Here is a 117,782-nt window from a genome sequence, read left to right on the forward strand (position 1 = left end):
GGAGGGCCTCTAAGCATAAAAACATAATAAATATCCCATAAAGTTAATCGAGAAATATATATTGATGTAGTCGTAGTAGGCACTTTTAGACTCAATGCTAGAGTTGTTTCACGAGCGAGAGGGGGACCGGGGAGGGAGGGGGTCGCTAAGCAAAAAAACATAAGTAATAAATATCTCATAAAATTAATCGAAATATATACAAACTGGATCGAAGATTTATAAAAATGAATAATTAGGGTTTGGGACCTTAAGGCTATGAGTAAAGTTTCTATGATTCAAATTCTTGCTAGTTGCTACCCAACCACCCCATTTTATTTGCCATTAGCTCCCATTAAGGACAAGTGTACATAACCTCATCAAAAAGTTTTAATTAATGGCTATATTTATAATTAAAAAAGACAAATTAGCAGACAACATTAATTTGCTTCTTAATAACAAAAAAAAATTGTATTCAAAACGAACACTACTACCTAAAAGATCCATTTTAGGACACAAAAGTATGGGTTATATGAAGCAAATTAAAAGTATTCACATGTGTCACCATCCAAAATTTCTAAAGGTATCCTCATTATTTCAAGAATCATATACTCCACTACTTTTATTCATATTTCACAACAAAATACAAATTGCATAAAAACCAAAAATCAATTATTTTTACTGTTTTATCACCCTTTAATATTGAGAAAATCCTAATTTTAACCCCTTCTAATATCTAACTAAATAGTTTAAAACACAATTATAAAAAAGACAAACTAGTTAATGAAATGAAAATTAAGTAATTAAACCATACTTAATCATATATTATCTGACCAATTGAGAAGTCATCAATAATTGAAGAATCCCAAGTACTATTATTCCTAAAATTCAAAAAAGAATCCAAAGTACTATTATTCCAAAAGATAAAAACACAAAAATTCTCAATGTAATACTCAAAGCTAATAACATTATCTAGTAGAAACTTTATTTATTTATTTGGAAAAATTAGAAATTAAAAATTACTAACATAAAAATCGAACCCTCATCAACAACGCATAATAAAATTTTAAAAAAAAAACTTACATAAAAACTTAGAAAAGAACAAAAAAAAAAACATAACTAAGAATGCTAAATTTAATAATTAACTATAATAACATATTTAGTAGTGTAATAAAATTTAGAAAAGAGAGTTACATTTAGCTTCTAATATATCCTTATTATTTCATTGTCGTAGTGATAATGAATTACAAAATGATTAAGATGAAGAAGAAGACCCATTAGTGGAAATATGAAGATGAAGCTCACAATTACTAGTAGTGCTATTATCATTGTTGTTATTTCTGTGTTGATCTTCTTCTTCGTTGCTGCTTGCGGTGCCATTGATATTGAATCCATTTTTGTTCTCGAAACTATGATCTCTACTACTGTTATTCGAAATTTGGTAATCTTTTTTTCCAAAAGTGTTTTTGTTATTGTGCATCCAAACTCGAAGAACACCTTTTCCAACTCCAATTTCATTGCAAAATTCATCAACAGCAGCTTCATCGCATTTCTGCAATTTCCAACCCAATTTCTCCGAAAATGAATGCATTTTCTCTTTCTGTTCTGCTGTAAATTTGGTCCTAAATCGTTTTCTACCATTTGGGTTTTCTGATTTTAAAAAACCTGTAGGTGTAACGGGTTGGGGTTGGAACAGAGAGGGCAGCGGTGGTGGAGATAGGGACGGAGACAGAGACGGAGACGGAGTTGGAGATGGAGAGAATCGCTTAATTGGGGGAAAAATATGGCGGCGGAAATCGATGAAATGAGCCGGCGGTGATGAATCGTCCGACGGTTCACGGCGGTGGAAGTTGCGGTGGCAACCACAAGCGGCGCATTTCAGTGAAATGGGATCTGATGGGGTGGACTCCGGCGAAGGCATAAACTCACCGCAACCGTCTACGGCGTGTCCGCCTATACTTGCTGCATGATTCTTCAAACACTCCTTATAAATCACCGCCGTGCACGGCGGCGATTGGTTGTGATGACTGTGGTGATTATTGCCGTTGGTGAAAGACAAAGGCTTAATTAAAGGCGGGGTATCAACTTCTGAATCTGGGGTTTTGGTGGAGGAAGGGGTGGGAGTGGGGTTAATACTATAAGTTAACTCCATTTTTGTTTGTTAAAATATTTTGAATTTTGAAGGTTTATGAGAAAGAAAAATATGATAATTAATTGCTATAGTTGATTATGAATTGAAATTTTTTTGAAGGTTGTTATGTAAATGGGGTTTTGGTATTTTGTTATGGTTGGTTGAGGTTTTTCTCTTCTATATATTGATGATTGTGATTGAGGAAATATATAGAAACATTCCTATAAAGACAAAAACTTCTTATGGCAAAATGAATCAAAGTACCATAAGGTAGATGAAGGGAAAGGTGGGTTATTATAAATATTGAAGGGAGGAGGTTGAAAAAATTAATGAAAAACTTAAAAAGGTGGGAAGATAAGAATGTGATAATTACATGCAAGACACCATGAGGGCTAGTTGTGAGGAAATTTTTTTACTAAACCCAAAATCAAAAATATTTTTAAATTTAACGTAAATTGTTAATTTTATTTTTGTTGTTGATATTTTTGTTTAAATACTTTTGTAATTAGAAATTGAGTCAAAATTTTTGATAAGTAAATTTAAAATTTTAAAAAATAAACATATAAAATAATCGAACAAAATTCAACATCTGATATATATAAAATTAAAAATTATTTTAATTATATAAAAATAATATAATTTTTTGTCGTACCCTAAACTCTGCCCCTAATAAGTGGGGGGTGGGGGAGGGTCCTGGTGACAATAGTTTTATTTTTGAGAAGTGGCTAATTAAACCAAAGATTAGACAAGGTCAAAATTAGAGCTTTGATGAACATCATGTGAATCTCTGTCATGGTTTTTACACGTGTCTCATCCTTAACGAACATAAATTAGTTGACCACCACTAATGGTTAGAGGTATATTATTGAGTTTTATTATTATTTTAATTTTTTTTTAGAATTTATTTATATACGTATATCGATTTTATTTGTTTGTATTAAGATTAAAAATTCAACACAAAAACAAATAATTAATATCCTATTTTATTTGATTTTTTCGAATTTAATTATGAGAATTATAGTCTCTCAAGTGTAAGACACCATTAAAATACATAATCTAAGCAGCATTTCTATAAGTTATTTTTTTTTTTTAAAAAAAATAGCATCTCTATAAGCTAATCAAAGATTCTCAATTAAAGATATAATTTATATTTGACTGATTAATTTGGAAAATACCTTTAGTAGGAAAAATTGATGTTTCATTAATTTTTTAGAAGATATTTTTAAGTGTAATTTTTCGAAAAAGTAATTTTAGAAAAGAATATACATTTTAAGCTTTAAAAAACAACCCTAACTAATCTTTAAAAGCAATTTTTTTTTATCCCTCTTAACTAAACACCTCACTTTTTAATATTAAATATTTTTAACATTCCAAAAATTTGGCCAAATAGATTATAGTTTTCGTCAAAGGGTTGAAAAGTCGAATTAATTTGTTCTTTAAGAAGGGCTTAATTAAGACTCTAATATGAGCTGCAAGTAGGTGGCTTCTTTTATTGCATGTACAATTGATAATTATGTTATGGTTTAAGATTAATTTTTTTTATCAGTAGTAGTAAGTATTCCTATATTCTTAATTAAAAGTTGAGTTTGAGTCCATCGGGTATAGAGTAATCTTTGTTAGAAAACATTTACTTTAGGACTTTTCGATACAAATCTAAATTTAGTCAAATTCTAATACGAATACCAATTTTATTTTATTTTGAATTGTCCATCTTTTGACAATTTCCTCAATTTTTGGAGGTAAGGGGCCATGCAAATTAATCAATATAGCTATATGACTAATTAATTAGATCATTTTCTTGACCAGCATTAATTAGTCCAAGGAAAAATCTATCATTATGGTGGTCTTAATATCTATTAATTGATGCCAAAGATAATTAGTTGTTTATTAATTGACAACTCAAGATATGGTAGATATTATCAAATGGAATCCAAATTTGTCAACTACTAGTATTAAAAAGTTGTAGACTTATAAATCAAAGATCAAAGACATTTTCACAAATTGTGTGCCACAACTTGTAGTGTTTTCTTGTTTCCAAAATTGATATTTTTTGTTTAGTTAGAGTTTTTGAAGTTCTTTGTTAGATAAAACGTGATATAAATTAATTTAAAAAAATATTGTTATAAGTATCTTATTTTAATAAGCGGACAGGTCTATTCAACTCAATCTTTGTTTGAAATGAATCAGCGTATGAAAAGAACACAAAAAGAAAAATTCATAATCCTATTAATTAAACGATGAGAGTATGTTCTACGAAGATTAATAGGTGCAAATATATAGACACAATTAACGTTAAATCTTTTATTAATTAATATGTTGTCATTGAATTGGAGAAGAAAAAACTCTAAATCCTTAAATCATCGGCAAGAAAAATTCTTACTTTAATTACATAAATATCTATTATTTATTTTAGGAAAAAATTCAATTCCTTTTTCTTAAATTTTATATTTGATCACACAAAATATGTACAACTTACCACTTTTCAGAGCATTTTAAAACGGAAAATGGATAATATTTAAAGATTCATTGAAAAATTACAAAACTTTATGCAAAAACATACCATAACAATGTCATCAATTTCAATTTTTTCAAGCAAGTGAAAAATTCCACAAATTAATTAAGTATTCTCAATGACTTTCAAATTATGCCTTTTTAAATACAATACAAATCCAAAAAATAACTATTTTAGATAATTTTCCTTTAAATAATATTATAAAATGAAACGAAGAATATTGTCCAAAGGGTCAATATGTAATGTTAATTAACGTATAATTTAGAGAATAAAAAGTAATTTGTTGGTATCAATCTTTTTCTTAAGGGCCCCTTTTTTTTGTGATAAAATAATCTTTAATATAAAGCTCAATATTGCGGCGAAACGGTCGTTATAATTAATTACTTTTCTTACTTTTAATTATCTTTAATCATATGCTCCTTTGACTGCCACGTAGTGCATTTCCTAGCCATATAACACTAAGTTCATGCATTACATAATTTATTTTTGTGAGTAATGCTTTTGATAATTTTTTTTATTTTATCAAATTTAAATTTAAATCGTTAATTAAGAATAAATTATTTCATCAAAACACATGTATATAATCCTAACATTAGTGGTTTGTTCTATAAACCTAATTCAAAGTTATATTTTATATGGTACTATTTTATGTACTTTGTTTAGGACTTAAGTTTAACACGACTACAAAAAGTACAAAAGCATGATAAAATATTAATATGGTTAATAATATTAATTAATACTATTCAACAACACCTTAGGCTTAACTAGGATTTGCTAATTTCAACATATATAGTTTTAAATTAATCCAAATTGGTTGTTGCTTATATATATTTTCACTTAAAATTAGAAAGATTGGTTAACAAAATAAGGCCAATATATTTTTGAAATTTTCTGTAAATGTCAATTAATGTTGGTGGTGCTTAATTAATAATAATAATAATAATAATAATAATAATAATACGTGCAGAACCTTCTTAAAGATGATCAACTGTCTTGTGTGTATAATTAACTTACAATGTACGTTATTCTATATGTTTTTTTTTATATTCTAATTTATGATTGTTAAATTTTGGTTTTAATTAATTAACAAGACGTGAAGTAAAAGAATTTTAGCCTACCAACTCTAATATTGCAAAAATCGTGTCTAATTAGCTTAGTTTGTCTCTTTGCCAACACCAATATAAATATGTTGTGAAGTTTTCTGTCACGAATTTAAATTTATTTGTGCCTCAATATAAATATCGAATATTAATAAATAGATAATTGTAAAATATAATTAATTTAATTAGTAGCAAATAAAAATATTTATTTAGTGTAAATCTATTTCTTTTTTACCAAATATAAAATCGACCAAAAATGTTTTGATACTTTACTGATATTTTCCAAAAACAAGTTCAGTTTACGTACATTTTGTTTCTTTCTAATCAATTGAGTCCGAAACCAAACAACTACACAGAAAAATTAATATCATATCTTAAAAAATCTAAAAAAAAATAAGCCATTTAAAAGTGAGAAAAATAACCATCAAACTACAAAAAATAAGTTTCAGAAGTAACGCGCGCATATTAATTATATATCTTATATTTACCCATCCCTGTAGCCCCTCAAAAACACCTACCACCATACGTATTTGAATAGTATTAAATTATAGTATCACTACAATAAAAAGATCATTAGCGATATTTAAATCTTAATTGGCTTTAATATGTATTTTTAGTGGCAATTGTCACTCTTTGTATATGTCCTTAAAGTCTTTAGCGATATTGGTTCTAATGACACTTAACTAATGCCGGTAAAGAATTTAACACTATTTATTAATGTCAATATTTAATGCTGCTAAAAGTTATTTTTGTTGTAGTGTATATAAATACTTTTATAATAATATATTTTACTTACCTATTAACACAAAAAAATAAATTAAAAATTTACTTTCATTTCTCGAAAGATACTTTTTAAAATAATATTTTTCATAAAAAATATTTTCCACTCTAATGAACAGAGTACGGAGCTAAAAAGGCAAAAGAATTGGGCGAAATTCTCAAAAGGGCAATGTAAATTGATGAGCAAAATTCTTAAAAGGGCAACATTTAGATAGAAGAATGGATATCGCTAAATCATTTGGAAGGTACAAGCTGACATGATCCTTACAAGACTGTATGTCAGTGTGCGTCTTACCATTAACAAGGAGTTCGGAGCCTTAAGAACAAAAAAATTTGGCCCAATGTGCGCGTAGTAGACCTACTACTTGTGGGTCTATATCTGCTTGCGCCTTGTAAGGCGCATAGGGATCCGCGACTTGTGAGTCTGTCTACTTACGCTTGTAAGTCGCATAGGGACCTGTCCCTTGCTACGTAAATTTAGACGCCGTCTATCCTACTATTTAAATATTATTCGTTTAGTATCAAACTTATTTTTATTATCCTTTTGGATTATTTTTGATTATTTTTTTGCCCTTTAGGCTCCAAACTCCTATTAATTGTAAGATGCACGCTGACATTTATCTTGTAAGCGCATGTTGTCGTGTGCCTTACAAGACACATATTGTTGTGTGTCTTCCAAAAAACGATTTATTAACAACATTCATCCTTCCATTCAAATATTGATTCTCGTGAATTTTCGTAGCCCTTTAAAAAAATTACTCAATTATATTTTTATCCTTTTGGCTCCGAATTCGTAACAAACACTCCTTTAGCCTTCTGTACAAGTCGATCGATCAGATCTATGATATTTAGGTCTATAGCATAGCCATGAAATGACCAAAATAAAGACGAGTTGACTAGCAATAATAAAAAGGCCATGAACTGTGCTGCAAGAGGGAAAACTTACTATTCACACACGTAATTTACGCTCCACGAGATAGATGTTAATCATACGCACGCTATTATTTTTTCAAACTAAACTTGTGATCATTTCACCAGGTATGTTATCGCTATAGCTACAAATTAAAGCAATAATAGTATATAGACATACATACATGTTACTCAAGGAGTTTCTTTAATTCGGTGTCGTTACTCTCCCTTCTTTTCAATTTATTTGCGTTTTCTTTCCTAATTTGACAACTTTTTAGTTTCCAAATCTCACATGTCATGACTCATGACATATATATGACGATAAAACTATGTACATACAAATTTTTATTCAACGATCATAACGTTCAAAAATCTTTTACTTTCTTAAACTCTACGTTAGGTTAAAACTGAATAAACAAATTGAAACGGAGGAAATAACGAATAGTATTATGTAAAAAGTTTAGGCAAGTTGGAAGGAAAAAAATGAAACAAAATCACGCTATACCTATGATATGAAATGATTCTATACTACTATAGAGTATATAATTGATTAGCAAATTTTCTGACAATTTAATTTCTTGTCACTATCAAAGAAGCACGCGCATATATTAAAAGAGAGCAAGAGTAACACAAGATAATGAAAGTTTTTGGATTTGGCCAAACTTTAAATTGAATTAACACCATAGATTTAAAATGTCACATTTCATAATAGTAATTATGATAATAATTATAAGTACACTATGTATTACTTCATCTTTATTAGTCTTCCATATAATTGAGTTTATGAAAAAGTAATTGGCAATAATTTGAGTATGTTTGTTATGACTAATTTTTTTATACATATACGTATATAATTTTATGACAGATATACAAATGCAATTGCTTCTCTTTACTCTATGCATTCGCCTCTCTCCTTCCTCTCCCAATCTTGCCTGCCAGATATACAAATACATATGTGTATCATTTACATATACAATTATGTGACATATATACATATATACAATTGGACAACTATACATATACAACTCGCCTCTCACCACTCTTTTCCCTTTCTTACTCGCCTCTTTCATCACTTATACATATACAAATACAAATACGTATTTAATTAGATGTTAGATATGCAAATGCAATTGCCTTTGATCTCCACTCTCTCGCCCGTCTCTCTCCTCCCTCTTTCAATCTCGCTTGCCATATATATAAATACATATATATATATCAGTTAAATATATACAATTATCTGACATATATAGATATAAAATTCGACAAATATACGCATACAATGACCCGTCTCTCTCCACTCTCTTCCCTCTCTCGCTCGCCTCTCTCCTCCCGCTAACACATAGCTATAAATCATAACCAGTATACTATAGCTATATAACATAATTAAAATTATTTGTGGCTATTTGTAAAAGTTTCCTTTCCCTTGTTGGTATCAGTCCACTATTCCCCTTCCCTTATGTGTGGCCCATTTGTTACATCTTATTAACGTGTTATATAGGTTGATAACTATAGAAAAATATTTACTTTTCTTATCGAATGATTTCTATCATGCTAAATATTTTAAATTTCAATCTCGTTAAAAAAATATAGATAGATTTTCGTCAAAACTTTTGTTGTTTCTATTAAAGAATGACAAAAGTTGTACATTGGTGATTAATAAGACGGGTGAACTCCTTATAGGATTGAACAATCCTCTCTTTGAGTTAGCTTTTAATATGTAAGTTAGACCTAAGACCTAATTTAACATCTTTCTTTCGCATGTGTCAGAGATAGATGTAGTTAATGAGCTACAGATTTAATTGAACCCATAATTTAAATATATATGTTAAAAAATAATCAAGATTTCAATAATATTTTGTTTTGATGACTATTGAGTAAAGTAGATAAGATAAGGGAGTGAAGACAAAAAAAATCTAAGTGTAGTGGATAAGAATGGTTTATGAATAGATATTTATTTGTTTGATGTCTAAAACATGATTAATTTCTTTTAATCATGTCTGAAATAGTGTGACATTTGAATAATTATTGGGACACAAACATATTTTCAATGAGTTACTACATGATAATTTTGTCCATGACCACTATCAACAATTAAGAATATGATTTCGTTTTCGTCGTGTTTATCTAGTTGTTAATTATAATTATCGAATTGATTTGGTACAGTAATAACTCACAAAAATAAAAAAGGAATACATATATAATTTACCTATTATAATCGAAGTATTTATCTTATGATCATGTTGAATTATTTTCACCCCCATAAAAAATATTTATCCTTCGTATTGATTAGCTAGTTTGATCCTATATAAAATCAATCAGTGTGAAGCCAATTTATTAGGGAAAAAGAACAAACGCATACTAAACTTTGCGTTATAAAGTGGGTATATTCTTTATTAAAGAATTAGGTTCATATGTATCTCCGTCGTATATCAAATAGTGTGTATTTTATTTTTTCCGTTAACCAATGGTGATTTATTTGTTTTTGTAGTTTTTAAGTATATAAATTTTATTTTAAAGGCTAGAAGATTTTGTACCCGAATTTATACTACTTTAGTTTAATTCTCGTATTCTGAATCAAGCCACATATTGAAACATTGAGAGTCCTTACTACTAACATATAACTTAAAAGCATACCATAAATATACAAGAAGGATCAAGATATACTATAGCTACGATGCTCGAACTCATCAAAAATATCAGCAAATGTATGTTAGATACTTCGAAAATAATGCCTTTTTGAAGAATTTGAGCAACATACAGCGGTTATAAGCAGAATTCGAGCAACATATAGCCGGTATAGGTTCTGAATTATGTCAAAAATATTGTTACTGAATAAGCTGTTTCAAGCTTTTTAGTTAATGAATTGTTGCAACAACTACTTCTTTCTTGCAAAATCCTCAGCAGCCCTGCTGCAATATTCATGTAACTCAATCAATTTCAAAGTACAAATTTCGCCAAAATATATTGTAATTTCTCGTAGCCCCTTGCATTTCTTTAGAACAAGACGTATATTTCGAGTATAATTGTTAAAATACAGAGCAGAAAGTTGTACAACAATTTCATGAGAGAGTTTTAATCAACCATCAAATGATACAAGAACAATTTCCATTCATCAAGGAACTTGAAAAAAGACTTTATTCCATTGAAATGAAGAATCAACTTCACAAGAAAGGGCTAAGCCTGAGTACACGCGACTCTTTCTAAACCCCACTTGTGGAATTACATAGGGTGTACCTAGTCAATTCGAGAGAATTGCACAAGTGAAACCATCGCTCACAAGTTTGATAATGGCATCTCGAAACCTATAATAATCCTCGATGGTATTGTAAACTTGATGGGAGATCCTAGCATAACCTGTTATCGGATTTACCTCTCCTTCCAATGGTGCCCTGAAATATATCGGAACCTCAACCTTGAACGAAACTCTCAAATGAGTCCTCAACTTCAAAGCATCTGAACTACCCGATATCCCTAAACACGCAGGCATTCCCACCATTGCCATGCTCGAACACATTTCTGGTGGTGTCCCTAACTCCGTCCCCCACGCCTTCACCAACATCTCCGCCATTACAACCACCATATCATGATTCCTTCTCCTTATCCCCTCAATCCCTCCTTCAAATCTGTTCACAAACAACTCAACTACATCCGGGATCACCAATTGTGCACTATAATCCCTCGTCCCAATCCAAGCACTCTCGATTGCCAATCCATTTCCATACTCAACCGATACAACTGGATGATGCAAATCTACCACCTTCTCCGATCTCTTACAGTACAAAAACGCGGCTGAAGGTGGAGTAAAAAACCATTTATGCAAATTACTGGTATAGAAATCAGCTCCAATGTCTACCACATTTATATCGACATTGCCAATAGCATGAGCACCATCGACGAAAATGAAATCTACGCCTTCATCTCTACACATCTGGACGAGCTCTTTTACAGGTATAACAACACTAGGCATTGAAGTAATATGATCAATCACAGCTAATCTAATTTTTCCCCCATTCATTTTCCCCATTTTAAGAGCTTTATCAAATTCAGTAACAATTTCTTCATTCGAATTCAACGGAAAAGGTAAATGTACCTCAATTACCTTTCCTCCAGCTCGTGCAACGTACGCCTGAACTGAACTTTTAACGGAGCCATAAGCGTAGTGGAGCATAACGGCGGCGTCGCCGGGACGGAAATCGGAGGTGAAGAAAGACCAGGTTATGTATTGGAGAACAATTGCGGCGGCGGTTGTGGCGTTATCGACGATGGAGATTTCCTCGACGTCGGCGGCGTTGACTAAGGATTGTACTAAGGTACGGGATTTAAGCATCGAGGGTTTCAAGGTGTTGAAGTAGAAGTAATCGGGTTGTTGAAGGAATTGAAGCTGCCATTGTTGTTGAGCGGAGATTATGGATTTCGGGCATGACCCGAAACTGCCGTTATTGATTCGGGCTATGGTGAGGTCGTGGTGTGAGAACTCCGCCGCGATTTCGGTTTCGGTGATGGCTTTTGCGGTGGTTGATGGGCCGTTTTCACGGCGGAAGTCACCGGAAGACATGGTGAGAATTTTGTTAAGAGTTCAATTGATTTTGTTGGCATAGGTAATTAACAATCTCTTTCGAGTACGATCAAGATCTCGAATATATCATAAACTATTAAATAATATAAAGAATTAATTCATCTAAATCGAAATTGATCAATTGGGAGTACAATAATATTATCAGATATAATTGATGATTAAATATATCATAGGAAGGTACGTATCGTTATGAATTCGAACAATAGAATATTAATAAGTTACTGTAATAATAAATTTATTTCATTTAGAAATGCTTGTATAACAGGAAACAGACAATTATTAACGGAAGAAGCCAAAACTTTGATATAATTGAAAATAAAAATAAAAATTTCATATAGAGTATAGTTGAAATAAACCTGGAAACCACTAAATACCAGTAAACTTGATAGTTGATGTAAAAATATAATCAAATTCTTATAATTAATGCTTTCTTATCTATTCTCAAAAATGTTATGAGGTGGAATATGTAGTTGATGCTTGCATAAGAAAAGAACTTCCTAGTGTCCCGAGGATGAATGAAGAAATAGGGGCTTTGAAGTCGGAATTATCTCGATTATGAAAACGTAATAGTTTCAACTTTTTGTGCTAATGATAGACTAGCTTTCTCCGGGCTACCATCTTTGCGGCTAAAGAGATCATATCATCATGTCTAAAGGGATTGATCGGAGAAGTTTAAATGTAGTATATATATGTATTGAACGAGATCGAGTAGAGATAAGTGTTTTACATCGACGGACAATAACATATTCTCTAAACTATTGAATGTAATTATATTCTTAGTTCTGATATAACTATTATGATATGTATATATTAATTATATTTTTGATATGTGAGATTCTAAGATGGGTTAATATGTCCGATAGATTGGATGATAATAATAGGGAAAATGGTCTGATATACCCCTCAACTTTGTCATTTGGAGCTGATATACCCCTCGTTATAAAAGTGGCGCATATATGCCCTTACCGTTATACAAACGGCTCACATATATCCCTGCCGTTACAAAATGGCTCACATATACCCTTCATTTAATGGAAGTTAAAAAATTAGTTTTAAATTTATATTTATTACTTCTAATTTTTTTTAAAAAAATTATTTAGGGGTATATATGATTCTTCTATCAAAGTTCAAGGTATATTTTAATATTTTTCATACATAAATTATTTTTTGACTTCTTTTATTATAATTATTTGAATTTCTTATTCTTATTTTGTTTTTTTCTTTCATTCCTTAGTTTAAAGAATAAAAAATTAAACTATTTTTTTGTGTGTATTGTAATTTAATTTCGTATTCGAAGAAAAAAATTTGATCATCTACAATAAGTTTTACAAGAATATTCGTGAAACATAAATAAATTTGATTATCAAAATAATAATTATAAATTAGTCATTGAAACAATAAAAAAGTCAAAAAAAAAATGTTTGACGAGGATTAAATTTTCTCATATGGGATTATATTTTTTAGAAAAAATAATAAAAATTTAGATAAAAATTATTTTTTTTTTCATTTCCGTTAGAGGAAAAGGGTATATGTGAGCTATTTGTTTACAAGTAAGGGTATATATGAGTCACTTTCATAATCAGCTCTAAATGACAAAGTTGAGGGGTATATCAGACCCTTTTCCCATAATAATATATATTGATGAAATAATAAGTTAGTTGATGGAATCCATGTCTCGTTAATTATATAGATTGATTAATAAACCTTTTTGAGAAACTTATAAGTTTTCATCGTGTCAAACTTGCAAGTGGATTTATGAGTCTGACAAATGAGATAAGTTAAGTAGTGTTCTAAAGGAAATGAATCATTGAATTAAGTTCGTCAGTAATTTAACTTGTTGATTAGTATATGTAATCTTAACATGGGAAATTACACAATTGTTTAATGAGGAATTTCAAAATATAAAATGAGGAGTGCAATTACGAATTCTAGTGGAATGATTTGTAATTTCTCATGGTAACAATAATTCAAATTAATTATTTTCATAGGAGAAACCTCAGTAATTAATTGTGTTGGTGTGATTCAATTTCTATTATTAATAACTAGAATTCAGAATTCAATTTCTAAAAACGGGAAGAGTGACATGTGAATGTTGGTTTTTCTTGGTTTCCAAAAAAATTGGGTTTTCTTCCTCGGTCTCACATTAAACAAAGCGTTCGAACTCATGTGCCTTCCGGAACCAGGGTATTCGAGCCTGCTGCGTACGATTAGCCAGCCTTATGGCGGCAAAAGGATTAGACGTCCCCCATGCCACGGTTCCTGCAGTCCAAACCCAATGCCGCTTTAGGTTAGGGGAGCTGGATGATAATAGCCCCTCCGCATCCCAAAACGCGCTGCCCTCCTAGACGCGTAACACTAAGTAGTCCAAGTAAACCCACATTACTGATTGACGGTGGATAATCATATTTCTTAGAGGTACTAAATACAACTCCATGAATGAACAAAATGAAGATTGCATTAATGATAAAGATCTCAGGGAAACCGTCAAAAGAAGATTGAACACGTGGTAGGATCCGAACGAATTCTGCTTTCATATCCCCGTATGGAGCACTGAGTTACTTCTGTTACAGTCTTCAGCAGGCAAACTGCACTCTACGAGGCTAGAGAGACTCCTTTTTTGATTGAGAATAAATCATATCATATATTACTAAAAGCATGAACAAAAAAAATTGAAAGTTGAATTACGATTTTACCCCTACTATAAATTAAAATGTCATAAATCATTTAACTATTGAATTTAAATATTAAATTGTATCATTTTAATTAAAATGATGACCTTTACACTTTCTTAGGTTAATTCCTAAGTAAAATATCTAATTAATAATATCTATTCTCTATAATCTATATGTATAAAATAATAAATAAATAAATAAATAATCTCTCTCTATATATATATCCATTCATATTTATTTTTTCTCTTCTTTTTTTTTGAGATTTTATATGTCTAAATAGTTTAGTTAATATTTTATTTTCTATCTATAATTACTATGCCTAAATTAAATTATATTAAATTGACTAGGAAAAAAAATAACCCTCCCTCTCCCCACGTTTGGGATATGATTATTTCATTAAATCTTCTTATACAAATTATTCAACTTTTCATCTTCTCTTTTAATTATTTATACTCATTTATGAGTTATGACATTAATAGTCTTTCCTCTCTCAAAATCAATTGTAGAGGTAAAATTATTGTCACCTTTCATGATTCCTATAATTCTCTAACTAATGGAGGAATATTTTTTGTTCATTAATTGCTTCCTTTTGATGAGATTATTTCAGAATTTTCAGGTACTATTTAATTTTATTTGTTTTTGTTGAAAAATAATAATATTATATAAGATTTTAATAATGATATTTTGTATCTTACTTTCATGATAATGACTATTTTTCAACTGGTTTATTATTTTAATAAATTCTTGAATTTATTTGGAATATTATATTTGTATATTGTATTTTTCCATGTTCTCGTATATTATTTTATTCTTGTGTTAATTTCTATTTTAATGTTATTCTTTTAATTTAAATTTCTCAATTATATGGATGAGATGAATTTCTTTGTGTAGAATATCATTTTTTCTAAGAATATCATTTTTTCTAATTCATATTGTATCATCTTACGAATTATAATAATATACATTATTCTACTTTTTTTATTAATGTGAATTTTAGAGACACGTACAAAAAATTGATGGAGTAACTCGTTCTTCGTATTGAAATTTTAGTAGCTTTAGTTAATGATTATTCATGCATGATTCTGCTTGATATCTTGTTTGTTGACAATTTATGTTTACTTCTCTTTAATCTTATTTTTTATTTAATTTGTTTCTTAATTGATAAGCGAATTTTTAAAGATTGAGATACTTTCAAATTGATCTATGTTCAAATAGTTTACGTTATCTATGTATATCATGTTGCGCATTTGTCAAAAATGTGGTATTCAACTTTCCTATTAATGTGAAATTTGGGAGAAGATATCAATTAAAAGATTTATGATTTCATATTCATCTATTTTTTCAATTCTTTGTCCTTTCATCAACTATTATTTCTGTAGAATATTTTTTTATATCTTTAACATACAAAATTTAAAATTTCATGTTACAAATCCTTCGTGGTAAATAGCACTAAAGTGAAGTTTATACACATAATGCCAGCCTTTTTCAGTGTAGCTTTTTTGTTATCTTTTATTTATTTTTTATTCTATTTTAGGTACTTATATTCTTACTAATTAATCATAACAAGAAAAATCTAAGGGTAGTATTTCCAAAATAATTGAAGAATTAAAAAATATTGTTAAGAAATTCCTAAGCGTAGGATCTTAATATATTTCTTTTATTTCAAATAGTTTTTCTAAAGAAGAGGTTCCAAGGCTAATAATTGTGTATTTTTAAAAAAAATTGTATATTTTTCTTAGCAAGATTACTAATTGCATTTGCATCAGAAAATGACATTCATAAGCAGTTATTTATTTGTATTACTTTAAGTATATATTATAAGACTATATTAAAAAGTGTTAGAATTTATAAGTCTTTAATTCATTTGAAGATTTGAAACTAAAATATTATTTTAAAAGATCATGAAATTAATAATTTTTTTCATATTGCGTGAAGCATGGCCATGTTTATTAGTTAATAATAAATATAGTAATAATAATAATAACAACAAAAACAAAAATTTTTACATGATTAGTCAACTTTTCTTCTTCTCATAACATTTTCCGTAACTCCTCTTATAAACAAAGTAATTTATGTTGAGAAAGTATTATTCTTTATGATAAATAAAGAAATTTTATAATTTAAAAGGGTGCAAATTACCAAATTAGAGAGACACATTATTTGTTTTATTTGCTTTAAATATTCATATTCATAACTCATATCTAATTACATATTCAATTTTTACACTCGTGATATCCATAACTCTCATCTCTTCATATTTGTAATCTCTAAATATTTAATCTAAATTTTTAAGATATCTTTTGGTATTCCTTCATTTCTTATTATATAAATTCAGTCTTTTCATTTCAGATCCCCTAACAAGGTTATCATTTTTATTCTATAGTTAAAGTAGACGAAGAAGACTCTTGATTTTGATATGATATTGGAGAAAGAGTCGATAAGAACTCGGAATATTATGTACTATATTGTATTATTTTTCCGTCTATATTATTATCGATCAACGTCTTATGAAGCATGTATACATTGTATTTTTTTCTTTCTCTATTTTTTTGTGTTTTTTTCTCTATTAGACTTCTTAATTTAGTTTTCTATGAATGCTTTATTGTCGTAAGTCTAAATACTTATTTGAGCTCAAATTAGCCACTTGTGACTTTATTGAAATTTTGCTAACTATTAACCAAAGTTCAAAAGTTATAGTAGGTTGCTTAAAAAGAATTAATTTGAAACATCAAAATATGCCCTTTATTTGGTGTTTTTTGGTTATATTATTAAAGATTTATTTATGGTTTTTGCATTATATTATTCATTACATGTTGTTCACATATATGTTTTCATAGCATTTTAGTCGTTCTAACATGTCTATAAAAATTTAAATGGAACAAACGTGCAAAGCACGTGTCCAGAAACTAGTATTATTATAAGTGGGAAGATTTTGAGTTTAAAGTTGGATTACTAAAATGCCCTTCACTTATTTATTAAATTAGAAAATGTCATTTACAAAATTTGAAAATTAAATAAATAATGATAGCAAAACAATTTTTTTTTTAATTAATGATCCTTTGAGTTTCTGCAGTTAAACTCATTCCAACCGCACTTAATGCTTTACACTAAATTCAATACTTAAGATTGAAGATAGATAGTCATAAGCCCCTTGATTACAATCCAAAAACGTTTCATGTCATATTTTTCTTAGTTATTGTTGATCAATGTTTATATAATTTTCTCCATCTTTTCATATTCTTTACATTACAAAACTCTATATAGGTACACAATAAGTTTTCTTGCTCTCATCTTCCATTAATTCTCATTCTGCTAGAGATTCTTTTTTTCCAGGTATATCTATCCTTTTTATATATGTATGTGTGGTTTAAGCCTCAATCTTAGTATGTTTAGCAATATAGTGTTTGATATGAAAACGGAATGATTATTTTTAAATTAGAACTATTTATCCCAATTTCTTAAATTAATCTTTTGGTTCATATAATTAATTTTCATCTTATGGAAACAAAGATCAAAAGATATTCGAAAATGAGAATAATGTTCGTCAATTTTTTCTATTTTCATTAAAAAATACTATTGTATATTTTTTTAGAAAAAGAAGAAGAATGCAATTCATATAAGCACAAAAGAAAAAGAATCTTATATTTGTGATTTCAGCAATGACTAGAATTGCATTTATTTCTTCTTCATGTCTTTGCTACTTTCGACTTTTACATTTGTTTATTATTTTTCGAGTAGAAATTCATTGTAAACTACTTCAATAAATAAGTTGTTTGATCTGAAAAAATAATTAGCTATTCATAGACATATTCATACCATTTGAGATTAAATCATAACTAAAATTGTTAATGTTTGCATTTTTTATTATATAATTGAACTTTATAAAGACAAACTTAAAATAAAAATATTAAGGGACAAACGTGCAACGCACGTTCCAGATACTAGTATTTATATAAAAGAGAACCATATGATATAATTTGAAATGATTAAGATAGACATAATTAAAATACTAATTTGTATAATTATTGTTATTATTATTACTATTAGAGGGTTAATTCAATCAATTTTTTTTTAAAAATAAATTATACAAAAGTAATATAAATTGTGAATCTTTCATACAATGATGACAATATTATTTAAAATTCACATATTTTTCAATTTCGTAATATAACATATTAACATACGTTAATACTATTAAATTATTATTATTTTAGGCTATTGATTAACCCCTTTTTTATGCAATTGCGTGGATTTATATTTCTATTTATTTTTGGTAATATTGAAAGTTGTGACATTGTTAATGCACACATTATATATAATTAACCTTAAATAATAATAATTTTATGTAGAAGTTTTTTAACATAAAACAACATATATTCCTCTTGGAAAAATTGAAGAAACTTCTTCAAATATTACGATAAAAGCTAGTCTCCATATAAATAGGAATTCTCTTAACCTATAAAATAGAGATGGAAGGTTTTCTTCATACTTGCTCACCCAAGTATTGAAAAAGTTCAGATGTGAACTTGAGATCATTGTAGAAGGCTGCAAAGTTGTTGTCTAACTAGTTGATTCGTTTGAAGGTCTCTGTAACTTGTGAATTCGCTCGAACTGCAAAGTTGTTGTCTAACTAGTTGATTCGTTTAAAGCTCTCGGTAACTTGTGAATACGCTCCAACGTATCTGCTCACGCTTTAAAAGGTAATTCTTGAATTAAATTTCAGCAAGTTTATGTGCTCTAGCATGATTTTGTGTGTTGTAGCATAAACATTATTGATTATCTATTATTCACATAAGCCGTAAGATTTTGATCAGTCCATATAGTTTACCAATAAAAACCTATACTACTCGAACTCTCAAAAGATCTATTTTGTGTGTTTGAAAAAAAGATGAAACTATATATCGTATTTTGCATTGTAATTGTGTGTTTTACTATGACCAAGCACATGATTATCTCATATCTATACATAATCCAGGTTGAAGATTCAAAAAGAAGGAATATTTTAATATAAGTTGTAATTTTTTCATTTTTAATGTTTAGATTCTTGAATACTGCCGAAAAGTCTCACCTAATTAATCTTGTTTAATAGTATCAATAATTTGTTTATGATAACTTGTTGAGAATACAAAGAGAAAGAACCTTGTTGACTTTTAAAATTTCACAGCAATGAACCATAATATTCTTCAATCTCTGCAACATCTTGAAGATCAATGGGGATTAGATATGCCGGAGAGTTTAGAGGATGTAATCAAGTTCCTCAAAAGAGAGTTTACGTTCCTTGATTTTTTTCTCAGCTTACAGAACTTAACAGATTTATCATACATGCCTGAAATCGTACACAACGTTCAAACTCTGTTTCATGATGCTGCCGTTAACCTTAGAGAAATCAGCGAGATGGATCATGTTGATGGCGTTACCAATCAATTGCAAGTCAACATTCAGAAGACTAAGTTGGAAATCAAATGTGAATACTTATTTCCAAAAGTCAACAAGGATGGTATTGTTGTCACCGCCAAATTTGTGATCGATTTCATTGATACTGTTGTAGTGAATCTGGGTGATTTATTGAAGGTTTTTTGTTCTAGTTCACTACTTTTTGTTCGTGGACCTAACAAAGAGATCCGCGATGTTTTTAAGGAGTTGAAGTTATTGAGAAATTTTGTATGCTTCGTTACGGACAGATTCAAAGAGCTGAAAAGCCAACCTATTGATTTCTTCATTCATGTATTAGAGGTGACCAGCCACGCTGCAATGATTGCCTGGTTGTATCTCCCAAGCAATGAGAAAGAAAATCAGGAAACTAATGATTTGCTTTCTGATCATTTGAACATGAAGATTAAGCCCATTGACCGAAGCATCGGCAAGATCTATATTGATGTGTTGCAAGCTCTACGATCAGAATGGCGTCCAATTATTTCAATTGATCATGTAGCTAATTGTGTAGCTGGCTTTGTGGAGACTCTCAAACACAACTTGAAGGCAATATCGGTTAGTAATCCCAATACTCATCAAATAGCAGACCTTCAGGAGATGCTCAACCTCTTAATTGCCAATTTGTCCATACAAGCATTTGAATTTCACCTTAAAGATATTGACACTGTGATGATTGATTCTGGAATACTCGTTTACTCGTTGTGTGAAGATGTGGTGTTAGGGGAAGTGAGTATTGATTTGCCAGGTACCATTGAGCGCATCAAGATATTGATCTACAACATTATTCGAAAGGAGTTCCAATCTAGTTTGCCAAGGATTCATGGACTAGGCTATGTTGATTTCGCCTTAAGCAATCTTCATGAGTTCCAAAGACGATATGCAGATTCGCTTGATTCTGTGAAGACTCAACTTCGAATAATTCAAACTCAACTGGATGGCGTGCAACCTTTTCTGAAGTTTGTTGCAGAACAACAATACAGTATTGACGACAAATTTCAGAATAGTGTGTCTCTACTGATTGGCAAAGCATATGAGGTAGAATATATTGTTGATGCTTGTGTGAGCAAAAGAGTTCCGGACTGGTGTCTCATGCGTTGGCTCGTGGACATTAGCTCAGAGGTTGCAGAGATGCAACAAAAGAAAATGTTTGAGGTTGACTTAGTGTTACCTTACACCATTGCTACTGATACTTCCAGTAAGTCGTCAAATTTGGAAAAAAATCCAGGCATCAAAGAAGAAATGATAGGTTTTGAAGATGAGATCAAAATATTAATACACCGGCTAACACGCGGATCCAGAATGCTGGACATTATCTCCATTGTTGGTATGCCTGGAGCAGGAAAGACAACTTTGGCCAACAGACTCTATTCTTATAATTCAGTTGTCTCTCACTTTGATATCCGTGCACAGTGTCATGTGTTTCCAGTATATTCGCAGAGGGGCCTATTACTGTCTCTTTTGGCGATGCTACAGGTTTCTATTGATGAAACATCTCTTCTTAGTATAGAGACTGATGAATTAAAAGATATTCTTTCCAGAATTTTACGTTCCAAGAGATATCTTATCCTCCTTGATGACGTATGGGATCACAAGGCGTGGGATGATTTAAAATGTTGCTTTCCTGATGACAATAATGGAAGTAGAATTCTTCTTACAACGAGATACCATGATGTTGCCGACTATGTTAAATCAGTGTATAAACCCCATCATCTTCGCTCCTTGACCTATGAAGAAAGTTGGAAGCTACTAAAAATGGAAGTGTTTGGCAATGAAAGGTGCTCTCCCCTTCTTAAAAAAGTTGGGAAAAAAATAGCAAGAAAGTGTGGAGGTCTGCCGTTGTCAATTTTTTTGGTGGCTGGTATTCTATCAAATATGGAGGAGACAGAAGAAAGTTGGAATGAAGTGGCTGAACATTTAGGCATCAATATGTCAAATGCCTTAAATGACATTATAGAGCAAAGTTACCAGCATTTGCCCTATTATCTAAAGCCTTGCTTTTTATATTTTGGAACATTTTTAGAGGATGAGGAAATCAATGTTTCAAAGTTAACATGGTTGTGGATTGGAGAAGGATTTGTAAAGGATCATGAAGGAAAGAGTTTGCAGGACATAGCAAAAGTTTACTTGGAGAATCTTGTTAGAAGAAACCTAGTGATGAATGCTAAGAGGAGTTCTGATGGTAACGTCAAAGCATGCCGTGTTCATGACCTATTGCTTGATTTTTGCAAGAAAAAAGCAGAGGAAGAGCACTTTCTATCATGGACAAAATGGTAAGAGATTACTTAATTGTGCTTTATTTGTTCATTTCAATCAAGTATTCGAGTTGTATTTGAAAATGAATTTATACTAATTGAAACAATACACAACAACAGGGACCAAAACGACAAATCTTTGTCAAGTATATCCTCTCAGAAGAAGCTCACTCAACGTCGTCTAGTCTTCATTGAAGAAGAGAATCTTGTAGAATGGAGTTCGTCTAGCTGTCTTGTTGACTCTGTACTTTTCAGAAGAATAGATGTTTCTAGTCGCCAAGTCTCGCAAATTTTTTACCACTTCAAGTTTCTTAAAGTGTTGAATTTGGAGTCCACTGTTATTAATTCTTTCCCAACGGTGCTAGTTTACTTGAGGTATTTTGCTGCACAAACTGATCAGGATTCAATTACATCGCTCATTGCCAATCTTTGGAACCTTGAAACGCTGATACTCAAGCCAACAAAAGGAAAGCTGAAACTACCCGTTACAATTATGAAGATGGTTAGATTGAGACATTTGTGCATCGATAACGCTTACTTCACTTTGAATGGTGAGGAAGGATTACTAGAGAAGTTGGAAGTTCTATCCACTCCATGCTTTTCATGTGCAAAGGATGTCGAATTGCTAGTGCAAAAAACACCAAATCTTCGGGAGCTGAGATGCTCATTTGTTGATTTCAGGCAAGAATGTTTACCTTGCTTGGACTTCGTTGAGACACTTGAGATTCATTTAGCAGCAGATTCAACAGTTAGTCGTCCATACATCTTCCCAGCGATGGTCAGAAATTTGACACTATCCAACTTTTTCCTGGGCAGTTCTCACCGATCCAACATTCCAAAGCTTCCCAACCTCCGCGTGCTGAAACTGGTGTCAATTTTCTTTGACAATGATGAGTGGGAAGTGAGAGATGACGAGTTCTTTCAACTCGAGGTCTTGAAGCTTGTAAAATGTGAATTTCTTGAAGAATGGAATGTCTCGGATGATGCCTTTAGTAGCCTTAAACATTTGGTTTTGCGTGAATGTCCATATCTCAAGGAGATCCCTTTTCGTTTTCGAGACAAGTCTCTATCCATCAAGGTGAAGTCGTGCAGCAAATCTGTTGAGCGGTCAGCCGCAGAAATCAAACAAATCCAGGAGAACAGAGATAGGTTATCAGGTACGCCACTGAGAAAATGCAATTACAAGTCACTCCCATTTACTCACCTTTAATTGCATTTTTGTTCATTAGAAAATGTAATTTTCTTAAAATTCCTCATATATTTTTTGTTTGGAGCTGTACAATTTCTATTTTTGGTCAAATATCTTGAAATAGTAGTAGTACTATAAATTTAAAATTAATTTTAAGAAAACTCCGCATAAATTTTGAAATATTAAATCAAGTTGATCAAAACACAAGTGATTTTGTTGTAGTTGCTATCATGTCTAGTACTGTATGAAGTAAAATTTCTATGGAAAAAACATTTGTTTTCGTGTTAAGACATAGAAACACATCTAAACAATAGTGAAATTGTCAATTATACATCTAAACTATGGAATGGTCCTATCACTCCCCAGAGCTTATTATTTTTGCATTATTTACCCGGTATCACCTTAAAAAGAATGTGCTCGACTTGGTGTTGCATAACATCACAAATGCTTCCAATGCAGATACTTCTTCACAATTTGCTAGGAATCCTGGCATGAATGAAGAAATGGTGGGTCGTTATTATGAGATGGACAAACTAAGACAGTAACTAATTGGAGGGTCTTCAAATCTTGAAGTCATCTCAATTTGCGGAGCGCCTGGAGTGGGAAAGACCACTTTGGCAAACTACCTATACTTTGATCCGTCAGTTGTCTCTCGATTTGATATACGTGCCCAATGTTGTCTCTCTCAAGAACATTCACAGAAGGACTTGTTACTAGCCCTACTAGGAGATATAACTAAAGATACAACTGATTTTGAAGGAGAGACTGACTATGTACTGGCAGATAAGCTTCGCAAACTTTTAGGGTCCAAGAGATACCTTATCTTCGTTGATGATATCTGGGATTCTATTGTATGGGCTGATTTAAAAGTATGCTTCAGTGATTTTAACAATGGAAGCAGAATCATTCTGACGACTCGGTTTTATGGTGTTGCCTCTCGTGCTACTAAACATGATAGTGATCTATATGTTCTTCATATGTTGTCTAATGAAGAAAGTTGGGTTTTGTTACAGAATAAGGTGTTCAATAAAGAAAGGTTCCCCTTGGTTTTAGAGGATGTTGGAAGAAGCATATCACAAAAGTGTCAAGGGCTGCCCCTATCAATTGTTCTGGTAGCAGGTGTTCTTGCAAGGATGCCGAAGGAAAAACATCGTTGGGAACAAGTGGCAACCAAATTAAGTGTAGATATTCAGGCTCAGTTTGAACATACCATGGAACTTAGCTATTGGTATTTACCACATCATTTGAGAAAATGCTTATTATATCTTGCAGTATTTTCGGAGGGCAGAGAGATTCAAGTCTCAAAGTTAACATGGTTATGGATATCAGAAGGTTTTGTGAAAACTCACTCGGAGAGGCTTCCGGAGGATATTGCAGATAATTACATGGAGAATCTTGTTGAGAGAAACCTAGTAATGGTTTCTAAAAGGAGTTTTGATGGTAAGATCAAGGCATGTCATATTCATGATCTGTTGCTTGAATTTTGCAGGAAGAAAGCCGAGTTGGAGAATTTCGCACAGAGGATAAAAGGGTAATTAAAACCTTTGTTGTTTAATCAGTCATTCTTTTGGAAATTACATTAATTATACCAATTTCTCCTCTAACAGGGACATATTTGACCTTTATCCAAAGACCAGGACTTCACGGCGTTTTTTCCTTCATTCTCGGTGTGATAATCTTAAAACATTGTGTTCGTATTTCTCTAATCTGAAGTCTTTCCAATTCAGGGAGCTTAGAAATACTGAATTCTCTTCGACAGATCATGCATCAGACATTTTTAAAAGGTTCAGCTTTCTGAAGGTGTTAGATTTTGAATTCACCGTAATTGATTCATTACCACAAGGACTAACCTTTTTGAGGTATCTTGCTTTTCGGACTGTTGAAGATACATTATCACTCCCAACCGATCTTCTGAACGTTGAAACTTTAATAGTTCGAGGAGTTGGAGGACGAGTATCATTACCAAATACCATTTGGAAGATGGTTAAGTTGCGACATCTACACATATATGATCAAGCATTCTTCACTTTAAACAATAGAGAGGAATTCTCAGAAACCTCCTCTACAATGGATGATCTGCAAACGATTTCCTCAGTATGTTTTTCTCGTGTGAAGAATGCTGATAAGATCTTGGAGAAGACACCAAATCTTCGAAAAATGAGATGTGAAGTTTCCAAATTTGAAGGCTCATTTCCTGCATTTAGCAAACTTAATAAGCTTGAAATGCTCAAGATTTCTTCTGGTGAACAATTGACCTGGATCAATGATTTGAACATCCCAAGAAACTTGAAGAAGTTGACACTGTCCTATTTCCGGATAGATCTTAATGAAGTCGCAACCCTTTCAAATCTTGAGGTACTCAAGCTGCTAGAAGTTACCATTAGATCCAATGTATGGAAAGTGAACGATGAGCAGTTCCTTCGACTCAGAATCTTGAAACTAGAAAATCCTTCTTTTTCAAGATGGTATGCCTCAGATGATGCCTTTCCATGCCTTGAACGCTTGGAACTGAAAAGATGCCAGCACCTCAAGAACATCCCTTATTGTTTTGAGCATTCTTCGTCCCTGAAATCGCTTAAGATTATATCCTGCAATGACATGCTTGCCAATTCAGTCATGCACACCAAAGAATCATCAAAGTATTTGCACGGAGCTTCTGGTTTCGAGGTCTTCATCCGCTAGTATAACAGTAACAACTCAACTCTCAAATTGGTTATCAGGTATGCCGTTGAACCAATGCAACCGAAGTTAAATGCTTTTCTCAAATTAATTGACTTCGTATATTCAATATTCATGACAGAGTACTGGTGGTTGCACCAAACCAAGTATATTTGATTTAGTGATTCTGCTTATATTTTGATGAGCAGGTGAGTCTCGAGCTGTTTGGAGCTAAACCAGAGTTAAACGAGCAGCGAAACGACCAAACCAAGGAAATAAATATTCTGAAGTGTATTCAATAATCTGTTCATGATTAACTAATAATTGGAAATTATTATGCAATGATTGGACTATGAAACGATATTCATAGTAAAAATTATTATGCAATGATTTGTTCTATGTTGATCAAAACTTTTTGTTTTAGGATTATGGTTCTTTCATGACTGCTGTATTTTTTAGATTTCAATCTTAATTATTCAGGTATTAACCATTAAATGGTTTAAAATGACATTTTTAAAAAATTGTATAATCACTTAAGTGAATTTGAATAGATTTGAATGATTCAGATTATTAAGATTTAACAAAGTATATTAAGATGTTTATTCTTTACAAAGAAGACTCTTCATCCCTACTTCATTTGCTTTCACCATTGCCTACCACTATCACTTATTTTCACAACTTATACTATTAAGGGTCGTTTTTGACATTTTAAAAAAAAGGCATAATACATTAATAGACATTTAAACTTGGTATGGTGAGTAAACGCTCAAACTTTGAGTATGCACGTCTAGATAACTCAACTCATCTCCACTATATTAGTTGAATACTCAACTTACAAAATGATTATCTGGATAGCTCAAAACATTTATATGCTGAATACTCAACTTGAGTGTTTGTTTATAAATTTATGTCTTCAAAAATATATGAATAATTCAACTCTTTTGTAGCCATTGATTTAACATCTAAGGGGATTTATTGTCTCATTCAAAATGCCAAAGTCAAACAGTGGAAAAACTGAAATGTTCAACTCTTTTGGGCATTTGGTAGCTAAAAACTTAAGACACAGTCATTGTTCTTCAAATGAATAGTGTGTCCATCATTGAGTAAGCAATTAACAGTACTCGTCAGTTGCGAGAAAGAGGGCGGAGTGATGTCTCCAGACAAAGATAATCTCCTTGAAGCTCTGCAGCAGATTGCAGTTCAATGGGATTCAGACATACCGGAAACTTCAAAGGAACAAATCAGGTTCCTTAAAAGGGATTTCGAATTCCTGTATATTTTCCTCAGCTTCACAGATTTATCATTTATCCCAGATTTCACATGCAAAGTTCAAGGTCTGTTTCAAGATGCTGTCGTTGACCTCAAAAAAGTCAACAAGATCCATCACATTGATCGTGTTACCTCTCGGATACAAGAAAAGATACGTATCTCTAAGTTGGAAATCAGAGATATCCATTTAGTATTATCCAATAAAGACGGTATTGATAACCCTGAATTTGTAATTGATTTCATTGATACTGTCATTCAGAATCTGGATGATTTTGTTGAACTGGGAGATTCTTGGGAAAGACAAGGCACTACCAAGAATGCCTGACAGGATAACAGCGGAAGAATACCCAAGTCTATACTTTCCCTTTTCGATTTGAACCAAGAGAAGACAAACAACCACAAGCAATATGATAGTAAGGCAGCAAGTAATTCAACCAAACAAATATAACAAGACAATAATAAACCAATCACATAAGACACCAATCTTTACGTGGAAAACCCTTCGATGTGAAGAGTAAAAAACCACGGGACCAAAAGCTCCACTATAATCACCAAGAGTTACAATATTGTTCTCCAAAATTGGCCACAAAACAAGTGCCAAACAACGAGCAACAACAAAATAAGATTGCACCAAATCTAGAGAATTAAAGGAGCAAAATCACCAATTTCGCAGCTACTGTTCACGACAGCAAAACTGAAGCTGCAGGCCACCAAATCCAACTCTGTCAGTTCCTAATCAAAGATTGAGATGAAGATAATATGCTGTCCAAAAATCAGCTCAATCGGACAAGAAACGAAGCGGGAATCGCAATTTGAAGTTGGCTGTTAGGGCTGAATTTTGACTGCGAAAACTGCTCTCTTTCTCTCTTTTTGGCTGCTGAAAAAACTCTCTGTGTATATGAAAATAAGACCTAAATAGGCTTATATTTGCCTCATAAGAATGGGCCTATGGGCAAAAATGGGTTGGTCCAAATTGGGCTTTTATTTATCCACATAGGAAGGGAAAAAGGCCCATAACCCAACAATTCTCCCCCTCACGACTATGTGGAGGAGACCGCCATCCCGGCGACCATGCAACAATCTTCAAACTTCCCTCTTGGCAAAGCTTTAGTCATCATATCGGAACCATTGTCATTTGTATGAATCTTTTCAAGCTCAAGCAACTTAGAATCCAACACATCTCGAATCCAATGGTATCTCACATCAATGTGTTTAGACCGACCATGGAACGTAGAATTCTTGCCAAGATGTATAGCACTTTGACTGTCACAATAAAGCACATACCTCTCTTGAGCACAACCAAGTTCCCCCAAGAATCTCTTCATCCAAAGCAATTCTTTACAAGCTTCAACGACAGCAATAAGCTCAGCTTCTGTAGTAGATAGAGCAACACATTTTTGCAACCTAGATTGCCAAGACACAGCTCCCCCTGCAAAAGTAACCAAGTACCCTGAAGTAGACTTGCGAGTATCAACATCACCAGCCATGTCTGAATCAGTATAACCACAAAGAATAGGCTTCCCTGTACCAAAACACAAACTCAGACTAGAAGTGCCACAGAGATATCTCATAACCCACTTCACAGCATTCCAATGTTCTCTTCCCGGATTAGAAAGAAAACGGCTAACAACTCCAACAGCGTGAGCAATATCCGGTCTTGTACAAACCATCGCATACATCAAACTACCAACAGCTGAAGCATAAGGAACTTTCTTCATATCTTCCTTCTCATCATCACTAGAAGGACACTGTTTCGTGCTCAATTTGAAGTGCATAGCTAAAGGTGTACTGACAACCTTAGCTTTGTCCATGCTGAATCTGCGAAGTACTTTCTGAATGTACTTCTCTTGTGATAATACCAATTTCTTGGCCTTTCTATCACGGACAATCTGCATGCCAAGAATCTGCCTTGCTGGTCCTAAGTCTTTCATAGCAAAAGACTTACTCAACTCTTGCTTCAACTTCTGAATCCTGCAAGTATTATGACCAACAACAAGCATGTCATCAACATAAAGCAACACAATAATAAAGTCACCATCAGAGAACTTTTGCACAAAAACACAATGGTCTGAAGAAGTCTTCTTGAAGCCCTGCTGACTCATAAAAGAACCAAACTTCCTGTACCACTGCCTGGGAGCTTGTTTCAAACCATACAAGCTCTTCTTCAATTTGCAAACATAATTCTCTTTACCCTTGACTTCAAAACCTTCCGGTTGCTCCATATAAATTTCTTCATCTAAGTCACCATGGAGGAAAGCAGTTTTAACATCCATTTGCTCAACCTCTAAATCTAGACTTGCAGCCAAGCCTAGAACCACACGAATGGATGACATCTTCACAACTGGAGAGAATATCTCATCAAAATCAACTCCCCTTTTCTGATTAAATCCCTTGACAACTAATCTAGCTTTGTACCGTGGAACTGGATTACCATCTTCATGTTTCACCCGAAAAACCCACCTGTTTTTCAAAGCTTTTCTGTCTTTAGGTAACTTAACCAAATCAAAGGTATGATTATCATGCAAGGATTTAATCTCATCTTCCATAGCATCAAACCACCTTTCTTTTTCTTCACTTTCCATGGCCTCATCAAGACTCTCAGGTTCTCCCCCGTCAGTCAAGAGTACATACTCATTGGGAGAATAACGAGATGAAGGAATTCTCTCTCTACTAGATCGTCTGAGAGAACTCTCTGGAGCATCTATAATTGGTTGTTGGACAACCACATCATCTTGCACTGGAGCATCAACAACATCATGCCGGTCATTCTGAACATGATCACCATCTTCATTATCAACTTGATTTTCATCATTATGAAGATTTTCTTCCGGTGCAATAGTCAAAGGAACTGGATCAACATCAACTAAGCTCTCACTACTCTGAAAATCAGCCTTGTCAGCTTTGTCAAAATCTTCAATTGTTTGGTCTTCAAAGAACACAACATCACGGCTTCTAACAAGTTTCTTCTCAACAGGATCATAGAAACGATAGCCAAATTCATCTTGACCATAACCAATGAAGATACACTGCCTAGTTTTAACATCCAACTTTGACCTTTCATCCTTAGGAACATGTACAAAGGCTTTACACCCAAAGACTCTAAGATGATCATAAGAAACATTCTTACCAGTCCAAACTCTGTCAGGGACATCACCATCTAAAGCAACAGCAGGAGATAAATTGATAACATAAGCAGCAGTATTAAGTGCTTCTGCCCAAAAGGAATCTGACAGCTTAGCATCTGAAAGCATACATCTAACCCTCTCAACTAGAGTTCTGTTCATCCTCTCTGCTAAACCATTTAACTGAGGAGTCTTTGGAGGAGTTTTCTGATGCCTAATACCCTGCTCTCTGCAATATCTATCAAAAGGACCAATATACTCACCACCATTATCTGAGCGGATGCATTTCAATGTCTTCCCTGTTTGTCTTTCAACCAAGGCCTGAAAACTCTTGAACACATCAAGTACTTGATCCTTGGACTTCAAAGGAAATACCCAGAGTTTGCGAGAATGATCATCAATAAAAGTCACAAAGTAAAGTGCACCACCATGAGATCTTACCTTAAAAGGACCACACAAATCAGAATGTACCAACTCCAGCAAATCAAGCTTTCTTGAAGGCGGATGACTCTGAAAAGAAACTCTTTTCTGTTTACCGGCTAAGCAATGAACACATTTCTTCAACTTTGCTTGTTTCACTCCAGAAAGCAAATTTTTCTTAGCCAAACTATCAATCCCCTTCTCGCTCATATGACTCAGCCTTCTATGCCATAACTCTGATGAAGTATCATTCTCCACCAAATTTACTGAGTCTCTGGACATGGAGCCCTGAAATACATACAAGTTAGACAACTTGTCACCACGGGCCACAACCATCAAACCTCTAGTAAGCTTCCACTGGCCAACACCAAGTGTATTAACATAACCCTCATCATCAAGATATCCCACAGAAATCAAATTCAAGCGAACATCTGGAGCATGCTTGACATTATTGAGAACTAGTTTGGAACCATTGTTACTTTCCAAACAAACTGTCCCAATGCCAATAACTTCAACTTCATGATTATTGCCCATTTTCAACGTTCCAAAATTACCTGGAGTATAAGAAGAAAATAATTCCTTCTTTGGCGTGACATGAGAAGTAGCACCAGAATCCACAAACCAGCTAGACTCATCACGAACAAGATTAATGGCATTTGCATCACAAGAAACAAGAAGATCATCATTAGCAACAACAGCAACACGATTTTCATTATCGCCTTCTCTCTTTTGTTGTCTCATATCTCTCTTGTGCTTGTAACAATATTTCATGATATGCCCATTCTTGTGGCAATAGTCACATGTAATATTCTTGTATTTAGACTTTGACTTGCTTCTACTTTTACCTCTATCATTCTGACCTCTGGACTTGTTTCTCCCCCTATCTTCAGTAACCAAAACATCGGAGTGTGAAGCTGAAGAAGATGAGGCTTGAGATCTTCTTCTCATTTCTTCATTCAAGACACCACTCTTAGTATATTCCATGGTTACAACACCACTGGGAGCAGAATTAGTCAAAGAAACTCGAAGAGTTTCCCAAGAGTCTGGCAGAGTATTAAGAAGCCAAAGTCCCTGTATCTCATCATCAAACTTTACACCCATTCCGGACAGCTGGTCAAGAACACCCTGAAAATCATTAATATGATCAGAAATAGGAGTGCCCTCTTTATACCTGATATTCATTAATTGTTTCAATAGGAACAACTTGTTGTTGCCAGTCTTCGAAGCATAAAGTGTCTCGAGCTTGTCCCACAAACTTTTGGCATGTGTCTCATTCACAATATGATTTCTAACATTATCTTCAACCCATTGTCTAATATAGCCACAAACCTGCAGATGCTCAAATTCCCATTCTTCATCATTCAAAGACTTAGGCTTATTAGAAGCAAATACAGGTAAATGCATCTTCTTGACAAACAGAAGATCTTTCATCTTGCCTTTTCAAATATGATAGTTACTACCATTTAAACACACCATTTTGCTCGTATTTGCCTCCATCATTCAAAACGACAATAAAAATAACCAATGCTCTGATACCACTTTGTTGGGAAAGACAAGGCACTACCAAGAATTCCTGACAGGATAACAGCGGAAAAATACCCAAGTCTATACTTTTCCTTTTCGATTTGAACCAAGAGAAGACAAACAACCACAAGCAATATGATAGTAAGGCAGCAAGTAATTCAACCAAACAAATATAACAAGGCAATAATAAACCAATCACACAAGACACCAAGATTTACGTGGAAAACCCTTCGATGTGAAGAGTAAAAAACCACGGGACCAAAAGCTCCACTATAATCACCAAGAGTTACAATATTGTTCTCCAAAATTGGCCACAAAACAAGTGCCAAACAACGAGCAACAACAAAATAAGATTGCACCAAATCTAGAGAATTAAAGGAGCAAAATCACCAATTTCGCAGCTACTGTTCACGACAGCAAAACTGAAGCTGCAGACCACCAAATCCAACTCTGTCAGTTCCTAATCAAAGATTGAGATGAAGATAATATGCTGTCCAAAAATCAGCTCAATCAGACAAGAAACGAAGCGGGAATCGCAATTTGAAGTTGGTTGTTAGGGCTGGATTTTTTACTGCGAATTTCTCTCTTTTTTTCTCTCTTTTGGCTGCTGAAAAACTCTCTCTAAAAAATCTGAAAATAAGACTTAAAATAGGCTTATATTTGCCTCATAAGAATGGGCTTATGAGCAAAAATGGGTTGGTCCAAATTGGGCTTTTATTTATCCACATAGGAAGGGAAAAAGACCCATAACCCAACAATTCTGTCTTCAAAGAGCTGAAGTTAATGAGGAATTTTGTTTGCTTTGTTTCGGGCAGATCCATGGAGCCGAAACGCCTACATGCTTTCGTGACTCATGTTTTACTTGTGGTTTGTCGTGCAGCAATGATTGTCTGGTTGTATTACAGTGAAAATCAAGAAATGAATAGTTTGTTATCTGATCTTGTGCAGATGAAGATTAAACTCATTCAGCCAGATGTACGTAAGATCTATATTGATGTCCTGCAAGCTGTAACGCATCCGATTATACAAATTGAGAATGCAGCTGATTGTGTAGCTGGCCTTATGGAGACTCTCCAACACAACTTGGAAGAGCTACCAACACATAGTCAGATGCACGTTGTGTTGACAGATCAAATACTAGTCCTTCAGGAGATGCTTGACCTCTTAGTTTCTGTACATGCGTCTTGTGAGTGTAACCCAATTTTATTAGTTCTAAAAACTTACATAAATATTAGTATTAAGAAAAATGTTTGAGTGATAAATATTATATTCCCTAAATCTGTGAAATCGTTTCTTACCCTAGCTGCGAAAATGAGGTGAAAATTAGATGTTAGGGATCTTATTAGTTTACGTGGAAGCGTGAAATGTTTGACGCTTATGTGACGTCCATGTGGTGTCTATGTGGCATCCACGTGACACTTAACATTTTATGTTAATTAGAAGGGTAAGTATGACCCAATACTTTGATGAGAAGGATAATTTTGAGCCATAATAGAATTCAAGGATATATCTGAGTTATTTGCGATAGTTTAGGGGTATTTTTGAGTCTTTTCCGTTTAAGAAATGACTATTCAAATTGAAAAGACAAATATTTATTCCCTAAAGGTGAAAGAAATGAAGAATATACAAAATATAATAACCAGTTATCAAGTTATTTTTGAAAACTGACGAGATGGAGTTGCTTGGATAGTAAGCACCCCTCACTTCAAACCCAAAAATTGCGAGTTCGAGTCACCAAGGGAGCAAAAAGGGGTCAAGCAATATATAGTTGCTGCAACAATTATAGTTGCAGATATCTTTTTTGTACCTCCACAATAAGAAGTATTCTCTCTTATTCGAAATATATACAATAATGAGATACAACAACTAATCTTATAGTTGTACAAAGAAGATAATTAAATATCATTCATGTTATCTCTCTTTTGCTTGTCAGCAAGTTTGCCTCCACCTAAAGCTTTTTGAATCGTTTTTTTTTCTACGGAATACCTGCATAATCTGCTGCTCGACTTATTCGTCTGGTTATCGTCTGATTTCGATAACGATGAGTATTTGTCACCTTTGGCGATCTTCACCATCATCGACTCCCCTTTAGGAACCGAATTTTCAAAGTGCTCTGCCATTTTCAGATTTGGAGCTCCTATTTAATCATGAAATCATATATATTCAATTACTGGGAGAGTGAAAACGAAATAGGAAGTTGCCTTTTCTAATAAGTAACAAAAATGCAATTAAAACGAAACTGAGACGTAATGTACCTGAAAAATTGTCCTTGTTCAGCTCCCTCTGGATGAAGACCATGAGATGGTCACTCCCATAATTTTCTTCTAGCTCTCTTTTCATTTTTATGGCTGACTGCTCAACAGATTCACTGCACGACTTTACCTTGATGGAATTTAGAGTAGGGATGTCTTGAAATGAAGAAGGAATCTCCATAAGATACGGACATTCACGCAAAACTAAATGTTCAAGTATAGGAAAGGCATGATCTGAAGCTTTCCATTCATCAAAAAATTCACATTTTACTAGCTTCAACACCCTGAGTTGTAAGAACTCGCCATCTCTCACTTCCCACTCGTCATTATCAAAGAAAACTGATACCAGTTTCAGTACACAGATTGGGAAGCGATGAAATGTTGTATTCAAGACAACGGTCTATGACAAAGTTGGATAGTGTCAAATTTCTGAGAGTTGGTGGGAAGTTGTATGGACCAGATACCATTGAATTTGCCGCTAAATGAATCTGGAGTGTCTCAAGCCGTGTTAGGAAATACAATTCAGGGAAATATTCTTGTCTAAAATCAACAAATGAGCATCTCAGCTCCCGAAGATTTGGTGTTTTTTGCACTAGCAATTCCACATCCTTTGCACATGAAAAGCATGGAGTGGAAAGAATTTCCAACTTCTCAAGTAATCCTTCTACACCATTTAAAGTGAAATAAGCATTATCAATGCACAAATGTCTCAGTCTAACCATCTTCCAAATTGTAACGGGTAGTTTCAACTTTCCTTTTGTTGGCTCGAGTATCAACGTTTCAAGGTTCCAAAGATTGTCTATGAGCGATGTAATTGAATCCTTATCAGTTTGTGCAGCAAAATACCTCAGGTAAACTAGCACCGTCGGGAAAGAATTGATTACAGTGGACTCCAAATTCAACACTTTAAGAAACTTGAAGTAGTAGATTTGGTGACTAGAAACATCTATTCTTTTGAAAAGTACAGAGTCAACAAGACAGCTAGACAAACTCCATTCTACAAGATTCTCCTCTTCAATGGAGACTGGACGACGTTGAGTGAGCTTCTTCTGAGAGGATGTAGCTGACAAAGATTTGTCGTTTTGGTCCCTGTTGCTGTGTATGTTTCCATTAGTATAAATTCATTTTCAAATACAACTATGAATAATTGATTGATTGAACAAATAAAGCACAATTAAGTAATCTCTTACCATTTTGTCCATGATAGAAAATGCTCTTCCTCTCCTTTTTTCTTGCAGAAATCAAGCAATAGATCATGAACACGGCATGCTTTGACGTTACCATCAGAACTCCTCTTAGCATTCATCACTAGGTTTCTTCTTATAAGAATATCCAAGTAACCTTTCGCTATGTCCTGCAAACTCTTTCCTTCAAGATTGTTAACAAAGCCTTCTGCAATCCACATCCATGTTAACTTTGAAACATTGATTTCTTCGTCCTCTAAAAATGTTCCAAAATATAGAAAGCAAGGCTTTAGATAATAGGGCAAATGCTGAAAACTTGGTTCAATAATAGCCTTTGCGTCGCTGGCCATGTAGGAACCTAAGTCCTTAGCCACTCGACTCCAACATTCTTCTGTCTTCTCCATCTTTGACAGAATACCAGCCACCAAAACAATTGATAGAGGCAAACCCCCACACTTTCTTGCTATTTCTTGCCCAACTTTTTCAAGGAGAGGAGAGCAACTTTCGTTGCCAAACACTTCAATACATAGTAGCTCCCAACTTTCTTCATAGGTCAACAACTGAAGATGATGAGGTTCACCAACTGTTTTAACATAGTAGGCAACATCATCATTTCTTGTTGTAAGAAGAATTCTACTTCCATTATTGTTATCAGGAAAGTAACGTTTTAAATCACCCCACACCTTGCAATCCCACACGTCATCAAGTAGGATAAGATATCTCCTGGATCGCAAAATTTTGTAAAGGGAATCTTCTAATGTACTAGTCGTTTTACTAAGAAGAGAGTTTTCATCAATAGAAACACGTAGGGTCGCCAGAAGAGACAATAATACGCCCCTCTTCGAATATACTGGAGACACATGTCAATATGCACAAATATCAAAATGATAGACAACTGAATGATAAGAATAGAGTTTGTTGGCCAAAGTTGTCTTTCCTGCTCCAGGCATACCAACAATGGAGATAATATCTAGTCCTTTGAATCCTCCTGTTAGTCGTTGTAACAATTTTTGGATCTCATCTTCAAAACCTATAGTTTTTTCTTTGATCCCTGGCCATTTTTTCAATTCTGACGACTTGCTGGAAGTGTCAGTATCAATGGTGTAAGGTGACACTAAGTCAACCTCAAACATTTTCTTTTGTTGCATCTCTGCAACCTCTGCGCTAATGTCCAAGAGCCAAAGCATGAGACACCAGTCCGGAACTCTTTTGCTCACACAAGCATCAACTATATATTCTACCTCATATGCTTTGCCAATCAGTAGAGCCACACTATTCTGAAGTTCGTCGTGAATATTGTATTGTTGTTCTGCAACAAACCTCAGAAAAGGTTGCACGCTCTCCAGTTCTGCTTGAATTATTTGAAGTTGAGTCTTCATAAAAGCAAGCAAATCTGGATAACGGTCTTGAAACTCCTTCAAATTGCTTAAGACGAAATCGACATAGCCTAGTCCATGAATCCTTGGCAAACTAGATTGGAACTCCTTTCGGATGATGTGGTAGATCAATATCTTAATGCGCTGAATGGTACCTGCCAAATCAATAGTCACTTCCCCTAACACCACATCTTCACACAACGAGTAAACGAGTATTCCAGAATCAATCATCACAGTATCGATATCTTGAAGGTGAAATTCAAGATCTTGTATGGACAAATTGGCAATTAAGCGGTTGAGCATCTTCTGAAGGTCTGCTATTTGATGAGTATTAGGATTACTAATGGATAGCACCTTCAAATTGTGCAGGAGAGTCTCCACAAAGCCAGTTACACAATCAGCAGCATGATGAATTTGGATAACGGGACACCATTCTAACCTTAGAGCTTGCAATGCATCAATATAGATCTTGCGGATGCTTGGGTCAATGGGCTTAATCTTCATGCTCAGATGATCAGAAAGCAAACCATTTGTTTCCTGATTTTTGTTGTCATTGCTTGGGAGATACAACCAGACAACCATTGCAGCGTGACTGACCACCTCTAAAACATGATTGAAGAGATTCGTGTGTTGCCTTTTCAGCTTTATGAATCTGCCCCAAACGAAGCAAACAAAATTTCGCAATAATTTCAACTCCTTAAAAACATCACCCATCTCTTTCTTGGATCCACGAACAAAAAGTAGTGAACTAGAACAATAAACCTTCAATAAATCACCCAGATTCACTACAACAGTATCAATGAATTCGATTACAGATTTGGGGGTAACAATAACAAAACCATCGTTTTTTACTTTTGGAAATAAGTACTCAGATCTGATTTCCAACTTAGTCTCCTGAGTCTTGACTAGCAATGGAACCATAATAAAACCAACCTGATCCATCTTACTGATCTTTGTAACTTCCACGGCAGCATCTTCAAACAGAGCTTCAACTTTGTGTACCACATCAAGCATGTACGATAAATCTATGAATTCCTGTAAGCTGAGAAAAAAATCAAGGAATGTCAACTCCCTTTTAAGAAGCTTAAGTCGATCCTCTAACATCTCGGACATATCTAAACCCCATTGATCTAAAACATGTTGCACAGATTGAAGAATATTAGGGTTCATTGCTGTGAAATTGTTGAAGTATACAAGGTTCGTTCTCTTTGTATTCTCAACAAGTTATAAACAAAATTATTGATACTATTAAACAAGATTAATTAGGTGAGACTTTTCGGCAGTATTCGAGATTCTAAATATTTAAAATAAAAAAATTACAACTTCTATTAAAAAATTCCCTTATGCAATAATTCAACACCAACGATATTTTTGGTGTGTTTGGTAAGAAAGGAAAATGTTTTCCTTTTTCTCGAAAATAATAATTTTTCAACTTATTTTTTTATGTTTGGTTAATGAGTAAAAAATATTTTCCAAAAATAACTATTAGTGTTTGATTTATGAATGAAAAAATATTTTTGAGAGACATCTTTTATTTTTACTAGAATAGAAAATAATTTATGAAATTAAAAATATTTTTTGAAAACAATTTTTATTTGGGATGGTGATGGGGGTTGGGGGTAGGGGTGGTAGGAGTGAAAAAATAAAAAAAAAATTGAATTTTATCGTATTTTTAAAAAATGAAATTAATTTTTTCGGGGGTTGAGGGAGGATTGGGGGAGTGAGATAGAAGTTTAAAAATAAAAATTTGAAATTGAAAATATTTAAAAAAAGCAAAACTATTTTTTTTGGGAGTGGGGTTGGGGGGCTGGCCGGTTGTGGATAGGTGAGGGTGTAAAAAAATAAATTTTAATAGAAATTGTTATTTTTTTTAAAAAAAATATAATTTAAAATTGAAGGAGGGTTTTGAAAAACGTTTTAATTGAAGGGAGAGCCAATTTGAAAAATATTTTTCAAAGCCAAACACGACAAATTTGAAAAAACTGAAATGTTCAACTCTTTTGGGCATTTGGTAGCAAAAAACTGAAGACACAGTCGTTCTTCTTCAAATGAATCATCAAGAAAAATGAACAGTGCATCCATCATTGAATAAGCAATTAACAGTACTTGTGAGTTGTGAGAGATAGGGCGGATTGATGTTTCCTGACAAAGATAATCTCCTTGAAGCTCTGCAGCAGATTGCAGTTCAATGGGATTCAGAAATGCCCGAAACTTCAAAGGAACGAATCAGGTTCCTTAAAACGGATTTCGAATTCCTGCATATTTTCCTCAGCTTCACAGATTTATCATTTATGCCAGATTTCACATACAAAGTTCAAGGTCTGTTTCAAGATGCTGTCGTTGACCTCAAAAAAGTCAACAAGATCCATCACATTGATCGCGTTACCTCTCGGATACAAGAAAAGATACGTATCACTAAGTTGGAAATCCGAGATATCCATTTAGTATTATCCGATAAAGAAGGTATCGATACCCCTGAATTTGTAGTTGAATTCATTGATACTGTCATTCAGAATCTGGCTGATTTTGTTGAACTGGGAGATTCTGTCTTAAAGGAGTTGAAGTTACTGAGGAATTTTGTTTGCTTTGTTTCGGGCAGACCCATGGAGCCAAAAAGCCTACATGCTTTCGGGACTCATGTTTTACTTGTGGTTGGTCGTGCAGCAACGATTGTCTGGTTGTATTACAGTGAAAATCAAGAAATGAATAGTTTGTTATCTGATCTTGTGCAGATGAAGATTAAACTCATTCAGCCAGACGTGCGTAAGATCTATATTGATGTCCTGCAAGCTGTAAAGCATCCGATTATACAAATTGAGAATGCAGCTGATTGTGTAGCTGGCTTTATGGAGACTCTCCAACACAACTTGGAAGAGCTACCAACACATAGTCAGATGGACGTTGCGTTGACAGATCAAATACTAGTCCTTCAGGAGATGCTTGACCTCTTAGTTGACAATCTCAGATGTCTGTCTGTACAAGTTTTCGAATTTCACCTTCAAGACATTGACACTGTGGTGGTTGATTCTGGACTTTGTGTTTATTCGTTATATGAAGATGTGGCATCGGAAAAAGTGACTCCTGATTTGCAAGGTACTATTGAGCGCATCAAGACATTGATCTACCACATTATCCGAAAGGAGTTCCAATCTAGTTTGCCAAGGATTCATGGAATAGGCTATGTTGATTTCCTCTTAAGCAACCTGAAGAAGTTCCATGACCGTTATTCAAGTTCGCTTGCTCATTTCACGAATGAACTTCAAATGATTCAAACAGAACTGGAGAGGTTGCAACCTTTTATCAGATCTGTTGCATTAGAGAGACACAACAAATATGACAAGCTTCAGCATTCTGTGGCCCTAGTGATTGGCAAAGCATATGAGGTTGAATATATCGTGGATGCTTGTGTAAGCAATAAATTTCCTGATTGGTGCATCATGCTTTGGCTCTTGGAACTCATAAAGGAGATTAGAGCAGTAGTAGCAAAGATCCAAAGTCTTGAGGTTGACTCAGCGTCGTCACATGGTACCATCGATGCTTACCCTTCTCATACTCAAACGATTAATGATGATGTTGTAGGCTTTGAGGATGTAATTACAAAACTGAGAGACCAACTAATAAGAGGATCCAAAAAGCTAGATATTATATCAATTTTTGGCATGCCTGGATCAGGAAAGACAGCCTTGGCCAACAAACTCCTTTTGGATAAATCAGTTGTCGATCACTTTGATATCTGTGCACAATGTTACATGTCTTCAGTACATTCACGGAGGGAATGGTTACTGTCTATTCTGGAGACACTACATGTTTCTATTGATGAGAACTCTCTTCTTAGTGAAGAGAGTAGTGATTTAGCTGCTATGCTTCGCCAGATTTTACAAACCGGAAGATATCTCATCCTCCTTGATGACATACCAAATGATAGCGCGTGGGATGATTTGGAATCTTGCTTCTATGATGCCAATAATGGAAGTAGAATTCTTCTAACAACGCGAAACTCTAATGTTGCCTACTATGCTAGATCAATTAGTCAACCCCTATATCTTCGCATGCTTAATGATGGTGAAAGTTGGACATTACTAAAAAAGAAAGTATTTGGTGAAGGATTCTGCTCCCCTCTCTTTGAAAAAGTTGGGCCCAAGATAGTACGAAAGTGTGGGGGGCTGCCTCTTTCAATTGTTTTTGTGGCCTCTATACTAGCTGGGATGGAGAGGACGGAACAATGTTGGAAGCAAGTGGCTAGGAGTTTAGGTACTGAAATAAGCTGTTACCCGGAGAACATTATAGAACAAAGTTATCAGAACTTGCCGTATCATTTAAAGTCCTGCTTTCTTTACTTTGGAATGTTCTCAGATCACGAAGAAATTAACATTTCAAAGTTAACATTGTTGTGGATTGGAGAAGGCTTTGTTAAATATGATGAACACAAGAGTTTGGAAGACATAGCAGAAGGTTATTTGAAGAATCTTGTTGAAAGTAATCTTGTGATGCTTTCTGAGAGGAGTTGTGGTACTAAGGTCAAAGTATGTCGCATTCATGATATCTTGTTTCATTTCTGCAAGGCAAGAGCACATTCGGAGAATCTTATACAAAGGATACAGAGGTATTAGACCAATTAATTAAATCGTAATTTGTTTGTTCAATCAATAAAGTAATGAAGTTGATGACCTAGTAGAAATTAATCTTACTATTGTACCATTTTCCTTATATTAGGTCCCAAGGAGATGTTACCTTTCCCAAGCAGCTTGGTCAACGTCGACTGGCATTCTATGCTGAAGTTGGTGATCTAGTAGAATGGAGTTCGTCTTGCTCACTTGTTAGCTGTGTGTTGTTCAGGAAAGCTAACATAAATGCATCCTCTTCGATTGCTAATGCCTCAGACATGTTTCATGATTTTCGGTTTCTAAAGGTATTGGATTTGGAGTTCACTGTGATTGATTCTTTCCCAACTAACATGGTCTACTTGAGATATTTTGCTACACGAACCTCTCACGAGTCAATTACATCATCCATACACATGTTGTGGAACCTTGAAACTTTGATTGTCAATGGAATGGGAGGGCATTTGTCAGTACCCTCAACAATTTGGAACATGGCTAAATTGAGACATCTGCACATTTCCCCTTCCTTTACTGCAGAGGAATTGCTTGAGGACTCGGAACTTAATGATTTGGTAACTTTTTCTACTCCATACTTTTCTTGTGTCAAGGATGCCGAATTGATGCTGGAGAAAACGCCTAATATTCTGGAACTGAAATGCAAATTTAAGGGTTTGAGCAGTGATCAATTCAGTGTGTTGGATTTTCCAACACACCTTGAGGTGCTAGACATTTTTGGTGATGAACATGTAGAATCCCTACCATATCTTGTACTCATCTCCGCGTCGAGTCTCAAGAAATTGAAAGCATCCTACTTTATACTGGGCTCTCAACACTTATCAAACATTTCTCAGCTTCGGAAACTTCAAGAACTCGAACTGAATTTTGTTGAATTTGAGGGTGAAAAATGGGAAGTGAGGGAAGACGAGTTTTTGTTGAACTCAGAGTTTTGAAAATAGTAAACTGCTCCAGTTTTAGAGAATGGACTGTCTCCGATGATGCATTTTCTAACCTTCAACACATGGTTCTGCGTTGTTGTCAGTCACTTGTGGAGATCCCTTCTTGGTTCGCAGAAATTCATTCTCTAAAGTACATTGAGGTAGATAATTGCAATGGATCTGTTGTTGAATCAGCCAGGATTATCCAAAACACAAAAGTTGAAGATTATGATGTTGATTTAGAGCTCGTCATCAAGACTCATAATTCAGGTACAGTATTAAGACAATACTACATTCGGTCTCATTCTTAAACTATGTTCAATGCATTTTCATAGCTATAAAAAGTTGCCTCTTACTAACGTCTAACTATTACAATTTGGTTGTAATGACTACATCCACAAATTGTTGGTTTTGCAGATGATGTTACTGGAAAGTAACTGTAAACTGTGGAGACATAAGGTTCTATCTAGTATTTTGGACACAACAATTATCTTAATTGGTTAACCAGACGCGTCGATCAGTCTCCATCAGGTGGCTCCATGGCTCGGAGCGTGTGCACTGTACATGCTAAGCATTGAGAGAGTTCAGGTATTTTCTGTTCACTCATATAGGGGTGCTTTTGTGATTTTGCTGTAAGTTTCTACATTTTAACTCTTTTCAGGTGAATTAATTCACTCATTCCCCTAGTGTTCTTTTATGAACTAACTAAAATTCTGTTATGTTACTGAGCTGAGATTTTGCGTTGAGAAGCTTAGATAGTTATATAACTGCTGTTTTTTCTTCCATTTCACCTCCGTACCACCTATATGTGTTAGATTCTGGCATTTGCAAAGCATACAAAGAGTATGCGTGTTGGTTATATAAAATCATGAAATTCTGTTGATCGAAGAAAATTGCCTGAAATGTTGACCACTTTTATGTTTGAAGTCCGCGAACTCAAAGTACCACTGCTTCTACACTTACAGTAAGTAGCAAGTGAAGGTATAGGTGCACCCATTGTAGAAGCTTTTAGTTACTACTACTACCTCAGCTTTAGTTTTCTCTGTTCATCATTTCTGTTGAAACTAGTGTTTTCAAGTAGCTTCTTTTTACTGGAAAACCTCCACCTATACGAGCTCGTTCACATTGTCGGTCCCAAACCTGGATAAAGGAGGAAGGTTGTCGAGGGTCAATCATAAACAATCTTTCTATCCTATAAAGATAGGGTAAGACTATACATCACTATATCTTACCCTCCACAGGCCCCATTTATGGGATTACCCTCGAGTTTTTTGTTGTTTTTACTGGAAAGGGTGGGGATCAACTACTCCACTGTACCTTTATTGACTGGTCCAATTGAAACAATTTGTTTATTTTTTTTGCATCTTTTGCATATGTATTTGAGTTTTGACAGATCTTATGCAAATTTATCAAAATATATAGCACAAAAGAAGCTTGACTGAATCATGGCAGGATTTTAGGGGCATGTAAAAAACTATGTTGCTCGGACTTTTCAAAAATACTGCACTACTCGTGTCGAATTCTCCAAAAGTGCACTGCTTCTGGAGGATCTGACATGCAACCGGTGACATTTTTTAAGCTCTGGCCAATACTAAGTTTATCACTTCTTTTTCCATAATTTTCTAATCAATTTCCTTGTCAAAAATCAAAACTGTATATTTTCCTTGTGGAAAATCTTCTAGTTAACCAGATTTGTTTCTTAAACTTACATCTATGTTGATTGCAGAAATTAAATATCTTTTGCTGACCATAGATCTTACTTCTTTATTGATGTACCCTTTTAATGATACAACTTGCTGAGTTTATATCTTTGATCAGATTACTTTTCTTTATCACAAATCCCAAGATGTAATTTTTTTTTACAAAATTTATGTCCAAGCATTCCAAGTTAGACTCAATGATTTGACGAGATGAGTATGGGGACAGGGCCTGGTTTAGTGTCTTTGCCAGTGTACCGGTCAATTTGCTACCTTTACTCGTAGCTTTAAAATGCAGACACAAAAAGAAGCAAGTGTCTTTGGTTGCTATAAATACTCGATTGATATGAACAAAGTCTCACATGAAAAGTAGATGTGAAAAAAAGAAGTTACTTCTAAGATGTTGGATGCTCTTGATTCAGAGTGAACAATATCAGACCATCTAAAGAGTATTTTTGGATTGACGTAGCCCAACGAATCTAGAGGTGAGAATTAGGATTAATGAAGGTATAAAAGTAGGTAGACCTAAATTCATACGAAAGAAAGTTGCCTCGAAAAACCTTCAATCTTTTGAAATCTACACAAAACTCTAAAGAAGAACAGATGATACATAGTCATGTTGACAGCACTTACATTTTATACAGCTTCCAGTTACCATAGTTGGTAACAGGACTTGCTGAACCAACATCCATACTTTTGGAGCATTCTAATACTTGATACTCCGATTCCTCCGTTTCAATTTGTTTATCTGGTTCTGACTTCACATAAAGTTTAAGAAAGTAAAGAAAACTTATGATTCATATGATCTTAAACTAAAAATAAATAAATGTGTAAAAACATATCAAAATGTTCTTTAATCTCGTTGTCTTAACCATGTCAAGTAGAAACTAACGAGTTGCCAAAGACAAACAAATTGAAACGGAGGAAGTATATGAATCGTAACAAACTCTTCTTTTCTCATGTTAAAGTACAAATCCTATTCTAAATATCTTGTTAAGATAAAACAAGAATCACATCTTTTACTTTAGCAACAAATATCATACATCTTGTGCAAAACTTAAGCAATAATGAATTCAAACTGATAAAAATATCAAAGTTTTAAAAGGTAAACAAAAAAAATATTAAAGCAAATTGAAAAGATTATAAAGAAAACATTTCATTTGTATTGTACTATTGAAACTTCTCTTTGTGATCAGTGCTAATAAGCCTTGAATTCAATTGAAAGAAAACTTCTCTCATAACTCTTTGTTTATATACAGAATGTCCTGTTATGTAAACCTTCAAGACCTATTGTGGATTGGATCTGATCCTTTTCGTACTTTTCGTTTACTCGAGCCATTTGGATCAAATGTCTTACTTACTGGTGCTGATTTGAAGCCAGTGTTCAACTCCTCCTCTGTAACTAATCCTTTAAGCATGCGCCTACTCGTCGATAACCTCAGCTCATTTTGTTGTTGTGAATGTGAACAAACTACTAAGAGACCTATACATATAAGAAGAAATACAAATGCCTTGTTACTAATGAAAACCATATTTTTTTTCTGAGTTCAAATATTTGGAGTCCTGTTACTATGATATATTAGTGTGTGTATATATATATATATATATATTGGTTGATGTTGTTTTTTGTTGAAAGGATTATGGAGGGGTCCAAGAATCTGTAGATGAGTTTTTAGATTCACCCCAATCATGAATATTGCAGCTAAAGTGAAAATTAAGGCTGTTATAAAAGAATCCAACTAGGATGAATAAAGGGTACTTCTTGGAACAACATCCTAGAGAAGCTAAGCATCTTTTTCACTTGTTTCCCCCCTTGTTATTTGTAGGACACATAGATGACACATCGAAACTCGTTTTTATTGTGTCTCGTGAATACCTGATGTTGACGTGGTTATATAAGTTTTTGAAGTGTCTAGATGGTTATTTTGTTAGTTGGAGTGTTCGACTGACCAGTGAAGACGAGTTGAGGTCACGTCTAGATATATATTCTTAAAGTTGAAGTACTCAGTTGTCAGTTGAAGTCAAATGGAGTTGTTTATCTATATATCGTTACATCTACGATGATTATAGAACCAAGGACTAATGTTTGCCACCTGTACTTGCAACTGACATGTTCAAGGTGTTTACATGGTCAGTTTGTTAGTTGAAATGTTTAACTAATATAGAAGTCGAGTTGAGGTGTCTAAATATACATTCTTAAAGTTGAATTGTTTAATTATCAGGTGATGTCAAATTAAATTATTTATCTGTATATCGTAACTTTTGATTGATCTTAGAATCAAAGGACTAATGTTTGCCACCAAGACTACCAGTCAGCTTGCCACATCATCATTATTACACGTCCCACGGTATAGCTCATTGATCACTAAAATACACTAAGAATCATGACATCTTAAGTTTAAATTAAAAAAAAATGAAAATATTAGGTGACTCAATAATTGTGTTAGTGGCAGGTAATATATCTAAACTGACGCATACGCCACGATTATTAAAAAAAAACATGTGAAACTAATTACTTTGCTTAAAATGGCTATTGTTTGTTAATTAAACCTTACTTAGGTATTAAGGAAGAAAAAAATCTTTTTGGTAAGTAGCCAAAACTATATAAGACTGGTAAAAGGGTAAGTAGTCATAAAGCAAAATGTGATTAAAAAAAAAAGGTATGATATGTGGGGAATAGAACATCACTTCCTAAAAAAAATTAAACATTATACTTTATGTTATTTAGAAATATCACTTTAGAATTATAAGCTCTTTTCCCAATGCAAAAAAAAAAAACTAAAAATAAGTCTTGGTTTCTTGTGCCAAATCTGTTTCTTTATGCTTTTCTTTTTTTGTCTTTATATTTTTAGTTTAATTTCTTATATTCAGATAAACCAATTCAAGTGTCACTTTCTCTTAAAATTTGAAATTGTTTTTGTTTTTTCTCGTTAAACCAGGAAGACCAACTTTTTCTTTATATTGCTTTGATTTTATTGTATATAAAAAAAATGATAAAAATTACGAGTATTATATATTAATTATCAGTTATTCTCTTTTTCTTGCTTAAACTGGCATTATTTATGTATTAGAACACATCTAGTTGAATAGATGGTGATAGTTTAAATAGAAAAAGAAAACAAGTAATAGTTGACCTAATCAGCCTCGTAGTGGTGTTTCAATATATAAATAGTGATAATTCAGATAGAAAAAATGAACTCAATCAATAATCAACATGTAAAATTCACGAAAAAAATAATAATTCAGATTTATTTTTGATCGATATAAAATATTATTAAATCTCATCAAAGTTGGAACATTCTAAAGTACATGTTTTAATGCTCTATGAACTTGTGTTATGGAGAATGGATTGTGTTTCCAATGTATACAAATACAACATGTTTTCACTTTCATTGGTGCTCTCTGCTCACTTTTACCTTTTGTCTTTGTCATAGTAGATAAAGCTTTTTTGTAGAATACATCACCAAGTGTGATAGAATGATCGAAATATCTAAACTTTTTTTTATAATCATGATGTTCAGATTAATTTACATGCATCACGTTTATTTTTATAAAGTATTTGATATCATTCATCTATTCAAGTATCATATAATTCTATTCAGTAAGATTTAGATATTTTCTTTTTTTATCAGTTTCAGCTTATTTATAATTAACCATTAAGTCATATTCTTAACCAAAATTAGTAATGAAAAATCTTTCGATTGAAAACAATTCACTCCGTCAATACACCATTTGACATAACTTTAAAAGTTTTTTTTATATTCTTATAAACTTCGTACATAATCAAATAGTGGTAATAAAAGTAGGTTTATTTATGTGTTGGGAGGGACCTATTAATTTGCTTGTAGTGTACATTTTCTAAATTAAGGTTGGCATACTTATTAGATATACTCTTGTCTTAAAGTTGAGAATCTTGAAGAGGCTTTCATGATTTCATCCTATGCCCTTAAGAACCTTTTACTAATTTGGACAAGAAGAAGATTGGATCCATATTCCAATCCAGATATAGTATTTTTCAGTTATCAGTGGCGAAATCAAGATTTTCAATAAGAAAATTCAGCTTGTAACAAAGTACATCCAACTAAAAAACAAGAGAGACTCAATGTCTATCCATTTTTTAAAATTTTTTGATATATATACCCATTTCAAATATGTAGTGTCCGAAGTAAGACTTGAGAATATCAAATATCTAAAGTTGTATATGAGTGAAGTTCAAGCAACAAAAATTAACTTCAGTCATTTTTGTCTGAGCGTCAAGCCTATATGACTGAAATTCAATTATTTTATTTGAACTTCACACGTTTGAAACCTAGACCGTATGTCTAAACTCTAAAGTTAGTCTTTGTCAAAATCAAACTCCAAACACTTTATGTATGAAGTTGTCGGAAGTAACTACATGTGAAAATTTTTTAAAAGATAAAAACACAAGTTAAATAACGATGTCGAAATTAAATATACATGCAATTTACTCCCATAGCCCCATATACTTTAATTAATTTCAAATTTTGAATTCGTTTTTTTTCGTGTTATAATACAAGAGAAATCTAATCAAACAGAAAAGAGTCCTTATCTGCTAAGCAAGACAAGGACATAAAAATAGCAAATGATTTTTAAGACATAAATTAATGTTAGAAAACAACAAGCTTTAGATAATTAGTGGGCTCTAAGACACTAATATTCTTTTGTTAAAGTTTAAAATTTGAACAAACAAAGAGTGGGACACTGCAAAGAGAATGTTTACCAAAAAATATATATCTATATATAAGTGTTTAAAGAAGATGCTTTGCTCTACTTTAACATCATATTTGAGTATAAAAAAATTGATCTTATAACATGGACAACTTTTCTATATTCTCATATCCTTAAAAATTACCACTCCTTTTTAACCCTCAAAAACCTTTAAATGAAATGTAAGCCACAAGATTACTAAATTTGATACTTGAGTTTGTTAGGGAGTTAGTCTATGTTTGAAAATATTTTACGTTTTATTTTAACTGTCGTTTTAGCTTTTTTTTATACCTATTAAGAAAAATAATAAATACAAAATATAAATTATCAAGTAATTTTTACTTAATAAAAAAGGTTAAATGTTTATAGTGTATGGTTAACTCGTAAGAAGAATCACTTTTGTATTTAGTCATCTCCTTATTATAATTTTGATATATAATTTTTTATATTTGTTTTAAAAGACAAAATAAAGTAGCAAAAATAAATATAGAGGCACACTAGTCTACCTTATGATTAACTTCCTTAAAATGTCTATCTTATCTTATAGAATAGAGTAAAAATATTAAAATTAAATTAATAGTTATACATTTCAGAAAGATATAATGTTTTAACAATAATTAGTAGAAGATGAAACTCTCCTTCTCATTAAGTAGGATGTTATTAAGTAATTCAAATTTACAACTAAGAAAACTTAATTAGAAGGAAATAACTAAAGAATTAAAGTGCAACAAAGATGACAAATTCGTATTTGGTAATGATATATATTGGTTTAGCTACAAGTCTTCATATTATTTAATTTAAGATTAAAAGAAGGAAAACCTTGATTTATGTATTTATTTAAAATTCTAGAAATCATAATTGACTCTTATTCTTTCGCATTTCCTTTTTAATAAATAAATTACAAGTTAAAAAATAATTAAAATAATATTATTTAATTAATTAAATGTTTAATTTAATCTAAGGATAAAATGATAATCCAACTTTTCATCTTTGAAGCTTTCACTTTTAGTAAGACTACATGTGCTCTGCACGTGAGTCCTGAGAAAGGTATGAGTTACTGTCAAAATCATATTTTGATCAGTATCGCAATCTATTAAAAAAATACTATATAATTAAAAATGGATGAACAATCAATGTACTTAAATAACTTCTTTATTGTATGTCGAATTAATAAACATTTGATGAACCTGCAAAATTTAGTTTGGTAACTAAAATAATGAGCTACATTTCTAAGTTATTACGTCCAAACATATGATATATTAGTATGTGCAAAAATGAATAAAAAGAATGATTAATGTTTCTCATTTAAATGAATAATGAGAAAATTTCTACATATACCTTAAATTGATATTTATACTTCAAGTTCAACGCCCATACAATTCTGAATGCTTTATTGAAGAAAAACTTTTAATTGGAAAAAGAAAGCAAGAACGAAAAGTTGAGGATATTGCAACGAAAGTCCTCATGCTATGAAAAAAAAAAAACTTTGTTATTGTTAGAGACAACATATCAACATAAAATTGTTCACTGTTCAATACTCCGCATGTATTAAATTTACTCTCTTTTTTTCCGCTAGTATATTTTCTTCTTGATTACCAATTTTCAGCATTTTTTTGTTTATCCTAACTTATCTTCTAATAATGAATTGTGCAATTTCTGTATTTCGATTTCCTATTGCGAGCTTCCATCTTTGTAAGTCGGTTCTTAATTAGCATTAAGAGTTGATTCTTTATATTCAAATTTTAATTCTGAAATCGATTTCTACATTTAAATAATGAACGACTTTCCATATTATAACTTTTCATATTCTCCTATTATAAGATTTATAAAAACGATTAAAAGCAATATCAATATACTCATTTATCAAGAAAATGATATTTTAATTATTATAAGGCTTAAGAACTTCAAATTCTACCATTATACTATAAAATATTTATATCTAATCAAATTTCAATTTAGTAGCGGAGCAAAATGGCGATTCAACTTTCACTTTAGATTAAAGGACTTAAAGAACTTCAAATTCTACCATTATATAATTAAAATATTTATATTTAATCAAATTTTTAAAACAGTAAAGGGGGAGGGGGGGGGGGCAAAATGGTAATACAACAATTCATTTTCGAACTCCCCCCTATAATAATATATGATATATGATAACAGACAAACAAATCAAGCATAAGGCAGTATTTAGCTTCAAAATAAGAGATCAAGCACGATCATCTTGTTGATTAAACATTATCCACTGAAGCAGGCGCTGCTGGTGTTGCTGGTGCAGCTGATGCTATGGTAAACTGTACACTTCTCGGCTGTCCAGAGTGTAACACAACTGCAAATTGTGTTGCTGCCAATGCTGCAGCTTCCTGCTCGACCAAATAATGAATACGCGTTTTTTACATCAGTTGTAGCAAAATAGAGACGTGCACAGCATGTCAGCACACTAGCTCGAAAACAATTCACTGATGCAGGACTAGCGAAACTAACACCTACCTCTCTTTGTCTGCGCTGCTGCAAGATGCTGATGGCCCAGAGCATGATGTAGCAGGGTAAAAGAAAGCCAACCGCCCGAAGTAAGAAAAGCTGCAGAGATGGATGAGTTAGATCCACCGTTAAGAAGAAATCTTTTTAAAGAGAAATATAAAGATGGAGCGCACAGCTAGTCAACTTACCGAAAAGAAAGCAGTTGGATCTTCATCATCTCCATCTGTATCTGTCATTGGTAATGCATGGCGCAATAGTAGAAGAGCCATCAACTGTCAATGAAAATTATCATTCAAGACTGGATAGTCATCAATTAGATTGTGGGAAGAATGGAGAAGGAATAGATCACGAATACTGGAAATAACCCATAAAGGAGAGACAAGTCAAGAAGCAATTGAGAGGCCAATCTTTATATAAAGCTTGAACAAGCTACTGCACTTTGCATTTTGATTGGTATCTCTTTGCATTTCCTTTTCAAAACCAATTAAAATGTGAAAAGTTGAACTTCGGAAATAAAATAACATTTAAGCACAGTGGGAAAAGAAACATTTGTAGATTGTAATCACTTCTTGCCTAAAATTTCAGTTAGACAAACAAAACCCTGAATTGGAATAGTGTATTCTTTTAACTGAAATTCAACGAAGGAGTATTTACCCACTGCTTGAAGGTGAACCAAAAAGTGAATGAGGCAATGACACAAATGCTTGGTAAAGAGGCTCACAATGTTATCTTGGGAAATAAGTAGTATAAGGGCTTACAATTAAAGCAGCGGATCGAAAGAAAGCTGCACCACTTGCATTTGCAGAATTGTAATCATCATATTCAGCTTCCAGAAGTTGGCGTTCAGCCTCTGCAATTGCCAAGATGCGAGGATCATGTAAATTCAAAGGGGTACCAGAGATTTGCCATCCTCCCCTGCACCAAAATATGAAGGCTTAAAATTAGTTTAAAAACTATAAAAGCGAGTTTGCACCCTTGAGGCCTAGTGGTCAGTGAAGTAAGGGAGAACCATGAGGTCTCTATAGTTCAAATATCAGCAGAAAACAAAAGAACACTGGGCGGTTTCTTTTATCTACTCAAGCCTTGGTGGACAAAATTATTATTCCTGGGAGGTGGGAGGTGGCAGGTACTTAGTGGAATTAGTCAAGATGCACGCAAGCTGGCCTGGGCACCACCGTCTTAAAAAGAATGAAAAATAGTCAAACCTCATGACTAATTCCACACCGACTAGTTAAAAGCACAACCAAAGAGGTCAAAACATTAATCATGGCTTGTTTGAATTGAAAAGGTTACAGAAAAAAAGAGAATTTACAACCACATTAGTGGTACATAAACAAATGAAAGATGAACCAACTTTTTTTTTTGAAACCTTAAAGATGAACCAACTTAAGCTCACCCAATATCAATAATTGTCTCCTCAGCCACAGGTCGAGGAGGAACAGTGTAACCAGGCTGGTATTGCTGCACATTGCAATTGAAAATGAAACATATCAGAAAGAAATCATCTAATGAGCATCAAGACAAAGGGAAGAATTTCAAATGTATCAAGCCCAGCATCTCGAGTTCCTCCGGAATCATCACGAGTCAAGCTATTTATAATTCCAGAAATATTGATTGTCAAAGCACTATGGAATAGGGATAAGCAAGAGAGAGGGACAACTATAGGTGAAGCTCCAAGAGACGAATACATGTCCAAACTTCATTGTCTTGAAAAAACAAACTAAGCTTGATGATACAAAATTAAGCAAATATAGGGCCAATATATATTGATTTTAAAGTAAGGATAGTTCAGTTTTAAACTAAAATAGTCAACTTGCATAACCATCATGAATCGAGAGGAATGGATACAAAGGATCTCATGGCAAGAAGATCCTTTTTTTAAATGACAAGGGAAACCCACAGCCACTACCCTTGGGGTGCCGACAGGGTAAAAACCCCACTCCTATTCAAGAGGGAAGAGAACCCTGTGGTTTGAACTCAATGGCACAAGCAGGCGTACTCTCGCATAGAATGGAGTGTCTTTCATCTTATAATATACAAGACAATATGGGAAGTTGGAAACCAACTGGAAGATTGACACATACCTGATGGCAAATCTCACAAGTAATATCCCCCTTCTCATTGCACCAGTGTTGAACGCATGCTCGGTGTGTGTACTGCAGTAAATGTTTTCCACCAAAATAATTAGCAGACACACAAATTGAAAGAAAACAAAGCAAGCGAGACAGAAAACAACAATTCCTAAGTTATCAGGCAATTAAAGAAAATCACATAACTTACTGTATAGTAAAATGGAAACAATGCAAAAGAAGGAAAGTGCTGCCATCTATGCAACTAAAATGAGAATAAGTAGAAAAAATTGGATTGTAAGCAGGAAAACCTTTGATGAGGGTGAAAGATGTATAAAAAGAAAGCAACTGCAACAGGAGGACAGGAATGGCAAGGATATTACAGCTACAGCTCAATAAGTGCTGCTATGGAAGCAAAGAGTTCCTGAAGTGAAAGTAGAATGTGATATGACTATATCAGATAGCAGGATATATCCTGTTAACAGGAGTAAGGGTCATGTCTTGGCTCACTCATCATGGTGGATAACCACAACTCAAGCGAAGTTAAGCTTGCTTGAAAAGGGGGTCCCCAACGACAGTCTTGAAAAGAAGTACATGATACTGAGGTACCAAAAGAGTGAAAAAAGAGAAAAAAACAGAAAAACGCGCACCATCCTCATGCAAAGCTACAGACACACACAGATCATAGCGCCCCCCTCTTACCATGGCATCCAAGATATCACCAAATCAATATTGGTGATATCTACTTGCGCCAAACTAGTTGGGATACACATATCGAGTATCACTAATTTAAACAGTATTAGGAGGTGATCGAACTGAGCTCAAATGCAAGCACAAGAGCTTCCAATTTCAAGGCACATATGAAGAAAACAAAGAATAGAAGAAAATCTAACCCCACATTTCCTTTTGTCCTGTAAACAATTTTCATATAACCATAAAAAGATCAGATTCTCCTGCAAGTAAAACCAAACGAGAAAAAGATTTCACCTTGAGACTTCCACTGCAAGCACATGGGCTCTCCAACTTGTCCAAAGAATCCTCCTCCTGGCAAATCCTGCACTCTGCTCTACCAATTAACGGCACCTCCTCATCACCCTCCTCCTCCTCCAGCACCTTCTTCTCATCTACAGCTATTGCCGACGAAGACCCCACCATTTCAGGATTCTTCCCATCCATAATCTCAGCTCCATTAGCCTTCACAAGACGATCCGTATGCACCACCAAACAATCTCCCATTCTAAAAACCCAGATAAAAAAAGTAACACAATTCCTACACCAAATTTACCAATAATCACTTCCCAATTCAATAAACAACGAAAGTTAAGATCTTTCCTTTCCAATTCCTCAACATCAACTACTTCTTCTCCATTCAAACTAATCTAAGTTCATTACTTTCCAATTTTAAAAAAAATCACGAAAAAACAAACCCTAAACATAAAATTGACCCATGAACCCAAAAATCTCAGCAAAATCAAGATATTTCTCAAAATTCAAGCCTAAATACAAATCAAACTACAAATTAAGACATAAAAGAGCAAAAAAAGGAACCATACCTGGGAAAATGAAGAAATTCAGCAAATGGAAAGAGAAAGAAAAAAACCCAAAAATTTCTGCGGATTTATAGCGGAACAAATTGAAGGGTGTTTGCTAAATTATAGTATTTATCTTAGATTTTTCCGAAAAAAATACCAAACTACTGCGGTTTGTTTGTTGTTTTCTACACTTTTTTGGTGTAAGCTTTCTTCCTTGTTAAAAAGAAAAAGAGAATTTAGGAATCTCTCTATTTATCTTCGCTTTACAGGTAATATATCCATCAACAGTATCGAAAATTCGCATTTTGACTAACGAAAAATTTAAATTTAAAATCTCAATAACCTCTAATTTTATATTTAAGAGTAATAAAATTTATAAATATATTTTAATTTTTTATTAAAATCATAAAATGAACATCTTACGATCCTAGATCCGTCATCTTATTGAATATTTTTTTATTTACAACGGCTCGTTTTGTCTGCCTTGGTTTTGGTGCTAGGCTGCTTCAATTTTTTTTTGGATTTTTCAATAAATAAATGAAGTTATAGTGATTGATCAATAATGACTTTGAATTCCTATTTAATAATCTTATATTTCAACGGCTTAAAATTTAATTGAGGTAAGGGGTAGTGTTGTCAAATTGTGGTCTTTTTATGAAATGATAAAAACTTTTTTCCCCTTTTATATATTACTAGGAAAGAATCAATCTAGATTATATCGAGTGAATGATGTCTTTTTAATAAGGTATTAAATTATATGTGTCATAAAATCATAAATGAATCTAAGATCGCGAGAACGAAAATGAACAAATAAAGAGAATATAGAAAAAACAAAATTATAAAAAGATAACCACACGGCTTAAATTTTACACCATATAACATACAATATTATAGCTAGTAGTGAAGTTTTTCCTTGAAAAAAAAAGAAGTTGATTTGACCTGAATTTTGTTGGTTCTCATTTTCAAATCATATTTTGAAACAATAATATTATTACTATTTATCCAGTCTTCTCTTTTTTAATATTTGTCCCTTTTAATAATGAACCAGAAAGACACATACCAATCATTTTATCCTTTAAAGGCAAACAATGATTGATGGACCAAATATGCTCCACACACATCTTTGTAAAAATGCAAATTTTCGACTAACGTCTAAATAATGAAATATATAGCAAGGGCAATATCAGCATGAATATGAGAGAGTACAGCGATGAAGACGCGTAAAATAGAATAAATTCAAATTATTTACCACCCATGAGAAATCTTCAGTTCTACACCAACCCCTCCAGGGGATACAGGCAACTCTACTTTGTGAAGGAAATATGTTAATGAGTAATGACTATAGTGTAAATGGTATACTTGGTGAGCAACCAAACAAGACCAGCTCTTCTAAGTTTCTAGTATATCTGCTTCCTCATACCGACTATAACATTCTTACGGGAAGATTTTCTGCTTCATAACAATAAATAGAGACCGAGACACCTTCTTGAATTGGGTAGTTACAGTCCCATAAGATTGATCTGACCTCGCCTAAGTATAGCATCTTTAGCTCGGGGTACCAAGCAACAAAGTGTGCAGAGATTCTTGGATGAGGTAGTTGACGATCCACTTTGGTCCATCCGCCTTATCCACAGATGCAGGAAAATGGCTTCTACTCCTATAAAACAATCTATGAACATCTACCAACACGTGTGACTATGTACTTTCCTTTCTCTAGATCATACACAGTCTTCAATTGTGGCTTTCTCCACTTTGACACATACCATGCGGTGAACATCACCAAAATGAAAAAGGCAAAGAAGAGAAGCAAAATGAGAGAGTCCTCACTGAACATATTTGCAAACCAACCAGAATGCTCTTTGTCCAACTCAGCTGTGCTCTGCAAGATGAATGCTCCCAATGCCCAATCAAGTGGAATGTTTTCAACTTGATTAGCATATCCAATCCTGCTCAAACATATACTTGAATTTAATGGTAAAATATGTATAAATTAATTTATTTTTTTTGATGAAGATTCTCTTCTCTTCTATGTTTTTCAGTAGATTTTAACTATTCTCTTCATGAAAGAAGAGACGAGCCTCGGGAAGAAGGAGGAACGGTAGATAAGATACTTAACCAAGAACCCATCATTAAAACTTGGAAAGCTATGTGAAAAGCAAGCAGCAGAATGTTTGAGCTTTCTTCTTAAGTCAAGAAGACAGCAGGAAGAATTAAAAAGGATATACAAAGAAGGATATCAAAATTAGTAAGTACCTATCATCATCCAAAGCAATTCCAAGACTATCATGAAGTAATGCCAATATATACGCTGAAGAGAAGCAATAACGATGCAAGTCCTCCTCTTGAAGGGAGGGGTGTTTGCTTTTCAAACTTGACCAGTCCTCTTCACAAAAACTTTTCCCAGCCGCCATAAGATCAGAAAGAAAAGCTTTTGGGGGCAAACCAAAGAACTGTTCAGAATACAAAAAAACATCTTTTAGCACATCAAAAGCAAGATACAACCATAAATAGCACTACAGTATGCCAACTTTATCAACACAGGCATAATAACAAGATAAATGTGCACCCTGGAAGTGTAGAAAAAATTTTCTGTAGCCAAAAAATTCCCCTGGAGCTTTGGCATAAATGTAGACCCAATGTAGCAGCTTTTATAAGGGCAACTCTCTGCATGATGCAAGAAGAAAAGCTTCATCAAGTAGTTTCAAATGAAAGGAATGTCTGGTCAAAAATAAGTTAAAGTTAATATTGCATATTTTCTATTACAGGTAAAAGGAAAAGCAAACCTTTGCCTTTCTGCAACAATGATAGTGAGGCAGACCTGCATTCTGAGAAGTTACCGCTGGGATAAAGAGACGATAGGTGCCTAGTCCTATCTAAGAAACTACTGGGGGAGAGCTTCAATGACATTAAGTTGTGTGGGTATCCTCTAGGAGAACAAGGATCCATCAGCTTAACACTTTCAGGAGCTGCATCGATGGAAACAGAAAACAAATTTGAGTATTGAATTTTTACTTGCAGAACCATGAGAACTAATGCCTTATTTAAACCAACAAAAAAGAAAGCATGAGAACTAATACATCAGTCTACCCAGGAAGCAACTGTAGCATTCCTCAAAAATGTCAATGGATAGTATAACAAATCACTTTCATGTGATGAAAGATTAAATAAAAAATGCATATATCATCTTTAGTTTATTCAATTCTTTTATTTATTTAATCCCTTATTATTTAATCCTTTTATTATATGCTTTTGGATGTGGGGATGCAGTAGGAGTGGGCTTCTGAATCAATGAGGAAACAGTATATTTAGCTATCCACAAATTTAAGTGTTTAGAAAGTAAAAAGCTCCAGTGTACAATTTCACTAAATTACTTACGCAACTATCAAAAGCTCTAACACTTAAATCAAATCTCTGTGTTCATTTTGTGAAAGTCAGAAAAAGAATGCAACAAGAGAATCACTTAACATCACACCATGAAGTACTTGAAGTTCATATATGCTTAAATGAAAAGAGATTCCACATTACCTTGATGGTGGCCTCTCGCAACAAGGGACTCCTGGAGTAAGTCAAATGCAACATTCTGCAAAACATCAAGAGCGATGAGATCTTAACAGATATCTATAGATGTTTCACAGATAAAAGGGCAAGATGGACGAAAACCAGGTCAGGATACTAGAGGTTGTCTTGCAAAACAACTTAATAACGTCCTTTACATGCATATAAGTAATAAGAAGAGAACATCAAATTCAGTGTTACTAGAAATGTTTATTATCTAATTTCTGACTAATTCTGCAGCAAAATCTTGGTTATCTACTTTTTTTTATTCTAAATAACCAAGAAATTCTTGAGGGCCAGCTGGAGCATGGTTTAAAACTCAGGGATAATGAGTCTGCCCCTCTACCCTTCTCTACTTAAATACCAAGTTCTATTCTGAGTCTGGACTTGTACTAGTGATGTGTGGCTAATCCATACATCTCGCACCTCACTCTATCACTAGATCAAACACCTGTGAGATGTTGAGTCCTGAGTACAGAAGTGCTCCTGATAACATGGAATTATCAGCTACCAATTTCACAAAATTTAGCATTCAGTGCAGAATACAGTAGCATATTTGATCATGTAGTCACCAGCAACGGTAAAGTTCAGAGAAAACGAAAGGATAAAGAAAATTTTTGCACAGTTCATTATTAATAACTAACAAGAAAATAAAAGTTACCTGACCAAATTGAAGCAAGCTATGACTGTAGATCCTGTAGGTAAAGTTCCTGAATTTAATGGTACGAGAATATTCTGGGGGCATAGGCTCGTCAGAAACAAAAGTTACCTGAATAGATCAGACAGCAAAAGTTATAGTAACATTCATGCTCTTATCCTGGAGTTACTTCATGCAAACTGAAATAATTTCAAATGCAGAGAAAACACAAGAAGGACTATTGGTTGTGCAATTAAATTTTTCTGTGAGCTTTAGTGTGATTACTGACACTCTATTTAAAAGAAAATGACTAGAGCGCCTGGAATACAGTAAGCCTAAAACATCCCAGAGTGATTAAAAATTGAAATTTCAAAATGATGAGACCAACCTGCGCAGATGCACCACCAAGTTCAATTATCCCAGTTGTTTGCAAAGGATCACTACCAAGAGTACCAAGGGCATAATTAGCAATAACCCAGGCATATAAACCCTCATCAGATCCTACAATCAATAAAAAATATGATTTTAATTTTGCTAACATGAAGCAACGGTTGTACTTACAATGAAGTGTTTGCATACCTTTCAACCAAGAGGTTCAAGGTATACAGAAGCTAAAATGTCATTACAACATACATCATGGGAAAAGTTAATGTGACAGGAGGGGCAGATTCTAACATTTCCCTCAAACCTTATTAGGCAACTAGCAATTGTCGGAGACTACAAATATTTATAAAGAAAATGGGAGTGCTTGGCAACTTAAAATCAACACAAAGTCAGATGTAGAGAACCAGAATATTCTCTTACCATCAGAAACTTTACCTACAGGATCTACAGTCATAGCTAGCTTCAATCTAGCTTTAGTGTACTAACATTTTGGTTTTAGTGTCAAAAGGATTGGAGATATATTCTTTAGTTCAGAAAAATCAAATGGGCAGTTGAATGAATCCTCGGTATCCATTCCGTTCTAATTCACCACTCAAAGGACTTCTTTTTAAGAACAAACTACCGTTCCACTGATCACTGATGTCCAAATTTACAATTTGAATTTGGCACTCGAAGGACTTATAGTCATTAAGCCTTTTTTTAATTAGCAGTTACATTTTTTAGCCTGGCCTTCAGCATACCACTACCACAAGCTTCCTCTTTTATCCATGCTATATGCTTTACGAAGTCAGATGGACAGAGTTATATAACTACATCACAAAGACATAAATGAAGTGTCAAAAACTATAGAGAAAACCAATAAAAATGTCAACTGTAACTCAAAGACAGCAACTTTCAACTTGAATTGATCAAAAAAATGCAAAACAACTAAACATGGGACAACCAACACAAGTGAAATGCAAACACATTCCTCATACCTGAAATAACAGAAGCCCAATCATCCATAAACTTTAAACCCGAATCCCTCAGTACCCCTCGACACACTTCTAAAATCTTCTCCTGTACACCCGAATCCAATAACCTCATTCCAGCAGTAGCCATCAACCTAATCTCTGTTGAACTCCAATATTCCTGAGGTACATTTTGCTTCCCAAACTCCACCAACTTCCCCACTGATTCACTCGCCATCTCCGGTTTTTCAGCATAAGCCGATAACCCCGGATTCACCCTCATCGAAACCAAACCCTTATCCCCAAAATCATACGCCGGTACCCCATTCCTAACCTCATACTCAAACACATGAATCCTCGTCCCCGTACTTCCTCCATCAATCACAATCCCATATTTCCTCTTCACAGAAAACCTAACATGACTCGAAAACACAAAAACATAACATAAAAAAGCAATAACAAACATTATCGAAGTGTAACAAAAGATTCTCGATTTCGATTTAGAACTATTCCGATTAGGACTCCGATGTGAAGATCTACTTGGTCGGTATTGCAAATTAGCCGATTCCATTGTCTTACTCTTGTTATCAACACGATTTATTTTACGGGCATTGGATCGGCGCATCAAAAATTGAAAATATCTTAACCATATGATTCAACAATTGCGATGATGAAATCAATAGCAATTTTAGGGGTTCTTTCCGATCGGAGATTGAGAGGGCTTCTCCGATTAACGCCCTCTCTTCTCTCCGGCGAACGGTTTTTTTAGTTTCTCCCCGGTGCCGGTTCAATTGGTTCCGGTAATATAACGCGAAAGGAGTTTGTTTCAGAGATGTGTGATTGTGGAGAAGAAAATGGAAAACAAAGTAAACTAAATTGACTTCTTCTTCTTTTTTATTTTTTTTTAATTCTTTTTTTGGGTGAAATAGAATTGACTTGTAAAAAATCTTTTCCATAAAATCATATTTTTTTAACAATTTTATCAATCTACTTATTATTAATATTAAAAAAGATTGTGATATAACTTAATTGCATTTAAATATGTTAATGAATTTTATTGAGACATTTAATTCAAAAGTTTGTTTCAATTGATCATTTAATTTTATGATAAAAATATTTTTGTTAACATATATTTAATATCTTAAAAAAATATTTATATATAGTTTCAAATATTCATCACGTATATAAATTAATTATAATTAAATGTATATATTAATCTCAATATTTGAGCATGTTTCAATTGAAGTTGAAAAATACTTAGAAGCATGTAATCAAGAAAGACGAAAATTGAATCTAAAAAGAAATAATAAATGTTCTAATTTTAGTTGATGTAAAGTGAAAGATGTAAGGGGATGTAATAAAATTTTATAGTAATTTTTTTTTTTTTTAGGATTTGTATTAATGTAGAATATTTTATTTTATTTACTTGGAAAATTCTATAGAATATTTACTTCCCTTGGAACTTTAGGATATATATTTGTTTTCCTTTTAGGTTAGGACGTATAAGAAAAATAATATATATCCTATTTTGATGTATGGAATACAATAAACTTATTATTGTTTTAGCTTGATTTTTAAGTTTCGATCTCAGAAAGTCAATTTTACATTTGATCATGTTAAAGTTATGATCAACGCATCACTTAAGGCCAAATAACTTTAATTTGTCTCTACAACTGTATTTGTCTATTAGAATGAAATATGTCACGCTGAGATTACCTATAATTGTCGTGATCACTAAGCAAATAATAAGCTCCTATAAAAATTTGTGTTTTATGTCAGCTCCAATAAATGGTGTAATCGAACTTCAATCAAAGCAAATCATTTAATTGTATTCACACCATGAATCTATGCATATTTTTATCACGGTATTTTAGGATGAATTTCATTTTCCTCATAAAAACAATAACTTATTCTCAATCAAATATCTTTCAACTAATCATATTTGTGTCATCAATTTATACATATATAAGTAAATTCCATATGATTTAATAATTTTTTTATTCATCTTTATAAAATTTAAAACCTACAAAATTATTTGATAGGTAAATCCAAATTTACAATAATCATAGTATGGGTAAATATACCTTCCTTGAGGTTGAGTAGCAAAGTAGGCGATTGAAATCTTGTTGCTTCAACTTGAAAGATCATTCTTTTTTCACTTTATTTATCTTTTGTTTTTCATTTTTTCACTTTCGGTTGTGGCACTTTCACTATAGTAATAGCTACTCTATAGTTAGTTTATATCATCGTAATAAATACTCCATTTATTATAAAATATTTTTGAGTTTCCACAAATATTTTAAAATCATTTTTCTACGATAAATTGTAACATATCGTATTTTTTTAAAAAAAAAGCAAAACGTGACAATAATATAAAATGAAAAGAGAGTAAGAGATGTGTCTTTAATATTCAACAGTTCAAATTATTAAATATACGATAACACTATATAGTATAACTTATGGAGTGTTTTATGTTAAGATGGAGGAACGGTTTTTTTTTAGAACCTCAGGGATAACCAGCACGCGCTACATCTTTGCCAAAACTTTTTTTCTTCGGGTGAGTACTTCGTGCTTATTGGAAAAACCTTTACTGTGTAATAGTCTACAAATCACACAAAAAATTATAAAGTGAAAATAAAATATTCTTAATACGATAAAAGTTTAGATAAACAATCAACGGAGATACTTGGTAAGATTTCACCATACATATGTTATTTTCTTCAAAAAGTAAAAAAAGTATACTACTCTACTAATTATGTTTGGTGTTAAATACTGAATGGCACTTCAATTTCTTCCTGGCCATTCATTTCTACCTTCTTTGTCCGATCATCAATGGCAGCTCTCAAAGCCATAAACTCCATTACATCTCCAACAAGAATCACCAAGTTTACATTTTTACCAAACCCCACATGGTTTCAACCAAAACCCATCTTCCAACATCTCAAAACCAAAAGAATTAGACTATTTCCAGCTAAATCCAGTTCAAAACCTAACACAAATCAAGAAAATGCAGCTGATGAATCCTTGTTAAATGACTCAATTTCAATAATCCAACCACAACCCACTTCAAATCAACCTCCATCTCCTTCAATTTCATCGTTTTCGCGGGGTTTAGTTTTTGATTTAGGGCAGAAAGATTCTTGGGATAGCTCTGAAATTGGTTCACCTGTAGTGAAAAGGTACCTCAGTGATGATGAAGAGAGATGGTACATGTGGTACCATGGGAGGGATAGTAATGGTAAAGATTCAATTGGTTTAGCTGTTTCTAGTAATGGGGTTCATTGGGAAAGAGGTGAAATTGTGTTGAATTGTGGTGATAATTGGTGGGGTTTTGATACACAAAGTATTAGGCCATGTGAGGTTGTGATTATGTCAAGTGCTAAAGTAAGAGCTAACAGCTCTGTTTATTGGCTTTACTATACTGGTTTTGGTTCTGAAAAGATTGAAACTTTGAAAGATTTAGATATACCGCGATTTGGGAATGGAGATGGAGAGATTTATAAGTCATTGCCTGGGTTAGCAATGAGTCAAGATGGTAGACATTGGGCAAGAATTGAAGGGGAACATCATTCTGGTGCTTTGTTTGATGTTGGTTTAGATGGTGAATGGGATTCTTTGTTTATAGGTTCACCAAAAGTAGTATACCATAGTAGTGGTGATTTAAGAATGTATTACCATTCCTATGATGTTGATAAAGGGTGTTTTGCAATAGGGATAGCTAGGTCAAGAGATGGAATGAAATGGTTAAAGCTAGGGAAGATTCTACAAGGTACAAGTGGTTTTGATGAACTAGGAGTGTTGAATCCACATGTTATACGAAATCGAAAAGATGGGAAGTATATGATGGTTTATGAAGGTGTAGATGGAAATGGGAGGAGGAGTATAGGGATGGCAATGTCTTTAGATGGATTAAAGGGATGGAGAAGAGTTGAAGAGAATGATCCATTGTTGAAGAGATGTGAAGAAGGGGGTTGGGATAGTGAAGGGGTGGGATCACCATATCTTGTTGAAATGGATGGAGATGATGAAGATCATGAATGGAGATTGTATTATAGAGGGATTGGAAAAGATGGAAGAAGTGGGATTGGTATGGCAATGTCTCAAGGAAATGAATTCAAGAGTTTTCAAAGGTGGAAAGGGTTTCATTTGTAGCATTAGTCAATATGTCTTGTTTGTAGTTTCCCTCGAACGGTGGTGTTTAGACTAGTTTGCGTGTGTTTTGATTGTTTCAATTCAGATATATTAATACTTTCTTTTAATACAGATATCGAGTAAATCTATAATTATCTATTCACAATATATATTTTTATGAACAATATTTATGCGAAAAATGCAACATTCTAATGAAAAAGAAGATGGTATGATATGTCTTTTATTTGTCTAGCAATATCGATAGTTTATGCATTGGATTAGCTAACAATATAAGCAAGAAGTAACACATAATTGGAGTTAGGGTATAAGAATTATACAATCCAAAATAAGATGAATTTTGAATAAATCCATGTATTCTTTTTCCCCTTTTTTCAATAAACTTTTTTTATTTTATTTTCGTGCATCATAAATAATCAAAGAATCAAATCAAATAGTAGATAAATATATATGGCATGCGGTAAAATTTGAATTTAATAATTTTAAAACTAACTAAATTGATTTGATTTTAATTTTTGATCAATAACTAATCCAAATTGAAGTTATATGACGTGTTTCCTAGTGAACTTTACTAGAGTTGAGTCGACCGTCTCCATTCTAGGAGGCCTATATGAAAGTGAGCTTTTGAAGTACTTTGGTTATTTTAATTCACGTGACAGATATTTTGTCAGCATCTAAAATTTATAATTTATACTCAAATAAATATCTTAAAATTTATTTTAAATCATAAATTTAAAAATAAAACAAAATTTAAACTTTATATCGAATCAAACAATATTAGGTTAATTAATACGAAGGAAGCACAAGATATCATTTCAAATGGGCCTCCTTAAATGGACTCAACTTCTTGCTTACCCTTTAGTTTTAGTTGGATCATCCAAAATCATATTCAAGCTCAATATACTATATTAATATGAGTATTTGTACTTTATTATAAAAGCATAACAACATTTAACGATTTCTAGCAAAATAATAACAACATTTGTACTTGGTGACGGTTATAGTGTATTTCTTGGTGATTGTCCGGTGGTGGAATAATACATCGAACCATATATCGAGTATATATTATTTGTATATCATGTGTATAAGTTATTGGGTGTGATTTGTGAATGAGTATATGTTTAGTATATTGTGTATATTTGGTGTATTTCTTATATGTTTGGGGGTGTATGTGATGGTATTATCTTATGTATCACTGGATATACAATGATATACATACGAACAAAAAAAATACATACAAAATCATTGCATCGACATACTATCAGAAGTGAGTATTTGATTTAATTTACTAGTGTATATATATTTTGCGCGGAACATATCTACAATTTCATCTAATAGTAACATTTTAACTATCACCCCTTGCTTTATTTAACTGTATATACATCTAGAAACATCAATTATATAAACAAGATACGAATTATTAAAAGTGATTCCTTTTCATTTGCTTAAGTTTCGATAGACAAAATTAATTAATCGATATATATATATATATATTGATGAGAAGTAGAAGATGCACGAGAGTTGACATTCTGAAATTTATGAGATGTTTGCATAGATATACTCTTTATCAGTATGTACACTGCCAATGCCATACCAATCCATATTCTTCCGATTATTATTATTTTTCAACTATTTTTAATATTCATGAGATAGAAATTTAAAATTTTGAGTCTAAATTCTAGATTTTACGAAATAATTTATTGGGTTTGAGTTAAATTATTTACTCTTAATAAGTGAAGTCTTTAATACGAAATAATATAAGCTTTGAGCTAGAATTATTGTGTTATGCCGAGCTCGTAATTAATGTTGCTGCGATAACATCGTGTCATGCAAACTAAACAAATTTACAAGTATAGAGTATGTGTGTATATATATAGAGATAAACTTTTTTTAGTATTTCAGTGTTTTTTTTTATTCGTATTGAAATTCAATTAATCTGAATTTGTATTACGTAGGATTTATTATTGAGAATGTGCTTCTTATCAAGATTTTTTATATTCACAAAATAAATTGAGACGTCTTGTTAAGGATGGAGCACTTCATCGCATCACGTATAAATCAACTTGATATATTAAATAAAAAAAAAAGGAGGAACTTTTTTTGAGAAGAGAAAGTATTCATACATTAAATCAGAGTTGGGTATATATATAAATCAAGTTTGATTTTTTTTTTAAAAAAAAGAGAAAAATATTATTTAAAATAAATAAAAAAGGAAGTTCTCAAACATTGAAGTTTTCTATGGTATTATTGTCTAAATAATTGAAGCTACTTTTAATAATACTGGGATACACATTTATTATTTTGCCAAAATGAATAGTATTTGTGAGGGAAGCATGACATATATTTTTTTTTTTGGAGTAATAAATGTGAATGTACTTTGCAATATATAAGTTGGTTGAGATATCCCCCATCACAGTCCCAATACTATTTATGATTCTTAAATAAATCGACATTTTTTTTTTTTTTGAAATAAATGTATTTGTCATCTTTGGTTGTACAATAAATCACCTAGATATTGGACATGCAAATTTATGAAAGGTGAAACATGTTGTTCAGACTAAGGGCGGATCTAAAGAGGTGCGAGGGGTTGCGAAATTTCTTTCGCTTAAAATTATATATATATATATATATATTAAATGTTGTCTTATAGATTTTTGTGTTTATTTTTTAAATAAAAATTGTAATTCTGTCATTTTTGTTTTTTTGCCTTAACCTTGAAATCTGATTCGACCTTAACCTTGACTTCGGATCCGACTTCCGTCTCAAGCCCCCTGCCCTGGACTTTTGACCTGAGTCTTGGCTCTAACTCGGGGTTCAATCCCTATCTTGACCCCAACTATGTCTTGAAAGTCGACTCTTGACCCTAATTTGAGAACTCACTCAGGAGTCAATGCAGAACCTATAGCTAACTTGGGAGGCGACTCTTGACCCCGAATTTTGATCCTCATTTGAGGACCCGACCACGATCCTAGTCTAGAACTTAAATCGAGACACGTCCCGATTCGAGACGGGACCCGAGATTCAACCTTGGGGTCCCAACTTAAAGTCCTAACTTGGGACCCAACCATAACCCGGGGACCAAACTTGAGATTGATCTTGACTTGGGATCTGACTTAAATCCATATCTCCTCGGGACCCTACTCCCCGACACGAGATCTTGACCTAGGAGCCAACTCTTGATAAATCGGGGTCGGTTTCTTGGTTGGGGTTTTGGTAAAACTTCGATTAAAAATATAATGTAGATAAATAATACTCTCTCCATTTAAAAAAGAATGACCTCATTTCCTTTTTAGTCTGTTTAAAAAAAAATGTCCCCTTTCCTTTTTGGACAAAACTTTAACTTGAACTTTCCACGTGGCATGTTAAGACAACGAGATTAAAGGACAATTTATTGCATTTGACATAACTTTAATTTAGAACCACAAGATTTAGAAGTCTTCTTTCTTTTCTTAAACTCTACTCCAAGTCAAATTAGGACATTCTTTTTAAAAATGAGGGAGTAATCGATTTATCACATCACTAAAGTACTATCTAATATTGTAGTCTAGTTAAAGTTGTTACGCCCCGAGCGTACATCCTGAGCGAACTCTTAGCCTGGCTAGACTCTGAAATGCAACTTTACTCAACTGTCTCAAAATAACTTAGAATGTTTTAGAATTAAACATCCAACTAGCCAAAGTGGTAGCTCAAGTCTTATAACAAAACAACTGAAATGCAAAGACTAAAGAACTATATTTATCAATCTATGAAGCCTCTAATACTATGAGGGATGTTGAGACAAGACCCCGATCACCCTAACAACTGAAACGACAAAGCAATAATAAAGGGATCCTCCGGAAAGAAAGGAGGGTCACTAAATGACTCTCAAATACTCAACTAGATCAATGAAATGTTGACTGCTGATCCTGTTTACCTGTATGTGCATCATAAGCGATGCAGATCAACTGACGTCAATACATTGAATGTAAGAACATGCGTGGAGAAGCTAAACGTGACATAAGATTGAACTGAATTATGAAAAAAACACTTACCTCAACTTTACTCATCACGGATACTCAACTATATGCACAATTAAAAAACAATAAAAATGTCGTTTATATAAAGCATTTAAATAGTAGATAATATCCTAAATCATTGGAAAATAACATAATATCGCAATTGTATATGAGAATATAAAAATAAACTATGTTTCAGAGTTTCTCTAACAGACAACAATCACTATGAGTTATGTGACGATACAATATCTCGCCCACGCTGTCAGAACTGTCATGTAACTTGTCGGGATATCAAACGCCTCAATTAAGTGGATCCACTAATCTATGCTTAAAAGCATTAAGGAATCATCTAAAAAATATGATCGAATCTACCCACGTCGGCTACATGGTTTTTAGACACTTGAGTTATTATGAACTCGTCCCCATATCGGTGCTCAATACTACTTCCAAAATATACTCAGCTTATATGTTCAAAAACATAACTCTTCCTCCGTGGTTTGAGATTATTATTCAAAAACTAGCTCAAAAGCTCTCTTGAAAATCGGTGTTTCCTCTCTTGTTTAAATGTGAAAATATTTACTCTTTGGGAATACTTAGTTTCCATATAATCTTTTAAAGAAAATGAACTTCTATCCTACTCTTATTCAACTCAATGCTCTAGTCTTAAAACAATTTTAAAAACATTTTTAAACGACTTTTGAAATGACTCTACGAACTTCTTAAACTTGAGTCTTAACTTTCCTTGAATTTGAATTTATGGATTCAAGATTATAATTCAGGTTTATGGAATTTTCTTAGATGTTTAGAGTCATTTAGAATTGTTAGAATTGATAGGAAGTGTTAGTAAACTTCAGAAGGATACAGACGAGCTAAACAACAAAATATGGGTGGGGGCAGACGTCTCGAGCACACTGCTGGAGCGTGCACTGCTGGCGCACCGTCCTAGACCTTATGGTGCGTCGCCCTATTCAATACATGTACCCAAAAATCTAACTTAAAACAACTTTTAAAATCGATAAGACTATCTCAATAAACTCATCAATCCAAACCAAATTCAAGACTGAAGGCAATTTCAAGAACACAACTCAAGAATATCAAATCTTAGGAAGAAAATACGCTGAATAAATTAACATGATTGGCGTGTGGGTCAACGTACCCAACACTATGTGAACTCAAATACCTCTTAGGGATCAACCCTTGACGAAATCTGCACGAAACCTTCAAGAACTTGACGAAATCTTGACCTTTTCTTTTATTTCCTTTATTCTTTTGAGTTCTTTTTTTTTTAGTGTGAAATTTGAGTGCGTAAATTGAACCAATTCAGTTTACACCCCTAATTAATTACTGAAAATGAAATAATTTAATTGGCTAAGAAAAGACTAAAATATCCCTCTTAAATTCGAGTAACTTTTCTTAAATTGATAGTCCAACTTCAAACGGGCATATAACCCTCATACGAGTTCGAAAATTAGCTAACTCGGTGGCGTTGGAATGAAGATTCCAAGACCTTTCATTTGTTATTTTATTAGCCATCTAACTCATCATGTACTGAAAGTTATGATCGTTTGAAGTTGACCCAAAACTCATACTTAACATAACTTTGCCAAATTTCAAATTTTTATTCTTTCCAAAAATAATTCTTTCTAATTCTGTCTCTTTCAAATAGCAGGGTGTTACAAAAGTAAAAGTATCATTAACTCATAAAAATACGGATCAGTTCGTCTTTTATCCAACCTATTATGTCACACAACTCACTTTTACCGAATATAGAATATGAGCATACCAATCTATCATATTATTATCCATTTTATGTTAATCCGTTCATATTTGATCCAACTCATCTATTTGTCATCATTATTAACACCAATAAAATAGTAAAGATAATCGAAGTAAAAGTCGGATATGCCTTCACTCGAGCCTCAAAAAGGCAGAGGTTTTATTTTTCTCCTATCAGCTGCCTGAAATTCCAGCAGTGTAATTAAAGCTTGACATAGTAGTGTGCTGGTGTTGATAATTACTACTCATTTGGAATTTATACTATCATTTATTTTACATAGCAAGTGTAGCTAACTCTCTTGTCACACTACTAATTATTTTTAACATTTGTTTGCCTATATATACCATCTCTCATTTCCACAAAAAGAAAAACACAAATAACAAACTTTCTTGATTTGAGATAATAATTATTATTATTATAGACATAAAATGGGAAGATCCAAATATTGTGGTGAAGAGGGATTGAAGAAAGGTCCATGGACACATGAAGAAGACCAAAAACTATTGTCTTTTATTGATAAACATGGTTGTGGTAGCTGGAGGGGTTTGCCTGCTAAAGCTGGTAATTTTAATTATTATTCCTTTCGTCTCAAATTATGTAAAAATTGTTATATATTTATATAGATTTGAACGATCGATTTAAACGGTCTAACAAGTAAAAACGACAATAGAGCAAGACAGGATGAGTGTGAAGGTGATTTAACCCCCTTACTGTGCTCTGCCTCGCTTCATTGTTATCCCTAGTCACGATCCAGGACTATCTATAGCTAGTGCTAGATTGCCTAGTTTTCTTTTTCGTGCAACGTTTTTCATGTGTGATTATTACAACTTAATTATAATAAATTGATATTCTCCTTTCATTTCAATTTATATGATACACTTTTTATGGGCCAGGTACGTGATAGTGAGACTTGAAGTCATGACCCTTAACCTGAATAAAAAATCATGTTATTATATCATCTAAAAAATTAATTAGTTAGAAAATACATATTTATATAGGTGTGTACTATTATTTAACATTTGCTAATCACTCCTTTTTGCTTCTATTTTTAGGTTTGCAAAGATGTGGAAAGAGCTGTAGGCTAAGATGGATAAACTATCTAAGACCTGATATCAAAAGAGGAAAATTTAGCTTACAAGAAGAAAGAACCATCATTCACCTTCATGCTCTTCTTGGAAATAGGTATACATACTGATATATATATATATATATATATATATATATGCTTTTTTTATCAGTTCATTTTTGTTCGTACAATATTAATTTGGCATATTGAGCGATAAATAAAATGACTGTTTTTACTATATTATTCTTTGAATATAATAAATTCAGTATTTTGAAAAATAAATATAATTAATGAGTAATAAGAGTAAATTAGAATCGGAGTGATAAATTATCTTTTATTTTTTTAAATTGAATAAATAAAAATGAATATCATTTTTTAGTATAATGAATAAGTAACGATAGAGTAAATAATAAATAAATGAAGTACAGTAATAAAAAGATAGCAAATGATGATAGAACTCATAAATAGTTAGTTACCTTTGTTTCTGCCACAATATTATTCTTTCCCAATCCCCATAGTCTTTGTTTTTTTTTTTTTTTCAATATGCAACAAATAGCCATAATGCTACTTATGATACTGTCTATGATTGATAGTGCCTTATTATAGCAGTGTCCACATTCAATTAAAGTCACCATTTAATTGATTTGATTTGATTTAAGTATCCAAGACTAGTGATTTAATATTACCACAAATAATTTCATTCTTTGTGTAATAATGTCTATCCATGATTATTGTGATAGTAAATTGATTAGGTTTTTATTCATTTCTTTGTCAATGATATATCAGATGGTCAGCAATAGCAACTTATTTACCAAGCAGAACAGATAACGAGATAAAGAACTATTGGAATTCGCGTTTGAAGAAGAGGTTAACCAAAATGGGAATCGATCCAATGACACACAAACCAAGTGATGCAGGCTCATCAAAATATGTTGCAAACCTTAGTCACATGGCTGAATGGGAAAGTGCAAGACTAGAAGCAGAAGCTAGGCTTGTTCGAAAATCGAAAATCCTCTTCAATAACAACAACAATACTCACAATTACAACATTAACCCTAGTACTATTTCACAACAATTACCTTATCATTATCAACAACTCCCTTGTCTAGACATATTGAAAGCATGGAAAATGACTAGCACAAAATTACCAACAATAAATGACATTAGTCATGCCATTCTACGTAATAATTTGAAGAACAAGAAACTCGATTCATCGATACAATCATCAACGTTAAATTCCTCAGAGAATATTTTGGCGAAAAATGCACCAACTACTACAAAATTTGATGTTGATGATGATCAAAATCTTCATAATTTGTCTACAATCAACTCATGTTTTGAAGATGATCAACTACTCCAAACAGAACTTCCAAGTTTCATGCAGGAGTTTTCAGGGGTATTTCCGGAATATACACAAAATTCAACAAATGGATTACAAGTGGATAATTTTATGGGAAGCTATTCTGAAGATATTGAAGATAATAAGTTACTAATTAATTGGAATAATTTTCCTAATTATTTAGTTAATTCACCTATTGGTTCTCCAGTATTTTAAGTTCTACTATATAGCTATAGAAAATTGTACTTCTAAGAGTTTGATTAGTTTTTTTGTTTTATTACAAAGATTTTGTATCTCTAAATCCTTATTAGAGTGAAATTTAGTTTATGAAATGATTGATTAAAAATTAAAATCATGTACCCTTATAATTTGTTTTTTTTTTAAAAAAAAATAGTGTAAAACTGTAAAGTATTTTACACGTTACTAAAATAATAAAATTAACAACCAATTTTATCGTTGATCTATCGTTATTTTAATTGCTTAACAAAAATTATCACAAATTCGTAGTTAAGTAAAATTAGTAATGAATTTTTAAATCAAAGTTTTTTTTATTTATTTATAGTGACATGCTCTAAGTTATAAAGTCAATATTCTTTAGTTTTCTTTTCTACTATTATATAAGAGTGAGTCGAAATAGTTGATATCTAACATATATGTTTTATGTCAAAATTTTAATTTGTGTAGGGTAGTTTCGTTTTTGCATTAATTGTCTTGTTCTCATAATTAATCCACGTGGTTTTTCTTGCCAACGCTTTGTTATAGGTGGGTTTCATTTCACTTCCCACCATCCTTTGTCTTTTAACAATAGAATTTTATCACGAGATTGTAGTGCACTGGCGGGAGTTCTTCGTCTTTATTCAAAGGTTTTGAATTTGAGTTTTGAGTATGAAGAAAATTTTATTAGAAGCGTTATCTCAATTAAGTCTTGCAGTGCGCGATTCAAGTTTAATCAAAATTTTAATATGAATTTCGAACACCAGATAGAAAAAAAATAAAATTTCAAGCACTCATCTTTGCTCTTCTCAAAGAGTTCCTGTAATTTTCAATATTTCTAATTTATTGATTTGTTAGTTTTTACTCACTTTCAATTTCCTTTTTCCATTCATCTTTTCTGCTACAAGTAAAGAGGGAAAAGGAGATATGAGAGTTTGTTTTGCTTTAAAAAATGATGTAATTGAGGCTCTGAGTTAAATTTCAGAAAAACATTTATTATAACAAAAATAATTGTTTAATAGTAATAAATAGATATATTAATAAAGAGTGCTAAAATATTTATTAATATTAATTAAGTGTCATTAAATTTAATGTCGCTAAAAGCTTTAGCGATATATATAAAAAGTTAATTATCATTAAATATTTAACAATAATTGAGCTATTATCATTAGTTAATTATCGATGAATATCATTTTTAATATAGTGATCACTTATATGTTATGTTCTTTTTAGATATTTATAAGGAAAGTAGATAGACTCCATGTTTTATTTAACAATCTTCTGATTATTATTTCATCCAATACGAAGTATCATAGTTGTTGATATGATTATTATTTCATCTAATACAAAGTATGACATCTGTTAAAATAAATTTTGCGACATATATAGAAAATATTGAACCCGTATTTGCACGGACTAATTACATCTAAGTATATTATATATATATATATATATATATGAGTAAGGTCAGAGAGAGGAGACATATTGAAAGACAATCAATATTATATGGTCCTGGGAGGCCAAAAAAAAAATTAAAAAATGCACCGTCCATGTTTTTTGCAATTTATTTAACTAATTAACTCCATGTAGCTACTACTCTTTTTTGCTTTATAACATTTCGTTTTCTGATATAGGTCCATCAAATAAAGTTAGGTAAATGAAATTATTGCTAAGGTGTTTGAAGGAGTAATCAAGTAATGGACCAATGAGGGAGTAGTAAATACGCATTCATGATATGAAATCGTCTTGTTAGGAAATAGTATATATAGTCTGAAATATAAGAGTTTTTGGCGCGAATTTATATTTAGTTGGATTCGTATACAAATATCAGACCAAAGATTAATGAACTATTTCAATCTCTTTATCCTATATTATACGTACAAATTATCCTCATTATTATTTTTTTGTCGTGAACCCCATTTGAATATATATCGAAAAAAGTAAATTTTTGAATGATTCACTTCATCGTATTTATATAATATATACATGTGTATGCATATTTTTTGATATATAATATATAAAAGATATTCATATAATATCAGTTATAAATTTGTATAAATTAAATGCATTCATACATGCTTTAATATATTTATTATTTTATATTAGCATATATTTGCCTTGTAAATTTATATATACTTTTTTGTTTTGATATTCATTGATACATATAATTTTTTCACTTATAAGTGTGTATAAGTGAAGGAAAAATTATTTTTTTTATTTTTTATAATGGACGAAATAAATATTATCATAATGTTCCAACTACTAATATCCAAAAAATGATGACCTAATATATGAAATAAAGTCACACTTGAATCTTAATGTCTAGATAATAAATTTAGACATTATTTCTAGTAGGCATGCATTAATATTCTATATATAACATTTCTCTTTTTTGCTATAAGTCCATCAAATAAAGTTAGGTAAATGATTTAATTGCTTAGAATACTATCCATTCGATTATATTTCTTTTTCTGCTTCTTAAATTATTAAGTGAACCCTTTCAAATCTCTTTCATAATATATTACGTAATACCATACGTTATATCACATATGTATATCCTTTTCGTGTCAAAAGTTTTATTTAATAAAATAATTAGTATCGGAGTTCTTTATTTCGTGAGTCTATTAGAAATATCCAGTCGATCCTTATCCTTTCAAGTAATATTCATATAATCAAAGTTGTGGGGTGGGGGTGAGGGATACGAGGGTCAAAAGTGTGTTGGGGTCGGCAGGGCCGGAGCCAGCCTATATGAACCCCTTCGACGAAAATATAACTATTTCTACATTGTAAAAATTATTTTTTATGTATTTATAATAGATATTGAAACTCCTTCAGTTAGTCAGTGTGTTTAGTTCTTCAAAATTTTAAACCCCCTTATTAGAATTCCTAGATCCGCCACTGGTGATCGGATGTGAAGTTGGGTGAGGGTGGATAGGAGAAAGACAACGAACATAAAGTATCTTTTTTTCTCATATTTATTTTTATTATAACGATCATGAGTTTTTTTTTTTAATAACGACATAAGATGTTACTTATGATACCTTTATTTCTTTCATCAAGTAAGTTGTTTTTATGTTTTTTACTAATTTTTTTCCAAAAAATAAATAAATAAAATATTCTAATTTATAAATTATAATTAAATATATGTGAATCTATTAGATCTCGATAAAATCTAAAGAATAAATGACGATACTAAAGTTTTCGCTTTCCCTATAATAAATGTGGGGTCTTTAAAATAAATAGCACGTTCATTTATAAGTCCATCTCATCTCTGTACTTGATGTAACGGGAATACAAATATTTATATATGACGTAATACAAAATCAATTTTTTAAAATTTGTCTTTCAATTTTTTCTAAAAAACATTATATATGTACATGCATATTTTACGTGTTAACTTAACTATACCTATTAGATAAATAAGAACACGAAAAAAGTTATAAAATTTGGATTAAAAGTGAATAACAGAAACATTTTAGTAGTAGTAGGGATGTTTTATTGTAATAATGCTTAGTTTGAATGTCTAACTAGTAAAAAAATTTTATCAAAATTTTCTTGGATTCTCGTTCGAATTAAAATTATTTTGTGTTGGTTGTATATAATTTGTATGTAATACATTGCCACGTGATAGGTAGGGTCGACTCAAAAATATTGGGGGCCTAAAGTCAAATCTAAAAGAGGGGCAACTTTTTTTTTTCAAAAAAAATAAATAATCATGTATATATTTATTTGAAATCTATTTTGCTAGCATTTTAGATGTGAAGTCATTAATTACTGTTTTCTAAGATTTGTTTCAGTAATTCATTTCAATTAATAATATAGCATATGCATTTAATCACACAATTTTGATCTTAGATAAGATTTATCAATTTTTGTTTTGAAAAATTTCTTTCGACCGAGGCAATAGTTATAGGAATTGTCAACATTATTCTATAAGCAATATATGCATTAGGAAAAGAATCAAGTCTTTTTATTTCATTGAGTAAATCCATTACATCACTATCTTCTACCTATATATATTATTTCTCTTAATAACAACTAAAACGAAAATATATATACTTACTAACAAAGAATATCAAAAATAACAAAAGTTCAAGAAAAATTATAAAATAAAGTTAGAATAATAAATTAACATTCAGTTCACGAATTTGATAAGTTGATATAATAATGTTGAACTAGATTTGCGTTCCTTCAATATAATGATTGTTTGTTGCAATTCTCAAGATTTTAAGAAGACGCTCAAAAGTAAATTTTGTTCTTTTTAAACTTGTAATCAATAGTAAATCATTTGATTAGGAGAGAGTTCAATTTTGAAAATAAAACTAATAAAATAGAGAATAAAAAAGATGAGTATAAGGTAAATAATAACATAAGATCAAATTTTAAGGAGATAAATATAAAACACAATTTTCCACTTAAGAAAATTATTTTCAAAAAATGTTTCATTCCCTTAGAAAAAATAACTGTATTTTGTTTTTCTTATACTTCTTACATATTTTTTTTAATTTAAAAATACATATAATTTTAAGTAATATACATAGTATTTTTTTTTATATATCCCCCCCCCCCCAAAAAAAAAATAATAATAATATGGGACCCCAAACGATGATTTTAGTGGCCTAATGCTTAAGATGGCCCTAATGATAGGAGTCTTTGATCCTGATCCATCAACGTATGTGATATATCGATCTGATTCTTATTCTGATCCTCCTTGCTTTTTGTGAGTTTATTTTTTTGAATAACCTCAATAAAATTTTTGACTTCTCCGTTATTCGAAGATTCTTTATGATTATATATATAGCAAATGAGAGAAAATATGATTATTTGAACATTTGCCTCTAGTTTGTGTTGTGTTAATTAATTTTTTTAGGATATAATTATTTCGTGATAAACAAATTTATATTTTTGTGTTATAATCTTCTATAAATTATGTCCCATGTTGGTAAAATTACTAGGTGAAATAAAATAAATAAATAAAATTAACTGGTGTATATAAATGCTGTAACGTGCATTTTTTTTAACATGAATTTTGCATGCATGCAACGATGCAAATTATCGTACGATCCAATTTACAAACACGTATGTACGTAGTAATAATTCTGATAAATAATGAATGATTACTATTCAGTATTCTAACTTATTAATCCAATATGGTTGGCAAAATAAAGTTAGGGGTCGTTTGATAGGAAGTATTAGGAGAAATAGTCCGATATTATATGTGGTATTATTTAGTATTTAGTATAATCAATTCATGAATTAGTTATACACCTATATGGTATTAGAGGGCATATCAGTATAAGTAATACCTTTCATTTGGTGGTATTAGTTCTAATACCGTGGGACTAATTTAGGTAAAGACAAAAATACCTCTTCAAATAATTCTTTTAATCATTTGTTTATTTCATTGATTATATATTTTATATTTATACTTATAAATTAATTTAAATAAATTAACTTACAGATTTTATTATTTAGATATTATATTTTGTTTCTAAAATATGAGTTATTTAATCTACTTATTATTAATATAAAGTATTATAATCCAACTAATGTGCTAATGTTGATGTATGAAATTAAAAACAATTCATAAGTCAAATATTATCTCTTAATGCAAGTCCATTAAACACTACATTAAAGTGGTAATTTTTAAGTTTGTATTTTTTTTCATTAACATGAAAACTTCGTAATATGTGAAAATTATTAAAATTGTCTCAACTATTATACAATTATATTAAATGAACAATATATATGTATAGCTTAGAAACAAGGTACCACATATTTTAAGACACCGCATTAGTATATCTTTTCACATCGAACATGAATCTCACATAAAATATAAATTTAATTAGGAGTCCAATTTTTATGTTTAAAAATAAAATACAATTTCACAATTTAAATTTTGAAATTGTGTGTGTCTAAGAATTTGTGATGTTTCATAAATAAATGTTGATTTTAAATAAAATAAAAAAACTTTAAATTTAATGCAATAAATTAATTAAATTTGCCTCTTTTACTGAACTTGTGAACTCTATGAATCCACGTTTCTGTATTATTCTCCTCCATTTTAGAATTTTCTTTCATTAAAGAATTGCATAATTAAATTTTATCACTCGTGTGTAAAAAAATTAAATTAATAAAAAAATGAGGCAGAACTCCATAACTATGAATTATGGTGGGCTATATTTGATTAATGGTTATAAATATTTGTGTTCAATCGTCTGAAATAACCTGCCATTAATTAGTACTAGCATATTGATTATGAAATCGTACCATGGAACAACCATATTTAATTAGTGTTTATCCTAATTAATGGTGCCTGGACCATTATGTTTTTGTCTACGTTAGTTTTCTCCGATCACTTTTACTTTTCTATTATTTTAAAATAGTGATTTAGAAAACTTTGTCGGAACTTGTCCCGTGATGGGACTCTAGTATACATTTCGAGATTTAAGTGTGGGGCTTAGTTCGGTAAGACTTTTGACCTAAGCGCTCGATTAGGGACTCGCCTAGCAGATCTTGTCAAATTATGTATTAAAATCTTTAGTTAACATTTTTTACCCTCACTTTTTCACTTATAAGTGTTTTTTATGATTTTGTCATGTCTTTCAAAATTATCATATTTTATTTAGCTATAATCGAAAGTAATTTTATTTTTATACATGATGGAGTGATGTTCTAATTATAATACTAGTAAGTTATATTGATTATTTTCGGGATAATGCACAAGTACCCCCTCAACCTATGCCCGAAATCTCAAAAACACCCTTATACTATACTAAGGTCCTATTACCCCCTGTACTTATTTTATTAATAATTTTCTATCCCTTTTCGGCCTACGTGGCACTATCTTGTGGGTCCAACGCTGGTTGACTTTTTTTTAAAGCTAGTGCCGTGTAGACCGAAAAGGGGTAGAATTAGTTATAAAATAAGTTCAGGGAGTTAATAGGACCTTAGTATAGTATAAGTGTGTCTCTGGGATTTCGGACATACTTGTGCATTTTCTCTATTAATTTCTTTTAGGGAGATAAATTATATAGTCTGATAAAAATTAGTTTTAAAAATAACGATACTTTTATTATTAGAAAATCAAAATATTAGATTATTTATATTTGCATAATCATGTGAGAAGTTTTATTTTTGGTGAGTTTTTTTAATCATGTTTTTAATTCTTTCAAACTATTGGCATATTATTTTTATGATTTTGTGTCATTATATTACTATTACTATATTATAAACTAAAAATTTTAAGATTTTTTAAACCCAATATCTCGAGACTTACGTTTCGTCATATATCAAATAAAATTTCCTGGTTCATGCCCCCGCTTTTTAAAATATTGATTCAAAATAAATTAAATTACTAAGATTGATATCAGAATTTAATCTTATATCACATTTTTGATTCAAACCAAATTCTATATTTTGAACTCTATTCGAGATCTTTATGAGAAAAAAAATTATATATACAAGAAAAATGATTCACTGAATGATTAAATTTATTTGAATATCCTTAACACAATAAGCTATAACACTGATTAGTAATGTATATATCCTGTGAAAGAGATTTAAATGGACCAATTTATGTTCTTAAGAAAAAAAACCTTTTTGTTGTAAGATCGAAAAGATACACTTCTAAGCAATAATCAAATTTATCTAATTTTATTTCATCAACATCATTTACTTTTTAAAATAACAGTCTTTAAGCTTGAATTGATCTTCCAAATTGAAATTTATCTAATAATTCATTAAATTTATTTCACTTTATACACACTTAAAAAATAACTATCGCAAACGTACGGAAGCATTACTTAAGTAAATTAAATAACGTGGGGGTGCATATTTTTATTTTTCAGGACCATCTTATTATATTGGTTCAGATATATTTATTGTGTTTCATTTCCTCCTCTCATCTTTTTGTCTTATTGACTTTTTATAAGTGAAATAGGTAAAAAATACTTTACACTATAGTAATAAATTTCGAAATTTTAAGTAATAATGTGCATGATTGTTTGTGACATTGCTATTATATGTACAGTATAATTATACTAACTTCAAGGTGCAGCAGCAACATCCAATAGTCTGCAAGTGTTGTCTTATTTTTAGGGTTCATTTGGTCTTTAAACGAGTTATTTCAGAATTAGTTATTTTAAAATTGTTATTTTATCCTTAATATGAAACAAAAAGACGCACACTATAATCCTTGGATAATTAAGTATAAGATAAGTTATCTCACGATTTCATTTCAATCATATATGAAATAAATTCATCTTAAAATTAATATCGAAATTAATTTTTTCTTATCACTCATACTAAACGAATATTCAGAACTAAGAAACAAATACAGTGAATCCCTTGCTCTAAAAATGATTCTAATTTGAGTTCAGGACTTTTAAGTATAGACACTTTGTAATGTAGAGTAATATTTGAAAAATACTATAAATCAATATAGTTAATTTACCATAGTATGGGGAAATTGCATATTATGGTGAATTAATAAATCGAATTAAATATTATAATCACACTTTGATTTAATTGTGCCCTGTAGCAAACTGTTTGTCAGTCACCTCTCTCCCTCAAATTCTCGCTCACCGGCCACTCTCGCTCGCTCCCTCTCACTTTTATACAAACATAAATGTATAAAATGTGTTTGTGGTTATATAAAGCGAGAAAAAAATTGTATATATACATATATTTCGTTCCCCTCTCTCCCCTCTCCCAAATCTCGCTCACCAGCCTCACCTCTATCGCTTATACAAACAGAGACGAATATATACATTGTGTTTCCGTTTATATAAAGCGAGTATAAATTGTATATACATCTGCAAATACATGTATCTTCATCGGAAACACTTAAAATTATATAATAAAAATATTCCCCTGCCCAATTTTATTTTGTCTTTCTCTTTCTCATTTTATAAATACACAAATTATACAATTGATTTGTGTAAAATTGCTTTCTTTTGTATATGTATAGCGAATTATACAATTGATTTTTTTTTTTCTATATGTATAGCGAATTATACATATTCATGTTTGATGGATCGCAATTATGCAAACTTTGCTATAACATACAAATATGAATTTTCTGTTGCTATATGTGAACGGTAATTACTCTATGTTTAATATACATATATTATATATAATATATATTCGTACACAATACAATATACACTATATATCTCAATCATATTATAAACCAAACTAAATTTATTGACCCTTTGGACACAATCAAGTTTCGTAACCTCAATAAGGACCACAACTGTCCTGATTCACATTGACAAATTGTACGATATCAAAAAATTAATTACTCAAGGGGATTTATACCCTTTTTTTTTTTAAAAAAAAAAAAGGTTTTCATCTCATATTATAGTTCGACTAAATCAAAATTCACTAAAAATTCTCACATTGAGGGCAAGACACCACTATATTATAATACAAATTCAAGTTTCAACTATATTCTATCTCTCTCTATCTATATATTTTAAAGTCAAACAGTTATCTCCACTATATATATATTATGAAAAAATAGTTATTTATTTCCAAATATATAAACCATAAAAAAAATTAAGTAATTTGACCATAGAGAGAGTGTTATTAAGACGTAAAATGAGGGTAACGATTTTAATCAAAATATTTCATAAACTAAACTTCATTCTGGGATATTACAAATACATATATAAAAATTTCTATCATAGTCTTAGTAAAACTAAAAGAAGTACAATTTAATTAGTACAATCAATAGGTGAATTAACCAAATAATTAGGGAAATTATTCCAATTAATTAGTAACTTATTATCTTCAATATCTTCAGAATAGCTTCCCATAAAATTATCCACTTGTAATCCATTTGTTGAATTTTGTGTATATTCCGGAAATACCCCTGAAAATTCCTGCATGAAACTTGGAAGTTCTGTGTGGAGTTGATCATCTTCAAAACATGAGTTGATTGTAGACAAATTATGAAGATTTTGATGATCATCATCATCAACTTTAGTAGTAGTTGGTGCATTGTTCGCGAAAATATTCTCTGAGGAATTTAACGTTGATGATGGTATCGATGAATCGAGTTTCTTGTTCTTCGAATTATTACGTAAAATGGCATGACTAATGTCATTTATTGTTGGTAATTTTGTGCTAGCTATTTGCCATGCTTTTAATATGTCAAGACAAGGGAGTTGTTGATAATGATAAGGTAATTGTTGTGAAATAGTACTAGGGTTAATGTTGTAATTGTGACTATTATTGTTGTTATTGAAGAGGATCTTCGATTTTCGAACAAGCCTAGCTTCTGCTTCTAGTCTTGCACTTTCCCATTCAGCCATGTGACTAAGATTTGCAACATATTTCGATGAGCCCGCACCATTTGGTTTGTGTGTCATTGGATCAATTCCCATTTTGGTTAACCTCTTTTTCAAACGTGAGTTCCAGTAGTTTTTTATTTCGTTATCTGTTCTGCTTGGCAAATAAGTTGCTATTGCTGACCATCTGATACATCAATGACAAAAAGAGAAACAAAACATGATCAATTTAATGTTGCAATAATCAAACATGAAAAATGCTTGATTCACTAAAAAAAAAAAAAAAAAAAAAAAATCAGTAATGGACAAAAGTTTGTTGTGGCTTTAATTGAATGTACACACTATTATTAATCATAGACTGAATCATTAGTAGCAATGTAGCATAATGGCTATTTGTTGTATACTAAAAGAGAAAGATTTGGGATCACAAGTTAGGTGTGACTTCTGTGGAGGAAAAGATGAGAGAACCGAGACTAAGATGAGTCAGGCATATGAGAAAGAAATCATACAAAAGATACTCCGGTGCGAATATGTGCAAAGGTTGTTCATGGATACTTTCAGGAAAGCTAGAAAGGTGATTAAACAGGACATGACATATTTACAACCTATACCAAGGGCATTAATCTTAGATATATAAAAGGATGTGAAGGACACATATTATCGTAGAAGCTAAGGCTAGAAGGTATCAGAGTGTTGTCTCTCGTATCCTCACATTTAGTAGTCATAGTATTTTTCCTGTGATTTCTTGATTTTCGATTTTTATTACTATTTATTATCTCTTATACTTTAATTATCGCACGTATTATTTAAGTATAGTCACTACTCCTATTTTAGAATATTTTGTGCTTTTTAGTTTCAATAGTCTTTGGTCCTGATTTCATATATTTTTTTTAGACTATCAAAATAAATTTCTCCACTTCTCAAGATAAAAAATAATATCACCTATAAGATTAAACTGAATATATTACTGTTATAATATGAAATTAGCGAAAACAACACTTATTATAAGAGAGAGAAAATAGTACATACCTGTTTCCAAGAAGAGCATGAAGTTGAATGATAGTTCTTTCTTCTTGTAAACTGAATTTTCCTCTCTTAATATCAGGCCTAAGATAGTTTATCCATCTTAGTCTACAACTCTTTCCACATCTCTGTAGACCTAATAAAGAAAAAGAAAAAGATAAAATCATGCTAAAATAATAAAGAAATACTTTTGAATCATTTCGTCAAGGATAAAATATAAAATTATAAATAATCAAATTGTACATTTCTAAATATAAAAAGGTAGTATCATTTTTTTATCAGAATAAAAAAGTGTATCGCATAAATTGAAACAGAAAGTATCAATTACCAGCTTTAGCAGGCAAAGCCCTCCAACTACCACAACCATATGTATCAATGAAAGACAAAAGTTTTTGGTCTTCTTCTGGAGTCCATGGCCCTTTTTTCAATCCCTCTTTATCAAACTTTCCCATATTGTATATATAGCTCTAAATTGGAGATAATATTAGCAAAATTTCAATAAGAAGTTATTAGTTGTGTCTATCCTTTTGGGAAATGAGAGATGGTATATATGTGGAAAGACCTAGATGGGAGGAATAAATATATAGAGGCAACAAATGAAAGAAATTAATTGCTAGCTACAATGTAAAATAAATGTTAAAGGGGGACAAATACCTAATTGCTAATAGGATGTCTAGCTTGGAGAAATAAGATTCAACTTGCTAATCATCTAGTTGACAAACCATGAATGAAAGACTGAGGTGTAAAATGAACGGGTTGAGTTGAACTTGAACGAATTAAAATAAAGGATATTTTATATAAATTTTATAGTATTATTAAGAGATAATCAACATCATATATTCCTATGTTTTCCGAATTACCAAAATTCTTTAAATTTGGAGAAATCTGGATACATCTCATAATGTTTCGATACATCCCGTTCCGATTTTGAATACATCCATCAATGTCTCGATACATCGTGTCTCGATTTGGAATACATCACTCAACGATCATATACATCGTGTAAAGTGATGTATCTGATAGATATATCATGTAAACTGTAAAGTGATACATCTAAGAATAGAAGAGAGTAGAAAATTTTAGAAAATGTAATATGAGCTTAAATATGGATCATAATCCAACCCACGCACCCACCGCCTTACTAAATTTTAGTTATTATATTTATTTTTTATAAAAAAAAATAGTACCTAATAACTTTTTATTATTATTGTTATTATAGTTATATATAACATAATAATAAAAATTCTTTTATTGTGTCAACTTTGACTGCGTATCAACCGATTTTTTTATGGACTAAAATGGATTATGCCAAGCTAATAATATATTAATGGGAAATTTTTCAAAATGTCAATATTTTAGCATTTAAGAGGACTCATTAGCAACAATTTCAATATTTAGTAAAAATGTCATTTTAGTTTGTTATGTATCTTATTTATGTTTTTATTATTTATTTTTATTTAAAGAATATAATTATTTAATAACAAAAAGGAGAAAATTAAGGGGGGAATATTTCAAAAAAAAGACAAGCATCCTTAAATTTTCTCATCAGTTACATTTTCAAATAAAAATTTAAATTTTGTTTTTTTTCTCTCCAGAATATTTACCTTTTTAAAATTATATTCATTCCACAATATATTCTATTTATATTTATTATAGTTTTTTATTAGTTTGTATTCATTCCAATAGGTATGTCGAATTTATCTATATAGTCATTTAAGAAATATATTTGTATTTTCATATATTTTTCCCTATATAGTTATTTTTTTCTTCAAAAATCATGTATGTATTCATTTCAATATGTATTTTATTTGTATTTCTATTTATTCTAGTTTTTATTTAGAATTTTGTATAATAATATATAAAATACAAAAAATTAGTATGATGAAAAAGTGAATGAAATATAAAATTGAAAAGAAATAATTGAATATTTGGTGTACTCATTCTTAAATAAAATACATAACTAGTTGACATACCTTTAGAATAAATACAAATTAGAAAAAAATGTCAAATTAAGTTGACATACCTTTATTAGTTTGTATTCATTCCAATATGTATGTCAAATAAAATGTAGCTATTTAAGAAATACATTTGTATTAGTATCTATTTTTCACTGTGTATTTATTTTTCTTTTCAAAATCTTGTTTCCTTTTCTAAATCGTATTCATTCCAATATGTCTATTATTTGTATTTGTATTCGAATACAAATAAACTAATAGAAAGTTGTTCTTCTTATAAATAAAATACATAACTAGTTGACATACATTTGGATGATACAAATTAGGGACAAATACAAGATTCATAAACCATGCAACATGAAATTTTTAATAAATACAAATATTGATAGTATACATAGTGATTTGAATACAAATTAAGAAAGCATACCAAATTCTAAAAAAGAACTATAAATACAAAACAATCTAATAGAAAATTGTTCGACATCTATCCGATCTTCGTCGTCTTTTTCAAGATCCTCACGAGTAGACAAAGATTCTACATTTGCGTTCTAAATTTGAGGAAGGTTTTGCACACCAATGAGTCTTGTAAATGTTCTTACCCTCTTTCTTCCCTCATTTTAGCAGTGGATTATACATTATACACTATTTGTTAAGTAATAAATAAATTAAAGGATGAAAAATCACCAGAAATTGATTGATTAAGATGAATACCTCTAGTAAGCCTCTTGGATTCAGCCAATGAAGAGTAAATCATAACGGAAATTGAGAAATACAAACAATATTTTTTTAAGATTTAAACAAAAATAAAATTAGAAAAGAAATCTGAAAATAATATAAAGATTAGAGATACCTTAATCAAAAAGATTCTTGTTGATTCAATTTTGGATTAAAAAAACAACCAAAATATATGGCAAAAAAATATTTGCAACTTGAATGTTGGAGGAAAATCAGAAAAGATAACCACCATGAGAGAAAAAAATTAAATGGGAGAGAGAATTAACAATTTGAAAAGATAAATATGAGAGAGAATGATTTTTTTTTTTAAAAAAGGATATATAGAATTAATTGAAAAAGAGAGATAAAATAGGAAGAAAATTGGGACACATAAATTTTTTAAAATAATGACATTTTTGACATTATTGCTAATATTTATAAAGTATGGATATTTTTACTAAATATGTTATTTATTTTGACTAATTTACTAATTTTTCCTATATTAATATAGCTCAAGTCAATAACCTGCTAAACTTTAAATGGATATATGCTTTCATAGCCCAATTTTGTTAATTTTAGATGAAAATCATCACTATATATAATTTAACAAATTGATATACTCACCACCTTTTTTTCTTCCTTTCATTCTAAATAATAATACAAACAATTGAAATATTTATATTTACATCATTCGAAAACCAAAAAGAAAGATGAGATGTACATTTATACAATGTTTCGTATTATATTTTAGAGAATATATCGACAAAAATAATTCGAATAAATCCCTCGTTACGCTTCTCTAGCTCTGTCCTGTAAGATTTATATTTACATCATCCAAAAAACAAAAAGGAAATATGAGAATCGAGAGGTATATTTATATAATTTTTTGTATAATTTTTTTATTATCAATAAAAAGAATTCGAATAAACTCTTGCGCGTTTTTGACTCCGCCTCATATTCTTGATCAACATGTGTTCCCCTTTCATCAATTTACATGTCGGGTATTTGGGTGATATATTAAGTTAGAACCAAAGATAAAATGTACCATATTTATTTAAGAATCATAAATAATATTGGGACTCTTGATGACATCGTGGGGGATATCTCAACTAACTTACTTTATATAAAGAAGTACATTTAAGTTGTTATTTTTATTCAATATATGTCATGATCCCTTCACAAATTAATACTACTAATTTAGGCAAAATAACAAATTTATTATATCCCTATAGAAATTAAAAATTCCTCACTATATATTTTGAAGCAACAAAAAAGTAGTTCTAGAAATTAGCTAGAAATTTAATGTTATTTGAGGGGTGATACTTATCAGCATTGGGTGTTTCTAATAATCCAATGTATGCACTCAATGTGTTTAAGTTTACAGTTTATTTTACTCAATCTTATTTAATTAACATGCGTTTTACTTTATTAAATCACATAATAATGGATTTTGGTGTAAACACTCGGTGCGGGTAAGTTTCACCCTTTTTTTTTCTTTTCGGTGCCTAGAGCCTTAATGGAGCCCTAATTGAATCTGAATCGCACTATAGGGCTCATTCGGGGGTGACACTCTCAACAAAATTTTCTCCATACTCTGAACTCGAAACTAAGACATCTGGTAAAGGGTGGAGCAGTCTCATCACTGGGTTAGTAATTTTTTCTTCCCCTATATGAGTAACTGTATAATTGATTAGATTCAATGTTATATTACTCTCTCTGTTTCCATTTAGTTGTTATCGTAAAGATTTTTGCATAAAAAACTTTTTTAAAAATAAAATAATTAAAAGTGTAATTTGATTAATGTATCTTTAAATTTTGTTTATCTAACTCCCTCTTAAATCTAGAATAATCAATGCTAAAAACAAATTTTTTTAAAAAAATCTCTTAATTTTTAAAAATGAGAACGGAGGAATAACAATCCTTTTCTTTTTACATCATCTTTTATTTATATACTTCGTACATCATTTCGTAAATTATAAACAATAATATATCTAATAAAATCTTATTAGTGGCTTGAGAAGTATGCAATCTTATAGATCATTTCGTATATTATAAACAATAATATATCTAATGAAATCTCATTAGTGGCTTGAGAAATATACAATTTTATAAGAACTGAGAAGTTGTTCTGATAAACCCTCTGCTAAAAGTAAAACACATATCAAAAAACACAATAAAAGATACTGATAGCAACAACAATCAATATGAAAATAAAATAAAGAACGTAAATAGGTAATAATAAAACCGAAGTGTAAACGGGGGAGACTATAGAATATCTCAACTAACTTAAAAATATATAGTAAAAGTATGTTCTTTTTTTATTTTTCACTCGATATTTAAAATCTACATTGAAGCGCTAACTAAATCAAGATAGGGCCATACTACTAATTTTGGCAAAATAACAAATGATATCCTTAAATAAATTAAAATGCTTCACTATATTTTACAAAAAGTAGTACTCGAAATATTTTTTTGACAATAATTACCTAGAAACTTAATATTTGAGTACTTTTTACTTCTTCCAATATGGTAACTGCATCTTTGATTAGATTCAATGATTCAGTAGTAGTACTCTTCTCTTTTAAGTTAAACATCAAGTCTATTTATACACAATTCGTACACCTTAATCGTATAAACGTGAAAAAAAAGTGTGAATATATTTTCACATTGTTCATAATCACTATTAGAAATAACGTTATTTTCTCACTTATTTTTTATCGAATTAGCTCAATAAAAAAACGCATAGTGGAAAACATATTCTTACTGAAATAGCAAGAAACTTTTAAATTTTTCTATATAAAGATATTACTATTTCCCTCTATCGATTCAATCAGAATATCTACAGATATAGCTACTGAACATATTCAGTGAAAAGTTTCGTCGGAAAACAGTAATTTTTTACTAGTGAATTAAATTGTTGCATGAAACCAAGTGGTCCATGTCACTACATGCATGCAATTTTAATATTCTGTCATATGCACGACCTTATTACTAGCTCGTCAGAATTTAATAATTTTAACTTAAATTTATATTTGTGTTAAAAGTTTGCTTATTATGTTTATATAATATATCTTAAACTCAATAAATTACGTTAGAATTTAAAATTAATAGACTTCAAATTCTGAAAACTAAATATATATGAAGAGAAAAACGATACTATTTAATATCTTTTAATATATATATATATATATATATATATATATATATATATATTTGTAATTTTGAAGATTAAAAAAAGATGAAGATTGGTGGTTATTAAAGGTGCCAACGCGTAAAACTTTATTACTATGTTTAATATTTGCAAATGTGTGACCATATAATAAAAAAAATGAGTACGTAAATACAGGCTTTATAATAAATTGAGTTTTGCAGATTTTGGTGAACATTATAATAATGAGGTCCCTCTATTTATTATGTATAATATTTAATAACTTTAAGGCTAATTCAAACCACAAGATATGGGACATTAAAATTTATGATTTTGTCTTCCCCCGTCTCTTCCGCAATTAGTAATAAATTAAAATAAAAAATGCACTATAATTAATTATTTTTTAAACTTATATAAACCGCATTTTTCATATTTGATTTCTCAAATATCACTCAATTATTATCGCAAAAAGTTATTTCTATACTTCAGTAGTCGTTTGGACTAGCTCCATCCATATTTACGAGCATAACTTATCATGGTAAAATAGTTAGTATCTCGGTAAATTATTTTTACTTTTAGTTTCGATTTTCTTTATGGTGAGTTGAAAGGGGGTTGGATGAAATTAAACACATTGCGTTCCTCTAGCTCCGTACTTGATAATAGGTTTTAAGTTATAGTAATTATTAGGCGTAGATGCAACCATATGTTTTATATAAAGTTGTAATGTAATTAATTGGATGATAGTCTGATATATGTGTAGTTGGAGGATAGAATAAATGTATATTGAAAATAAAGTTAATGACACATGCAAAATTAAATAATAGGTCAGTGTAGACAGTGGGATGGTGTGTATTCAATTTATAATTGAGTACAAATATACGTATATACAAGAGTATAATTGTATCGAAATGTTTAATTAACATTGACATATGTTAATTTTTATATTTGTGTTTACAAGTGAGTGGATTAGATCGGATTGAAAATACAGTGTTAAAATAGATTGGATTGACTTGTGAATATGTGTAAAGAATATTAGATCGGATTAAATATGAATGGAGGATAATGGTTCTAATTCACTTTAATGTCTTAAAAGACATTAATTTGAATTAGCTTTACAAGTAAAAAGAATTTATTTTAAGGGTGAGTCTGGTAGAATTAAATTTAAAATGTTTTCTAATTCATGTTTTAAGAAATAACTTTTAAATAGACTTTTTTTTTTAATTTAAGAAAAATGACTTTCTTTATAAAGTAAGAGAGATATTTTTTGTTCTCTATCAACCTTATAATCCAACCGATCCATGACATGACTCCCAACCCAACACGGGAATCAACTCCGAAGCTAACTCGAGACCTGGGATCCAAGACCGGAAGCTCGACTCTCAATCTTGACCTGAGACCGAAGACTTGACCCTGACTAGACTCTCGATTCCTACCTTAGCTTGACCCTGATTCTAAAATAGAATTGGAGATCCAACTCCTGATCCCAACCCTAACTCGGACCCAACTACCAAACTTGACCCGGTACACGACTCTCGATCCTGAACCTAACTCTCCATCCCAACCAGACTTCGTCTTGGAACCAAAATTTTACCCCAAACTCGAGACCAACTTTCAACCCCGATCCTCGTACCTGACTCTGACTCGGGACTCGATCTCTAACCCTAGGATGGGTGTGGTACAAGGGTGCGGGATAGGTGGAGGTATGTAGGTAGGGATGGTTGGATAGTGCAAAGGGGTGGGTTGAGGAAATGAATTAGTTTTATAAATACGGACTGAAATAGTCATCCCTATCGATGAGTAATGTAGCATGAACTATGAAGAGGTGATTAAGAAACGAATTATTTAGTTAAAATAAAAAATAATATTATTGACTTGCATCATAGAGTTCATATATATATATATATATTGTCGTAGAATATGCCACGTGGGCCCCAAACAAGTGATGAGTTGCACATTGTTGTAGAATATGCCACGTGGGCCCCAAACAAGTGATGAGTTGCACATTGTTGTAGAATATGCCACGTGGGCCCCAAACAAGTGATGAGTTGCACAAATCTCATGGCTATAAATAGTCATTATACACATTAATAGAAGGACACATTTTTATGAAAGATCTGTACTATAGTTCTTGTAGTACTATAGTTCTTGTACTATAGATCTTGTTGGTCATGCAGATGCAGGTTATTTATCTGACCCACATAAAGCTCGATCACAAACAGGCTATCTGTTCACATACGGAGGTACTGCTATATCATGGCGATCTACGAAGCAGTCTATTGTCGCTACTTCTTCAAATCATGCTGAGATAATAGCCATTCATGAAGCAAGTAGAGAATGTGTATGGTTAAGATCAGTAATACATTTTATCAAAGAAAGATGTGGTTTGAAGTGTGACGTCAAGATACCCACAATGCTCTTTGAAGACAATGTTGCATGCATAGCTCAACTAAGAGGAGGCTTTATAAAAGGAGATAGAACAAAACACATTTCACCAAAATTGTTCTTCACACATGATCTCCAGAAGAATGGTGATATTGATGTGCGACAAATTCGTTCAAGTGATAATCCAGCAGATTTATTTACCAAATCTTTACCAGCCTCAACTCTTGAGAAGATGATTCACAAAATTGGAATGCGAAAACTTAACCATCTGAATCGTGGTTTTTATCAGGGGGAGTAAAATACGCACTGTACTCTTTTTTCCTTAGTCTAGGTTTTATCCCACTGGGTTTTCCTAGAAAGGTTTTTAATGAGGCAACAAGTAATGCGTGTTATGTATGTCTATATACTTACATAGACATACAAGGGGGAGTGTTGTAGAATATGCCACGTGGGCCCCAAACAAGTGATGAGTTGCACAAATCTCATGGCTATAAATAGCCATTATACACATTAATAGAAGGACACATTTTTATGAAATATACTACTTACTAAATTTTCCTTCTTTAAGTATATTAATTTTTGGATAGAAATCTCGATGAGTTCGTTATTCGTTAGATAATGAGTTCGTCTCTCTGTCCTTTTCCACTTAAATATAGAGTTTCTTGTCTGCAACAGAATTCGGCCCGTAAAATACATTCTTTAACTAACTAACGCCTATGATGAATAATTCCAAGTAGAAGACTCTGTCTACCCAAGTTTTCCTAAAAAAGGGAGTAAAGAAGCACACTTGGCTTCTCAACACACACTAAGATACAACATATATATAACTCAAGATCAATCAAAGGGAACAAAATTTGAAAATCGAACCTTTGCTCCACTGTGTTATATAGCACTCAGAGTGATGAATTGGTTAGAATGAAGAGAGACCAGCGATTTGTCGGAATTTCTCATATGATACCCAGAATACAAATTGCCAAGGGCCAAGCCTAGCCCATGTAGGAAAGAATCCCTTCCACAATGCTTTGAGTCCTTCAACTCTGACTGTTTTGACAAGACAATTGTAGGAGTTTCTATACTTGCAATTCCCTTGCTTATCAGCAGCCTGATTCATCATTCTCGTCTTAATTACATCTGCTGGACAGCTCAATGTAGTTGCTGACAGGCCTGACATTATAGATGATAAAGTGTGTGCATATATATTATCATTTGCTATGTTGTTATTGATCACAAAGCGTTTTGCATGATCATAGCACGCTAGTTCTCCCATGTTAACTAAAAAAGCTCTCTGAACATTTGGGAGCACGCCTTTCCAAAGTCCCCTGACGCCTTCAGTCTGAATAATCTTGTTGAAGGCATCAAATGGCCCACAATATCGAGGTTGTAGACCTTGGCTTGCCATTCTACTGTCTGCTTGCATCCTAACTTTGACAAGATCAGCTGGGCTTGCCACAACCTGAATCACAAGAAGACACATGTTCCACAGTAAGTCCTGCTGAAGTAAGGAATTGAAAGCTTAAGCATAGCGACCTAGTAAAGACAAGTCGCAGATCATTCTTCAAAATTTTCTCTGCTTAGCAGTATCAACATATCTTTTATCAATTTGCATTAGCTAGTCATACTTTACTTTCTTCCCAACAAGCACAAAGCTACAGGATATCAGAGATGTAAAACATAAATAAGATAGCATCATGTGGAATCATAAAAATGACTAAATTAGAGACTAGAAGATAAAGGGTTTGAGACAATATAATCTTTGGTGGAGAGATAAAAGGAACTAATTTCCATAAACCTACTAGAGTGATAAATTCACAAACATGAACGGATACATGCTTCATAAACCCTTCCAAGTGCACCTACCAACATCTATATCTCGGTACAGTAAATAAAATTTCAAAACAGAAGGAAACTGTTATATACAATGTTTAAGACAACTGGTTTTTTACTCGGAATGGCAAATTAATCAAAAAGAAACACTACAAAGAACTTTGTTCTTCTAGTCCGCAAAAATAACAAATCACGATACCCAAGTTTTGTTCTGGCGATCACTAGTCCTTCATCCACTTACTCAAAAGTTTCGGGTAGCACGAAGGGAATGAAGAATTGACAATCTAATAAAGAGATTCCTCTTCCCTAAAGAATGTACAATTAGTTGCTCTACTCAATTCAGATTCTGATGAATCCCCATCAAACGAAAACATTTTTCCTCTTTGAAGGGCTAATCTTCATCAAAGTAAGCAAAAGAAGCGGGGGACACCACAAATAAGGCAATCCACTCTATAAACAAGAAGATAACCGACCATTCACCGTTTATAGAAAACAAATTCGTATCGAATGTTTACATTTTCAGAATTCACATGGACTTCTGCAATATGAATGAGATATCAGCTCTACTCACTCACTGCATTAGTCACGTATCCAACTCTAATGACCACCTAACTCAAAATTTGTGACACTATTTTACTAATAATACTGTTTGACACCAACTTTTCAGTAGTTCAATATGTTTAACTATATAAAGTTGAAACCTTGAACAATAGTTTCCTTATCAAACTAATTTTCAGCCATTTTTTCACTACATATTCTTACACTACTATTAACAGAGTACATACCAAAATATTCCTCCCTTACTAGTCAAATTCCTTCATATACAATTAATAAAAGATCAGTATTGCGCTAGCGCGTGTGCCTAGTGGTCAATGAAATGCGTTGGTCAATGAAATGCGTTGAGCAGCATGAGGTCTCAAATTCAAATCTCTACTCCCATGGTATCCAGTGGAATTATTCGAGAGTTAACACAATATCTCCAATTTATTTAGCTCAATACAACAACGTAATTCCAAAAATTGAAATCTCAATTTACCTGAGCAATAACTCCAGATATTCCACCAATAATAGCTTTGCTTGACAGAGAAAGTGTATGATCAGCAGGAACCAAAAAATTCCTCAAAAACTCATAGTTTACGATTCGAATTGGAGTGTAACACATATGCCTTATAATCGCCGGTGACAATCCCTTGTATAGTCCTAAAACGCCGTCGTTTCGTAAGATCTCCGCCACTACTCGGACGGCTGATGTCCGTCGAGACGAAACATGAGATTCGCCGTGGAGTTGAAGCCTCGTCTTGATGAGGTCAACCGGAAACGTGGCCGTTTCCGCCGCCATTGCCGACATCGCCGTCACTGCTAACTTTGTTGTATGGGCTCTCCGGCCATCGTTAAACTCTTGGGCTTTCATTGAGCTAGTGGTCCAGGCCTCAGAGGCATCAGTATTATAGACCATATACACTTAATCTTTGGAGCCGGCCCATCTTCAACTCTTGGGCCGTGCTAAGCTTGATGGGAAGTGTAGAGTTAGTCACGTTAAATATACATAACAAATATTGAATATATAGTGTGATTTGTATTTATCTGAGATACTAGATACATAAAGAGAGTGGCGAACCACATGGGAGAAAAGCGAAAGACGCGAGTGAGATTTGTTATGTGCCTCAGATTCACGCGAATCCATTGGATATATTGTATTCAAAATAAATTACATCTAATTTTGACCATGTGTATCTCGAGCTACATATACTTATACGTATCTGAATGTATTTGGACGCTTCAAAATCTAATAAAAATTGTAATATTTTCAAACTACAATGTATTTGAGTAATTCTCTTCGAAATTAGTAAGATTTTTATAAATTTTTGTATTTTCTTAATTGGTTTCTTCTAGCAATATTTTTAATAAGGAACATGATCAATAGTTAAACATTTAAGAGAAGGTATTGCAAATATGATGGTCACACATATTTTTTTTGATAAGTTCTGCACCAAATAAGTAACATGCAAATATTCAAACAATAACTTATAAGCAAAGAACTTACTAATTTAAATAGATAACTTAAGAATAACTCAAATCAATAAAAATATTAATAATACATTATAAACTACTTTTTTTCCGAACATCTTCTTTTATTCTATAAATACAAAGTCAATTCAATTCTTTTACGTATTAATTCGAACTTGAATCATATATCAATTTCTCTTTTATATATATACTTTGTCTTTAATATTTTAATATTTATACACTATAGTCTCTATTTTTTTTTTCATAAACATTGAAATGAATAAATTAAAGGGTCTTTTGTTGTATTTTCCAAAAGTAAAGGGATCATATCACACATTCTTGTTTCTACAAACCTTCTTCTTCGTCGCCTTCATATCTTAAGCCTCGACCGTGAGAGGGTTTAAGCAGTCGGAAACACCATTGCTCGGCCGCAGCGCCGCCTCTTTCTGTTGCGTAAGCTCATCAAATAATCGCCAAAAAGATGTATAGAAGTAGAGCCACCATACTGACATCCAAATCATTGAGAACTCTATCAAAGGTAAGCAGACAATCTCTTCATTTAGAATCGTTAAAGTTCGTTAATTTTTTAAGAAATATCAGTACTGCTACTCAAATATCTGAGATTGATAATTATAGTGAGTCAAAGGGGGGAAATAACAGTGATTTTCAGCAAAACCCAGATGGGGATTTGAATTATAACTCGAACAATACGGGTTCTTTGAATAAATTAAACTGGCAGGATCAGGAATGGGCGTATAATCAGCAGTTATCTCGTAGCACGCAAGGCGGCGGGAGTTATAGTGGAAATTCTAGGAGAATAGAGCAGAACCCTAGTGAGGTTTATGAGCAAAAAACTAGAACTGAATTTCAAGAACTAAAGGATACCAAAGGGTTTCAGCAGAACCCATATGCGAAAAATGAGAACTTTTCATCTGGGTATGTTAATGTTTCATCTAGAAATGAATTTCAGCAAACAGTTGGGAGAAACAATGATTTCGGGTCTCGAAAGGATTATCAAAGTAATTTAGTTCATAATAGAAATGATCGTAGTTCCAGGTTTGAGGGAGGTTTAGAAGCTCAGTCGAGTCAAAATGGAGTATATGGACACTATCAACAGAATTTAAATGGTGGAAACAGTGTAACGTCACAGCAGAATTTCAGTGGCAATTACATGAGAAATGTTGGAATGCCTCAGCAAAACCTTTCCAATTATGACCCTGGAAATGTAAGGAATGTTCAATCTGAGTATCCACAAAATGCAAGTGGTTATAACATGGAAAGGCATACGAATTCAAGTGGCTACTCAAGGGAGATGATGGGGCGATATCAGCAAAACTTAAGCGGCTTTAACCCCTCTAGTGCTGGACATCAAGCTTCTTATCAATATCAGAATGGAATAGTTGGCCATCAAGAAATGAGAAGTGCAACATCTGTCGAACAGTTGATTGATTCTGATGATAGCAGCAGTAAAAAAGGTTCAGTTGATGAGCTTGATGACTTATGTAAAGAAGGCAAAGTAAAGGAGGCAGTAGAAGTTTTGCAGTTGTTGGAGCAGCAACATGTCACAGTCGATTTGTCTAGATATATTATGTTGATGGATGTGTGTAGTGAGGATAAATCCCTTGAGGATGCTAAATCAATTCATGAGCACCTTGTGAGATCTCATCCTCATCTTGACATCAAAATGTACAATAAGATTCTTGAAATGTATGGAAAATGTGGCTCCATGAAAGATGCCTTTCTAGTGTTCCGAAAAATGCCTCAACGTAATCTGACTTCTTGGGACACAATGATTACATGGCTTGGTAAGAATGGTCTTGGAGAAGATGCAATAGAATTGTTTGGGGAATTCAAGGAAACTGGGATGAAACCTGATGGCCAAATGTTTCTGGGAGTCTTCCATGCTTGTAGTGTTGTTGGTGATATAGTTGAGGGCATGTTGCACTTTGAATCAATGAGTAAGGATTATGACATTGATCTATCCATGGAACAATATGTTGGAGCGGTGGATATGTTGGGAAGTACGGGATATCTTGATGAAGCTATGGAGTTCATTGAAAGGATGCCTATAGAGCCAAGTATTGATGTATGGGAAACCATGATGAATCTCTGTAGAATTCATGGGAACTTGGAGCTTGGGGATCGTTGTGCGGAGATTGTTGAGCTCCTGGACCCATCTCGTTTGGATGAACAGTCAAAGGCAGGTTTTTTGGCTGTAAAAGCATCAGACATCGCTACGGAGAAAGAGAAGAAGAAATCTGCTCAAAGTCTTCTTGAGGCTAGAAGCAAAGTTCATGAATATCGTGCAGGAGATAGGTCACATCCCGATCATGAGAAGATATATGCATTGCTTAGGGGTTTAAAGCAGCTAATGAAGGAGGACGGTTATATACCAGAGACGAAGTTTGTGTTACATGATGTAGACCAAGAAACTAAAGAGGACGCTTTAATGGCTCACAGCGAGAGATTGGCTTTTGCTCAAGGTCTTATGAATAGCTCTGCACGATCACCAATCCGGATTATAAAGAATCTGCGTGTCTGTGGTGATTGCCATAATGCATTAAAGATTGCTTCAAGGCTTGTCGGTCGGGAAATTATCATGCGAGATGCTAAAAGATTTCATCATTTAAAAGATGGATTGTGCTCGTGTAAGGATTATTGGTGAAGATCCTGACCTTCAGGTAATACTTAGTATATTACTTTTTTTATTGTCGTCTAGAAGATCTTTTTCTCTTTTTCCTTTTTTCTTTTTTATTTTCTTTCTTTGTGTAAAACAAATCACATAAACATGCTTCATTAAGAAAAGGACATAAGCATGAAATTACCAAAGTTTATAACCAGAGACACGAGATGTAATTTCACGACCAGGGAATGCGACTCTAAGGGCATAACACCCAAGTCCTAACATTTGTTGGCATTTCTTAAGAATATGTTCAGTTTCCCACTCATTATTATGAAGATCAACTGAACGGCCTTTTATTCTATCCCGGAGAAGCTACATATTTCTTACTTTCTTTGGAGATGTTAAGATTGGTATACTACAAAAAAATTGACCTTTCAACTAAAAAGTTTGGCCCAACGTTAAACCCATATTTAAATACCATATGTTAGTTTTGCCCATGGAGCTCTTGCAGTAGCAGAATATATTAAAACAAGTCATTCATTACCTGCTTCAAATAGGTAATACCGGAAATACTTATGGTGCTTCAAGCATGTTGAGCAGATAGCTTTCTTAAGATTTAATGATTGAGAATATGATAGCACTTTGGAATGCCTATGTCCCAAGGCTGATTACTGTATTTCTCTGTATCCTCTCCATCTTTACACTTTTTTATTTTTTAAAAAAGTGATTTGCTTGGTGGAATGGAATGCCTTTCTTGTATTTTTCTTTTCGAAGCATTTTTGAGGTTAAGCAGCAAACTAAGGATATTTCATATTATTCCCAAACAAGTAGAGATGCATCATTGTTGTTTATACCATTTTCAGTGGTTGTCTAAGATATTCTTTTCCAAAGTTCTGTAAATATTTCCAGGTTCGTATTAATACAATCTTGTTTGAATGCTTTATTTTTCATGTTGATTTATATGATAACTTCATTGTAAAAAGGTACCTTTTCCGATCATGTAATTCTAAAGCATAGTTTCTTGCAGCTTTAACACAGCCAAGACTCAAGATTGTAGAGCATAGGTATAATTCATAGCAGATGGGATGATTTCCACTTACTTTATCAGCTGTTCGTGTCGCGCTGTTCAAAGATCGGCAAGTACCTACCATATTTAATGCCTCATGACCTCTTGATTTGGTTGGTGCTGTTAAAGTGTCAATATGCATAAGTTGTCCAGAAAGGATACAAAGGTGAGTGCAATAGCAGATACTGAGTTATTGTTCTAAAGATTGTAAAGGATGAGCAGCCAGGTTTTTTGACTCACCGAGAAACATATAAAGCTTCTATACTCTGTTCACCCCGGAACAAGACCAGATGAACCATCTTCTCAAACCGGATCAGCTAGACTAGTTGTAGTTGTCGAGGACGGTTGTCCATGAAGGGAGTTGTTTTCTATGTCTGAAGCTAACTGTTTCACATTCTGAAGTATAGAAATTAATAGGATAGGATCAAAATATTTTCATTTTGAGTACTTCCATTCTTTTTTATGGAACAGTAATATTAGTAACATGGCTGTTGTATCCTTGTGCTTTGATGGTCTCCTTTTTCATGTTTGAACATGGCTATTGTTTATGCAGTGCATTCAGAAATTACAAACTTTTCCACCAAATGTCTTCCTTGAATTGTTACCTTCTTTGCTAGCGTTTGATTATAGATTTTATCTTCAAATATCTATTTGGTCATAAAATTTGATATTCGATTTTTAAATATTACAAATTTTCATATTTTGTTGGTTTTTGTGATCATGTTAAATTAATAATCTAACCAATAAGATGTTCATTATCGACTTTTGTTTGAAATCTTTTTTAGTATTTATGCAATAAATTGTGGAAACAACATTAACTGTTCATTTTGTCACAATTAAATCTAAATTGAGAGCGGAATCAATATTAATTGTCAATTTTTGTCACAACTAAATTTATAATTGTGAAGAGAATAATACAAAGCGAACAATTACAATAAACAAACACACCTTCAAACAAACAAACACAACTTTACGAATCGTAATTAGACAATTTATATGATAGTTAAGCTACAAACTATACTGCTTATTTTATTTTGTTTTTATATACTCGTAGGAGCGTGACTAAATTTAAATTTGCGCCGGAAAGTCTCATATTGACGCTAAATCGCTTCCTAACATAGCCCCTCCTCTCCAATCCTCAATCAAATTTGCGTTCCCATGCTACCCTAACAAAGCCCCTCCTCTCCAATCCTCAATCAAATTTGCGTTCCCATGCTACCCTAACAAAGCCCCTCCTCTCCAATCCTTGATCAAATTTGCGTTTTTATGTTAAATCCAGTTTCGCGTCGAATATCTCTCGTTGGTGCTAAAGCGCTCCCTAACAAAGCCTCTCCTCTCCAAGTCCCGATCAAATTTGCATTCCCCAAGCGATGTGGAATGGGGCTCTCCAATCCTCGATCATTTCGTATTTTCCTAGGCGCTATAAAATGAAGGCTAAAACACTTTTTAACAAAGACGATTCTGTACCTAGCCACAGACTGTATTTGTTTTGAAGTTCTTCTCAAAAAGTTATTGGGATGTTGTGACTATTAGATTTCGGGTCGGGTCGTGTATGAACATGGGCTTCAGTCACAGTGCAGTCAAACATGAAAATGGCGGCAAATGCAGGAGCTGGATTCTTCTTCACACCATTGAAGCAGCAGAGCACAATTTACTTGAACCCAAAGCCTCACTTTTTCCTCTCTCTCTAAGTCTCCTTTTCTCGGGGCTAACTCAATTACAAATCTTTATATGCATGATTTTTAATCAATTAGGGTTTTTTCTCCGCCGGAAAAGTAGATTTCTAAATCATCAGTAGCAAACTTTGTAAGAGCTGCACAAATGACGTGCGATACGTCTTCATCGGGATGCGGTTTGGAGAAATTGGAGTCGTTGAGTGATGATTCCATATCAGTGATATCGGAAAACTGGAATGGCTTTTGCTCTTCTTCAGAAGCTCTTCTCAAAGGCAGTGGTGATTTGTCATTCAGCGATGAGTTTGTAATACGAGCGAAGAATCTCTGCAAACATGGCCTTTCATCTCTAGTTGAACAGCACTTCCTTCGTTGCATTGAGGTCTGCTCAATATTTTTACATCATAGTGTTATTTTGTTTTGAATGAAATGTGCATATACCGAAAGCAGATTAATGTACTAAAACTTCATAGCTACTCAATTTCGCTAAATACAAGTAAAGATTGTTCCTTTTTGGAGGAAAATTGTGACCTGGATCATTGTTTCCTGCGTTTGATTGAGTATAATAGTAGGTGATATATGGTAATTATTCAAGGTATAATATTGGATATAAGTAGAAAAATGGAAAATGAGTTTCGCGCTTAAGTGACTGAATTAGTTTTCTTCTCTTATCATAAATTTTTGATTTTGGAGAAGACAATTTTAACTATTCAAGGGATTTAAATTGGGAATGTGTTGTCACAGTGAATATTTTGGTTGATGAAATCATCTCAATGTTTGAATACCTTGAATTTGAAAATGTTTTCTCCAAGGTCAATATTCGAAATATTTGCCAATGATTTCATCAACAAAAATATTATATGTGAAAACATTTTCAGCCACACCATGCATACTGATTCATCATTTCCTAAATTTATGATGTAACCTAGTTTTACATATTTTAAAGCCGGTATGGCCATTATGACTCTACTAGGTGTTCTTTTTGAACTCACGGTGACAGTGTTGTGTTCAAACAGGAAATTTTTGAGAGAAATGGAGCAAAAAGGTTCTGGAGTTATTTTGAACCTTACAGAAATGCTGCACCATCTGAAACTAATAAGGATCTTGTACGTACATACAATCCTTTGTCATGTCATTCTACATTAAAGAGAAGGCCTATTCTACGGAATTAGAAAAAATAGATTACTACTTGATTTTCACTGGGAACTGTCTGCGTCTGTGCAGATGCAGGATTATTGTTAATGAGAATTCTCTATATTTGTTGTAATTTTTGGATTTTTGTACCTTCGTGTAAAGTTCTACACTTCTGTTCCCAATCCAGTCTTACTTTGATAGAGTATCTGTACATTATATGACCTAACAACCCATTTACACCTTTTTAAGTAAGTGATTAAACTTTTTAATGGTTTTAGTTATTATATTTTATGATTACCATAGTTTCTTGGTCTTTACTTCTTTCTTTCATTGCTACAAATTTATTGAACACTGTCGCAATTGGCTTATATTTTGAATCTTAGCTTCCTTACACGGCAACTACATTTATTATTTTTGGGAAGTAATTTACATGGAAAAATGTTTGTCAATATTATCTTGTCTAGCTAGTGGATATGGATGGTTATGTACTCGTTATTGCTGCTGATTCCATTTGCCGTATTTATCTTTCTCAAGCGATGACTTGGTTTTAGGGCTTGGAAATTTTATAAGTAAATCCTGATTGGTATTGATGCAGATTCTAGAAGAAGAAATTCAGCAAGTGATATGTAAAGCTTTGGAAGAAATATCATCTCAAAAGCAGTTCCAGGAGAAGTGCCTATTATTGTTGGCTCGTGCTTTACAGTCCTATGAAGAAGACAAATTGCAAGGACAAGCGAACCCAGATACTACTCGAGTTTATCTGTTCTCGAAATATCAACTAATTGTGTCTTCAGTTCTATTGGCTAGCCTTCCTCACCATTTTCCTGGTATGTGGATTATTATTTCACTACATGATTGATCCTAGATTGTTTGTTTTTGTCCTATTTGAAGTTACAGTCCTAAGATAGTTTGTTCTTGGACCAATCATGTAGCCAATCACTGAAATGTTCAATACCATTGCCTGGGGTTGTTGCTACAACACAGGAATTATACTTCTTTAGTCACTGGTTTACGGCTTTGGTTTCTGAATTTATAAGTTAGGTTATACGTCTTTACAATACACACATATAAAATGGCAAGGAAGAGGTTTGAAATTCTTATACATTTACATTGTCGTCAATTTTTCAGAAGAGACAGAGTGGTAAGGGGAGCTTGATATCAAAAGATGCTTCTATGGCTATGTCCTATAAAGTTTAAATTTTTAAATTCTTGCTTATCCTTCCCCGTACTATTTTAGGGATACTTCACTGGTACTTCAAAGGAAGACTGGAGGAGCTGAGTACAATTGCAGCTGCGAACTCTGAGGATGAAGAGGAGTTAGGCATGGATGATAAAATGGATTTGGACGAGAAAAGCAAACTTCCCTACAAATGTGGTGACATGGATAGTGATATAAGCCATAAATATGCTGTATTTTCAGAGAACAATAAGTTGGTGAAGAACATCGGAATGGTTGTTCGTAATCTGAGAAATATTGGCTTTACATCTATGGCGGAAGATGCATATGCTTCTGCTATATTTTTTCTTTTAAAGGTACATGGCGTACAATGATAAAGTTTCAGTTGATTTATCCTCATTTTCAGTTGACATCAATCAAATTGTGGTGTTTCTGATTTTTGTTAATTTGACAAAATGAAATCGTTTCAAACTATATAAATTAAACATTCACTTAATCTTGATCACGATTATTCTTTTGAATGTGGGTGATAGGACAAAGTACATGATTTGGCTGGTGATGACTATAGGAGCTCTGTTTTGGAGTCCATCAAAGCATGGATACAGGTTAGTCTCATCTGCATGATCCCAATCTCATGTCTCAAAATACAGTGACAAAGGCCCTTTCAAAGTTCTATTTTGGAATGGCAATGCAAGGTCTTTTGAAATTTATCTTCTTCAGCACTAATAGAAGAGATAGTGGTGGTCATTTGATTCATTTGGGATATTAAGTGACTGGCATCCTGAAATAAGAAATATTTTTTCCTTGCCTAGTGCACTAGTTTGGATTCCATTGATATCCTGCAATATGACAAGTCAGACATTTCGAGTCAGATGGATCTAATGGTTTTATTATGTGCCTAACCAATTTATTGATAGTGATACTTCCACTCATGTGATTTGGTGTCGATAGCTTGGGAGGCATTGTATAGATGACAAAACAAATGACAGAATAACTTTGTGAAAGGTTGACTATATTATCTTGAATATCAATTCTACATGAAGTTTTGTTCAAAATTGAAGAACATGGATAAGCTTATGTTTAGACCAATCTGACTTGTCAGGAAATTTCTGTTGGATCCAATTTACTAACATTGAGAACCAATTTGTGCAGGCTGTGCCCCTTCAGTTCTTACGAGCACTTCTTGATTACCTTGGAGATTTTACTAACTTCAATGACCCTTCCCCTGGCCTGAAATCTCCCCTGGCATCCCACCCCTCCTTGTGCTATTCTGGAACTGGAATTCCATCTGAGGGGCTTGTTAGATGGCAGTTGCGCTTAGAGTATTATGCTTATGAAACCTTGCAGGATCTCAGAATAGCCAAACTTTTTGAAATCATTGTGGACTATCCGGACAGGTTATTTACTATTCCATTTTCTTCTCCTCATTTCTTCTCTGTTTATGGGGGGTTCAGTCTCTGCGCATGGGTGTATATTGTAGCAGATATATAAGCAAGAAAACTCATATATATTTGGAAGGAAAGAAATGAAAAGAAAGAATGAAGACTTTGTAAAAGAAAAGAGGAGTAAATTCGGTGTTTGGTTGAGAAGGGAAGAGATATCATTTGACTTTGATACCCTTAAAAAAGTATTTCTCTTGTTAATACATTTAGCATCTTTTTTGGCATTAGAAAGGGTTTTTCCCTCTGTTTCCGCCCACTTATGGATGGAATTGAAATTTTAGAACTTTCTGCATACCTTTATCGCTTCCCTTTCCTCCCAAAAGTCAATCTCAGAAGCTAAGAACTAAACTCACCCATGTTCTCATCTCATTTCTCTCCTTTTCCTTCCATTCAAACTGCAACACTTCTTACTTACTTAATTAGGTCACTAATTTTTTAAGTGGATATAACATGCATAGAGGATGTAATGGTATTCACAACTCCTGATCTTTACTTTTACCCATGTTTCTTCCAGTCTTACCTGTAACTAATTTACTATGCTGGGCTCCATTTTCTTTCATTGTAGAAATAAAACTTGATGCAACATTCTCCTAGTTTTATCTGTACCATTTAGGCATTTTAGTATCAATTCAGTTGGAAATGAAGGGAATGAAGCTTATGTTTTCTTCACTTATCAATTGCCGACATTGTAACTATTTATTTATATAAGATCTTAAATTTTCAGCTTGCAAGTTGACTGACTGTTAAAATTTGACAGTGCTCCTGCTATTGAAGACTTGAAACAATGTCTTGAGTATACTGGGCAACATTCAAAGTTGGTAGATTCTTTTATCTCATCTCTGAGATATAGATTATTAACAGCTGGTGCCTCAACCAATGATATATTGCACCAATATGTTTCAACAATCAAAGCACTTCGAACTATAGATCCTGCAGGTGTTTTTCTTGAAGCTGTTGGTGAACCAATAAGGGAATACCTGAGGGGGAGAAAAGATACAATTAAATGCATTGTGACCATGCTTACTGATGGAACTGGTGGAAATCCCAATGGACCAGGCGGTTCTGGGGATAGCCTGCTGGAAGAATTGAATAGAGATGAAGAGAGTCAAGAGAACACTACTATTGATGATGATATTAACTCCGATGACAAGCAAGCATGGATTAATGCACAAAAGTATGCCATCTTCATCTCTATTGTTTCGGAAATGATTGGAGGACATACTTTGTCTTGTACTTTATATCTTTTTTTTTTTGGGTATACTGCCCTTTATATCTTATGCATATATCTTTTATGATCTGAAATCTTTAAGCTGGGAGCCTGACCCTGTAGAGGCCGACCCATCGAAGGGAAGCAGATATCGAAGGAAGGTTGACATACTTGGTATGATAGTTGGCATAATTGGTTCAAAAGATCAGCTGGTTAATGAATACCGTGTAATGCTGGCCGAGAAGCTTTTGAACAAATCTGATTATGACATTGATGCCGAAATACGTACTCTAGAGCTTCTCAAGGTAAGTGATCAAACCTCTGAGTTTGAGTTCTCTATCATCTCAATCAGTCACATGATGTACTTGAAAATAGACACCTTTACTGCTATATGATTCATCTGGATTTACATAGTCAGCTTGACATTTTTATCATTTTCAGATTCATTTTGGGGAAAGCAGCATGCAGAAATGTGAAATAATGCTCAATGATTTGATCGACTCAAAGAGGACAAATACAAATATAAAAGCAACTATCAAGCATCAACCACAGCCAGGTATCGGTTGTAAGTTATTTGTCCTGTTCTTGGGATTCCCACAATTTTAATTAATCTCATTGATTTCTGGATTTGTTCGAATACAGAGCAAAAGGACCTTGATGTATCTCTAGATAATGTTAATGCTACCATCATATCTTCAAATTTCTGGCCTCCTATTCAGGTATGCACTTATTCTTACATTTGCTGACACAAAAACTTTATTTACTAGCTATCGTTAGTAAAAGTCTTTACTCATCTAGTGGAACATCTTAATCCATTTTGGACAAGAATCTTTGATGTTAAATATGAAAACATTAAATATGAATTGTGCAAGCAAAATATTTCAAACTGAACTGCTCCATTTTATTTTATTGATATTAGTTGTGTTTTCTCCATCCAAAATAATCATAAATTAATGAGTTCTGAATCCTTTATGTTCACAAATTCATGGTCTTAGTCTGAATTAAGTGAATATCCCCTTAAACATTCTGATAATTAAGAACATCTTCCTTGTTGATGACAGAGAAGTGATAGTTACTTTCCTTTCTTTTGGGTCCCCCACCCCCCCCACCCACCCCATGTTGCTCGAACTCCTCAACATGGAGGATCGACATAAGTGCGTCAACATTTTTAGAGAGTCCGAGCAACATACTTAATAGTCTCAATCGTTTGCCTTTATGTAGCTTTCTTTGTTTTGTTTCGTTTTTGCCAGTCAAGTAACAAAATCTGGTAATTTGATGGCAGGATGAGGCAATCAACTTACCAGAGCCTGTGGAGCAGCTACTGACTGATTATGCTAAAAGGTATACTGAAGTCAAGACACCACGTAAGCTAATATGGAAGAAAAATCTGGGCAGTGTAAAGGTCAGTAACTGTACGGTGTACTTGGGACTCGTGTGTCTTTCGAAACTACACAAACAGTTGATTTATAATCTCTAGATCTAAGCTCACTATTCTCTGCATCCTTTGATATATAACCAAATGCCTGACTGCATTTTTACCCCATTGTAGTTGGAGCTCCAATTCGAAGATAGGGCAATGCAGTTTAATGTTACTCCTTTGCATGCTTCAATTATTATGCAGTTTCAAGATCAGAAAAAGTAACTTCGCAATCATCTTTGTATTTTTATTTTATCAATTGTTTCAGAAAAGTTTTGGGAATGGATGTAAAGGGTATGTACACCTCATGTTGTAGGTGGATATCTAAGAATCTTGCGGCTGCAGTTGGGGTACCTGTTGATGTGTTGAATAGGAGGATAAATTTTTGGATAAGCAAGGTTAGTTCCTCTCTCTTCCATTTTCATCAGTAAATGGTTTTCTGGAGTAAGAATTTATTTGATCTTTTTTCACTTGGTTGACTAGGGAGTTCTGGCAGAGTCAATGGGGGCAGACTCTGCTGATCATGCTTTTACTCTGGTGGAAACCATGAATGATACTGGTAAAAGTGGAACTATTGATGGAGGCTGTGAGGAGCTATTGGCAGGTGAGGACGACGGAGAACGCTCTGTGGCCTCTGTTGAAGATCAATTGCGAAAAGAGATGACTGTGTATGAGGTAATCTATTCGACTTTCTTTTTCTTTCTTTTGCATACAGATGGATCTTTTAAGTATATGAATCTGATACTCTCTTAACAGTTGTCAAGTGTAAATAGTAAAAGCTTTTCTTTTCTGTAAAACTATTTTTTTGTGTATTCTTGTGGAAGCTTTGGTTGAGTTGCATTAACATCATCATATAATTAGTCCACAGTCTCTCTTTGCTAATGAGGTACCTGAGTTTTTGAAATATTGTGCATAGTTCCCTTAGTGATACAGAAAATAATTACTAGTGGATTTCGAAAGCTTAAACATCAGTTGACAGGGAACTCATTGTGAAATTTTTTGCAAGGCAGGACAGAGATGGCTGCGTCTTGGCTTGCCATGTTTTATCTACCATTACCAAACCTTACCGCCAATTGAATGTCTATTAAACAAGTCTGAAATGTTTTTATCTTTTAATTTTATTGGCAAGGGTAGTTCATAGTTCTAAGGACAGAAACCCTTCTCGCAAAGAACTAAGGACAAAATAACAAAAAAGAAACACTAGTGTTATGTTTAATGAGATGCTGGTGTTAACTGCAGAAATTTATCACTGGGATGCTTACCAATTTTGGCAGCATGGCGTTGGACCGTATTCATAATACTCTCAAGGTAATTAATTATTTGCTTTATAACTCATAAGATTTATAATTGCACCGGGAACTATGTTGTGGCATAAGGCCATGAAATACCGAAGAATTAAAAGTACTAATTGTTGCTGCAGATGTTCTGCATTGCTGATCCTACATATGACAAATCTCTGCAACAACTGCAAAGCTTCTTATCTGGTTTAGTTGCTGAGGAGAAGTTGGAATTCAGAGATGGAATGTACTTTCTGAAAAAGTGATCAATTCCATCTATATTGTCTATTGGTGGCATAAATCTTATCGTCACTCCTCAGACTGATGAAATGCAATGTGTCGTTAAGAAGGTAATAACAAACATTGGCTGCAGAGAGGTCTCTGTTTCTTCTCTTTTCAAGTGCAGAAATATCTGTAAATTCCTTGCAGTCCATCATTTGTGTGCTATTTAATCAAGCTGAGGGTAAGTGCAAATCAAGAAGATTCCTGTGGTTAGAATGACTCGATATGCTAAACGCATAAGACTGTTAGTAATATTTATTAGCACATCCTTCGCGATGAGAAAGAGACAAAGCCATCCAAGAGTAGACGTTGGATCTGGTTCGTTATAGAAGGTTAGGTAGTCAGTTAGTTAACAGTTCACTTATTTTCTGTATATGATGTAAACTGAGAAGATTGCACTTTTGTTTTCAATAGAAAGAAAGGGGTGCCATTGTTTATTTGCTGAATGCTGTATATGATGTAAACTGAATACACTAGCCTTTTTTATTTTCAAAAGAAGAGGTATATTTTTATCTAAAACAACTGCTGGTATCTCAAACTCTTAACCATAGTTTTTCATTTACTCTTAATGTGATTCGAACTCTTGACCATAGTTTTTCAGGTTTGGTTGGTCAAAATATTTTGGAAATAGGGTTCATTCCATGCCCAGCACCGAAATAGGGTTCCTTTTTTTATCACTGAACCAACAACTCATTTTAAGTTACGAGCTTCATCAATTTCTTATATGATTAATAAATTCTCAATATAAATAAATATTTAAAAAAAAAGTTATTAAATTTTCGAAAACCCTAGATCTTGCCCTCCCTCCCAAAAAAGGAAAAGTTGGTAAAGAAAGTAAAAGCAACTTTAGCCGTTAGCACTAAATTCGACCGTTACATTTCTATCTCTTTCAAATAATTTCAACGGAGAGAGTATTGTTTCACTAGCAGAAGAAAAAAAAATGGAGGAAGAAGAAGACAGAATACAAAATCTCAGATCCAAAGCCACAGAGCTTTTACTAAGAAAAGAATGGAAAGACTCCATTGAAGTTTACACTGAGTTAATATCTCTTTGTCATGACCAAATCTCAAACCCCCATCAAAATCTTGATCCAAATAACCTCCCAAAACTCAAAAAATCCCTCTGTTTAGCTCTATGTAACCGCGCTGAAGCTCGACTAAATCTTCAAGATTATCCTCAAGCTTTACAGGATTGTAATGAAGCTTCCCAAATTGGAAACACCCATTTCAAGACTCTGCTTTGTAAAGGTAAGATTTTGCTAAGTCTCAATCAATATGGGTTGGCTTTAGATTGTTTTAAGAAAGCAAGTCTTGATCCCAATGAGTTAGAAAATTCTGAAATGCTTAATGGGTATTTAGAAAAGTGTAAAAAGTTTGAATTTTTATCAAGAACTGGTGCTTTTGATATCTCTGATTGGGTACTTAATAAGTTTCAAGGAAAACCCCCTGAGCTAGCTGAGTACATTGGTTCAATAGAGATTAAGAAATCAGATATCAGTGGGCGTGGATTGTTCGCGACAAAGAATCTTGATTGTGGGAGCTTGTTGTTAGTTACTAAAGCTGTTGCTGTTGAAAGAGCTATAGTACCTGAATCTGTTTTTCAAGATTCTAAGGAACAAGCTCAGTTAGATATGTGGAAGAATTTCATTGACAGAATCTTGGAATCTGTTAAGAAATGTAATCGAACACGAGATTTGATTTGTGAGCTATCAAATGGTGAGAATGAGGATGATTTAGAGGTTCCTGACATTGATCTATTTAGGCCTGAGGGTGAAGATAGTAGTACATTACATGATAAGAAGATTGATAAGGAAAAATTGCTCAACATTCTTGATGTGAACTCTCTTGTTGAGGAGTTGATTTCCGCGAAAGTTCTTGGCAAAAACAGTGATGTCCATGGGATTGGACTTTGGATTTTGTCTTCATTTATCAACCATTCATGTGATCCCAACGTGAGGCGTTCCCACGTTGGTGATCACATGATGATTCATGCTTCTAGAGACATAAAAGCAGGCGAAGAGCTCACATTCGCCTATTTTGATGTGTTTTCACCCTTTAGAGACCGTGAAGAGAAGGCGAAAAACTGGGGCTTTGTTTGTAAATGCAAAAGGTGCAATCTTGAAAAGGGTGTTTGTTCAAATCAAGAAATGATGGAAATTGAGATGTTTCTTGGTAAAGGACTAGACAATGGAGGTGTAGTTTATAGATTGGAGGAAAACATGAGGAGATGGATGGTAAGGGGGAAAGGGAAAGGGTATTTGAGATCGTCATTTTGGCGAGTGTACTCAGAAGTTTACGAGTCAGAAAGATTGTTGAGGAAATGGGGAAGTAAAGTTCCATTGATGGATAATGTGTTGGATAGTGTTGTGGATGCAGTAGGAAGTGATGAGAGAATTCTGAAGTTGTTAATGAGAGGATTGAAGAGAAAAAATGGGAATGGGATTGTAGAGATGGAAAAAGCAATGAAATTGGGAAGGGGATTGTATGGTAAGATAATGAAGAAACAAACATTGAGGACTATACTAATTCAGCTTGGTAACTAAAAAGCCTATTGTCAAGATTAGTCATCAACATCGCGTCGATGTTAAACAAGTTAGGGTTAGTTATATGAATCTGCACTTCTTCATTTACGTGCGTCGATGCTAAACAAGTTAGGGTTAGCTATATGAGTCTGTATTTCTTCATTGCATTTTCAAGATTATCTGAAAGGCCCATTTTGAAAAGCAAGAAATCAAGGCTGAAAAGTTTGACATTTATATTATATAATCGTCAGCTAAAATAATAATCGATAGATATATAATATACCTCAACTATAAACAATTTAGGGTTAGCTATATGAGTCTGTATTTCTTTATTTGAGTTCATTACATTTTCAAGATTATCTGAAAGGCCCGTTGAAAAGCAAGAAATCAAGGTTGAAAAGTTTGAGATTTATATTATATAATCGTCAGCTAAAATAATATTCGATAGATATATAATATACGCCAACTATAAACAATTTAGGTATATTAAATTTTTGCTATGTGTGGAGTTCGAAAAAGGACTGAATCACAAGAAAATGGTAATTTGTACATTTAACATGTGTTATATCTGTAAAATAAAAAAATAAAAAAAAGTTTTGTGATTTATCTGTATGGCGGCATACAGTCAGCTGGTCCAATTTGTACATCTACATCTTATATAGTATTTGTTATTATCATCTATGTATTTGTATTTATATTTATATTCTATAATATAATCCAGTAAAATAAGTCCTACGAAGAAAAATAAATAATATTTTATTCTTTTTTATGTTTTATATATTAATTTAATTTTCTTTTAGATAATGTAGATAATTACCATAAAGTAGATAGAGATAAAAATAAGATGTGTTGGTGATAGAAAGGACGTGATCAAATATAAAATGTTATTTGCGATTAGTAGCGAATCGAAAGTTTTTACTTTAAAAAATAAAAATGTACTACATGAAGTTTAAATTTTGAACGTTAAGGTAGATTTTGAACACTTAAATTATCGAGCTAAATCTCTGGGGATCTGTTCAAATAATTCAAAACTATATTTACATAAAGAAAATATCGAAAGAATTTGAATGAACACCTGGATCAATGGCAACCCTCCAAAATCCACCTTGCATGTGAAACTTATTTTTTTTCTACTTCGATTACACAAATCGTTTCACTTATCCAAAAGAAATAATCTTTTTTTTAAGATTATATTTTCGAAGAATTTTAACTAATCTAACATTAAAAAGAAACAATAATTCTTTCTCACCAATTACACTCTACTTGTCCAAATTTTCTGCTTCTATTTGGCCTAATTATCCCCTTTTTTTTTCTTTTTTTCTTTTAATAGTATGGTATATTTTTTAAATCCTCATATGAATATTGGGTATATTTGAAATTCTATAAATTTTTAAGCCACCAAAAAAAAATGACATCATCCATGACAAATTTTGCACACATAATCAAGACAATTATTTTAATCTTAATGTTTAGATAAGCTTCAGCCAACCCCTAAAGGCTAAAATTAAAAGATTATAATTACTTTGACTATTTATTTTCTAAAGAAAAATGAATGAAACATTAATTCATTAATTATTGAAATGGTATTAACAAGAATAAGTAAAAGGGAAAAAAAATAAAGGAACTCACTAGTCTATCAGCCATGTTGATCAAAATAATTAAATTTAATTGATGGCTTTGACTAGTTATTAGTCCTCATCATAATATAAATATTGCACTAGGTTATCCCTAATTATATGTAGATGTAATGATAAACTCATAGGTAGGGTCGGAGTTTGCGAGGACAGATATTAATAAATATGAAAATTACTTTTTATGAATATAAAATAGATATGAACTCATTTTAAATTTTTCATAATTTTTTTTTAATATTTCGAACTCATTTAAAGTATAATTCTTACTCCACCTTTGTTTAAACGTAGACACTTGAATTTGTGAAATTAATTAAAGCTGCACCTACAAATAGTGATAACTTTATTTTACATTACTCAAGTGAAAAAAGAAGAAGTGGAAATAAGGGTGATAAAATTAATTTGTGAAATATGACATGTTTAATATATCAAAATATTGGATTAATTTGGCCTAAATGTGTAGTTAAATTATTATTAAAAAAATAAAAGAAATTAAAAAGTTTGATAAGTTGAGTTCACGATAAAAATTAAATATTTCGATTTGAACTTTAATATAAATTTATTATTTTATTCTTAATAAAAAAAACATTTATATACATACTATAATTAAATTTAGATGATTCTATACGTCATGTGGTCAAATTGGATCACTACATCACCTAGAGGCAAAAAGTTTTAATTAAATAATTATACATTGTTTATCGGAGTAACATAAAATAATTAATTATCTAAGATAGATGTACATAGAACAACGAAGCTAAAGATCGATCATATCAACTCGAAATTAAAAAAAATCAAATATTTTTTTATAATTAAGGAATTTAAAAAGAAAAACATTATATTATTCTACATACATGTCTACGTGATTATATCATAACATCATATAGTATATTTTATCATTAAAAATAACTCGATATATCTTAAAATATGATATAAATAGTTTATCTTAATATTATAATTGATTAAATTTTTACTAATAGACGAGAAAAGACTTGAAATTTTAAAGTGAGCTTCAAATATTCAAAATGACTAAATTATTTATTTATATATAAAATATATTTTTGTTGAAAAAAATTTGAATGGACACTTCGAACCTTTCCTATCTAATAAATATTATTATTATCAATTTAAATGACGGCTTCCATAAGTAGTGGAATAAATGGGCCAATCAAGTATCTCTAACTCTGATTAATATTTTTAAATCATGATTAATATAATATATGGTCAATATTAAAATTTAATGGCTAATTAGTGAGGTGGTTAGATAAGAACCACAAGTAATTAACTCACCTACATTTTTCTTTAGTTCTTATCTTATCTAATTAAACCTCATTTTATTAGACAACTGTCCACTTTCTATAGTAGGAAACTTCTAGCTATTATTGGCAATTGATTATTTACTCAAAATTATTAATTTTTTTACTAATAATAATTCTAATTAAGATTACCATAATTTCATTTTTTTTGTTTAATTTATTCGTTAAGCTAAGTCAAAAGTAAATGGATAAATTTTAGATCTGTTTCTCAAAATATTTTGACATATGGTGACCATTCATTTCACACTGAAATATCGTTTAACATACAATTTGCTAACGCGAAAGATTCATTTTTTTTAATTATTAGCTATATACTCTCTTCCTTCAGTATTGTTTGTCATGTTACACTTTTCGAAAGTTAATTTAACTAATTTTCAAAATTAAAAATTAGATCACATTAATTCCATATTTTAAACAAAAAAAAATAGATATTCTAAAACTATATGAAAAGTACTATAAATTGCAATTTTTTACATATTAATATGATGAAAAAAATATATCTTAAAATGTTAGTCAGTATTTTTATAATTTGACTTTAAAAATAAAAATCATGACAAACAACACCAAATGAACGAAGTATATTATAATTTTTATTTTATATATATATATATATATATATATATATATATATATGAATGTATAACGTGTGTTGTAACAACCACATTGTAAATCACGTGTAACATTGTTTATTAAACATATTTTATATGATACAATGAATCTTTAAAATAGATTGACAAGAGCACATAAGTTTGTTCCTATTATTATGGAACAGAAAAAAGAAAAAGAAAGTAGTGCATTATTGAAAACACTATTTTACTCTTTAATGTAGTGAACCCTCTCTAGGTTTCAAAGAGATGTTTATATATGTAATTTTATATTTACTTTACGAAATGCTGAGAGTCTATTTTCGACAGATTTTAACTTAAGGTAAAGTATATAAAATAAATACAGTAATGAAGAAGTAATGTTAAATGTAATGAAGATTAAAACAATTATAACAATAAAATAATATAATAACTTAAGCAAATAAAACATTAGGTGATTAAGATTGTAATACTTATTAAGCAAACTATTAAAATGAGAGTGTTTTAGATAAATGTTCTTAATGATCCTAGTGGAAATGTTCAACAAATATCCTCAATTTTTTAAAAATAGTGTTATATCTAGAATTTGGATAACTTTGTATCTCTATATAAATAAAAAAAGTTCAAATTTTAATTATATATATCATATTTTAATTTTTAATTATGATATAATTATGATATAGAATGGATGTATTCAAATGTAGTGATGACTCTATGTTAGTCAACATCGAATCCACATATATATAGTGTCAGTTCTATATGTATGTAAAGGTATGCAAAAAAGTCTACTAATTCTAAGCCATCTTCTTAATTAAGTTCTAATTTATCCAATTGAATAAATGACTCAAACTACTTAGACAAATTCACCTGATTAATTTAAATTTGTATTGCATAGATCTACTTTACGTAATAAATATATGAGAGAAGTATTAGAAATATCATTGAGTTCGACGTGAATTATTAATTCTATTCCTAATACATCCCTTAACTTGATTAAGTGAACTTAAATACACTCATGATCTTGTAACATGAGTGAAATACACCCCTAAATTCTCGTCAAGTTTAGGAATGTTTTCAACGCTTCTCTCGACTTTTTATTAAGAGTCTCATGATCTTACAAAAGTTTGAGATCACTTGCTATGTCCGGTGAAAAATCGAAAACGTATCTAAGTTTGACTAATCAAGTAAATGAGTGTTTTTAAGTCTATCAATAATTCAAAACTGAAACAGTAATTTATATCAAATTTCGAGATATTTTTAATACTTTCCTATTTGAAAAGCTTTTAATTATATTCTTATATTCAGAAATTCAAACTCAAAATATTTAATAAAAGACGGGGATTGCATCCCTTCCATATATTTTATTACCTTTGACAATTGGATCCACATATGTGAATTAAGTTTTCATCCCTATCTAACCAAAGCCAATTGGAAAATGGAAATAAATCCCAAGAACTCAATATAATACCAAAAAAGGTCCAAAATTTGTTTGTTTATTGTCCTTATTAGGACCATAACTTTTGACTACAAAGAGTCTAAGAATAATAGTTTGTTAAAGTTACACAAACAAGAAAATCAAGATAAGAACTAAAAGGATATTCCCACTCCTCAATGACCTTATCTCTCTCCCCCCACCCCCACCCC

At 32.2% G+C, this 117,782-nt stretch overlaps 16 protein-coding genes across 18 annotated transcripts; 9 read left to right on the forward strand and 7 right to left on the reverse strand.

The window, feature by feature from the left end:
* Positions 1-1,100: 1,100 nt before the first annotated feature.
* On the reverse strand, positions 1,101-2,393 carry LOC107018895 (zinc-finger homeodomain protein 9-like). Its single transcript, XM_015219482.2, has one exon. It carries the CDS (start codon positions 2,126-2,128, stop codon positions 1,232-1,234), a length of 897 nt encoding a protein of 298 aa, XP_015074968.1. The 5' UTR covers positions 2,129-2,393; the 3' UTR covers positions 1,101-1,231.
* Positions 2,394-10,397: 8,004 nt separating this feature from the next.
* On the reverse strand, positions 10,398-12,157 carry LOC107018829 (probable L-cysteine desulfhydrase, chloroplastic). The gene has a single exon (XM_015219411.2). The coding sequence runs from the start codon at positions 11,961-11,963 to the stop codon at positions 10,647-10,649; it is 1,317 nt and encodes a 438-aa protein (XP_015074897.1). The 5' UTR covers positions 11,964-12,157; the 3' UTR covers positions 10,398-10,646.
* A 7,643-nt stretch (positions 12,158-19,800) lies between these two features.
* On the forward strand, positions 19,801-26,611 carry LOC107019107 (putative late blight resistance protein homolog R1B-23). Its single transcript, XM_015219683.2, has 5 exons — positions 19,801-22,359; positions 22,462-23,498; positions 23,990-25,061; positions 25,138-26,250; positions 26,398-26,611. Exons 1-3 carry the CDS (start codon positions 19,823-19,825, stop codon positions 24,073-24,075), a joined length of 3,660 nt encoding a protein of 1,219 aa, XP_015075169.1. The 5' UTR covers positions 19,801-19,822; the 3' UTR covers positions 24,076-25,061; positions 25,138-26,250; positions 26,398-26,611.
* On the forward strand, positions 24,664-26,490 carry LOC107019197 (putative late blight resistance protein homolog R1B-23). Its single transcript, XM_015219758.2, has 3 exons — positions 24,664-25,061; positions 25,258-26,197; positions 26,398-26,490. Exons 1-3 carry the CDS (start codon positions 24,664-24,666, stop codon positions 26,488-26,490), a joined length of 1,431 nt encoding a protein of 476 aa, XP_015075244.2.
* A 543-nt stretch (positions 26,612-27,154) lies between the features above and the next one.
* Positions 27,155-33,838, forward strand: LOC107019198 (late blight resistance protein R1-A-like). Its single transcript, XM_027917166.1, has 3 exons — positions 27,155-27,744; positions 33,281-33,732; positions 33,827-33,838. The coding sequence occupies exons 1-3, from the start codon at positions 27,339-27,341 to the stop codon at positions 33,836-33,838; spliced, it is 870 nt and encodes a 289-aa protein (XP_027772967.1). The 5' UTR covers positions 27,155-27,338.
* Positions 33,839-34,154: 316 nt separating this feature from the next.
* LOC107020887 (putative late blight resistance protein homolog R1B-23) lies at positions 34,155-38,609 on the reverse strand. Its single transcript, XM_027917235.1, is given in 4 exon segments — positions 34,155-34,660; positions 34,779-35,140; positions 35,142-35,870; positions 35,966-38,609. Coding segments are annotated over 4 exon segments (3,873 nt in total). The 5' UTR covers positions 38,506-38,609; the 3' UTR covers positions 34,155-34,418.
* A 658-nt stretch (positions 38,610-39,267) lies between these two features.
* On the forward strand, positions 39,268-43,656 carry LOC107018698 (putative late blight resistance protein homolog R1C-3). The gene is given in 4 exon segments (XM_015219245.2): positions 39,268-41,938; positions 42,049-42,862; positions 42,865-43,141; positions 43,289-43,656. Coding segments are annotated over 4 exon segments (3,579 nt in total). The 5' UTR covers positions 39,268-39,470; the 3' UTR covers positions 43,309-43,656.
* A 7,752-nt stretch (positions 43,657-51,408) lies between these two features.
* On the reverse strand, positions 51,409-55,651 carry LOC107018495. The gene is made up of 8 exons (XM_015218992.2): positions 55,397-55,651; positions 54,831-55,113; positions 53,859-53,930; positions 53,171-53,235; positions 52,533-52,689; positions 51,963-52,046; positions 51,784-51,873; positions 51,409-51,656 (listed from the first exon to the last, which is right to left on the reverse strand). Exons 2-8 carry the CDS (start codon positions 55,077-55,079, stop codon positions 51,525-51,527), a joined length of 849 nt encoding a protein of 282 aa, XP_015074478.1. The 5' UTR covers positions 55,080-55,113; positions 55,397-55,651; the 3' UTR covers positions 51,409-51,524.
* Positions 55,652-56,582: 931 nt separating this feature from the next.
* LOC107020755 (probable apyrase 6) lies at positions 56,583-61,777 on the reverse strand. The gene is made up of 8 exons (XM_015221237.2): positions 60,929-61,777; positions 59,956-60,068; positions 59,592-59,699; positions 58,901-58,955; positions 58,159-58,341; positions 57,942-58,039; positions 57,629-57,825; positions 56,583-57,321 (listed from the first exon to the last, which is right to left on the reverse strand). Exons 1-8 carry the CDS (start codon positions 61,524-61,526, stop codon positions 57,045-57,047), a joined length of 1,629 nt encoding a protein of 542 aa, XP_015076723.1. The 5' UTR covers positions 61,527-61,777; the 3' UTR covers positions 56,583-57,044.
* A 1,867-nt stretch (positions 61,778-63,644) lies between these two features.
* LOC107018504 (uncharacterized protein Rv1502) lies at positions 63,645-65,184 on the forward strand. The gene has a single exon (XM_015219003.2). The coding sequence runs from the start codon at positions 63,734-63,736 to the stop codon at positions 65,051-65,053; it is 1,320 nt and encodes a 439-aa protein (XP_015074489.1). The 5' UTR covers positions 63,645-63,733; the 3' UTR covers positions 65,054-65,184.
* Positions 65,185-71,208: 6,024 nt separating this feature from the next.
* Positions 71,209-73,565, forward strand: LOC107019871 (transcription factor MYB106-like). The gene is made up of 3 exons (XM_015220234.2): positions 71,209-71,383; positions 71,875-72,004; positions 72,675-73,565. The coding sequence occupies exons 1-3, from the start codon at positions 71,251-71,253 to the stop codon at positions 73,441-73,443; spliced, it is 1,032 nt and encodes a 343-aa protein (XP_015075720.1). The 5' UTR covers positions 71,209-71,250; the 3' UTR covers positions 73,444-73,565.
* Positions 73,566-83,050: 9,485 nt separating this feature from the next.
* Positions 83,051-85,304, reverse strand: LOC107019105 (transcription factor MYB106-like). Its single transcript, XM_015219681.2, has 3 exons — positions 85,087-85,304; positions 84,765-84,894; positions 83,051-83,922 (listed from the first exon to the last, which is right to left on the reverse strand). Exons 1-3 carry the CDS (start codon positions 85,208-85,210, stop codon positions 83,160-83,162), a joined length of 1,017 nt encoding a protein of 338 aa, XP_015075167.1. The 5' UTR covers positions 85,211-85,304; the 3' UTR covers positions 83,051-83,159.
* A 7,274-nt stretch (positions 85,305-92,578) lies between these two features.
* LOC107018899 (mitochondrial uncoupling protein 3) lies at positions 92,579-96,444 on the reverse strand. 2 transcript variants are annotated; one of them, XM_015219487.2, is made up of 3 exons: positions 95,818-96,237; positions 93,825-94,410; positions 92,579-92,875 (listed from the first exon to the last, which is right to left on the reverse strand). In XM_015219487.2, the coding sequence occupies exons 1-2, from the start codon at positions 96,235-96,237 to the stop codon at positions 93,868-93,870; spliced, it is 963 nt and encodes a 320-aa protein (XP_015074973.1). In that variant the 3' UTR covers positions 92,579-92,875; positions 93,825-93,867. The 2 variants fall into 2 exon arrangements, with proteins under 2 accessions (XP_015074973.1, XP_015074974.1); XM_015219488.2 differs by lacking the exon at positions 92,579-92,875 and having other exon boundaries at positions 93,534-94,410; positions 95,818-96,444.
* A 642-nt stretch (positions 96,445-97,086) lies between these two features.
* On the forward strand, positions 97,087-101,062 carry LOC107018492 (pentatricopeptide repeat-containing protein At2g34370, mitochondrial-like). 2 transcript variants are annotated; one of them, XM_015218989.2, is made up of 3 exons: positions 97,087-97,326; positions 97,528-99,469; positions 100,439-101,062. In XM_015218989.2, the coding sequence occupies exons 1-2, from the start codon at positions 97,270-97,272 to the stop codon at positions 99,451-99,453; spliced, it is 1,983 nt and encodes a 660-aa protein (XP_015074475.1). In that variant the 5' UTR covers positions 97,087-97,269; the 3' UTR covers positions 99,454-99,469; positions 100,439-101,062. The 2 variants fall into 2 exon arrangements, with proteins under 2 accessions (XP_015074475.1, XP_015074474.1); XM_015218988.2 differs by having other exon boundaries at positions 97,087-99,469.
* Positions 101,063-101,866: 804 nt separating this feature from the next.
* Positions 101,867-110,605, forward strand: LOC107018748 (anaphase-promoting complex subunit 2). The gene is made up of 16 exons (XM_015219310.2): positions 101,867-102,532; positions 103,167-103,256; positions 103,880-104,111; positions 104,522-104,817; positions 104,995-105,066; positions 105,614-105,858; positions 106,661-107,077; positions 107,214-107,415; positions 107,552-107,666; positions 107,753-107,829; positions 108,393-108,512; positions 108,660-108,748; positions 108,844-108,925; positions 109,011-109,202; positions 109,767-109,835; positions 109,948-110,605. Exons 1-16 carry the CDS (start codon positions 102,299-102,301, stop codon positions 110,068-110,070), a joined length of 2,655 nt encoding a protein of 884 aa, XP_015074796.1. The 5' UTR covers positions 101,867-102,298; the 3' UTR covers positions 110,071-110,605.
* Positions 110,606-110,874: 269 nt separating this feature from the next.
* On the forward strand, positions 110,875-112,841 carry LOC107019033. Its single transcript, XM_015219620.2, has one exon. The coding sequence runs from the start codon at positions 111,027-111,029 to the stop codon at positions 112,626-112,628; it is 1,602 nt and encodes a 533-aa protein (XP_015075106.1). The 5' UTR covers positions 110,875-111,026; the 3' UTR covers positions 112,629-112,841.
* Positions 112,842-117,782: the final 4,941 nt, after the last annotated feature.

This window comes from Solanum pennellii, chromosome 5 (assembly GCF_001406875.1).
Source record: "Solanum pennellii chromosome 5, SPENNV200".
Taxonomy (NCBI): Eukaryota; Viridiplantae; Streptophyta; class Magnoliopsida; order Solanales; family Solanaceae; genus Solanum; species Solanum pennellii.

Coding starts and splice junctions, on each gene's coding strand:
- LOC107018895 (XM_015219482.2), bottom strand. CDS start 2,128: ATGGAGTTAACTTATAGTATTAACCCCACTCCCACCCCTTCCTCCACC.
- LOC107018829 (XM_015219411.2), bottom strand. CDS start 11,963: ATGTCTTCCGGTGACTTCCGCCGTGAAAACGGCCCATCAACCACCGCA.
- LOC107019107 (XM_015219683.2), top strand. CDS start 19,823: ATGAACCATAATATTCTTCAATCTCTGCAACATCTTGAAGATCAATGG. Junction 22,360..22,461: donor TTTCTATCATGGACAAAATG/GTAAGAGATTAC, acceptor ACACAACAACAG/GGACCAAAACGACAAATCTT. Junction 23,499..23,989: donor GAACAGAGATAGGTTATCAG/GTACGCCACTGA, acceptor CTTCCAATGCAG/ATACTTCTTCACAATTTGCT.
- LOC107019197 (XM_015219758.2), top strand. CDS start 24,664: ATGCCGAAGGAAAAACATCGTTGGGAACAAGTGGCAACCAAATTAAGT. Junction 25,062..25,257: donor TTCGCACAGAGGATAAAAGG/GTAATTAAAACC, acceptor TTTCCAATTCAG/GGAGCTTAGAAATACTGAAT. Junction 26,198..26,397: donor ACGGAGCTTCTGGTTTCGAG/GTCTTCATCCGC, acceptor TTTGATGAGCAG/GTGAGTCTCGAGCTGTTTGG.
- LOC107019198 (XM_027917166.1), top strand. CDS start 27,339: ATGTCTCCAGACAAAGATAATCTCCTTGAAGCTCTGCAGCAGATTGCA. Junction 27,745..33,280: donor TGATTTTGTTGAACTGGGAG/ATTCTTGGGAAA, acceptor CATAACCCAACA/ATTCTGTCTTCAAAGAGCTG.
- LOC107018495 (XM_015218992.2), bottom strand. CDS start 55,079: ATGGGAGATTGTTTGGTGGTGCATACGGATCGTCTTGTGAAGGCTAAT. Junction 51,874..51,962: donor ATCCAACTGCTTTCTTTTCG/GTAAGTTGACTA, acceptor CCATCTCTGCAG/CTTTTCTTACTTCGGGCGGT. Junction 51,657..51,783: donor AGCAGCGCAGACAAAGAGAG/GTAGGTGTTAGT, acceptor TTGGTCGAGCAG/GAAGCTGCAGCATTGGCAGC.
- LOC107020755 (XM_015221237.2), bottom strand. CDS start 61,526: ATGCGCCGATCCAATGCCCGTAAAATAAATCGTGTTGATAACAAGAGT. Junction 59,700..59,955: donor TTGGTGGTGCATCTGCGCAG/GTTGGTCTCATC, acceptor TGATCTATTCAG/GTAACTTTTGTTTCTGACGA. Junction 57,322..57,628: donor ATTGCTTTGGATGATGATAG/GTACTTACTAAT, acceptor ATGTTTGAGCAG/GATTGGATATGCTAATCAAG.
- LOC107018504 (XM_015219003.2), top strand. CDS start 63,734: ATGGCAGCTCTCAAAGCCATAAACTCCATTACATCTCCAACAAGAATC.
- LOC107019871 (XM_015220234.2), top strand. CDS start 71,251: ATGGGAAGATCCAAATATTGTGGTGAAGAGGGATTGAAGAAAGGTCCA. Junction 71,384..71,874: donor GGGTTTGCCTGCTAAAGCTG/GTAATTTTAATT, acceptor TTCTATTTTTAG/GTTTGCAAAGATGTGGAAAG. Junction 72,005..72,674: donor CATGCTCTTCTTGGAAATAG/GTATACATACTG, acceptor ATGATATATCAG/ATGGTCAGCAATAGCAACTT.
- LOC107019105 (XM_015219681.2), bottom strand. CDS start 85,210: ATGGGAAAGTTTGATAAAGAGGGATTGAAAAAAGGGCCATGGACTCCA. Junction 84,895..85,086: donor GGCTTTGCCTGCTAAAGCTG/GTAATTGATACT, acceptor TTTCTTTATTAG/GTCTACAGAGATGTGGAAAG. Junction 83,923..84,764: donor CATGCTCTTCTTGGAAACAG/GTATGTACTATT, acceptor TTGATGTATCAG/ATGGTCAGCAATAGCAACTT.
- LOC107018899 (XM_015219487.2), bottom strand. CDS start 96,237: ATGGTCTATAATACTGATGCCTCTGAGGCCTGGACCACTAGCTCAATG. Junction 94,411..95,817: donor TATCTGGAGTTATTGCTCAG/GTAAATTGAGAT, acceptor CTTGTGATTCAG/GTTGTGGCAAGCCCAGCTGA.
- LOC107018492 (XM_015218988.2), top strand. CDS start 97,270: ATGTATAGAAGTAGAGCCACCATACTGACATCCAAATCATTGAGAACT.
- LOC107018748 (XM_015219310.2), top strand. CDS start 102,299: ATGACGTGCGATACGTCTTCATCGGGATGCGGTTTGGAGAAATTGGAG. Junction 104,818..104,994: donor CTATATTTTTTCTTTTAAAG/GTACATGGCGTA, acceptor TGTGGGTGATAG/GACAAAGTACATGATTTGGC. Junction 108,749..108,843: donor CAGTTTCAAGATCAGAAAAA/GTAACTTCGCAA, acceptor CTCATGTTGTAG/GTGGATATCTAAGAATCTTG.
- LOC107019033 (XM_015219620.2), top strand. CDS start 111,027: ATGGAGGAAGAAGAAGACAGAATACAAAATCTCAGATCCAAAGCCACA.